The sequence below is a fragment of the Gymnoscopelus braueri genome (assembly GCF_963280865.1).
Source record: "Gymnoscopelus braueri genome assembly, chromosome: 18".
NCBI lineage: Eukaryota > Metazoa > Chordata > Actinopteri > Myctophiformes > Myctophidae > Gymnoscopelus > Gymnoscopelus braueri.
Window position 1 is genome coordinate 27,288,648 of NC_137618.1, and position 126,791 is coordinate 27,415,438.

Here is a 126,791-nt window from a genome sequence, read left to right on the forward strand (position 1 = left end):
TGTGTGTGTGTGTGTGTGTGTGTGTGTGTGTGTGTGTGTGTGTGTGTGTGTGTGTGTGTGTGTGTGTGTGCGCAAGGGAGACAGACAGACAGACAGACAGACAGAAAGAAACTAATATTATGTATTGAGAATCCTCTGTTAACTTAAACCTCACGTGCTGCCAGTAGAAAAAGTGGTCCTCCTGATATATCCCAGCCCAGGTGGATTTATATTGTGTACACACAAGCGCGTGCATGCACACACAGCAGCTTTATGGGGGTACGTCCATCACAAAAGAGTTAATGTGGAGAGTGTGCAGGGCAGCTTGCTGGGTCTGTGTTTGGATCTGGGCCCTTAATGGTCCTTAACGGAAGTAAATGGGGGCAGAGTGGAAGAGGTCAGGGGAATTTGGGGAGGCAGTGCATGTGTGTGTGTGTGTGTGTGTGTGTGTGTGTGTGTGTGTGTGTGTGTGATGTAATCAGATTGGAGGGTGAAAATCGAACAGTCGTCTTGTGACATCCTCTGCCAGGACTTAGATGTTAATGGCAGTGGTGGGGTTGGGGGTTGTTGCTGGTGACATATGCCGTCCACATAAATAACACTAACATTCAGGAAACATGACCCTGTCCCCCACTGTGGTTACGTATAACAAGCTTTTGGGCTAGGTTTTGGATTACAAATATCACAAGTCAAGAGGTTGCTTTATCTGACATGATGACCTATTGATGACTTGTGTGACTTGCTGCTAATGGTGTTAATGGCAGAGTGGAAGAGGTGAGTGGATTATGACAAACACACACAAAGGGAATGACTTTTTTGACTGAGTCAACTTCAGAGTGTTCTCTCATTGCCCTCAGCGCATCTGAACCCCTTCTGTTGCTATGCTGGGCTTTTCCTTCCCTTGTCCTAGTGACAGTCTGTGTGAAGTAGACCATTACGAAGCTTAAAGTCGCCTAGGGGCAATAGTTTCCAACCAGGGACCCAGCCACCAGGCCCCAAAGATCACATGTCTAAATAAGATGATTTAAGACATATGTTGCACAAAACCATAACTTACATTCCATTCCATACCATTTCATTTACAGAGATGCCTTTAATGCATTTTGTTTGACATTCTATGTTCATAACTCATGGCATGTACTTATAGCTTGTGGCCTGAGATTCCGTTTCATACACTGATTCTGCCTTGATTGAATTCGGGTGATATAAACACGTCATCTGTTATGCTGTAACTGTAACCTACTGTAACTCCAACACTTGAGTATGAGTAGCCTGGTAAATACACAAATAAGCTCTGTTTTTCCTCAGGGGGGGGGAAAAAGATCCAAGAATAAAAAGTTTGGAAACCGCTGGCCCGGGGTACAAGGCTCCAATTTTAGCCATCCACCCTACTACAAAATGACATCACTGAGCCGTGGTGATAAGGGGTGAGGCGATCACCTCAGCACACCTAGCTGTGTTTACTCTAACCCACCCACCCAACCGGAACCAGAGGGAGGCACGGTCAACCCTCGTGTCTAATCAATAAGGAACTTTGGGTGGATGGATGGGCTAAAATTTGAGCATGTAGGGGCCTTCATTACAGTTGGCTTGGACACTGATTGGGAGATATGAAGATAAGAAAGAATAGCAGTTGGTGGAATGTCCACCTGGACTACACAATTGTGGTCAAAGTCACATTGTGCAACAGATTAATTCACACAGGAGGAGCTATCTCCTATTTGCTCTATAAACCTTTGAGCTGATTAAACAGCATATAGCCTAGTAGTATAAGAAAGAACAGTAGTTAGCCTTACACTGGTATACAAGTCTTCCATGTATGATTGTTTTGTTCATTTGCAATATTTGAAAGAACAATAGTAGGCTAAATGTCATTGACAAGTAACCTAAATGACTATTATTAGTGTTATATTGAATGCATTAAAACCTTTAACAGAGTGAGTTTACAAAACATGTTGGCTATCCCAGCCTTTAGCTACTGCCTACTACTGAGGTCCTAAAATAACATATGGGATGGTAGCCCTGAAACATGACTGTCAGCGTCATGTGAACCATGGCTAATGGGATGGGAAACCCCGATATAATTTGTTTAAAGCAAATTTGACTTCTTCAGCCAAAGGGGACGAATGGCCCCAAACAGTCTCCTCGTCCCCATCACCCACCCACGTACTCCCTTTTTTTCCCCTCCCCTCCCCTCCCCTCCCCTCCCCTCTCCTCCCCGCTAGCGGCCAGCCACGCTTGTCCAGTGTTGCCATGTCCGCTTATTATAAGCGACTTTGGGCTTGTTTTTCTGTTAAGTTGCTTGTAAATATTGGTCGTTGGCGTTGACGGGTCGCGGTTTTTTGGGCTTGTTTCTAAAGTGTAGTTGCTTATTTGGGCTTGTTTCGTAATGTTGTTTAAACCAGTGGTTCTTAAAGCATTTTCATTTCAAGGACCCCCAAATTAATATGCCCCCCCATCTAAAAATATTTTGTGCCAGGGACGCCCATACAAAATGAAAATAGCAGATCTACAAGCTCACAACGCGTTGCACTTGTACATGTTTAAATTGCTCATGTGTGGCCCAGAGCCTTCTATTAGAGAGTTGCGCCAATGAGGGGTCAGAAACAGCGTCGGTCACGTGGTTCATGTAGCTGGACAAGGAGCCGTCGACTTCAATGCATTCCATGAACTTCCGGTTTAGGGATTTGTCACTATTCGCCAATGTATGTGTATGTAGAAGACCTGGCCCGAAGAAGTGAACGGAGTTGGCGTAACTCTCTAATAGATGGCACTGGTGTGGCCCATAGTTGCCTCTTTTGGGCTTGTTTTGCTAGACCTGGTTGCTTGTTTCTCTCACAGAAACTGGCAACACTGCGCTTGTCGCTTTCTGCTGCTTTCACGTTGTCCTTTCTGTCTGCCAGACTGCCACAGATACTTTGCTGCATGTTTCAAGAACTTACGTTCACTGTTGTTTTGGCAGAAGGCGGTAACATTTTGTTGCAAAACTTCTCCGTTGGCAAATTCACGGGATTATTAGTTTGTAACGAAGTTAGTTTGTTGGTTTATTTTATTGTCACTTTACTACAATTCTTCCCCCCTCAGACAAACTTTTCTTAGGGGAGCGTTTGAGCGCAACACTTCAATGGGAGTGATTTTTTCCTGAAACATATACGTTACGTTCTTAAACTGAAATGCGTCTTTTGAAGTGCAATTACGGTTTACATGTACGCGTGTCGGTGGTCTCTCTGTGACTCTTCTTGGACATCATCGTGGGTATCCGTGGACACTCGGGGGGATTAATACCGTTAACAAGAGGATGATGGGGCAACAATCCCGTTAACTTTCACAGCAAAAAAAAAAAAGGGGGGAGTGCAGTTTGTGCAGCAGCCAGACACTGACAGAGAGCGGGCTGCCGCCGTGCTCCTAGCGGGCTTTGTGAGCTGGAGATCCCGCCACGGAGAGGAGAGCATGGGCTGCGGGCTGAGGAAGCTGGAAGACCCGGAGGACAGCAGCCCCGGGAAGATCTACTCCACTCTGAAGAGACCGCAAGTGGAGTCAAAGACAGACACGGTGTACGAGTACGTACTGCTGGACTTCAGTCTGGAAGGTAGGCTGTGTTATGATGATCAGTGGCTGAGTGGCGGTGTAAAAAGTATCACCAATGTAGAAATACTCTGTTACAACAAGTAAAAGTCAGGAATTGAAAATGTACTTGAGTAAAAGTTCAGAAGTAATTGGTATCAAAAATGTACTTAATGTACCAAAAGTACATTTTCAATTAGCCTAAGTTTAAATAGGGCTGAAGAGGTTGATGCATGTTTTTGTAATAATAATCAAAATCGACAAAGTAACTAGTAACAAAGGTTTTCAAATAGTTGTTGTGGAGTAAAAGTACAATATTTGCCTAAGTACTGAAAATTAGAAATACTCCAGTAAAGTAAAAAAAATACCTCGAAATTGTACTTGACTACAGTACTTGAGTAAATGTACTTAGTTACTCTACACCACTGGTTATGATCCTAACAGTAGGCTGTCGCTGTCAATTCAACGTTATCCTCACTTTTGCAGAATTCAATGAATACATTGCCATATAATCACGTTATATCTAGGCGAGTAAGTTACAAGTTGAGTTTTTCTTTTTCATTCTGCAATGCTTATTATTTCCGTTACTCAAGTGTTACTCACCACACGTGTAGAGTCTGGACTTTTCCTGGCAACAGAGCTGTTATTTCAACCCATCTAGAAATAGGTCAGAGAAGGTTTTTCCCTCAGTACCTCTTCACACACACACACACACACACACACACACACACACACACACACACACACACACACACACCTGCTGTGAAATGTTATCTAATTTAAATATGTATGATAATCACAGATGGCCATGGTTTTCAATATTTCCAGGATAATCCCTTCACTGGGTTGACTGGCTGGTTGTTTTGACTGTGACCTATTTGGAAGGAAATGGTGATTATGCTGTTGAATGAGTGCCTGCTATGTAAACAGAGGGCCCTCCATGGCATCCTAGCGTGATGTGAACTTGTGAAGTGCTTCTTTTTAAATTAGGGGGCACAGAGACGCCATAATGATGGTGACAGATACTGGCTTCTAATGATTTGGGGACTACATGCAAGATGCAGCATAAAAACCTGCCTGGGGATGTTTTATCGCCCTGTACAGAATTCCCTTCAAGCAAGACTGTACTGTGGGAAGACTAGAAACTGTCAATGCCAGCCATTCCATAGTGACTCAACAGCTCTGTCTCTGTCTGTCTCCTACTGCTTTTACTGTCAGTGTAATGTGGCTATATCTGACTATATGGCCACTGTCTATTGACTGACTGTCTGTTGCAAAGGTTCAAGAAACAACTTTATTGTCACATCACAGGTTTACAGGGTGTAAAGCAGTTGTTGAGAAGTTTTGCGCAAGCTCCATTATTTGTGTTGTTTTCAGAAAGTAAAACGAGGGGGGAGAGCAAGGAGTAAATTAAAATGTGTAAAAGAGGGGGGAAAATCTAGATATCTACATGGTACATACACATAGCATAAAACCAGAATATACTGTGGTTAAACATAAGGTGCAAAAGTGGTAACACATCAGGTCCACATAGCAGTAGGTATGTGCATGACATTAGACATAAAAAAAAACAAAAAAGTATCAACACATTGGCAGTCCACATGATAGAATGGTAGACCACTAGACCACAGAAACTTCACAATGGCAGGCAGGTCCACAGGGAAAGTAAAGGCCACACTCTCCACATAGACAAACAGATCCACATAGGAACAGACCCTGATCCAGGTTTTGGTGGAGGGAAAACATATAGGCATGTGGGCTAATATGTGAGGTAGCCAAGCCAGGGAACATTAAGTCACATGCAGCTGTGCTTTCTTTGTTTTGCTCCTAAGAAGTTGATATCACACGTTTATTGCTCTCGCACACAAAAGCAGCGTACATTGATCTACATCAGGCAGGGTTTATTTAACTTGAGGCCATCTGGGACCCCGCATTTAATGGATTTAGTCTTTCTCTGGATGCAGGCCCCTGTATAATTTGTCACACTACAAGAACAAGGCCACTATTTTTTGGGTGTTGACCCCGAGTTTACACTTCTGCTTACGGTAGTTTATGTTTCTCTCTACAGCAGTAAGTTGAGTGTGAATAAGTCTGACTCTTTAAGGCTACCATCTGGAGTCATGGGTTCTCTTTTCCACCACTCTTTCTTATACTGTTTCATGCAGGCTGCATGTGAATCACGGGGCTTGGCACTGCCTTTTTCAAGGAACTTTTCATCTTCTGATAGGGCTGAAAGTTTTTAGTTAATTGAAGATCAAATTATGTGTTTATATTAATTCTAAACATCAGTTGTTAATACAATTTAGGGAAAATAAGTCTTATCAAACTCGTCCATAGGCTGCTTTCAATTTGACGAACTTGTGTGAACTTGGCCTTTGATGAAAACGCATTTTATGTGAAGGAGGAGTAGAAGCCAGCAGTAGTCAGCTTTAGGGCATGTATGTTTTTAAGCATTAATAACCGTCCGCACGTGTCATAGCGCTCCATTCCTGAATAGCACCTGGCATGCAGATGCCTGGAACCCAGAGGTGTAACTGAATTCTTTGCCTCTGGTGGTTCTGTTCATGTGTGGGACATGGTTGTACAAATTGTGTGCTCCAACGTCACATGGTCTTGAACCTTACGTTAGAACATTGGTGCCAACTTGTGAGTTACAAAGTGTTTTGCACATGATCTGATCTGCATATAAGTTGGTGGCAGGTGTAAGATACATACATTTCTGCACATTCTTTCTTGCTTGCAATTTAAAATATTTGAATTCAAGAAGCATATTTCAGGTATAACATTAAAAGCAAAAAGTTCCTATGCTCATGTTTCATTCATGTTCCACAAACCCTTGTGGTCTGTACAAAGAAAGACTTTAAAGACATCATTTCTCATTTCCCACCGTAGGGATTTGATTCCCCCTCGCTAGTTCTAATAGCCAGCCCAGCTAATGGGTCTGTTTCAGCTCTGTATGGTAATAACTGCCTGTTCACTGTTGCCAGTATGAATGAGGTTTTGGTGTTAGTTGATGCAGGCCACTGCCGCTCTCCACCACTAGGAGATTATTTCCTGTGATAGATTTCCCAACCCAACCCCACCCTACCCTGTCCTTGCTTCTCCTTGAAAAGATGGAGCGTTTGTGGGGCACACATAGAGTAGCTGTTACACATATCCAGTTCTCACTTCTTACTCCTTGCTCTCTTGCACACTCACTTGTGAACACACACACACACACACACACACACTACACAAACCCCCGTTCACCCCCTGCCCTGTGACCAGTAGCAGTAGTCGTCCAGTTTCCCACTGGGCTGCCCAGTGAGCTTGGCCTCCTTTTAGAGGCCATTACTCCTGCTGAGAGCGGAGACTAGATCTGGGGCCCAGAGCCAGGGGCAGGCAGCACATCAAAGTGCTTAATGGGCAACGCTTCCCCAAGCTGATTACTGCTAGCTGGGCCTAGGACCCACTGCTGGGGGGGGGGGGGGTGTGTGTGTGTGTGTGTGTGTGTGTGTGTGTGTGTGTGTGTGTGTGTGTGTGTGTGTGTGTGTGTGTGTGTGTGTGTGTGTGTGTGTGTGTGTGTGTGTGTGTGTGTGTGTGTGCGAAAGAGTGACAACCAAATCCAGAAACTTTACAATACATATTTCAGTGATTCCATTTAAGTGTTTTTCAACAAACAGAAAGTATGTTCACATCCGTTTAACATTCTGTGTCGTGATGTAGGGTCATTCCACTTAAACTGCACCCATTTTCGCAGGGATCGTAACATGCTGATTATTGTACAGTCTTGGATAACCATCAAATTCAACCTGTGCAGAGATGTAACCAAATCTTTCTTTCAATGAATGACTTAACAATAAATACAGCTAATTCCAGCCTGAGTCATAAAAGCAGAATAAGAGAGAAAGAGAAAGTGTTGGTCGCCATATGTTGGTGAGCTATAATGGCACACAGGCTCAATTGACTTTGGAGTGGGCAGTGAAGGGAGTAAGATCAAAACAAATTAACATATAATGGGAGAGCACGCTGCATGATGTAATTTTGTGGATAAATAAATGGTTTAGCTTGAAGTGAAGTTTATTATTCGTAGTTGGGACTGGAGGATAGAAGAAGACAACAGATTAAAGTAAGGGTCAAATAATTGATTGTAGGATTAATGCCCCTGCCCCTTTCACTCTGGGAAAGAGAGTGTGACTGACTCTTTCCAAGGTTATTGTGACATTACCTATTACAGGCTTTCTATACTGGGACAGTTTTAACCGTTTGCCTTTCTCTAATCTGGGATTATTTCAGATTTATTTTTGGGCGGTGAAACCGCCCCTATATGTGAGGTTTGGATATTTGCACCCCCCCAATCCTGCGCTGTGATTGGCCACTACCCCCCTAACCCTGCACCGTGATTGGCCAATCACAGTCTATTCAGGATTGTGATTGGCTAGTGAAACATGACACATGTGCATAGCCCTATAAATAGGACTATGCACTTAAGTGAATCACACATTGTGGTTCACTCTTTCATAAAGAGTGTTTCAATAAATGTATTTATTTTTTGTACATGATTGGTTGACTCCATTCAGTATTGTGATTAGCTAGCAAGACACCGCCCACTTCACACTGGGTGTGATTTTTTTTTTATTACATTTGGAGAAGAACACAGGGGCAGTTAACACTGTGCTGAATCAATTCCCTCAGACCTCTCCCTCTTCTTGCCTGACTCCTGATTGGTATAATGCACCTAATGTTGGACTAACGTAATGATCTGCTAACATTAGTATAGGATAAGTGCCTTGCTTCCCTAATCGTATTAGGATTAGCTTTTCCTGTTTATATGCAAGGTGGATTCTGTCTGTCTGTCTGTCTGTCTGTCTGTCTGTCTGTCTGTGTCTGTCTGTCGACCTCTCTCTCCCCCTTGCTGTGTTTCTTCTGTGGGCACCCCCATATTGAAAACAGCGTCAGTTTTATAGTTTTTCTCTCTGAACAGTTGCCAAGCAGCTTTCTCCTTTTCACACTTTCACAAGCTCCCTTTTTCCCACACACACAAGACTTTCTGGCTCATAAAAGGGATCTTGTAACCCCTCCCCAACTGTACCCCCCCCTCCCCAACACCGGCAGTCCGACACCACCATCACCTCCTTCCTCCAAATCTCTGCGCTGCTGCTGTACCACCACCTTTCCGTATCATGCATCCCCTGTCTTCCTCTTCCCCCTTTCCAGCACTTACCCCCCCCCCCCCCCCACCCACACTTTCATTTTCTCCCACACAACACCGAACAGAAGCCTCAGTGTGTGGGGTTGAGGGAGTGAGTGGCATGAGGAAAGGGATGGGGGGGGGCTAGGGCTGGAAGCAGGAGAGGAGAAGAGCTGTAGCCCCACGAAACCCCAGTTGAGGGGTGTGTGTGTGTGTGTGTGTGTGTGTGTGTGTGTGTGTGTGTGTGTGTGTGTGTGTGTGTGTGTGTGTGTGTGTGTGTGTGTGTGTGTGTGTGTGTGTGTGTGTGTGTGTGTGTGTGTGTGTGTGTGTGTGTGTGTGTGTGTGTGTGTGTGTGTGTGTGTGTGTGTGTGTGTGCCACACTGACTCGGGTGTGTGACCCACCCTCACACTGTCAAGATGCCACCAGTTTGCATTTGATTTGAAATGGGGTATTCTTTTGCATTCTGTACACGCATTTGAAAGGTCACAGTTCTTTTTGACTACATGGACTTTGGCCAGCAGCTCTGGGTCGTGTTGGCCACTGGTTCTTGGTCTGGGGACCCCCAGGGGTCCTTGAGGGGTTTCAGTGGGGCTCTTTCTAAATTATTGATTGTTAAAAACCAAATGGACCCTTACAGACCTGTAACTCCAAGAGTGTACAAATGGAACCAAATGGACCCAGTCCCCTTGGTTCCATTTGTATAAGAGTCAAATTAACGCTGTGGATTTGGGGTCCCAGTCTAAAATCGAAAAAAAGAAACGGGGGTCAATTGCCCAATGCATATCAAACTGTAGGTTAAATTAAAAAGGTTGAGAATCACTGCTGTAGGCCTATATGTTTCAACAGACGCTAAACAACAAGTAGACCTATATTACAGTAAGCACACCTTGAGGACTTTTATTATGCTTGTGAATGGTGTGAGTACACTTAGGGGTGTTTGTTCAGAGACTGGTTCAGTGGCTCCGCTGAGATCATTCTGGTGTTCAGTCTCATTCTCATTCACTTGGTCAGCCCAGTCAGCCCATGAATTGGCCTCGGCTGTTTACTGTCTCAGCTCTCAGGGGTGTTTGTGTGTGAGAACGTGGGGGTTGCAGTAAGGAATTCTCTCTCTCTCGCCCTCTCTCTCTCTCTCTCTCCCTCGTACCCCCCCCCCCCCCTCTATAAAATGTTTTGTGCGTTAGAACCTTGGAATGTGTTAAATATGTCTGAGCCTCTTTTTTTACTAACACCCGATTGGTGTGTGTGCACTTGCATGTGTGTGTGTGTGTGTGTGTGGCATATAGCCAGCAGCCACTCTGTGAACAGCCACTCTTTGTGGACACAGGAAGTATGGGAATGGTCAGTCCAGGCACTGTGGTAGTCGGAAGGAACCATGAGAAAAGCAACAACATGAATGAGACTCAATCCAGTCTACATGAAAACGGCTCTTTAACAGCATGCACGTTACTAATCTGCATGATATTTACAAAACGCATTTAAGTTGCAACATATGTGTGCATATAGTTTGCTCTACAATTTATAATAATTATAAACAAATTGATGTTCATACTCAGAATTTGTTTTGTTTCTGCATACTACCAGAACAGGACAACATACAACATATTTTATTGTATGGATATTATGTCATTTGAAAGAACAGGAGACAGTATTTCGACATTCAAAAGTCAGCATACAGTATGGATGGCTCTGCCAGTGTGCTTACCACATGCACAATAAAATTGAAAGTGTAAAAATGGACCCTTGCAGTTGGACCCCTACAGTTCCATTTTACACATGCAAGAGTTAAATCAACACTCTGGAATGTTCTGTGTAGGAAGAGACCTAATTACTATGTCCTGGCTTCCAATACAGCTGACCTGTTTCACATGTCATCCCCTTGCCACTACCCTGTCTCTCCTGTCATTCCTCACTGTCCCAGCTAGTTAAGCAGAAGTGCCGTAAAAACAACGATCCAAAAACATTCTGGGTACACCTGTCACCACTGAAGACATGCGTGGCTTTCTTATCGTGTGAGCCGTCAAATTGTTAAAATGTTATTTCATTCTTGTTTGTGAAAGGCAGTGGAGAAAACATAATTTGTTGGTGTCACGTAACATTGTGGAGAGAACTGATGGTTTTCTAACAAGAGACGGGTGCAGTGTTGCCAATAAAACTAGAACAAGCAGACGAGTAGATGGCATAGGGTTAAGATGTAGGAGGTAAGGCTTCGGCTAGTTACGTGTTGCTGGTGGCATCAACAACATCCAAGTCATTGCTAACAGTGGCGAGAACCGTCGCTAACAAACCTACACCCAGCTGCTTTGGAAACCAATCGCATCACTGCCCCAATGTGAAGCACTGCCCACTCTTTAATTGTTTCACCTCAGTTTTAGCAACAAAACCTGGGAGATCGTCACCAGTCTCTTGTTGAGCTAAGCGTTCAGAGACTGGCTAGTGAGTGAGTCTAGAATCTGGCAGTACACAAAACTAGAACAGCAGGGGCAAGCTTGGTTCTAGACACGGGGGCGTCTTAAGTAACCACTGCACTCTCTCTGGGTATGAAACGCTGAATTTTAGTTTTACATACTGTAGCCATTACACTGTGCAGTACATCACTAATCAGACGGACCAGATTTAATTCCAGAGTGTAAGGACAGTGCGGCTCAGCTGGCATAGCTGTATGTACCACACCTTCCCTTGGCACAGTTAGGGGACCTGCCCTTACCAGATCACACACACCACAGCTGAGGGAACCTCGCTAAAAATAATGCATATATACAGACGTTACGTAAGCATGTGGTGCGTGGGTGTTTCCCTCCCTCCACAAGGCTTGGTTAGTGGTCTCTATTTAGGTTTCTCTGGATAATCAGACATCAGGTCAGCCTCTAAAGCCACTGCTTCATAATAGGTCTTTGCTTCAGAAGAATCAACTGGCCATGGAGGTTCAGTCCTTTAATTCACGACCTGCATGAGCTTCAAAATGGTAAATGGTGCATTTATATGGTGCCTTTATCCAAAGTGCTATACAATGTGCATTACATACATTCATACTACACATACGACAGCAGAGGCAGCCATGCAGGGCACCAACCTGCTTCAGGAGCAGTTGGGGTTAAAGGGATGTTTTAAGTGTCTTGCTCAATCAAGCACACATGAAGCCAGGCATCAAACCAGGAACTTTCCGATTCCTAAGTGGCCACTCTACCTGCTCCTCAGCCAGGGAGGTTGCTGTAATACCTCACTGAATTAATATGATGCATCATGCATTCCCATCTCTCTAACAGACTGTGTGAGAGGTCCAACTTCCTGTTAGTGACAAGGGGATAGGTATGATAAAGTTATTAGACCTCAGCCTTTCACAGGCACATACTCCCAAGGTCCAATAATATTAGAATAAAAGTCTGCACAACGGCATTGCTCCTCAGTGATTCGTTTACTTAAAACATAGAAATTACATGGTACACGACGTTTCGGCCACAGTTGGCGATGACTGAGGTGATGACTGTTCTTTTAAACTTGTCATTTTGTGTCCAGCACCAGCAACAAACTGGATGTGCGCAACCCACTGTTTTGAACCAATAATATTAGACCCATAATCCAGTTAAACGTTGGTAGATCTAGAATGACTTCATGGGTTTTAACCACTTAAACCCCAGTATCTGTATTCTGGGGAAAACGTTCGCAGAAAAAAGCCGATCTACAAGCTTACAACACGTCGCAACGTGTTGAGATAGATCGGCTATTTTCAGCAAAGATATTTAATGTAGAGCGAAAACTGAAAAGACACCAGTATAGAGCCTTTAATATCATGTACTGTATGTGAGATGCACTCTCTTACCAGGTGAGCCCCATAACCTTCAGTCTATCATGTCTTCCTAAGATCGTTTGTATTCATCTATGGTCTGGAGAACAGAGTAACGTCTTTTCATGCCGTAAGAAGGGATGACAGCAGTATGCAGCAGCCATTCTTCACTTACCGGTATTTCTTTCTCATGTTCTCTCCCTTATACCCCACCTTTGACTCCCTGTCTCCATCCTTCCATCCATCCAGGTAGCCGTCCCACGGTGCAGTATGTGTCGTCCCTTTGTGAGCTGCCCCAGGCCCTTCAGCCCTACTACACCCAGGGCTACGTCCTGCTTGCCCTGCACCCGATCATCCTGTCTGTGGGACGCACCCGCTCCCTGCCCTTCAGCCTGCTGTACCGCTGTATCCTGGCACGGCCACGGCCCAGGTATGGTTACACACACACATACACATACACTAGTGATGTGCGGGTCAGGTTTTTTCATGACCCGCCACGGAACCCAACCCGTCTCAACCCGCCCCGCGAACCCATATATACATCTATGGCTCAACCCGCCCCGCGACCCGCGGTGGGAAAAAAATTATCATCATCATCATCATCATCATCATCATCATAATAGCTCAGATTTATATAGCACTCTTTTAAGTACCCAAAGTTGCTTTAAATGTCTACAGTAGCACAACATTGTCATGGGCTAAATAAACAAGCATGTTGTTCAAAATAGTTTTTTCTTTTATTTTTTTGCGTGTGAGAGCGGCTGACCCGCTCACCCACAGCCCGCATAATTGCCTCTGAAATCCTGACTCGACCACCCGTGCCGCGGGTTGACCCGCGGGACCCGCGGGTTACGGGTCGGCCCGCTCATCACTAACATACACATATACACACACACACTCTAATACACAAGGTTCAGGTATGTGTAGACTTACAGAACTGATGTTCAGTGCCCCCAATTCAAGATGTACAGTACGACTCATCTCGTATTGGGGCTGTTGAAGAGTGTGTAAAAAAAAACAGGGAAAGACAAGGAAAGCCGTCATAATATATTTTTTCTATTGATGTGTGTGTGTGTGTGTGTGTTTTCAATGGACCAAAAGCCTGTAGTTGTATTTATTTATTTTAAGTTAAAAGTGTTTTGGCTTTTCTGCCTTTATTGATAGTTTTTCAGTGAAGATGGACAGGAAAGAGGGATAGAGAGACTGGGAGAGACACGCAGCAAAGGTCGTCGGGAATGGGACTTGAACCCACAACACACTGTCAGGCTACCTACATTAGAGCCTAAGTGCCCAGACCGCTAGGCCCGCGATCCGGGCCCTTATTATTATTATACTTTTTTGAAAATGACAGTAAAAGAGAAACGGGAATAGTAGGGGAAAGAGAAGGGATGACATGCAGCAAAGAGCCTCTGGTCGGATTCGAACTCAGGCCTGCTCTTAGCAGGTGAGCCCCTAAAGGCCTGTAACTTTCTCAGCTATACACGAATCCACGGAGCGCTGCCCTGGGCGCAGCCATTGCTGCGGTGTCAACGCTCCGCGGACGCGACACCGCAGCAATGGCCGCCTACAGGCAGCTACAGGCAGCGCGTCTATGGATTCGTCTATACCCGCACAAATTGTCAAGGTCCCTCAGTGACATTGTGTGAGGTACAGTATATGACAGATGGTAACAGAAATGTCCTGTTCACATCAAAACATCATATTGGAGATCTTGTGTTGCCCCATTTGTACCCACCATTCATAAACAACACACGTGTGGTCATACGCACACACACACACACACCCACTCATGTGCATGCACTCCAGTAAATGGATGAATGATGGATGAGGTCAGCTGCATATTTCATGCCAAAGCACCAGCCGGAGGACAGACTGTCGTGACTGAGAGGGGGATCCTGGAGATTCTGTTTTGGTTTGGTTTGTCCTATAGGCACACGGCATTGGCAAAAAAATACTAAAAGTACCCCAACAACAGTGGTCTCATCGCAGCCAATGGCATCAGAGCTTCTCCCAGAGGGGCTGATGGGTTGGGATACCAACCAAGTGTGTCATATTTTTATTAGGATAGTTGTCATGGTTATAGTGGGGAGTGTGTGGGGACTTCTGGGTGATGCTGATATGTGATTAGACCAGGGATTCTGAACCTTTTCCAGATCAGGAATCAATCGTGTTGTTATATTTTCATAAAATCTTAGTGTTTTGCCAATTAGTTGGGGCCCCATTTGCAATATCATCAGGGCCCACCAGTGAGCCCCGGGCCACAGGTTGAGAATCACTGGATTAGACTGTAGTTTTGTGATACATTAACCACATGAACCCTAGCATCTCTATTCTAGGCATGTCATTGTAGGCGAAAATAGGTGAACATTCGCTGAACATTAATAGCTGATCGACACATTGTGGGCTTGTAGATCTGCTCTTTTTGGCAAAGAGATTTGGTGTAGTGGGGGAAAAAGGGAGGGGATCAAGTATTGACCCCTTGGGGAAGTTGGGGACCCCGGTCAACCAAGTATATAGTTTTTAAGGGGTTAACCCATTCAATCCGGGAACACATCCGTGTCATTTTAGATTTCTTTGGCTATTCAAAAATAGCAGATATACAAGCTCACAGTGCAATTTGGCCGATTCTACAAATGTTGTAAACAGTTTCTTTTTAAATACTTATGTTGCTATATCAGTGATACTCAAATGTTTTCATGTCAAGGACCCCCAAAATCATGTATTTGGCCACGGACCCCCATTTCAAAATATTTTGTTCCAGGGACCCCCAGAAGCAAAGATTTGAGTTTAAAATGTTTTGCTTTAAAAAAACGTATATAACAGATATAAAGATTTTCAGATTTTCATGATTTTTCAAAAGAAATAGCAGATCTACAAGCTCGCTTTAAGCTTGTATATCTGCTATTTTTGAATAGCCAAAAGTATAAAATAATGGTTATCGCTAAAAATCTAAAATGACACAGTACATGCGTTCCCGGATTGAATGAGTTAAGTAGCAGTACTGGGAGATAGTAGAAGAAGCACACACACTTTCACACTCGTGTGTGTGTGTGTGTATATACTGTACTGAAGGTTAAATTGTTGTTTATCCTCGGTTCCTCTGTCTAAACGCTGAGAAGGCAGCTAGTAGCCGTCTCCCGCTGAGCTGCTGAATGATTTATGGGCCAGTGTCTGACACTCTGATGACAATGACAAGTGAACAGTGAACTCTGCAGCTGCACAGGTTTAATGGCATGGCATCAAACGGCTCCCAATCCAGCAGTTCCTGGTTGATCTGATTACAGTATCCAACAATCAAGCACCCTTCAGTTATGAATAACTTGTCGTTTTACTACAGTAATCACCGCGGCTATTTTAATAGAAATGCAATTAGCAGTAGAAATTGCGTACGTGTGTTCAGTATGTGCTCTTGTATCTCTCTTCTTATGAGGTCATTTGGAAAGATAAGGGAAAATTGGTGAAATTTTTGCTGGTCCTCACTTTGAAAGTAAAGCCATATTCGCACGGGACTAGTATCATGTGGGGACCTCTGGTGTCCCCACATAATACTAGTCCCGTGCGAATAGGGCTTTAGTCATCCTGTAAGCGCTGCAAAAATCTGAATTGGAGAAATTGTAAAGCCTAATTCAAGCTTTAAGCGTTAAATAAATTATTTTGCTTGAAATTCTGTTATTTTCAGCAAACAACCCCGTCAAGCGATGAAGCGAAACAAAACAGATTCTTAATGTGTGTCATGGTTAAGGTTAAGTTTGGGAGAATGTGATCAATGACAAATAATACATGTAGTGATGCAAACATGTGTGTGTCCTTGTGTCTTCCAGTAAGCAGGCGTTGTCCATGTGTCACAGTGTGCCAATATTACGGGTGGAGGAGTGGCCACTGCCTGGAGATTCACTGACTGGAGACACTGTCAGAGCATTGATCGACAGGGTCAGTCACACATGCATTTTATCTACTCATATGGTCTGTATATCGTAGCTGTCGGTGGAAACCTTGTATGTCCAAAACCGTTACTTTTCAGGAAATGGAAAAGAGAAACTGTTCCAATGTATCCAATGTAGCCATTATTTAGTTATTAAGTATAAATTAAGTATAAAACCCACAGACACACTTAACCACCTTCACTTTGACTTTCAGATATTCTCTAAAATAGCGAAAATAGCCAATCTACCAGCTCACAACGTGACGCTTTGTAAGACTACTTTTGCGCATCACTCTTGTATGAGCAAGTAGGGTATTCATTTACAATAAAACTACGCTTAAAAAGTCAAGGTTTCTGCCCAACAACAATGTACACAGTATATGTTGCAGATGATGCTTCTCTGTACCTGATCTTATATCGTCGTCAGGGTTTTTCGTCAGGGTTTTTATTGGTCGGTTGTCTCTTGCTTGGGCAGGTGAACAGCAGTGCCCGAGGGGGTGTTCGATTCGTTGGCTCAGTTCTCCAGCAGGTGTGTGGGATCAGCAATGGGCGGGTGCACAGCCCAAAGAGGGCCTGTCGCTCCCCACCACGCAGCCCGCCCAGCACCCCGCCCGGAGACGGAGAACTGGAGGAGAACACCTACACCTCAGGTGAGAACATCTCACCCACTTCTTCAACTCATTTTGTCATACAGACTATTTATGAATTTTAATGTTTATATTCCCTTGCTGTCTTTCTTTGCTCTCCGTTGTGTCAGTTTATGTTATGGTATATTGAGTAGTGTCTCAGTGACACTTTCAGAGTTAAAATAGATATTACTGTGTACAGTAGACATACAGCAGAGAAGGTAATGCACACCAAAGGTTTTGGTGAGGTGCTGAGCACTAAAATTAAAAGAGGAAAAAAGTGCTGCACACTCTGGATCCATATGTAGTAACTTTAATGATGATATTTCGGCCTACAAGCCGTCTTCAAAATCAACAACTGTTGATTTTGAAGAGGGCTTGTAGGCTGAAACGTCATCATTGAAGTCATCAACAGTTGTTGTCAAGGGATTATTTTGTTCATACATTTTTTTCTCCCTCTTTCTCTGTCCCTCTCCTTGGATCCATCAGACCTGAGGCTGCTGGTGTTCTTCCACTCATGGGCCCCGGGCTGTGCTCCCCTGGACTCACTGGCATGCCAGTACCACCAGGGAGCGCTCTCTATGCGCGTTTCCAGGAAGGGTCAGGTGGTGAGTGCTCTGGAGGCTGATTGGCTCGAGCTGACAGCCGCCTACTACCGGAAAGGCTGGTCACTGGTCGACTCCTTCGTCTACTGGGACACGCCCAAAGGTACTGCTGCTGCTGAAGAAGATGGGGTCCAATAACAGCGTGGCTCCCATTAGCTCTTGGACTTCATGTGGCCAGTCAGTTATCTATGACATACTGGAAGAATCCAGAAGGTGCTCTTTACTAGGGACACCAAACCAAAGGAAAAAGGATAATGCAGCTCTTCTGGAAGTTAACATTTTAAACAGCCTTTATTTCATGGCTCATTCAATAGTGGAACAACAATAAAACCAACATGTTTAAACAAACACGTCAAGGCATACCTGCTACAGTTTTGATGTCTGATCAACTGTGCAGTAGACTCTGCCCACCAGTCATAAAATAAACGATTGAGCCACAGTAAAAGTGGCACTCTTTTATTTTGGTGGAATGTTTACATTCCATTCCATATAATCTCATTACCCGCGTAAATATAAGGAGAATAAACATCCATTACATCAGTGCTACAAGAACACAGCCATTTTCCTAAGGAAGAGATCAAATTAGATCCAGATCAGACCTATTATAATCTTCTGTGGATCATGCAGAACTCATAGTACCCGTGGTTTAAGAACAGCAGGCGTATGAAAGCAATCAGAAGAGTTTCTTGTCCTTCAGGACATTGCTGTGTGAAGAGGTCACTGCTGCCTTTCACAGAGGAGATTGCTTCATCAAATACAAATTAAATGTGCCAGGACCCCATAGACATGAGATTGGATCAGAGAAACAGAGAGAGGGATTACAAATCCTTTGCCTAGCCGTGACCCATCATCTCTCTCAAATCCACATCTGTCACTGTTAATTTGAGGGCATTACATGGCTCTGTCCCTGTGCGTTCACGCACCCTGTTGTGTTTTCTCATTAAAAAAAGTTCTGTTCCATCCCCCCTCGCTTGAACACACATAACACACACATTCTTGATCAGTCACTTCCTGTTTTGGCTGAAGCCCCTCCCCCCTCTCTCCCACAACATCTATATTTGGAAGTTTCTTCCTAACCTTAGCGACCCCACTTCCTGTTCCTCCATGGACAGGCAGACGTCCACATCATGTGTAGACATCTGAGACCTGGAAATCTAGGAATATAGACATGCTTTTATAGTCCTACGCAGACAGAAAGCCTCCCCACACATACTCACCCAGTCTTTCACTCCCTAACCTCTCTCACAGTCATGGATACACAGGAATAAAAAGGCCTGGGTAATATATCGATATTATATCGATCGTAATTTGAGACTAGATTGGAAATTGGATATCATAATAACTTTGAAAATCTTTGGGGGGGAAACATAACCAAATTGCCAAAGCAAACCAAATTCATTTTAAATAGTGGAGTATAAACATGGTGCTCCTGGTGGGAAAACTACAAAACAGAGGCCACTTACTGGTGTGGTGGTCTCTGCTGTGGTTCCAACTCAAGGCACACTTGTATGGAGGGAGAAAATTAGTAAATAAAGATAAAGATGTATATTATCGTAACCATATGATATCATCACAATAATGAGGTATTTGGTCAACTATAGTGATTTGATTTCGCCCAGCCCTAATGAAATGAAATTAATATGGCCTCACACACAAGTACACACAGCCTACTGTATTTCCTATAACTAGTTCATTGTCATCTCAATGACATTCTGTCAGTGACATGTCCCCCTTAGCAGAATCTTTTCCGCTCTGGTTATGAAGATGTAATTGTATACTGGTCTTGGGCTACCGGGTTGTAGCTTTGAAGAATGGTAAATTATGAATTTGCTGATGTGTTCCCTGATATACTGATCTGACACAATGGTACAAGTATTGAAATTGGCGTGTATGTGTAATTGTGTGTCAGCAGGTGAGCCAGTTCCCAGGTCGCTGGAGGGGCTGTTTGTCTACGAGGAGAGGAGCACCTCTCCTCCTGCCAACGACACCATCGTAGTAGAACAGTGGACTGTCATCGAGGTCAGTAATGACTCTGTGTGTCTGAACTCTGAATGTCAAACTGTCATGTAGGGCTGCAACTATTGATTATTTTCTTAGTGATTATTCTACTGAATACTTTTTCAAATAATCGAGAAGCATGTTTCTTTTTCTTTTCTTATATCAAAAAATCGACTCAAAAGTTGCCATTATTTTTTTATAACCAACTAAATCAATTAGTCTGATTAACCACTTAAGCCCTGTCTCTGTCATACAACAGTTTTGCGCAAAAATAGCCGATCTACAAGCTCATGTCACAACACGTGAGCTTGTAGCTCTGCTATTTTCACTATTTTTGAAGATTGATGTAGCCTGTAATGAATAATAATATCATCTATTTTCCCCCCAAAAGCAATTATTTTATTAAAATCAATTATGTTTTATAATCGATTACATTGATTAGTTTGACTACTTGCACCCCTCGAGAATAGCCTCATGCAAATGAGAGTGGCTCGATGTGAAGTGGTAGTGGTCAGAGTGCTAAACTCCGCAGGCAAGGCATTGCATTAGAATAAGGACTTTTGTAAAGGCTTGCAGAAAACATTTACTTGCTTTCTCAAATATTTGAATCATGTAGAAGTAATAGGCACTTTGCTGCAGAAATACAATTATGCTATCATTCAGCTTACTCTCTGTATAAATCTGTGTGCATTAATGCTGGCTTATTTATCACTGCCTCTAATCCAAGGTGTGTGTGTGTGTGTGTGTGTGTGTGTGTGTGTGGGTGTGGGTGTGGGTGTGGGGGTGGGTGTGTGTGTGTGTGTGTCCCATGCACAGAGCTCTAATGTGAAAACTGATTACGGACCCCTCCTCCACACTCTGGCTGAGTTTGGGTGGCTGCTCACTTGTGTGCTACCTACACCCATTATCAGACATGATAGGTAATATATTACATCAACCTGACACTTTTATGCACTTTTTATTAGCATAACAGGAGAGACAAATATCTGTTACTTGCATCGATTTAATGGTACTTAATTTTAAAATGCTGCCTTTTTAATTTGTATTGCCTATGGTCTAACTCAGGGGTTCCAAAATGTTTGCATGCCACGGAACCCCAAATAGAAGTTTGAAACAAAACACAGTACTGCTCCAAAATGAATGCTGTGGCGTCCCAGCTCTGAGGTTAAATAAATAAATTTCCGGTGCTTGTGTCATTTTGGCCTGAGTGTCGGGAGCAGACACTAATGACTAAAAGTATTGTTTAGAGAACTGGTCAAAAACAAATGAATGTGGAATGGTTATTGTGAAACACATACCAGTGAAGGATTATATCAAAAATAACTTGTTTATTATTGAAAAGGTTACACAGTATAACTTTGAATTTGATGGTCTTATGAAATATTAGTTAAACATATGTTTGATACATTTAACAAAGGTACAGCATTTTCTTTTCAAACTGTATTTATTTTTTACCTGTTGTTACTGTATGCCATGGACCGCTAGTGGACGGGGGACCACTGCTTGAGAAACGGTGGTCTAACTGTTGTGCTGTGCTTATGTGTCTAGTGATGGGAACCTGGCCACCAAGCAGGTGGTGTTCCTCCAGAGGCCTGTGAGAGGCCAGGCACCAGCACAAGTCAAGAACCAGGTGAGATGGAGGGATCAGTTAAAGCCACTTCATACCACAATATTGCCTCAAGGTTTGCAATACATGAAAAACATGTTTATAGTACTGTATTGCCTCCCTGTGGGGAACAGTTGAATTACACTTCACAATAGTGCAAATTGGACATTGATCGCTTACTGGTTAAAGTATGAGATAGTGAAAGCAGGCACATTATGCTTGAAAGCTTAATCTTATTATCAAGGACACATTGGAACCTCAACTTTCGCAACGTAATGCATTTCCTAAACCAGTTTGCAAGTAAGAAATGTCATTACCGTGTATGCCACAGCATTGATCTTAATTGGTCCATTCTTCCTCTGTGTGTTTGATCACTCCTTGTCAAAAGGCGGTGTCAGTGCAGAGCGACGTGTCCAATCGCTCTGTGAGTCGCGGGGTCACCAGCCCTGTACCCCATGAGGAGCCTTCCCCAACCATGGGGGGCATTGGCGGCTTCCCTGTTTTCGGAGGGGGATACCCCAGCGCCCTGTCCCACCTGGAGGAGGGGGGCTTCGAGCAGGAGGAGGGAAAGGCCGAGGTCACATGTATGTAGAGCGAGGCGAGAGACTGACAGACAATGGACTGCTACTCAGCTCCCCTCTTCAACTGAAGGGGATGTGTTTTAAGTTTTAACTTGACCACAAGGGGAAATATCAGTTAACCGATGGCATATCTAAGGAAAAGGATAAAAAGACTTTGTGTGAGGACAGATACTGTACTATTGAGCACCTCTGTCTGTCACTGTTGTTTTAGAGCTGTTAAGAATACTGCATCTGCACTGTTGAACATCGTATCCAGTTGCTGATGACACTGACAAGACTTTCCCTGGCCACATACATTCCTTAAAGCTCTCCTTTAACAGAGACAACGCTGCACTTTTTTTGTGTTTTTAATGAAGCCATAATGAATACGATGTAATTAATTTAGCAGTGGATTTACATCCAGTGTTTTATATAGCTTTTCTTTGGGGAAAAAAAGAATCTGTGGGAGACACTTTACACAATGTCACATGTTCACATTCAGGCAGTGATTGTTACTGTTCAGTTATGGTGCTCAAAGGATAACATATCACAGGGTTTTATTAATGGGTTTGTCACATCACTATAGGACACGGTAACACAACTGTAGTGCACGTCCACATACGCGACAGTCATCACAGAAGAAGAATCATCAACATACATTTATCTGTGGGGACTGGAAAACCAAGGACATTCTACATAAAGGGAGAGCGGGTCAATCTGTATTTGTTGTGACCAGGCTCAAGTAACATGAGACTTTTCTACGTTTTTGGGTTCCTCCACAGCAGTGATTCTCAACTGGTTTTGTCCTCACTTGACTTGAATTTCATGTCAGCCATGAAGTCAAGACCTAAAATATTGAATAACCCAATATTCCTCTGTTCAAGTTGAAACCTCATGACCCAAATGACATTTGAGTCCTCTGGCTGATTAACTTTACAGTTCATGTTTTTTTTTTGTGTGGGTAGGGGTTTATTATTTTTGTAGAATTACTACCGGTAGTCCTTTTCTGACCTCCCATGTTCCAACACCTCTTCATCATCACCCTGTGATGCTTGTTCTGTCTCATGGACACAAATGCAAAGGGCAACCCTCTGAACACAGCTCCTCCTACAAACTGTGTTCATGTGTGACTGTGTGTCTTGGTACTGAGCCTAGTCTGGCTGTGCATGTGCAATACGCTGCTACACTTCAAGTGTTGAGCCTGGAAAAGGTAACTTTGTACAGTCCTGACTGGGATTGCAGCAGGCTGCTATGAGTAAAATTACTGGTGTATGACAGTTTTGGATTAGGACCAACTTATTTGCACCACTGATCGGTTTAATTTAATCAACTGGAAACATTTCATATCTGAGTGAGTTTCTTAATTAGTTATAATCTAAGTTCCCCCCAATCAAAGGACCACACGCACCCTCACTAGGTTTGATTGTTTCTCGTACACTTGTTCCCATGATCTCAACAGTCATGGGATCAATGCTTTGTGAATATTCATTGGTGCTTTGTCGTCACCACATCACAATCACTATTGTTTCAGTCTGATGGTACTAGCACTCACCCGTCCCTCTGCTCTGGAATGGATTCAGTTCTTCAGAAACAAACTGCTTATTGTGTTGAGGAAATAACAATTTTGTAATGCTAAAGGGAAAAGGGCTTTTTTTCATGAGGACACCATGCTGCTGTGTATATATAGATATTAACATAAGTATTATTGATGATAGCCTTGGATTTCAAATATTTTAGGCGAGCGTGTATTTCAGAAGGTTCATGTTCTGACTAGTTGAAAACATGTTCAGATGTTTGTATTTTAGAAGGTTCATGTTCTGACTAGTTGAAAACATGTTCAGATGTTTGTATTCGTCGCCCAGGTTTGACTAAGTGTTTTTAGCTCCACAGATGTGTCCATATCAATCCTCATCAGGGAATACTAAACGTCAGTATTAATATTGCAGCATTTACATTTTTTGAGTTGTACATTTTACCGCCATTGGGATATTAAATAGTCATTTCCCCCTTGTTCATGTGTCTTTCTATTTACAAGACAATTGTATAGATACTTTCCTATTAAAGGTGGGGTAAGTGTTAAATAGCTCTATTCTGATTTTTTTTTTAAACAAAATAAATGTTCAGGTTGGGATAACAATTTTATCCAACCAGGAGTGCTCTAAACAAGCAATGAATCAAAGAAATTAGTAGAAATTGGATTGTGTAACTATACATTTTCACCACCTGAAAATGTATGTTTATTAAGGAGCTGGAGAGACCGTTAATGAACAGACCCTCTATAGCTATGATTATATAGAGCTTTGACTTTTTCACAAAAATCTCTAAAACCTCATTAAAGGTATGCTACATTAAATAGTATGTTGAGCTTGAGTGTACCTCATTATGAAAAAGGCCAATACAGTCAGCTGGGCAACGGTTCTTTTTTATTAACAGACATGAACATGTCGACAGTAACAAAATTTGTAGTTCATAAAAATAAAAATAAAAGTGGGTTGGATAGACAAGACTCCTCCCACAAAATAACTTAATGATGAGCTTGAGGATCAAACAAAGGGAAGGTTGTGCTCCAATACTTAAATATATCCATTCCACCTTTCCTGGCAGTAATTTTTGAAATGCTTGGACTGGTCAATATGTTTTACAGTGTAGATTTGAAGGTTTAGTTATGTCAGTTGTCATTACTTCAAGGAAAGGAGGAATGTGGTACTTTTAGTAAAATGGGGGCATGTCACTAAGCAGGATCAATGAGTTAGCCAACAAACCTTCCTAAATATTCTGAAGTAACATTTCAGAGGCCACATAGCAAAATAAACAGCATATTTGACTGCTAGAGCACTTACAAAGCTAGATGTAAGTTTCTTTGTTGACTACTACAAACCACAACTACAGTATGTAATTCCAAGTGAGCAGGCTAATTTAGTGATCCATTCTATACCCCCCCTCTCCAAAAAGGGATGGTAAGCAACACAAGCAAACAGGGAAGACAAACAAAGAACTGAAGCACCATCAGAAAATATGACAGTGAATTAAAATATAGGGGGAGCAAGGGTTATATACAAGGGGAGCTGTCAGTGTGTGCCTTTGTCACAGATAATGATTACATACGTTTTGCAAATCCAGCTGCTCAAAACATTAAAGCAAAGTTCCCTATAAGAGTAGTGAGCGCCTGGTTATAGCCAGAAACACCCGCTTCCGGCCTGTGGCATAGACACTGGTGTGAATCTACATGGACGGAAAAGGTATAAATTGGATGGTAGATACACCATCTTACCCTTAGCAGGCTTGAGTTGAATTCTGCATCCAATAACTTACACCCTTGTGTCCTGTGAGATTGACATGGATGAGGGGCGGGACCCAGGCAGAGTTCCTGGATTGAAGTCATAATTTGTAGTGTGTGTGTGTTTATACTGTACATGTAGGCATTTGGATGCCAGTAGAGAGATGTCTCTTCTGTAGTGCGTGTGATATTTAACATGTATGCGTGAATGTGTGTGTGTCTCCCTTATGGCAGCAGCTGTATCTTAGGCCTCGCTCTCTCCAGCTGATGAGGTATTTTGAACCTCCTCCTCCAGGATCGGCACGATCAGGTTGTCCTTAGACATCAAGTTGTACTTCATGACAAAGCGTGTGAACCGGTGACACAGGAACGTTTCATTCTACACACACACACACACACACACACACACACACACACACACACACACACACACACACACACACACACACACACACACACACACACACACACACACACACACACACACACACACACACACACACACACACACACAAAGAGGGGATGCTAAAATCATTGGGTTCCCAAACATTTTCAGCTCGAGACCCGAAAGATTTGGTTTCTCACTAGGACCCAAATTCACAAAAATACATGAATTAACCACTTCAGCCCTATTTAACACATTAGGTGCCAAAACCGTATATATACGGTTTTGGCCATACTAACGTTGAGTGCCAAAACCGTATATATACGGTTTTGGCACCTAATGTGTTAAAAAAACTTTTTTTAATTTTTTTTAATTTTTTTTTTTCTTCCTTCACAGCAACAGGAAATATCACTCCTACAAGATTTAGACTCCAATCCACCTCCTGGTTAACTTATGACTTCAAAAACCTGTATCTCGGCTCCTGTGTACTTTTTTTTTTTACAATGTTAATTTAACTATTTTCAACTGGCTGCAACTATGGAACGGATTACCGAATGTTTTTAATTTTTTCCCCCCGATTGTACGAGACCTGTATGTGTGTAATGAGGGGATCACCGTGAGGACGGTGATCACTGAAAATATTTTGTGACTACTTGAAAAAGGTTCAAAAATTGTTAAACATCCTGGCACTCAAAGTATAATATTTTAATAAACCTCTGGCACCCAATGTGCTAATAGTGAAAATAGCTCATCTACAAGCTCACAACACTTCACGATGCAACACCTGAGCTTGTATACCGTAATTTCCGTAGTATAAGGCGCACCAGCCAAATTTAGGGGAAAAAACAAATGTGTGCATATACAAGCCGCACTGGACTTTAAGCCGCAGGAGTGAGTGGCCGTTAGCTGTAAAAATCCATAGATTAGCCGCACTGTTGTATAGGCCGCAGGATAGTCCGGAAATTACGGTATATGCTATTTTCACTATTTCTTACAAAAACAAATCTTTTGAAATAATTTATAAAGATTGTAGGAAACGAGAAAAAATAAGTATATTTTCTTGAGACCCATAAAAATTGGTCCGTGACCCAAAAATGGGCTAGCTACATTCTTAGCCTAATTCAACCTTTGTTCCCATTGCATAAAGTTTGTCACCTCAGTCTACCAGGCGCTAGGTAGAAGGCGGCCAGGAATCGTTTTGTGTGCAAACTGGGCTAAACTTATGTTAGACCAACAGACTTTAGTACTCATAATAAACAATTATTTTCAGAAACTAAAACAGGCAGCTAAAGTTGTTGCTTAAAGTCCATTTATTTTTTAACTTAAGTGGATACTGGACCAGCAGAAAATGTCACTGATGTTTCACTGCCTATCCTCTGCTTTTACTGATATCCTGTTCCAATTCACAGCCAATATGGCCCAGACTATTAGTTTGTAATGTCAAACAGTCTCAGTGTATTGACTCAAATGCATTGATGGTGTCTGTTCAGAATAACGAAGTCAGTCAGTCAGAGACTATCCCACTGATAAAGACCTTATCCACTGCACAGGCCAACACTGCCCTCAACTGCCTGGATTGAGATTTAGAATTGACCAACAAGGAAAAGGATCGCTGCCTACAAGCTCTGGTATCCCTGTGGTAAATTTCAGATTTTAGAGAATCTTAAGTTGATCCTAAGAAACCTTTCTACTTAATACAGTCTTTCCTTAATACAAGCAAGTGGAATAAAGATGGAGGAATCCTACTCATTTCCAGCCATTTTAAAGGACAGCCCATTACATTTTGGTAGGCTCCTTGTTTTTGTCCATGGTAACATACCTCATACTTATCAAATATCTGGCGGTGATGGAAGTAGGCGTGCGAAAATATCCTATAGATGCGACGGCAGACAGAGCCCAGCTTTGCCACCGACGACTCCTTAATGCTAACTCTGAAGGAAAAAGAAAAACAGGAGACCTTGTCACATCGTGTGCTAATGAATGGACAGTGAATATGAAGCCAGAGTACCATTAAAGGTCTTTTTGTAAACTCTCAAAGTTATGGGGGTCCATGGCCTAATGAATATCAAACTTGTGGGCGGGGGGTCCTTGAAATTAAAAGATTTGAGAATCACTGAGCTAAGGAGTAGGTATTGGGACCTAACTGACCTGCTGGGGAAGTATTTGTTACTGTTTAGAAGGCAGGCAGCTCCGTCCAGCGTGTGTCTGGTGTAGTCAATGGCAGGGCACTGTGGACACAGCAGCAAATGACATATTACTCTGTGTATATAATTGAGTGACAAACTCTCCCTGTTTTGTCTCGCATGAAGACAAATTAAGTGTTGTCCCAATAAAGTCCCAGTGATCCCAATACATGCAAGTTCAGTTCATCATTCATTGCCTCGCTGTAGATTACAGGCGGGAAACCTCATGACTTAAAACACAAGTAGTTTCCCGTTTAGGACAGCCTCTATATTAGATCTGATATAACATGAAGGCTCACTTCAAAGCCCTACTTAACACGTATCTGAGAAGAACAACATGGAGATCCATCTTACTTCTTTGGGGGTCTTGTGGGCAGCACATAGAAAGATCCACTGCTCTGTGGCAGTCATCTGGGTGCAGGTATCTGGGTGGCATTCACTCTGTGGGCAGCGAAAAGGAGAGCATGCATCGGTTCAATACAGAGGACATCATAGGGATTAGAGCCAGATCGACATATCGGCCATTATTTTACTTTTATCGACGATATCGGTATTAGCAACTACACAGCCCATCTGTCCCGATTTTTGGGCGGTGAAACCGCCCCTATATGTGAGGTTTGGACAGGGGGTCCCATTGCACCCCCCCAACCCTGCGCTGTGATTGGCCACCATTGTACCCCCCTAACCCTGCACCGTGATTGGCCAATCACAGTCTATTCAGGACTGTGATTGGCTAGTGAAACATGACACATGTGCATAGCCCTATAAATAGAACTATGCACTTAAAAAAAACACATTTATGGGTTTTTTTAAGTTAGGGGTGTACAATGGTTGGTCCACAATATTACTTTTCTTCCATCACTTCTTCCATCACTGTGATGACCACTGTGACCACACCGCCCACTTCACACTGGGTGTGATTTTTTTTATTTTAGCTAATATATATAGAAACATAGGTTTTTCAGAAAACTTGGGATTTACACAGTGGTTTAGAACATTGGTTCTCAAAAATAGCAGATACACAAGCTCACAGCTCGTCACTTCGTGCCGCACTGTAAGCTTGGACATCTGTTATGTTTGAACATTTTTGGAAACATTTTTGAATAATTTAGATTTTTTTTTACACAAATCTTCACTTCTGGAGGTCCCTGGCACACAACTTTTTCAGATAAAGGTCCGCGGCCAAATACATATCATTTTGGGGTGATGGGCACGAAAAAGTTTGAGAACTACTGATTTAGAAGGCATTTGTACAATCGGCCTCAGGTCTTAAAGGGTTAAGAGGACCTCACCATTTATTTACATTACATATGAATTTTAACACAGAAAATACAAAGTGGCCACATTATCATACCTGCAGTTTGACAGCTAATCCATTGAGCTCCAGACAGAACTGCCTACAAGTGAGCCGCAAGGGTGACAGAGAGCCCAGACATAAAGGCACACAAGAGACAGAGGTACAAAGACAGAATGAACGCGATGCATTTTGGTCGCATAAAGATTTCAACTGAAACGCTCAGATATAAATGGATAATGCTGGTCTTTACGTACCTAAGATGCTCATACTTCCACACTCCTTCATCCTGTCCTTCTGGAGGCTCCAGGATTTTGTCGATGTTAGAGCAGTCCGATCGGATATTCTGCTGAATGTACTGTAAGAGACCACGCAGACATGTCAGTAGAACCCACCGGAGTAATCCAGTAAAAGCAACTTGATTTCAGGACTTTCATGTAATAATGATACACTACTGCAGTCACTCAACACTAAAGTGTCTTTGTTGGGCACTGCGAATGTAACACCCGAGACTCTAACCCAAGTCTCCCTTGGGGGAAAGGACACTAAAAGCAAATATCTTAACAACTTGCCAAAGAGCTTATCCGTCCTTGGCCAGATGCGATATTAGGCTTTTGGACTTTGGGGAGAGGCTCTGAGCCACTCTGCTACACAAATGTGTACCAGGGTAAGTCTATGCTATATAAAACTTACTAAAATATGTAAGTGTTGTATTGTCATCACCCAATGAAGGGGGATCTTCATCATACATTTTCAACTGCAGTCTGCGGGGGTGGCGGAGACTGTTTGACTGACACTGACACACAAACACACACACACAAACACACACACACACACACACACACACACACACACACCTGTTGGACAGCCAGGGTGCTGTCCATCTCCTCAAAGGATTCATCCGGCCAATTGTAGAAATCCTAGAAATAGAAGGACACATTTATTTAGACCAGTGGTTCTCAATCATTTCAGGCCGTAACCCCCCCAAAAAAAACATATTTGAACTGGGGACCCCCCCTCACCCTGACAAGCACTTGGAATGTAGAAGTTGAGGCATTAGATTTAGTTTGACTCAGTTCCACAGATAAATATTGTGAAAAAAGCAGATCTACAAGCTCACAACGCCTCGTAACCTGCCATTTTCAAAACGTTTGCCTTTTTCTTAAATTATTTGACAATTTCGCCAATGTTCAATCAACAACAACAAACTATACTATAAAAACGGGTCACTTTTGATGCAGTAATGATCTTTTTTCATTACAATACAATACATATTTATAGGTATTAGGTCTTAAAAGTCCTTAAATTGTCATTTCACTGTCATCTGGGGACCCCCCCAAAATCATGTGGGGAACCGACCCACAGGTTGAGAACCACTGATTTGGACCACCTTCATTTACCAGGCTGACACATACTGTAGTCTAGCAGCAAACCTGTAGCCCCTTTCGGGACCCTGTTTACCTTTTTTATATTTGGGTAGGCGGTATCCAGGGTCCCTTGTCGCTCAAAACACTCTCTCTTGTAAAAAAGGCAAACAGGGTCCCGAAAGGGGCTAGCAAACCTGGTAACGTTGGTAACGAAACGTTAGCGGACATCAGCGACATTTTTCACATATGAATGACACAGCCAACTGATTTAGCTGAGAAACATTTTATGAACGGTTCATGTTGCAACTACTACCCTAACGTCGTTAAAACTAGCATAAGCATGTTAGCGAGCTGGGATGCGACTGTTTCCTGGGAACTGAAACAAAACAATGACATTCGTTGTGTGTGTAACATTGTTTTGGCCGTCATGGTGCGTTTCAGTTATGATGCACTGACCTCATTTACAAGCACGTCGCACGCAGCTCCAATTAATTACGAGAGACTTTAAGAATGATATCAGCTGAAATGTACACAGAAGTGTTGCCATGTCGGCTTATTATAAGAGACTTTGGGCTTGTTTTTCTGTAAAGTTGCTTGTAAATATTGGTAGCTGGGGGTTGGTTTTTTTTGGGCTTGTTTCTTAAGTTTAGTTGCTTGTTTCCTAATGTTGTTTAAATCAGTGGTTCTCAAACATTTTCAAGTCAAGGACCCCCAAGGCCCCAACAATAATGTATTTGTCTGCGGACACTCGTCTGAAAATATGTTATGCCAGGGACCCCCATACAAGATTTGTGTTGAAATGTTTCAAACATATTCCACAATCTTTCAAAAAAAATCTTCAAGATGTTTTTGAAAATAGCCGATCTACAAGCTCACAACTCGTCGCGATGAGCTTGGCATTGTGATCTTGTAGATCGGCTATTTTCAAATTGCCAACGTATTATGTTTTAAGGGGCGAAGGGCTCGCTTCTTTTGGGCTTGTTTTCATAGACCTGGTTGCTTATTTCTCTCACAACAACTGGTAACATTCCTCCAGGATATAGACGTATCCCTAGTCAGCTGGCCACTTCCATCCAGGCCCTTCCTGTGTTGTCTGTGACCCAGTTGTTAAGACAGGAGACTGGCGGAGACATAAACCTCCCACGTAGCTCGTGTACAATTTCCCATGAGCGTGGTTTGTTCATGACAGTCGTGTGTAATGTTTAGATGTGTGTGAAAACGTACCTTCGACTTGGTTCCAGGCCGATTCCTCCTGAGAACTGCAGTACCCTCCGCCATGACCATCTCGACAGAATACCCGGATGCCTCTGAAGCCGCTCTGTTCAACGAGCAGGAGAACCACTAACAGGGTCCCATTGCCTGGAGGAACGTGCGTGCTGTGATTGGATAGTTGGTTGTCGGGCAACCGTTGGGTTTAGAAGTTCGTGATGGTAACCGGCCCCAAAACACGCTCACCCCCATTTTTTTTCGCGCACCTCTCGCCCCCAGCGGTTCTTGTATTCTTGAATTGCTGAGGATAAGGTTAGGTTTAGGCATAGTTTTACTGAGGTTACGATTAGGAATAAGGTTAGGTTTTGGCACTGTTTCACTAAGGTTACGTTTAGGAATGAGGTTAGGTTTAGCAGGCATAGTTTAATGAGGTTACGTTTAGGAATACCTGGTGGCGACCGTTTCGAGTTCGCTGGATTTGCCCCGGGGCGAGCGTTCTTATATTCTTGGGATTAAACAAAATAATGTCTATTTTGTTTCATATTAAATGTAGTTGCGGAGTTCACGCAACATAATTGTGTATGTGTATGAGTGAATCCTATACCCTACATTTCAATGCAATATATTCTATGTGGCATGACGAAGCTTACCTTTTTTCCTGAGATATTTTTGTATTCATTTGGAACAGAGGATGAAGACACATGCAACACACATCTTTGGTCAGGATTTGAACCAGGTACATTTAATTCTGAGTTATGTAAGCTGAGCCACCAAGGGAACGTGATGATAACTATCTGCTTTTAACCACTTATGATTAATAGCAAAGTATGTGAGCTTTAATAAGTTATTTTAGCAATTTTTTTAAATGTTTGCCTATAATGACATGCCTAAAATAGGGACCCTCCTCGCTGCACAGTGTTGTCCTCCCCTCATCGGGATGGTGAGATCCGGGTTTTGCATGATTTTTGTATGATTTTTTGTATGTACATTGTCTTGTATGTAGGTCCGAGTCTGTTGTAGTCTTGACTAAATGTTCCTTTGAAAAATCTCAAATGATAAAAAATATAGGGACCCTAGGGTTAATGTGGTTAACATAACTATCAACATACCATATGAATAATACAGGAATAGTATAAACATGAAGAAAAGACCATTTTCAATAGCTCACGTTTATTATTGAATAACAAAAAAAAAGATCATAATTATTTACAAATGAATTACATAAAAAGAAAGCAAACAGACATCAACGAGGGAACTTATGTCTTCTCTTCAGAACAGGGATGGTTTTACAGAAAAAACGACTCAATCAACATATTTTCCTAAAATATCTGCATCACGGAAGAGGAAGTAGTCCTGGAAGACAAATCAGAAACCAAAATTAGATGGTCATGTAGATATTACTGCTACTACTAGTGAGATTTAAGCTACGGTGTAAAATTAAGTAATTACACACTTGAATAAAATACTGCATCATGCTATTGTATTTATTTGTTCATGTCATCATGTGGAGAGAACAAGACTTTTACATATTATACCTTGTCATCTAGAATCACTTTAGTTCCACCATACTCTGGTAAGAGAACCGTCTCTCCCACCTTAGCAGTGATTGGCTGCAGGTCTCCATTCTACAAAAAAATAAATATAGACAAAAAAAGCATTAAGACTACTGATCAGTCAACAATGTCCAGCATACAATGTCTGTACTAGAATCTAGCCAGCTAAAATAAGTTATTAAGTAATCTTGTAGAGGTGGCAATTTTCTCTGATAAAAGAGTGAACAATTTCAGTAGTTCTTCATGGAACTAAAATAAGCACAGCTGACTTCTTCATTGAAGCAACCCAGTCACACTGACAAGCTTGGTCATTACCTGGTTGACAGAACCAGGTCCAACTGCCATTACTGTAGCTTGCAGCACTTTGCCCTGTGACTTCTCTGGAAGCATGATGCCACCTTTAGACATCGTCTCTGCTGCCACCCTTTCCACCAGCACCCGGTCAAACATGGGGAGAAATCTTCTGAAGGCCTACATGTGAGAAGAGAAGAGTTAAAACTGTACATACCCAGAGAGCATAGATTAATAATGCCATTGGTTAAAAAAAACAGCTGAGATATCCGTTAAAACTAACAGTATTTTCATCATATTATTCAGTCTTTAAACACTGAATAATACAAAATAAGGTTTTGCAATATTATTTACACAAATCATATAATTTGCTGTAATAATGTGTGAGCCCTAGGGGGCAGTCTTGAATCAATTGTGCAGCACTGAAAGTCCTCATGTAACCTAAAAAGAAGGTTCAGTCCTAACAAAAGCAGAGAGTGCAGTCACCCAGTTAACCCATTAACTATGGTATTTTCATATTTTTTTAGCCAGTGCCAGAGTTTTTCATTGAAAAAAAAAAAGTACTCAGGAGCCGAGATACAGAATTTTAAAGTTTTAAGTTAACAAGGAAGTGGATAGGAGTCTAGATCTTCGAAAAATCATATCTTCTTGGTCTTTGGGTCAAATTGAGAAAAAAAAAAAAAAAAAAGAGAAAAAAGCACGTGGCGGCTTTAAATAGGTTCGCGTAGATCTACGTGATTGGCAGTGAATCAGTTAATAAAGACTTATGCAACATCTCTAAGCATTCAGTAATGTTGAGTTTAATATCAGTGTAAGAAAATGAAGATGACTTAATAGTAATACACTATACTGCAAGGTAATCTTTGTAATGGAAAGTAAGCTCAACTATCCTAAGCATGTCATTTTAAAAATCTAAAAGCTTACACAATATCCCAAGACCACCCAAAAGCAGGTTAATAAGTAGTTCGCTTCAGCGCGTTTCTTGGCTTTAAAGGAAATGATTAATGAAGATCTGCTGCTGTTCTGTTAAGTGGGGGAGGAGGACTCTTGGACTACAGGCAGCAATTACTTCATTAGGGTGTCCTTATTTTGGGCAGAAAATAAAATATATGTCAACTATTCCTCATACAGCTGAGTGACAGCCTGTTAACAAATGCAGCTACCACCAAAGACAGCGTTTGTACACTACAAGTTCAACTGAATTGGGACTAACAATCTACCTCTCTACCTCTGGCAGGACAATCAAAAAATAATGCCAAAGTGAGTTAGACATTTTTAGAACATCAACTGGCTGCAGCAGATGTACACTTGACCTTGTACAAAGGTCGCCTGTCAGGGCAAGAGGGGGGTGGAGAAAGAAGGGGGACACAAGTTCCAGAATCGGGGGATGGTAGGGGTTGCGGTTACTCTGTGTCAATATTGACCTTCCTTGCGAAGGACAAAGATTACTGAAATACTGAAAGCGCCATCAAATTATATCAGGAATATCTCATAATGTTCTATTTAGTGTGTAGAATATTCAATTTTCCATGCATAATAGGTCACATTTTCCACTGGCAAATTGTAATACTGTCTGATACGCTTAGTTTTAAGTTCAGTGTGGTGATATAACCTTGTAAAGCAGCCAAAAAAGCCTCAAGGTTTCAATTTCAGGAGATAACACTCAAGGCCTATTTTTCAGGTGATTGAGAATACATACAGAATACATTCTGAGGTGAGCTAATATATTGTTTTGCTAAAATATTACTTGAATGCAAACTCACTCAAAAAAAGGTCCGGATAATAGCTTAGTTTGAAGCTATATAAAAAATTGTCTACCTGGAAAGCAGACAAGTTTTATAATGATGCTCAGATGTGACGCAGTAAGATGACGTTGCGTCAACCGGAAGCGATTCAATGAAGTATGCAAGGACAAGTGCGAACTGAATTCCAAAAATAATAACAGCATTAACTAACTGATCTTGAAGGAATCCACGGAGACTAACGTTGTCAAACACGTGTTGAATTGCAAAATGCTAAGAGTCACATCTCACCATCATTCCTAATTCACATGTGACTGCATAGCTGATAATGAGCAGTTCCTACCAGTCACATTAAGATTAAGTTACCAAATGTTAAGTGGCATGTCAGAGATAACAGCTTGCTAGTCAACTAGAAACCATCTAATTAGTTAATTATACAATCAGTACAATCTGTACACCAAAAGTTCCACTGAGGCGTACCCTCTTTAGCTGATTATACCAGTGCAACTATGGCAGATACGGAGTACGCGTTTAAAACATTAAAAAATATATATTTCTAACGTTTCCAAGCATCAACGTATTATTGTATTACCATTATTCTCCAACTGTTTGACCTTGTAGGCTATGCGTTAACCGGCTAACATAACGTGTGTGGCTAACATGAACAGATCATTCAGACCACCAGGTGGTTACACATAATACATGTTGAGACATTACGGTAATGAAGGGGGCATTTTAAAGAACTGTTGTTATTATTATACTAAATGACACTGGTGTTCCATATCTTACCATTGTGAATCTTTCGGTCTCTGAATGCTGATTTCTCTGGTTGATCGCGGATTTGACTGTGAAGAAGGACGGAGAATTGAGCGAATCACTCCACGTGAGGAAATATCTAGAAAGTTTACAGGCGCATGCGTACCAAATGTCACCAAGCAGTTTTTGTGCCAGGTTTTGTGAAAGAAATAAGCAACCAGGTCTATGAAAACAAGCCTAAAAGTAGCGACTATGGCTAAGCTATACGGCTATTTGAAAATCTACAATCTACGATCGTTACATGCAACGCGTTGTGAGCTTGTAGATCTGCTATTTTCCAAAAAAGAAAGATTTATTTAAATTTTTGAATATTTCTGAAACATTTTAACAACACAAATCTTGTAGTGGGGGTCCCTGGCACAACATACTGGTTTAAACAACATTTAGGAAACAAGCCTATATAAGCAATTAACTACACTTTGGAAACAAGCCCAAGCAAACGGCAACTACAAGCGACTTTACAGAAAAACAAGCACAAAGTCGCTTATAATAAGCAGACATGGCAACACTGCGACAAAGTTGCTAGCTATGGGTACTTTTTTGCCTGTGGAATTTGTACAAGGCTGAAGGCTCATCTGTCAAGAGTCTGTTTAATGTATGCCTGGCTGGCAAGTTGGAGGCACATTAACTTACAAGAACAATATTTCTATCGTAACGTAAAAATTACCGTATGTTGAACATTATGATAACCAAATGACAGAATGGTGTTAAATAATGATATGAAACGATCCTTATATAAATTACATTGGGCAATAAAGTACCCTTATGTAACTCTGATGTTGACTTTGATTTTGACTAGAATATTCCATGTCCATGACTCCCAAGCAAGCCGTGTCAACAGCACAGTATCTCCATGCATGCGTTAAAAATAACACCCATAAAGACGAATTGAGTTTCAAGGGTTAAACTGACGGAATTATTTAGCCAATTTAAACGTTTTCATGTGATTGCAATTGAATTCAGCAATGTTGCACAATGTCAACTTTGACCTCTTATTTTTTTCTCCAATGGCACACACTAGAAAATTCTGGAATCGTGTACCCGGGAACGAGCATTTGTGTCTGTGTTAGCCCTGAAATATGAATGGATGAACTTCAACCTGGTGTTTGCACTTTCTCCATTTACGACCCGTACATCTACATAAACGTTCATATTTCAAATATAAAGTGCTTACCTCATGGCCACGGATGTTACAATTATGTACGGGCTCACAGAAGTACCCGTATCTTCCGTATTGTTCAATAAAAAGCATTGAAATCAGATCGGTGGCCATTATATTTCTCATATAGTTATAATGTATCAGAGTGCAATACACCTTCCAACCAATAGCGTCGCGTAGTTGAAAGCATATGGCGAAAAAGCGATGAAAATGGCCACCAATCGGATTAAAATGCTTTTTATTGAACAATACGGGAAATACGGGTACCTCTGAGGGCCCGTACAATATTGTAACTTCCGTGGCCATGGGGTAAGGACTTTATATTTGAAATATGATTGTATTCTATTATTGGTCATGTCTCGTGTGTCTAACATTACAAGCTATTTTACTATTATGGATACATTTCACATGTTTATGACATTACACATGTTCCGGGGCACACCGGCTAGTTACCCGGATGTGAAAGGCCATGTGCATTCTACGCAGAAGAAGACCGTCTCCACAGTGCTCTCTGTGTGCCGTCTGCTCCTCACGCTGCTAGACGTTATATCATTCTATCATTCAGACCTGCTGCCGTCTACCTCTTCAACCCACAAGTAGGTATTGATTTGACATTTCAATAGATCCTTTCTAAACTTACATACAGACTCCTTGCATTAAAACATCTGTTGCTGTATACACGGATTCACGCGTAAAGCATACATTTTAAGACATGATAGCTTAGCTGCGATAGCTACATGATTAGCCAAATCATGTAGCTGTAACGGGCAAGGACACAGATCCAGGAATGGTTAACTCAACAACTTTGCCTGGTCTAGTATTTCTGTCCCCCACCCCCATTAATGTGATCGGTGGACCTGTAAGTTGTATTTAAATAATTGTTTGGAGATGGTACGTGGTAGATGCCAAATGGTATGTCGTGACTCGTGCCTTTATGGATCTATCTGGCTTAATCAGATATCCTCTGTTTTAAGAAGGTCTTTAGACCATGGTGTCAGAATCGTTTCGGGTTGCGTTGATGGCCACACATTGCACGAAAGGTGACTTGATGAGGGCCACGACCACTTTTCAGCCTGTTTTCTCAGTCACTGCTATAAGTACAGTATATCACTTTACACATTTTGTAAAAGACGGAACAATGTGTGTCACTTGTTTTTTCCACGATGCCCACGGTTCATCACCCGTAACGGTGGCAGCAGAAAAGAGGTGCATTTAGCATGATCTGTTTGCAGGGTGGATTGTTCATGTAATATGATGCAACTTGGGATGCTGCTACTAGATCACAACCCGGTTCATTCAGGAATAGGATGGGTTAGCGTAGTTCCGCACATGCGTTTTGACCTTGTGACGCACTGCTTGAAGAGCACACGTGAGTGGGGAGGTGGGGGTAACCAGGAACTGTTTTGGGGATAGATATAATAATACCGGCACTGAAGGTCAAAACCGGCATCTTAAATGTTCGTCATATGCTTTCAAATTAAAGAGCTGTAGGACTAAGTAATGAAATAGTTTGTCATTTTGTCCCCCCCCAGGGCATAAAGTTAATAATAGTTAATAATAATACAAAATAATTCCTATCTTAAAAAAAAAAAAAGGAAAGAAAAATAAACGTGTGTAACCTATATAGATGCATGTCTAGTTTGCTATCCTACTTTCAGAATAGTAGACCTGGGCTTGGGCTGGGGAGATGCAGTTTTGTTTCACCATTAATTAGAGGCAAGTTCATTAATTTACTGGTTCTTGCCAGTAGCCAGTAGATACCCTCTGTGACCACTAGGGGTAAAGTTAACCATTGTCACGAGCTATGTGTCCTTATGTGACGTTTGAGGGAGGGGGAGGCGATCTGCACTTTGGAAGAAACAAAAAAGTAACTTTGGCAAAATAGAAATTCCATTCAGCAACATGTTACAATAGCAACAGTTATTCCTTGATACAGGATCTAAGACTGGAGAGTGGAGACATTCTGACTGATGTCTTCCTGCTGCTCTTTTCTCTCCACAGAAATGTTTCGTTTACCTACAGTCATGAGGCAGGTGAGGCCGGTGTGCAGAGCTCTGGCCCCCCACCTCACACGAGGCTACGCCAAGGATGTCAAGTTTGGAGCAGATGCCCGTGCCCTAATGCTGCAGGGTGTGGATCTGCTTGCGGATGCCGTTGCTGTCACCATGGGCCCCAAGGTAAGGCTGGCATTATTTCATGAGATAATATATTGGGGACAAATGTTTTTGACTTTTAGTCACTTTCATCACATTAACCACTTAAGCACTATATACTTTGCCGTATGACAGAGCGAAAATAAATGGTTTACAAGCTCACAACTTGTAAAACGTTATGAGCTTGTAGATTGCCTGTTTTCTCTGAGTGTTGGCCTATTTTTGCCAAATGTTAGCCTATTATGGCATGCCCAGAATGGGAACACTAGGATTCATGAAGTTAATATGTTTTCCCCTGTGTCCTTGATTCCTTCTCTTCCAGGGTCGCACAGTCATAATTGAACAGAGCTGGGGTAGCCCAAAGGTGACCAAGGATGGTGTGACTGTGGCCAAGGCTATCGAATTGAAGTGCAAATTTAAGAACATTGGTGCCAAGCTGGTGCAGGACGTGGCCAACAACACCAATGAGGAGGCTGGTGATGGCACCACCACTGCCACAGTCCTGGCACGTGCCATCGCCAAGGAGGGCTTTGACACCATCAGCAAAGGAGCCAACCCGGTTGAGATCCGTCGCGGTGTCATGATGGCTGTGGACGTTGTGATCACTGAGCTGAAGAGGCTATCCAAGCCTGTCACAACCCCAGAGGAGATTGCACAAGTAAATATGTCTCTAGTCACAGTTTGTTGACAGTTGTACAAAATAATGGAAATTGATTGCTCATCATATAAGCATGAGGCATCATTAATTTGTGGTGACTTCTGTTTTTCAGGTTGCCACAATCTCAGCCAACGGTGATGTAGAGATTGGCACTCTCATCAGTAATGCCATGAAAAAAGTGGGCCGCAAGGGAGTCATCACTGTGAAGGTATCAGTTTCTGTTTTTTTTTTATATATATAAAAATGTAAAACTAGTAAGTAATGTAAACTGAGGTAGTCTGTTTCTGTTTCAGGATGGCAAGACTCTTCATGATGAGCTGGAGATCATCGAAGGTCTTAAGTTTGACCGTGGCTATATCTCCCCCTACTTCATCAACACCGCCAAAGGTAAGACGATTCACATCACCAATCGGCATGGTTTCTTATGGCCAAATACATGCCAAAATGTACTACCCGTTTTTAAAGTGTTTCAACCCGTTTTGTTGTCTCATAGCTTTTGTGCTAAATATAGGGTTTGATCATATTTAACCTGCTTTGTGTCTTCAGGTCAGAAGTGCGAGTTCCAGGATGCATACCTGCTGCTGAGTGAGAAGAAGATCTCCAGTGTTCAGAGCATTGTTCCTGCCCTGGAGCTTGCCAACCAGGCCCGCAAACCCTTGGTCATAGTGGCTGAGGATGTGGATGGAGAGGCCCTCAGCACCCTGGTTCTCAACAGGTACATTTCTGTCTACTCTGCTAATGCACTGTTATGCCATAGCCAAAGTCAGAACACATGAATTGCACAAGAATCTTTTATGCTTTGTAAGTAATACACTGGATGGAAAGCCCTGAAAGTTGCACAGCTGCTGAAATCATTATCTGATTAATACAATATCTGATATTGTGTCAGAGCCTGAGGTGATGGTTAAAACACTCTTTGTCTATGCAGACTGAAGGTTGGGCTCCAGGTGGTGGCAGTCAAGGCCCCAGGCTTTGGAGACAACAGAAAGAACCAGCTCAGAGACATGGCAATCGCCACTGGAGGAACAGTAAGTTCACTCCTAAAGCTAGTGCGCTACACCAAAAATTACTTCATAAAAAGGAGTGAAATCTCCTCTACTACCTTTTGTTTGGATTCATATACTGTATGAGGACACAGGTCAAATAAAATGTTCTTTCTTACCTCCTGCCAGGTGTTTGGTGATGAGACACTGGGCGTGGCCTTGGAGGACATCCAGCTTCATGACTTTGGAAGGGTGGGTGAGGTACAGGTGACCAAGGATGACACAATGCTGCTGAAGGGAGGAGGCAACCCTGCAGACATCGAGAAGCGGGCAACAGAGATTATCGAGCAGCTGGAAAACACGGAAAGCGACTACGAGAAAGAGAAGCTCAATGAGAGACTGGCCAAGCTGTCTGACGGCGTGGCCGTGCTCAAGGTGAGCAGAGAGGATGGGGGGACAAACAATGTCATTGTTTTGTTTACATTTTTTATTTCTTATTTCCGATTATTTGAAAAGTCCCTGGAGAAATTGATTGACAACGTATTACTTAACGTAATATATGTTTTCATAAGGAATTGCTGTTACTCAAGCCATGTAGTGTTTGACAACTAAGTGCAAAGAGGTGAAAATCCTTGACATCCTCTCAGTCCAAAAGCGAGTGACACTGGTCTTCCTTTCCAGATTGGAGGTACAAGTGATATAGAGGTGAATGAGAAGAAGGACCGTGTGACCGATGCTCTGAATGCCACACGGGCAGCCGTTGAGGAGGGCATCGTGCCCGGTGGCGGTTGTGCGCTGCTCCGATGCATCCCTGCCCTTGACGCCATCGTACCCGCCAATAATGACATTAAGATTGGTGAGCAGAGCTCAAATGCAGGCATACAGAGTACACTCGTACACTTTTCTCAAAGGAACATCATCTGAAATCTTCCATCCCTCCTTTGCTATCAGGTGTGGACATCATCAGGCGGTCGCTGCGTATCCCAGCCATGACCATCGCTAAGAACGCAGGTGTGGAGGGTTCGTTAGTGGTGGAGAAGATCCTGCAGGGAGATGCTGAGCTTGGCTATGATGCTATGCTGGGAGAGTACGTCAACATGGTGGAGAAGGGCATCATTGATCCCACAAAGGTACAGTGTAATGTATATGCAACAAATTAGCTATTTTGTAGTTGGTAACATTGGTAACATGGTAACATTCTACTGAAACAAATTGAAAATTGTGTATTGACAACTAACACGGTACAAATGTTCTTTTGGTTGAACATGTAACTCTGCTGCCCCTCTCTGGCTGGTCTCATAAATGCATTCAAACTAACTGCAGTCACTCTCTGCCTCCCCCTACAGGTGGTGAGGACGGCACTAATGGATGCTGCAGGAGTCGCCTCCCTGCTGTCCACAGCCGAGTGCGTTGTCACAGAGCTCCCCAAGGAGGAGCCAGCAGGAGGCATGCCAGGAGGAGGCATGGGGGGTATGGGTGGAATGGGCGGAATGGGTGGCATGGGATTCTAAGCTGAGCCCCCTGAAACATTGTAAAAACTAATTGGGCAGAATGGTGCCAGGGGTGGCCGAAGGACAAGTTCAGCCATCAGAGAGTCTGCCCCCTCTCCACCAAAACCTGCCCAAACTGACTGGCCGTGAGTTTGTCGGAGCTGCAAATGGACGATGTACCCCACCACCTCTCCTCACGATTCTGCCTCCTCCCTTCACCCTCCCCGGTTTCTGGAAGAGCCAGCCTCGCCTGACCCACCGCTTCTCCGTCCCTCTCCCAGGCTCCCAGCCCATCCACACCAACACTACCCTAGACACGTTTACATCAGCCTATGACCCCAATTCCCCTGTCCAATGTATCAACATGATCACCATTCTCACACAATAGTTCCTGATATGATGCTCAACAGTAAGAATAACATTTAAAAAAAGTATGCTGAAGACATATTTCATAAAGTAGAAAGTATATATATGAGAGTAAGGCTTTACAGAAACTAACAATATCATATTGCCCTAATGGAGAGCATGGGTTGGTGGATAACAGAATCCTAGCCAGGAATGTGTCGCTGTCATTTATTTTCGTAATGTTTTTGTTAATTCTCAAGTCTTGTTGTTTTTTTTTTATATCCGTTTTACCTAGGCATTTTGAATGGGTTAAAACTTTATCTCTGTTTATTAAACACTTTTCTCATGTAAGCATTTTCTGTGGCTTTCTCTCTGAAGTGGCAATGATGCTGTTTCTGTTCTCTATAGTAATCTGTAATGGGGAAGGATTTTAGGGCACGCTCACGCCACACTTTTCTACCTATGAGGGCGGATTCTGCCAATGCAGAATTTTTTTTAATGGGACTGGAGCGTTCTTTTTTTCAGAAATCCGCAAATTGCAGCAAACCGCTCCATTCCCATTGAAATGCATTGGCAGAATCCGCCCTCATAGGTAGAATAAAAGTGCGGTGTGGCCGTACCCTTACAAGAGTATTCACCACCAGAGGCCTGTTGAAAATAGTGGGGACAGTACAGAAGGTTCTAGAGATGTCTGCCTAAGTTGGCGATAGAAAAACGTTCTATGCCAGTTCTCATGTTTTTAAGTTTTTCCATCTTGGATACTATTGAATCTCTGGTCGAGTGCTTGAAGGACTACTGTTTGAAGGAGAACATTCTTTCATATTTGCCTTGTTGAGGGGAGGAGTTGGACTGGGCAGGGTGGTGGGAGCATTTAGGACCATTCAAGGTCTCCACTCTCCACAACAAAATTTCAATGTGAAAACCCTTGGTGTCCTTGTGCTATCAAAACATCAACCCCCATTTGTGTGATACTGCACATTTATCCTCCATGTTTTGCTATGTTACAAAGTACTAAGCTGCCATCGATGGCCATGCTTGCCAGAGAAATGTTGCTATTTTGCTGAGAAAACCTTTATCTTCCAGTACATTTTTCTTTTGCCAGCAGCAGCTGGAGCAATTTCTTTTTTGTATAAAGTAGACATTGATTGTTACTGTGATTTGTTTTTTTTTATTTAATAAACTCAAATGTTCTGACACGTTTTGGTTTTGAGTTTTTATTTATAACTTTCAATCTCAGTGATCGTTTAACTTTAGCCCAAAGGCTGGAGCATTTAGAGGCATAGAGCCTCATGTTCCACTGGTGTACCCATGGACAATGCATGTGGGATGTTATGATTAACCCCTTTAAACCTGGCTTCCCTATTTTGTGTCATAGTTGACATTTTTAAAAATAGATCTACGAGCTCGCAACGGGTAACTATGACGTGTAGTGAGTTTGAGTAGGTAAGGGAACTGATCCGTTTATTTTCTCACTAAAGCCCATGACCCACAACTTGGTCCAACACTGAAGAAGTATGAATTACAATGTCTTAGCTAGAATATCTCCCCATTCTAAACAAGCTTCCTAGAAAAGCATGAAGGCCATGACCTTGTGTGCCAATCCACTATCTGACATCTACACCTGCCAGTTTGCTCATAGCTGCAGTCAATCTTTCTGTGTTCTTCTACATGACATCTTGAACTTATTGGTTCCATATGTGGTAGTTATGGTATGGTAGTTGAAATAGCACATACAATTTCATTAGTCTTTCTCTGGCTCCTACATGTACTTTCTTTTGCCTTTTCCTGCAAATAGTTGGAGAAAACTGAAGATTTGAGAACTTTTTGTTTAATGAGGTGAAGGGTACAGGGAATGATGGAAAGCCTTCAAATTGAACTTTGCCCTTTGTCAAGAGGTCATTCCCTGTCTATCTGACAGTAATACGTCACACCCGTGGTGGTTCTATTCTTAACACTTCACATGATTCCCCTATTCTTGTCCAGCCACGAGGCCTGCAAGCCACTCTTAAGTAATGTTGATAAACACACGCACACCACACACAAAATTAACAGAGATGACATCGTTTTTATATAAAAAATATTTTATAAACCATGCAGTCAGTACATCTTTCTTAAGCGATTCAAAACAACTCCATTTACATTTTAAGATACTGTACTGTACTTCCCATTACCACAAAAAACAACGCTTACTTCCATTTTCTTTAAAAGCTGTGCATGTCTTTCTCACATCTGATATTTACATTTGTTTCTAAAACTCAGCATAATAATAAATATGTTAAAAACGAGTATATGTTAAAAATAGATGATAAATATGTTGCCACTTGGTTAAGAGGCACTAGGTGGTATGGGAGATTTGAATTGTAAGGTTCTATGGGTGGCAGATCTCTCACTAAAACAGTAATCTGACATGACATGACAGGGCAGAGTACATAATACATGATCTTTAATCTGCCTAGCCAGTTTGGGCCCTTACAGTCAGTGGATATCCTCAGTTGCTTAGCTGCATTTAAATGTAAAAATACAAACTAATACTATTGATATTGCACACTTCAAAAAGAAAAAACACCCTCTGTCACCCACTGTACATTATTACTCGTATTGAGGATGGCAAGAGCACAGTGCTAAGAACATTTGTCCCTTACTGAAATTTTAAAATAGAGAACGTTTTGATTATGAGTGTCTGAAGGCCTGGCAGTATACAGTACATCTATCTGGTTCTTACATCATCCTTGTAGATACACGTGGCTACTTCAAGCCATGTATGTATCCCTGCAGGACATATTGTCCAAGCGTTATGTAGCCAAGGCTAAGCAGATCATCGTAGACACTAAGCATCCCAGCCAAAAACTGTTGATGCAGCTTACCATCAGGCAGCTGATACCGCAGTATCAAATGCTGAACGAACAGACTTAGGGACAGTTTACAAAGCTAGGCCATTGGGCTGCTAAACTGGCACTGAGCCTGCTACATGTGTCAGTACATAGTTTGTATATCTGGCTATCTGCTGCACCTTTAGCATGATGTTATTCAAAGCGGCCACTAAATGGCCATGTCAGTCTTACATCCACGTTTACATTGGACTCACTTCACTGTATGATTATAAAGATGCCTTTACGTTCCCACAGTGGTGTGTTCTACCGTGTTACGCTATATACTTAGAATGACGTGCAGAATGTTTTGAAAAAAAGCGTAGCCCTCTACTAACCATTTCATCCATTGACCACGACCACGCGCATGCCGTGCAGGGAATGATTAACATAAGCCCTCCGAAAAAATCTAGAACACACCACTGCGTTCCCATATGCACATTAGGCATATTTGATATTTGTTGGAATTATTTCATATGTTGCACAAGAGACTGCAGAACACTGTTAGACTCATATATGCTTTGTCTTAATTGTATTCTTTATATAATATAACTGATTCATGGGAAGCTTACACAAAATAATTTCACCCGCTCTTTTATACCTGGTATAAAATTGTGATTGTGACAATAAACTGAAGTTGAGTTTTCTGATTGCCTGATCAGCATAGTGACTAACCTGCTTCTGTCCCTTTCTATATAATAGGATTGTATATTGCTACATCCCCATCAAGATTTCCCACACAAATTCATAACATAGTTTAAAAAAATAAGTAACAGATTTTCTCAGTGTTTTATCCTTGGAGCAGTGTTGAAAGTTTTGACCTTGTTGCACTTTTACAATTAAAGTGTCAGTTTGTAACTTTTCTTTTTTTCAATATCAGGGAACGTTTGTGCGTTGGTAGCGATCATAGAAAGAGCTTCTTTGAGAGAAATCAAGGACAATACTGTTTATATACCATTCAATTCTAAAACCAGGGACATGGCGCACATTTATTTTCATCTCGCCTTCTCCCATTGGACTTGATTTTAAAACAAATGAATTCACACCTGAACCAATCAAGGCGACTGCGCATTCACATTAAGAATGCACAAGAATTCAACAATGGCAGACTCAGATTAATGACCCACTCCTGGCGTTCCTTGTAGCTCAGCCAGTTGGTGCACAGACCATATATATGCTCCTTGTGGGTCGCGTCGTCGAAATGTTTTCAAAATATTGCGACTGTTGCATGGAGTTGCAAACTGCTACTTTAACATTATACAATGTAAGCACACTTTCTGTTGAGATTGGTGGTACATCAATTTTGATATGACGCTATTAGTGCCCTGCTCTCATTCTTAAATGTATTTAATCTAATCTCCGACTACTTTCTTTCTTTCTTTCTTTCTGACTATCTAATTTATATGGGACTTGACACTAGCACAGGCAGCACCTCACCCTCTGGCACTTTAACATTATACAATGTAAGCACACTTTCTATTGAGATTGGTGGTACATTTTGATATTGCAATATTAGTGGCCTTGTGCCCTACATATTCAAGTTTGTTTTTTTACTATTTGGGCAGAGGTGGTGGTACATCTTCTCTACCTGATTTTGGAAACCCTGCCCTCATTCTTAAATTTACTCTAATCTCTGACATACTTTATTTCTGTATTTCTTTCTGTCTATCTATATGGGGCTTGACACAAGCACTGGCAGCACCTCACCCATAACCTCCTGACCTGTTAACAGGTCTTGGGTCAGAGTTCTCACAGAGATCATGAATGGTGGTTGGATTTGAAACATGGTTTCCGGACTAGCAGTGGAGAAGCTGACAAATGGCCTGTAGCTGCACCCTACTTGCTGGGGAAAACTGTCATATACAACAAGATCCAGTTTTGGGACATAGTAACCATTGGTCTTGTTTGTGATAAAGGCACTGCAGTATTCAGGTAGGGCACAGGTACGTTTTTTCCTCTCCCCCACTGCCTCTCTTCTCCCTCCCCTCTTTCTCTCTGTGGCATTGGCTGAGTAGGTTGAATGGCTGAGTGTTTTTTTTTAGAAGGCTGTGGCACACTATGTGTGGTGGACCTCGTGGAACATGAGCTCACGGGGGATGCATGTCTCAGCACCGTACAGCTTACAGGCACGTCGTTCGAATGCTGACACATTCTGCTTAACCACCTCATCGAAGAAGACGTGAGCTAGCTGGGAGTGGATGAGGGAGCGGAACTCGAAGGAGATCTATGAAGCGGAGGGAGAGAGAGAGATTATGTTAGAAGTTGAATTTATCACTCTGTGTGTGTGTGTGTGTGAGAGAGAGAGAGAGAGAGAGAGAGAGAGACAGAGAGAGACAGAGAGACTGACAACATGCCAATGAGAAATCTAAAACTAGCATGCACAGACATGTCAAGCTCAGGCACGTGGAGATCCCACACAATACGCTGACAAGACACTGAACACTCTCAGATTTGCACATGCAACAATCTTCCATGTGCGCACGCACGCACACACGCACACACACACGCATACTGTACACACATACACACATACACACAGACGGCTTGTGAATTCAATGCAGCCTTAATACTTACAGCAAAGTCCACGGTGCATGTGCGAGGGTAGCCAGGGAGGCCAGGGCTGAAGCGCCACACTGTCTCCAGGTGGTTGAACAATTGACCGTCTGAACAGGATGCCTGACAACCAACACAACATGTTATTACTATCTTTTATTTATTCATTTTTGACAAAAGCACTTTTGTTTAAACAACTTTAAAGTTCTGAAAAGTGTATATGATAACTTGTGATCATATCAATCTCATTATAAATAACAGTATTCTAAAAATGACTTTTTTGTCTTCTTTATACACAGCATACCTGTAAGACTTGAATCAAAAGAAAACTATTGAGTGCTGAACATTACTAATCAATTTTTAGATGGCAGCTGGAATTACTCTGATAAGCAGCCAGCAATTCTTGCTAAAGCAATGTAGGAAACCCTGCCATGTTGGATAGTACAGCAGTCTCTCACCTTGACCAGATGGGGGCGTACAGAGGTGATCAGGGAGGTGTAGTTCTCCACCACAGGGGGGAAGCCCACAGACAGCTTGGCCTTGCAGAAGCCAGCACGTTTGAACACCACTTCTGACTTCTTGCACCAGGGAACAAAGTGTATGTAGTCGTCCACTTTGTTCACTACCTCATACATCTCCTGCATGGAGAATCTACGGGTGGTATGGTCACAGAGGAGAGACAAGTTAAACCTCCAGCCATCCAAATGTGTCTAAGATACTGCTGCGTTACGTGCAGCAAAATGTCTCTGTTGGGCGGAAACCTTGTATGTCCGAAGCTGTTACTTTTCAGGAAATGGGTCCAGTGTAGTAATTGCTAATTATTTAGTCACAAGGCAACATTTTTCCAAAAATAGCCAAAATAGCAGATCAACAAGCTCAACTCGTCATGTGGTGACACATTGTGAGCTTGTAGATTGGCTATTGCCTCTACTTTTGCATGACACTGTCATCCGATACGACAAAGTATAAAATAGGGTATTACTGTATGAAAAAAAGAAAACATAAAAAGGATGAAATATGGAGATAAAAGGTTTCTGCCCGACAAAAAGTAGGTGAAGGCTGTCAGTGGAATAAGTTGTGAGTGACATAACATAACAAGATTGAGAGAACTAATAGAGAGAGAGAGAGAGAGAGAGAGAGAGAGAGAATCTCCCACCCTTGTTACATCACTGCATGGCTCAGACAGAGAACATACTGTAGCTGCTGATTGTGTCTATTTATACAGGCAGCTTTAGTCATTATGACCTTTCTACGGGGACATTCAGTGCGTCATGAACACAGGTTGTAAATATAGAACCTCAGAGTCACGTAGCAGATCTTGACATATTCATTCATGAACTTACGATGATGTGCTTGGGGACAAAGGAGGGTATACATGTAGCCTCAGAAAAAGTAAATTAACAGTATTTTTTGGGCGGTGAAACCGCCCCTATATGTGAGGTTTGGATATTTGCACACCAAATCCTGCGCTGTGATTGGCCACCAGTGTACCCCCCTAACCCTGCACCGTGATTGGCCAATCACAGTCTATTCAGGACTGTGATTGGCTAGGGAAACATGACACGTGTGCATAGCCCTATAAATAGGACTATGCACTTTAAAAAAACACTTTTTTTTTTTTTTTAAGTGAATCACACAAGCAAGACACCGCCCACTTCACACTGGGTGTGATTTTTTTTACAGTATATGAGGAGGGAGAATGGCAGCTGCATGTTCATAGAAAACCAATCTCTTAATGAATAATGTCATGGTTAAATGAGTAAAAGTCAGGTTAACTATAAAATAGTTTTTAGAATTTTTTACACATTATGTAAAAATATATATAAAAGCATCAAATCATGTGGATCTCAGAATCCACGTGGGAACAGCGTGGCTCCAATGTGGATGCCAGACTTCATGTGGCCAGTCTGTGACATCAGTCATCTATGACATCAATGATGTATGATTCCAAATGTGGGCACGGTTTCAGCCTGATCAGAACCTCATTATCTTCCATTGTAAAATTATCAAAGTTAAATACTTTATATTATTATTATAAAACATGATAAAACTTCTGTGGCCTACTAGCAGTGTGCACAAGAAATATGGCACTGATCGGTCCAGTGGTTTTGCACGATTAACTCCAGAAACACAGACAGACACACAAACCGGCCATCCTATAGACCGCTACACTCCTGCAGAACTACGCCATAAAAATGTAAATTAGTCATAGATAGATGACTAATATGGGTTGGGCCTCAAGTGAACCACCAAAAGCTAAAACTGTGCCATTTTGCAGTGCATGACAAAAGGGAAAAAAAGAAAGGTAAAGTGAAACCAGGTGGGAGTGACTCACCCAATGATGCGTCTCTCTGAATATTCCTTCTTCTTGGAGAAGGAGTCAGCGAAGTTAAAGAAGCAGCGAGTGGGCACCGTCGCCACAGTGCGTCCTGACATGGCAGCACCCAGCAGCGGGGGAACACGTGTCATCAGGATCCCACATGATGACAGATACCTGATTGTAGAGCACAACACGCAAAGACACAATGACCCGGGTCAGAAAGCAGGAGTGAGGGGAGCATAATATATATATGGTGCTTTCACAAAGCTGTACTGCATTCAGTCAACACTCTCGATTTTTCTTTATGTTTTACATTTTGCTTAGGTTAAAGTTTGGTTGTTTTCTATAGGCTACTTTCTATTAAACGATTTATTAACAGTTAATACAACAATGAATGGATATACCATACGTCATATACTGTAGAAAGGAAATTTGCAATATAATCCCTAGTAGGCTCTCCACCTCCTCAAAATTGAGAGAAACTAAAAAGATGAGACAATATAAATACATTAAATTTAATTGTATACAATAGGGGGAAAAAACATTGTTTTGTTGGCTTGGAGTTCGTTTATAATTTGATTTATTTTCACATTCAAAAAGAAAGTAAGCAACATGAAACCTATTTAGTCAATTCCCATTCCTAAAACACAAACCACAATTAGCCCAGGAATGTGGGGTCAAGGCATCTGCTTTTCACTCAGGAAGCAATGTATGCTATTGAGTACATCATGTATCTACCAGCACCTGCCAAACATTTGTCATGTTTGTCATGTCATGTAAATGATTCCAAGGTTAAAGTCGATGACACAATTATCTCTAGCAAAGAAGAGATTACCTATTTGGGCTGTATTCCTCTTTTGTTTCCTCTTTTGTCAACCCTCAGGCCCCTCGCAGGGGCCCTGATTCAGCCCCTTTCAGCCCCTTTTTGACTATGCTTGCACCTCTTGGTACTCCAACACCTCAGTGTCTCTGAAGACTAAGCTTCAAACCTCCCAAAACAAACTGATTCGGCTACTCCTCGGACTGGGGCCCATGACCCACCTTTCTCCCACCCATTTTGCCAGCCTAGGCAGGCTCAGGGTAGAAGACATGGGGTTAAACAACAAAAAATGGATTGGTCTTCAAATTTGTTAATGCAAATTTTCCCGATATGCCCCCTATTCCCGCATATCTGAGTAAATACCTCCAAAAGGTTAGCGACACCCACAGTCACAAAACTAGAGGGAGCGTTAACAACGATCTGGTACCACCCACCCATGAAACAAACATGGGCAAATTCTCCTTCTACAGCACTGCCACCCAGGTTTGGAATAGTCTAACCCCTTAAGTGCAGTTCGCTGCTCATTTAAAACAGCCCTGAAAATTCACCTTTCAGGAGGCCAAAAAAGGAGGTAGTACTATTTTCCCATTAGACAGACGACCCCCCCCCCCCTGTTTTGTACATATAGCTTTTTTTTTTTTTCCTCTGCTTTTTTTGTATTATACATTTTTGTTTGTACATAGTGCTATCTTTTCCTGTATTTGTTTTACATAGTGCTATATTTCCCTGTATTTTTGTATTGATATCTGAACTGTGGTGCCACTATATAGGACTATGAATTGAATACCAAGGACCTCATTGGAAACAAGACCGCAAGGACCTTTTAGACAAAGTATTTTAAATGTAACTGTGCTGTTTTACAATTTTGCCTAATAAAATATTCAATCAATCAATCAATCATTCAAACAGTAACTTAAGGTGCGATAAGTGATTTTTTTTGGGTTAAAACATTATTTTGTTAAAAGGTTAAAGCTATTTCGATAATAATCGGAACTCTATACTCTAGAGTGTTTGTTCAGTAACACGGTCTCCATGTCTTGCCAATTTATTTGTTTCATCACTTCCAATTTCAATTGTTTATCCTGTATGAGTTCTCTCTCCTGGTTGGATTAAATTAATATCTGATTGATTGATTGATGTACTTTTATTTAGTAAGACATGAGAATCACAGTACATGGAAGTACAAATTCACAATACAAGGTCTACTAAACTGGAAGACTCATTAAGCACGTAGCTTTTTTAAGATAAACATTCTGAAAATGTAGTATTTCATGTTTACTAAAGATCTGGAGAGACAGGGAGACACCTGTTAGTTACTGAACAAACACTCCTGCAATTATTATGTATTTGTTATTATATCAGAATATAGAGCTATTTAACACTTTAACAAAAGAAAATAACTTACAGCACCTTTAAAAGCTCACGGACACACATACAAAACAAGGACACATCAGTCTAGACTCCAGTCAGGTGGGTCATTAAAGAAAAACGGAACCAGGTCAAGGGTATCGACATTAATAACAACATTGTATATGGAAACATTGAAGGACCCAGGTATCAGGGCTCACTTTGTTCACCAGTCTGTCCACCTGACTAACATTTCTACATACTACACTCCAGCCAGCCAGCCTAGGGGCAGAAATGCTGCAGAACAAGGTTATCTCTAGACTGTTTCTTAGAAAGGAATACCTCAGCGCCGAGGAAGGCCTGTGGGCCGAAACGTCCGTCTTATGAGCTGCTGCTGGGGGGATAAGACTTGAATGAACAAGATCCAAAATGGACTAAAGTGAGTGCTGGTATTCCTTTCTAAGAAACTGTTTCTGCCTGAACCGTGCACCCAATACACCTGTACTTAGAACTACTCGTCTGATGAGTGCTTGCTTCTTTCTCTTTCAAGTTATCTCTAGACTGTACCACTTTCAGGCATAATGGGAAGAATTCCCCCAAAACCCGAACTCCAGTAGGCTAAGACTGACGGCTCCAGCTACTGTACATCATTCCTAATTGTCAGGTTGAAAAAATACCAATCGTGAATGGATTACATTATAAAAAGAGAGAAAGACAAAACTGCAATTATCTGACTAAGAGAATTTGAAAGATTTTTATCTCAACTAATTAAAATTCCAATGACACCATGTCACAGACCTGTATTTCAGTTACGTCATAGATGCCTATGCCATTTCATCAGAGGAAACTGTTTTTTAATCACAATTTTACTTTGAAATATTTCCCTATTCCAGCGTTGACAAATTAATGCTGCTAAACCGGAGCCAATCTCACGGACAACATGATAAATGAGTGGTCTTCAGCCAATCTCATCCAGGCAAAAACGGATGAAAAAAAGGATTTTACCAGTGTTGTTTTTGTTTGAGATGCGATGACTGTCCCAAATCAATCTTGTCAGATGATCGTGAATCAACATGATGATAGAATGATGTTAATTAGGGAACTGTCACCTACTATAGTGAGTCTGATTTAGCCATTGTGCCTTGGCCTAATAGCCATGCCACTCATATAGCCCACTGTGCCACAGTCCCTGACAACGCTACACACCCCAATCAATGCAATGGTTCATATCAAACTCAATTCGACGGTCGAAATTGGTGGTATTAGGCTCCATGACAGTGCAGTGTGCATTCTATTACCTCACTAAGCTATCATTTGGCATTTATGCTTTACAATGTGCATTACATTCACCCATTCACACACACATTCATACACCAACGGCGGAGGAAACCATGCAAGGCACCAACCTGCTCATCGGGAGCAATTATGGGTTCAGTGTCTTGCTCAAGGACACTTCGACACTAACTCTGGGGTAGCCCGGGATAGAACTGGGAACCTTCCAGTTCCAAAGTGGCCACTCTACCTCCTGAGCCACAGCCACTGTTTTGTGTGTTACAGGCAGACGCAACAGGCCATGTCATCAACTGAAGTGTCGTTACAATGCCAGGTTGTCTTAACCAACGTGTACCCACACAAGACTTGGAATCCCAGCTCCATTCCAGTGGTTCTCAAAGTGGGGTCCCCAGACAAATTAATTGTTAGGAATCAAATGGACCCTTATGTGTCTGTTAAATTAACACTGATGATGATGATACTACCGGGTAGATTGGGATTGGGACCCCCGAGAATAGTCGAGTCCCTGGCATATCTTATCAAATAGGGGTCTGTGGGCTAATATGTGTCAATTGGGGGGGGGGGGTCATTGACGCGAAAAGGTTTGAGAACCGCTTGTCTACTACTTAGTACTTACAGAGAAATTTGATATGGTAGTCTGAAACATGAAAATGACTTCAACAAGCCAATTCTGTATGTATGTGTATATGGGGGTGCATTACTAGTTAAAATGTGGGATGGTTAACAACACAATCTTATACATATTTCGCCACCTGACCTCCCAAAACACTGCTATGATGACAGTTAGTGTGGATTTCCGTTTCAACCCCTGCAGGGAGAATATTATCAGTGGGCTTATTTTACCTTACAATGTCAGCTGGTATGCAATCCGTCAAAAGATATTGCAACACACAACATGGTGGCTGGGCGATTGGAAAAGTGGGAAATTATCCAGACATCTCATTTTAATTAACTTGAGCATTTAACACGGGATTGAAAGCATTCAAACAGGCTGATCGCAGCTGACCGACTACAACCACCCGGTAAACTAGCCTATACTGACCAAGATTACTACTGACCAAGAGTTCATTTAGTACGTAATTCAAAAGGCACACCAATAAAGCAGTAAAGAAAGTCCAGATGGCACAAAAAGGCGGGTCAAATCATGTTGACTAGTAGAAAGGCCCAAAGTTAACGTCACCAAAACTGTAGTTTTCCGTTTCAGAAGACTGCGTGCGTTATGGTGTATCCATCCATGTTGTTGCTAATGTAGCTAAACAAGAATATGATCACATCGGCCAATTTTGCGCCGGCAAATATGACGAAAAGCTATGAAATTATAAAGGAATAAAGGAAACAGGAGTTGTAGTAGGCAGTAATTGGGGCTAGGCTGTTAGTTAAACAGTAACTAACTAAGTACAATGCTCTATCCAGCTGTGTCAGTGCACTGCTGTGCGCTGAAACAAAGCCAGAACCATTGAGATAGAAAGCCCTGGTTTACCTCCCGTTGTTCCTCGTCCGTGTCTCCCGGCCGGCTGTGGACGGCAGCTGCTTCATACACTCCGCTACTCTCCGAAGGCTCCTGCAACCTCTCGCCATCTTCTTCTTCTCTCTCTTCTCTCTCTGGAGGTCTTGACTTGTTGGTGGACGACTAGTGTCCAGTGTTGCCATATTTTGTGAGAGAAATAAGCAACCAGGTCTAGGAAAACGAGCCCAAAAGAAAGCGGCTTTTTACATTGGCTATTTGAAAATAGCCAATCTACGCTTGTGTTTCTGCTATTTTCAACAACAAAAAAACATTGTTTTAATATTTTTTGAAACATTAACAACACACATGTTTTACGGGGGTCCCTGGCACAAAATATTTTGCAGACGGGGACTCCGCAGACAAATACGAAATACATATTAATGTGGGGTTCCTTGACATGAAATATTTGAGAACCACTGCTTTAAACAACATTTTGGAAGCAAGCCCAAATGAGCAACTACAATTTAGAAACAAGCTGCAACCTGCAACTACCAAACTTTACAGAGAAACAAGCCCAAAGTCGCTGATAATAAGCAGACCTGGCAACACTGCTAGCGTCGCCCGCCCTGCCTCTCCTCTGGAACGCACCTCCTCAGATGCTGCACGGTGGTTGGCTGTTCCGTGTCCAGTAGTAGCTGCTCATTGGCCAGTTCACCTGTCCGTCAACCGGGGGACAACGATGACGTTGGTTGGTGTGTCGTGCACGTTCATGCACGCGCCTGGATGTCACGAGACGTTGGTTGGATTGAGTTTCTAGGTCGACCTGCTGCTTAACCTTACTTTGCGGAAGGCAAGTTTATTTATATAGCACATTTCATCATATGCAGAGCAGAGGTCATACAAAGTTCTTCACGTAAAATGGATACAAAGTAAAATAAAAATATTAAAAGATGCTTAAAGTGAAGAAGAAAATTGGGGTGAAAACAAAACGTTCTTTTGGGAACCTGGGCAACTTTGATGATGGAAGAGGTCACTATTTCCACACTCACTCCAGGGGGCCACATTGCTTACTCTGCAGTCTGCACTCTTACCCAGTAGTATAGACTATTCTGTAAACCCCATAACTCAAATAGCCCAAAATAGTCACAAATTTAATAATAAAGGGATAATAACGATTTAACATAACATAACATTTTAATTTCAAATGCATTTAGGTATAAATATAATATATATATAGCCTAAACTTTATTAACTTAAAAACAAATACATTGGACATAAAATGTAATATAATGGACTGTATAATTAAAACGGGTCATGTAAACTTGCATGTTTGGAATTGGAACAGAAGACATCAATCAATAACGTATTAGTATTTGCATATTAATATACGTGTGTATATATATATATCAGTATCAGTATTTGCATACTGAACACAGGCCACATTAAGTGAGGAGTGTTTGTTCAGTAACAGGGGTCTCCCCATCTCTACAGCTCTCTAAACAGAAAAAATATTAGGTCACCAATTTCAACCAATCAACTTTGACTGCTCTTTTTTTGTTTTGCTTTTGCTTTTGTTTTTGTTTAATCACTTCCAACTGCACATGTTTATCTTAGGCTATAGCCTACTATAGTTCTTCTCTTTCCTTATGAAATTAGTATCTGAACTGAAAACATTTTTTTTGGCTTACTAAAGAGCTGGAGAGACGGGGAGACCCCTCTCCAGCTCTTTATTCTGATTTCTATCAATAACACATTTTAATAGAGAAAATCACTAACACCCCCTTTAAGAAAAAAGTTATCACATCATGTGGTTATAAACAATTATAGGTATAGGTATAGGTATTTTCATGTAATATTCTTTGGTTAAAACAAAAAGTGTTTTGTTCAGTAACAGGGAGGGGGTCTACCTGTCACTCCAGCTCTTTGGTAAACAGAAAATACATTGATTGAATGCTTTATTAGCAGTTTGCAAAAAAAAAGCACAGGAAAGTACAGTTCAATACAAGGTCTGCTAAGTGGATTTTAAACCCAAGCAGGTGGGTAACCCATTCATCAGCTTCAATTTTAGTTTTTGTTACACCTAGGGGGGTCCTTAGAGTTTCTACAGGGGGGCCACCAAATCTTTGTGTGATAGGAACTTTTTTTTGTACATTAACCACTTGAACCTTTGCATCCCTATTCTGAGGGAAACATTAGCTGAAAATCCGATCTACAGTACAAGCTCACAACGCCTCGAGCTTGTAGATCGGCTATTTGAAGACCCCTGCTGTAATGTATCCTGAATTCTCTCTCCTGGCTGAATGAAATTGGAATATCAACCTGTTTACTAAAGAGTTGGAGACCCCTGTTAACTGAGCAAATGCTTCAAGCTACGCAAGATCAATGATTTCACACGTCAGTCATTGTGTTCTGGAATGTGTCACCTGAAAATCTCGACTATGCAGCATGACCTGTGCAGCAAGGGTTTCTATAGCAGTCAGGCAACAACAGAATTAAGTTGTCTTTGATTTGTGCTCTCTTCTGCTCTATCTAGCTGGCTATAGTTTTGAGTTCCACTGGTGCATAGTTCCACTGGTGCATAAGATCACACATTTGAGTATATTCACCAGGGCCCAGGCCCAGGCGTTACTCGTTTACTTACCTGTATGTTACAGGCTTTAGGCCTATTACAAATGTCAGGCCTATTTCAACGTCGGTCTCTCAATCGGCTTTGCGGATTGGTTGAAACACTTGCCGAGATCCCCAGGGCCCAAGGGTTCAAATCCCTATTTGAGTGGATCAGATTTGGATTTTGGGTGTTAACGATATTTGATTAATGAAATGTATATTTCTTATTGATATAATGTTTGCTGACATAATTACGATCATATATCAGATAAAGTGATCTCCTGTTTTTTTGTTTGTTTGTTTTTTGGCTTTGAACTACCCAAAATCCGAATCTGATCCACTCAAATAAATTATATTTGAACTCTTGGGCCCAGATGAATGATGTCACAATACTCTGATAACAGGAAGTGCTACAAGTTTGACTGGCTAGCCTCCAAGTACTCTGATATCGGGTACTGCACTAAGTACACTGCCATGTAGTACAGCTGGTGATGTCACAACACGTCACAAATGATCTGTATATAGCAACCCTCCGACCTCATGCATGCAATGCAAACAACAGGGAACAACGACGTAAGAATACCCAGCGAAGATATCAATAATCGATAAAGCAATGGAAATGTACAGCGATTACTTCACGATAGTCAAGGAGGCACGGGACAGCGATTACTTCACGATAGTCAAGGAGGCACGGGAGCTGGAGAATAAGGTGGAGGAGGAGGAGAAACTACTGAAAGAGGAGGAGAAGAGACTAAAGACTTGGGCAAACAAACTGAATGAGCAGGAGATGGCGTTGAAGCAAATGATAATAAAGCTTATGGAGAGAGAGAAGACAGCTAAGGCCATGATAATGGAGGTGGAGAAGAGGAAGTCGAAGGTGGTGGAGAGGGAGAAAAACGTTACGAAGGAGGCAGAGAAGCAGGGGGAGGCACAGATCAGGACACCCACTGCCCAACTACTGGATTCCCAACAAGACAGAGACATAGCTTAGGAACCCAAAGAGATGAGGTCCACCCCTGTCCTCAATACAGACAGATCAGAGACTTGGAGGCCCTCCACCTGTACATAGACGGCCCAGGCTATTGTCAGAAGGGAAACAGGGGGGGGGGGGCACAGGTCAGGAATCCCACTGCCCAACTGTTTGTGTGAAACCCTCACAACGTGGACACGGCTGAGCTCAGAGTTCTTTGAGCATTTTGGTCACGATTTGAGGCTCATTATAAAGAGGTCTGGGAAGCTCCCTTAACGTTGGCTTTGTGGTATTTGACAACTCTGAATCTATACAAGCAGCAGAACCTCAGGTAAGATCCCTGTAAAGTTCTATGGTAACTGGCATCTCAACATGGACATATAGAGATATATACGTAAGCCAGGCCCAGCAAGGGAGTTCCTTGTGGCTCACCAACCCATCCATAGAATCCTAGCTTTGGCTCCAGACATTGTGTGGACCCTTGACAGAGAGAGAGAGCAGACCCCACCCCCAAACACACTGCTCAGAGCCTGGCACATTAGATTAGATTAAATTAGGTTAGATTTTACTTTATTGTCCCTTTGGGGAAATTCGTCCTTTGCATTTAACTCACAGTGAGCTGCCACCATACAGCGCCCGCTCAGCTACCAACTCCAGTTGTAAGGAGTATCTAACATGTCTTATGGTGTGGGAGGAAACCCAACACAAACACGGGGAAACATGTAAACGGCACACAGGGACGGAACCCCTGCCAGGGTTCAACCCCGGGACCTTGCTGTGAGGCAACAGTGTTAACCACTGCGCTACCATGCTGACTTGAAGGGTTATTTGTTTGTTTTGTTTTGTTTTGTGTGTTCTTTTTTCTCTTTCCTTACAGTATATTACTTCAGTACTAGTTTTTCTTCTACCACACCAGTCGTGCATTTTCCTCCACGGTATGCACATATAAAAACGCATGCGATGGGCAATCCAACACACTACATGTCATGCATGCAAATTTCATACTTTCTGTACACTTGGATTTTTTATGGAACACATGCTTACGCAATATTTCTACATGCAACATCTTAAACCGGAAGGGCTGTTATGCGCACAGCGCATGCGTGCAAGCAGAGACATGCTGGACGCACTACATGATTACGGCATGCGATCTGCCTATTCAGAGAGATCGTATAGATCGTGAGTGTGTGTGTCGCTTCGGACTGTATTGTGTGATCGCAAGTGCGTGTGTCAGGGCTAGGCAGAGGTCGAGTCACAGGAACACACAGCTGGTATTTTCGGCGAATGAGTTTCTTTTGTGTGTGTGTGTGTGTGATCGCACGTGTGTGTGATTGCACGCATGTGATTGTGGGTTACTTCAGCGCGCGTGTGTGTGTGTGTTTGTGATCACACACACTTCTCGCGCGTGTGTGTGATCGTGCGTGTGTGTCAGGGCTAGGCAGAGATCGAGTCACAGGAACACACAGCTAGTATTTTCGGCGAATTAGTTTCTTTTGAAACTGTTGTAAATATTCAGAATCAATTAATGAGTAGCCTATTGAGAAATGTATATGGCAACATTAATATCTGATCGATGCGCACATTAAAAGTGAGTAGGCTATATGCCATGTGGGCAACATTAATCACAGACATACACCCTTATGCACCATATACATTACATTTACATTGTGATTATTTTATCATTTAGAAATTCAAATTATTTTATCCTAATAGGCTATAAAGGTCAACACAAACCACAGGTGATGATGTAGAGTAGGCACCTCCTCTGGAGATATCTCAGTCAGAAGGATGGATGAGGGACAGACATGGTCTGGGGCCAGGTAGGACAGACAGCCAGCGCATTTAAATCCTGGCCCCATGAGAATAGTATATAGCCTATATTGTAGGCTACTAGATGTGAGGGCCATGCAGGCTACTAGATGTGAGGGCCGCGTAGCAGCCTAAACCTCTGTGTATATAATATCCAACTGAATGTAATTCCCTGTAGAGGGTAGACCCTCTCCCTCAAGCTTAAATTGACTTCTAAGTTCCACTTCTCCCCAAAAGGACAACTTTATTTTCCATCCTGAATGACAAGCCTATATTATTGCATTTACTGCAAGGCAATGTTCAGAGGCATTATCAGTATTTGTCTTAATTTCTTGAATTCATATTTCTTTAGCATAATAACTCAACTGTAAGCCAGTGTTTTGAGACATATTGTCTTTTATTGCTACACAATAAATAGCAAAAATATTTTCTACATAAATAATCAATAAATAAATAAGATAAATAAAAATACCCTCCTACATGATCGTATCGGTGATCGGTATCGGCCGATCATGATCGGAGCACCTCTAGTGCATTTGATTGGTGTTTGATTTATTATTCCTGTAAGCTCGATTATTTCCCCTCGATTATCTAAACCACACAATCTTGACATCAGGAGCACCAGAGAGGGCGGAGACCAATTAAATTCCACCAACATCCATTTTTGTGGTTGGCCTAGGGCTAGGCTGACACATTATTAGGATAGTTCGTTTTGTTGTGAGTTATATTATAGTACCTTATGTCTAATTTAACTTAAAACAAAAGTATTTGTTGAATTTGATATTGAAGTTTTGCGTTAAGATTAACACATCTGTGGTAGGCCTTTGATTTGTTTAATTTGTAATTTAAAAGAAAAGTAACCGAATGCATGAAATTGAATGCATGTGTTCAGGGATGCGTGAGGAATGAAATATGAGCAGATGAAGGTTGGCCCTATGTAGTTCCGGCAAGAACTTCAAGACACTTTCAACCCTGTGTGAATATAGTTACTCTTATATCCGAAAAACCTTGTAGAAATATGATATTTGTTATTTATTTATTATACAACATAATTTATGTATAATCGGTTTGCCAAGCGTTGTAATTCACCACGACCATAACAGTGTATTGACAAGCCTTTTTATAATAAAGCATGTTACAATAACCTTTTGAGATGGGGCTCCATGCCAAATACATATTAATTTGGCTTCCATGGTGTTGGCATTCCATGTAGCTAAATGTTTTCTTTCAATTCATAATATCATAGTTTGTATGTTTAAGAACTTTAAATGTATTTCTATTTGATCACATTTCTGTAATTCCTGAATATCTTTCAAAGCATAGGATAGGAGGAGAAGGGTGATTTACAATAGATTAACTTTCACTTTCATGTTTTATATTCTAATTATATGCAGGTGTGGTATCATATATACACATTTATGGACGGTGTGTGTGCAAGTCCATTGTGTGAGTTGGTTAAAACAATATACTGGTCAACTAAGGTCAGATGACCCCTGGAGACTGGACATCTGGACCTCCTAAAAGAATGGGCCCTTATCTCCTATGAAAGGGTTTAGGGTTTCTGTAACTAATCGGGAATGCCTTACTAGGCCAACTAGTAAGGGTGACCAGAGTAATCAATGGACTATGTCTATCAGGCCTTCAATAGTAGTATGCATAGTTATATTGTAATGTGAGTGCATTACAATATAGGTACTTATGTGTGTTCATCTCAGGTATCTCTAGAACTATGCTATTTCAATATACCACACAGGTGACAGGTCTGTATCACTGTATGAATGTTAGCCTTATTCAAGACTGTCGTTGTCGTATACTGTCGTTGTCGTATACTATAACGGCACACCAACCTCCGCACTATGGGAGATCGAGCATTCTGTGCAGCTGCCCCCCGGCTGTGGAACTCACTCCCAGACCATCTCAGAGCTCCTCAATCTGTGAACACTTTTAAGAGAGCACTAAAAACCTACCATTTTAACAAAGCATTTGGTTAGCTTTTTAAGCCGGTTTAATAACCCTGCCTCTCCTTTTTAAACGTGTTTTTAAACTTGTTTTTAACCGGTTTTATACTTTTTGATTTCTTGCAAATGGTTATCTTTATCTTGTTTTATTATGTACTGTAGCACTTTGAGGTTTGTTTCAAATGTAAAGTGCAATACAAATAAAATGTATTAGTATTACTATGACAGTCTTGATCCAAGGCTAGTATGAATGTACAGTATGTATATTTATATTCAGGTTGTATTATGAGTTGCTGATTGGGTAATACACTTTTTGTGTTTTGTTTCAACTGATAATCCCTTGGATGGGTCAAGCAATTGTCCCAATTAATTAGTTAATGATCATTCATCATGTATATCAGTGTTAATCAAACGAGGCCCTCTATAACATGGTTGATTTGTCTGTTTTTGTAATTATTAGTTTTTGTTGTTAAATTAGTTATTTATTTGTTTTTGAAGTGTTAACCAAATACACCACCACAGCTGTTGTTTAAATCTGATCTGAGAACTGCCGGCCCGACAGCCAAGCTATTACCATAGCGTACCGGAAGTCCGGTTTCAGTCACGAACCACCATCAAAATGGCGAAGATCGCCAAAACACACGAAGGTAAATTAAATGACTTAAATCGTTATTATGTCGTTGATTTTATGTGCATTTTGGCATCGTCGCGTGTCGCATGTTACAGTGACTCCACACAATGTTTTCTGGCAGCAAAATATAATTGTCTGCCCTCTTTAAACCGTGTCAGCGCGGTAGGCCTGGTTACGATGCAACGCAGACATAAGGATAATGGCGACGGATGCTAGGCTATGTAGCCTAGCCAGCTAATGCTGCTAATGCTAGGCGGCTTGCTACCTCTCCCCGAACACAATACCGTACCATTAATCCAACGCAAACCCTTTCAAATCACTAAATTTAAGTACTTAAGTGCGATATGTGAAGCATATACACTTAAAACGGGTGCACGCAACCAAAACGTGCTATTTATTTTTGTTACAGCATTATTAACTGCAAGCTAACATTGACATAGTAACGTCAGAAACACGTTGTGTGCAGTGTTCTGTTGGTCATAAAATGGCGTAGCTAGTGGGACACGGAACACATTTGCCAGTTCAGTTCAAAATCAAAATGCTTATGCGTTGTGTGGTTATGGCGATATAAAGTTGCAATCTTGTAGTCCAGACGTGATGGTGTCATTCATTCAATTGTTTTGATTTGATCCCGACCCTTGCTTAGGGACATCATCTGTGTGTTGTGCATTATTGGCGTAATGCCTTTGTTTCTGTTTAGAGATGTACCGAATCTACCGATAGCATTTTCTCCTTCCCGATACCGGATTCCGGTCCCCATAACTTGCATGTCGGTCGATACCAAGTACCAATTCGATACCATTGTGTAATTAAACATAAATCTAGGACAGTGGTTCTCAGAGTGGGAACCACAATACCCCTCCTTGAGGTGGTTCAAAATGGACCCTTACAAGTCAGTAACTCTGAGAATGTACAATTGGAACACTTACTGGTCCATTTGGTGCCATATTTACATTTGGTTCCATTTGCACACTCAGAGTTATGGGGTCCTTGAAATGTAAAAGTTTGAGAACAATTGATCTAGGAATAAATAAAAAATCCTCAACAACAGTAAAAGTGCAGCTTCAAGTTAGTAAAATAACGATGTAAATTTTACAGTAAAAATATAAAACCGTAGTGCAACATCAATTCCAAATATTACTGTAAATGAAATCTCATCATGTGATAAATTACATGGTATTGGAATGGCATACTGATAGACTGGCATACTCGCCGAAACAGACACCAGCATTTTAGGCAGTATTGGCAGCGTTTCGAAAACTGGTATCAGAACAACTCTACTCTTATTTCTGTTCAACAGACGGGAGAGATGACTGGTTGTAGACTAATTTTACTTGTTTCTTGTATTCCCTCTAGACATAGAGGCCCAGATCCTGGAGATCCAGGGGATGAAGGCCGCCCTGCTTGAGGAGGGAGATCAAGGAGTGGGCCTAGACTCCACTGGGTTCTTTGACCAGGAGATTTACGGAGGCAGTGATAGCCGCTTTGCTGGTTATGTCACCTCAATTGCTGCAAATGAACAAGAAGATGTGAGTGGTTTGTCTTTCTGGGGTGTGAGGATTAAAGATTGAATAATAATTCCAACTTTCTGCCGACTCCAAATCATGATACACTGCTGACAAGCTTTGTTCATTTGTGCCACATTTTTAAGGAGCTTGACTGCTCCGTTCTTGTGCCTGTTGCATACGAGCTGGGAGAGTCTGCCTCTTAGGCAAGGCTTGACTAGACTCTTGTTTCTCTCTATTTTTTTCCAGGATGATGAAGAGGATTCATCTACCAGTCTGCTGGGACAGAAGAAGCCAGGGTACCATGCCCCGGTGGCTATACTCAATGCTATACCACAGTCAGAAGAGGCAGTGAGTATTTTATTTATTGTGCTTACTGCTTAGTTATTTCCATAAACCAACCCATCACTACCTGAGTAATTTTGATTGATTGAATATTTTATTAGGCAAAAAATTTTTAACATCACAATTACATTTATAATACCCGTAAATTTCGGACTATAAGCCGCGACTTTTTTCCCATTTTTCGACCCTGCGGTTTATATAACGGTGTGGCTTATCTATGGATTTTTACAGCTAACGGCCACTAGGGGACCTCCTAAATCTATGGATTTTACACCCGCGGCTTATAGTCCAGTGCGGCTTATATATGCACAAATCATTCAATTTAGCTGCTGCGGCTTATATTCAGGTGCGGCTTATAGTGCGAAAATTACGGTACTTTGTCTAAAAGGTCCATCCAAAAAAAGTCCTTGCGGTCTTGTTTACATTGAGGTCCTTGGCATTCAGTTCAGTAATGAATGCCTTCACATCTGGTTTTAAACAATATTTTTTTAAATGTTGGACTACGTGGAAAACGTGTCTAAGAGGAAGGGGATAGAAAAACTCCTGTGTTGGCAGTAATATACTACCATGTTCTTGTACCACCATGTTTCTGTGCCTCAATTTGGCTCCATTTCCTCTCTACAGTATGACCCGTTTGCAGAGCATCGCCCCCAGAAGATTGCAGACCGGGAGGACGAGTACAAAGCCCGACGCAGACAAATGATCATCTCCCCTGAACGTCTCGACCCCTTTGCAGACGGTAATTTTCACCACCCGTCTTTTCCTCATCACATCCTCCCATTTCCTCCCCTTGTTCATGGTGTTTCTCTTTGTTTTTGTGACCCTGTGTCTACCAAGGGTTTCAAACTCACACACCTTTTTGCTGTTCAACCCTTCGGCCACAAATGCAATGGTTTGCTCCCCAGACTTAGCCCCTTCCCTGTGGTCAATCCTTTCTGGTCCCAAAGACGCCATTGGAATTGTTCCTCTTTGTCCTTTGATTTCCTCTGGACTTTTCCCTCAATTTTGCAACAGACTGAAGTGGGATTTTTTTTTGGGGGAACTTTTTGTTCAGTCTTTTGGTTTTGGAAGGCTTACTGTTGTGAAGTGTGAACGCAGACTATTTTACATGAGTACGATACAATAACGTTTATCCCAGAGTGAGGTTGACATATGGTTTACTGGAAGAGGTAGTTAGGTGTTCTCCTTTTTAAGGGGATAGCTCACCTAACGAACATGGGTTGCAGTAATTTGTGTGTGTGTCGAAGGGTTAACAGACCCATATGGCTGTCAGTCTTGACAGACAGATGATGGGAAGGTGTAATATCTTCTAGTCATAGGCTGTGATAGCAACAAGGATGAGAAATAAATAAAGTTTGGAAGTTGGCCACATTTGATGGTCAACGTTGGCATAGCTCACCTCTGTGCTCAGTAGCTGAGGACATTGCAATAACCAATCCGCTCGTACATGCAGAACTACATGTCACGAGGCAGGCAGTGGAGAGAAATGTGCTGGCCCCCATTTAACCTTGGCCAGTCACCTGAAGCATATTTAGAGTGGCTTCCAAGTATTGGAAGGGCACTCATACAATTTGTTATACAATCAGACCTGGTCTGTAACCTCAGTTTCTCCTCTTTGGTACAATGTGGCAGCATTATGGTTGCTTACAGTTACCCTTGAATTGTCAGACTTGTTAGGTATGCAGCGTCCCACAGGCCTTATTAAATGAGGCAAGATGTAATCTCATCGGTGCAGTCACCATTATGTGAACTGTTATATAAACGGCTGTAGTGCACCTGCCTCAACATTAGTATCCACTACATCTTGGCATCCGATTAGTTATATTCTACATTATCATTGTTAAACTCTTGCCGGCTTTTACCAAACTAAAGCTTTAGTGGTGTAAGTAACAGCTTGGCGTTTTAATCTGCTGCTGTTTTTACAAGATGTATTACTTATACTTATTGATCATCGGTGGTCACCTTTACTTTCAAATTTGAAAGCCTTAACCTGGCTTGATACACACCCCATTATGAATTGAGAAATGGAAGGCCATTTCAGAGTCTTTTACAGCTTATCTAAATGCTGTCTAGGAATGCCATTTAGATTATAGCAGATACCATGGGTGTAGTCTGCACTACAACACAAGCAATTCTGAGCCAGCAAGATTCCATACTAGTACACATCCCTTGAAAACAGAAGCTGAAGAAGGCCTGTGTGCCACATGTGGTTTAGTGTTGGTAGGGCTTAAAAAACCCTGCATGTAGAGAGAGTTCTGTTTACAAAGATGTTGTGTAAATATATTTTTATTTTACAACTCTCTCTGTAAAATAGAAATATGTTATCAAAAGAAATGTGTGCCACAATACCACAGGCCCATACTAACTGTCCTTAATTTCTCTCCTACAGCAGTACTGCTTTGCCAGTCCTGTACTGCACTCTGTTAAGGGCGCAGCAACTCATCCTGTGTAGGTTATGGTGAACACACACAGAAGTGTGCACTTGTCAGTTTGGTCAGGGTCCACTGGCCGCTTGTCTGACTGGGGGAGCCTATGAGGGGGAAACAAATGCAGCCTAGCTACAGCAAACCTCTGTCCCCCACAAGCCACTCATTTTTGTTTTATTTTATCATTTGACTTAACCAGGAACCATAGATGAGAACTTTTATGAAGTTGCAAATCAAACTTTTGTTTGTAGGATTTATGAGTTACTTTATTTTTTGATCATTTATATTTTTGTCTTGAAACATCAAGTCAAGATCCAAATTTAGGATTTTAATGTAATTACTGTTGGAATCAGTCAGATGTTAGATTAACCTTGTACGTGAGTGGCCTATCTTTCTGACCAGAAGTTAAGTGACTGGTTCCATTTTGCTGTCCTCATCCCATGTACTTGGCTGCAGAGGTAGCAACAGAACTGCTAGTTTTGATGGCGCTGAGGGGATAGTTCACTCCTAGATGTAGCCTCAATGTCTTGACTTCATCTTTGATTGCTGTGAATAATTAGTAATGTAGACCACAAACCTTTTTTTTAATTACATTTTTATTTTATTTTATTTGAGGTTAAACCACAAGAAGATTTTTATTTTACATTTCTTTGAGTGCCGTAAAACATTGCACTACAGGTGGTATACTATTGTGTGTGAGTTCCAACCCTTTTCCAAAGTGTTACTAATGGTAAAGAGAAATTTTCTAGGCTTCTTTTCTGCCGGTTGAAGTCTGACTGCAGAAGGACCCTTGGCACTGAAAGTGTACGTATTCTGGAGAGCACAGCCCAGGACCCCTGCATCAGTGATGGCTATATCCTCCTTAATCTCCTTTTAAAAAGAAAACAGAGCATCATCAGCTCTTCTCTCAATGTATCTGCTTGTTTTTTTCTCTATAGACTGCTATGTCTGTATGTAAACCAACAGAATATGTATCTCTAGGGATTTGTTGTTGTGTTTCAGCTGTAAAACAAATGAAAGAATAAAAAAAAAGAGACATTTGCTATGAGCATATAAAGAGTCAGGGTTAGCTGGCTGTGTTGTATGTGCTTGCTGTGTTTTGTTATGAACCGGGTCCCGCGGGGTGTGTTCTAATGAAGGTACTCTTGTTCTTGTTCGTGCTCTTTCGCGCAGGGGGCAAAACGCCAGACCCCAAGAAGCAGTCGCGGTCGTACATGGACGTCATGAGAGAGCAGCACCTGACCAAAGAGGAGGTAGGCTGCGCTTCTATCCTCCCCAAACACATTTCCTGATCACATTCATACAGAAGTGACAATTGTGGCTGCCGAATAGAATCCTGGGATTTGTCCATAAGGGATGTGTTGTTTAAGACTTGAATTATGTGATTGATTTTTATTGCCCAAAATGGATATACATGATCATCTGTCAAAAAAGTAAAACCAAAAGCTTGAGAGCTTATTCCCATTGTGCATCTCCCCACAGAGTGAGATCCGTCAGCAGATGGCTGAAAAGGCCAAGTCAGGGGAATTGAAGGCTGTGAATGGATCCGCCGCTTCCCAGGCTGCTGCTGCAAAGCGAAAGCGTCGCTGGGACCAGACGGCCGAGCCGGGGAATCAAACACCCACCAACACCACGCCCAAAAAGATGTCCAGCTGGGACCAGGCTGACGAAAAAACTGAGGTGACAGATCCATGTCTCAACATCTTAGACCTCAGATATTTGTTATAGCACACTAATGAAAGATAATTTATCAACAGGCTGGGTGAACTAAGATATTATTATTTAGCGCTTTGCCTTAAGCATGGGAAGCTCTGTCTGTGTATTCAGATAGATTTGATGAAATGGCAGGAATTGAACTATGTGAACTTAAGCCGGCCGAATACTCGCTTAAACATTAGAAGTTTTCACCATTGAGAACCAGCAAACATGTCCCCAACCATTTTCTGTATGTGTGTATATATATATATATATTTTTGTTTTTTATTTGTCCTTCCACCGGAAGACATGGCGCCTCTGTCCTACTCGTCCTGTTCAACACCCTCGATATCAGGCGCCACCCCAGCCCTTAGGTGTTCCTAGCTATATTTGTATAGACACTTGGCCCAGCTGGATGCACCGCTGTGCATTCAAACCCCTAAACTCTGTACATATGTCTTTTTATGTCTGTCCATGCTACAACTCCTGAATCTTTTTGCTCTGCAGTGCGCAACATTTTCTGCATCATAGAAATTCTATATCACGGCCTTTAGACCTTTTGAGAATCCTGCTAACATTCTTTTGCTTCCTTTATTTCCCTCCCTTACAGACTCCAGGGCACACCCCTGCGCACACCCCTGGGCACACACCTTCCAACAGCCGCTGGGACGAGACACCTGGTCGGCCCAAGGGCAGCGAAACCCCTGGGGCCACCCCCAGCACCCGCATGTGGGACCCCACGCCCAGCCACACGCCGGCCGGAGCTGCCACTCCTGGCAGAGACACACCCGGTCACGCAACCCCCGGGCATGGTGGTAGTGCCACAGGCAGCGTCCGCAAAAACCGCTGGGATGAAACCCCAAAGACGGAGAGGGAAACCCCCGGACACGGCAGTGGTTGGGCCGAGACGCCGCGCACAGACAGAGGAGAGGAGTCAGTGGGAGAGACCCCCACACCGGGGGCCAGTAAGAGGAAGTCTCGTTGGGACGAGACCCCTGCCAGTCAGATGGGTTCTTCCACACCACTCCTTACCCCTGGGAAAACCCCAATAGGAACCCCAGCCATGAACATGGCCACACCCACACCAGGTAAACAAGAGCAGCCATTGTAAGCCTTTCTGGCCTATGTGCTTTTTTCTTTTTACTGGCTGATGTGTTTCTAATGTGTTGTTTACTTGTGTGTTCTCTTCAGGTCATCTGATGAGCATGACCCCAGAGCAGCTCCAAGCATGGAGATGGGAGCGAGAAATTGATGAGAGGAACCGTCCCCTGACAGATGATGAGTTGGACGCCATGTTTCCTGAGGGATACAAGGTATAAGCCCTGTTCCAGTCTGATAATTCAATTACTAATGAGGAGGTGACTTTTAGTGTGCAAAATAAAGTCTTAGTATTGACAAATGCTTTCCCTCTCATTTAGCGTCTGCTAAATGCCTAAATCGTAAATGGTCTTTTCCTCTCATTTAGCGTCTGCTAAATGCCTAAATTGTCTTTCCCCCAGGTTTTACCCCCACCGGCAGGCTACGTTCCCATTCGTACCCCAGCCCGTAAGCTGTCAGCCACCCCCACCCCCATCGGGGGCATGACGGGCTTCCACATGCAGCAAGAGGACCGTTCCATGAAGCAGATGAACGATCAGCCCTCCGGAAACCTCCCCTTCCTCAAACCCGACGACATCCAATACTTTGACAAATTGCTGGTGAGGACTGCGCATGTGCATTTTAACACACATACACACGATGCGTAAAAAATAGCCAATTGTTAGTACCGTTGTTTAAAAATCTTACAGTGTTTGCTAAAGCCTGATTTATACTTTGTCGTACAGCATGTTGCTCACAAAAAATAGACCTGCTGATTATGCATACTAAGTATGAGTAACATTTTGTTTGGTAGGTGGAGGTGGACGAGTCTACACTGAGCCCCGAGGAGCAAAAAGAGAGGAAGATCATGAAGCTGCTGTTGAAGATTAAGAATGGAACGCCGCCCATGAGGAAGGTCAGTCTGGGTTACCATCTCTCATCCTCTTTAAAATCCCATCCTCCCTCACTCAAAACAGTATCCCATCGTGCATATAATACGGCCCTGAATTGCCTTCCATCTTTACACTCTGGGTTTTTGGGTGACTTGATTCCTGCCCATTTTGCTCTCAGATCTGTTTAAGAATCATTGTTTAAGATCATTTCAAGTAAATCTCAAGTCTCCCTAATGCAAGATCATCACCCAGCACTGAGCCTGAGCGTGGCTGCAGTGTGAATAACTGGGCTGCTGCTGTCAGTAGAGAGGTCAGATGGTAGACCACCATGCTCCGCTGGGAGCAGCAGACGACACAATTCTTTGCAAGGAGGACAATGAAGACCATCCCAGTATACATCAATTTTGACAAATTTTACCTGCTCTCCCTTCTAGGCGGCTTTGCGTCAGATCACAGACAAGGCACGTGAGTTTGGAGCGGGTCCCCTGTTCAACCAGATCCTGCCACTGCTCATGTCTCCCACACTGGAAGACCAAGAGCGCCATCTTCTGGTCAAGGTCATCGACCGCATCCTCTACAAACTGGACGACTTGGTCCGACCGTATGTACACAAGGTAAGCTGAAGTTGAGGCCTGTGTGTGTGTGCACAGGTACCATCCCAATCACTTTGTTGGTATAACGTCTCGACCTGTGCTCATGATGATATCCAGGTGTTGAAAACACCGCCCTCTGGCGGTCAGAAAGAATGAAATGGAAACAAGTTTATCTGTGTATACGTATATGAGACTGATGTATCATCTCTGTGTCTAGATCCTGGTGGTGATTGAGCCCTTGCTGATTGATGAGGACTACTATGCCAGAGTGGAAGGGAGGGAGATCATTTCCAACTTGGCCAAGGTGAGACACCGCATTTGTAGAAGTAGTTTGCTCTGTGGTGTTGCTGTCTGCATGCAGTGGGCCTGGTTGTGAGATGGAAAATTATTGTACTTAGGGTACAAGAGGAGAGAACTTTGCTGTTGGGTGGGCTGTATGCGAATCATTCTCGCCTGTTAGACCTCTCCCATGGTCAGATCAGGGCTAGTACTTCGCTAGATTGACACCAACATGAGAGCTAGCAGAGAATGACATTCATCTCACCTCTGTTCTCAACCTGCACCCGTTGGTGACAAATGCAGACTATTCCTCCCTATTTACCAGTCGGGGTGTAAGAAAATAGCGATACATTTGAGTATCGCAATATTTAATTTCCCAATACTGTATTATAGATATTCAAAAACACCATGCACAAAAGTTGTGCTATGATGCTCGAAGGACTGTGATTATGTATACATTTTTATACCATGTTGCTTGCCTAAAAGAACAGATTTACAAACTAGATCAGATCTTCAAGCTAACAGCTGATCTACAAGCTAAGATGTGTTTTGTCTAATGTATTATTTTCTCCTGTCCTCCAGGCTGCTGGCCTGGCCACCATGATTTCCACCATGCGTCCCGATATTGACAACATGGACGAGTATGTCAGAAACACCACCGCCAGAGCGTTCGCCGTGGTGGCCTCTGCCCTGGGCATCCCCTCTCTTCTGCCCTTCCTGAAAGCTGTGTGTAAGAGCAAGAAGTCCTGGCAGGCCCGACACACGGGCATCAAGATTGTACAGCAGATTGCCATTCTCATGGGCTGCGCCATCCTGCCCCACCTGCGAAGCTTGGTGGAAATCATAGAACATGGTCAGTGCTCACTCATTCCCCCAACCGCTTTCATCAGCAACATGTTGGGAAGTGGGAACTAGATAAATTATCACATAATGTCAACAGTTAATATGTCCTGACGAAGTGGAAATCATGCTGTGATTGATCCTTTTGATGTCTATTTCGACCATGTGTGTGTACAGGTCTGGTCGATGAACAGCAGAAAGTAAGGACCATCAGCGCCCTGGCTATCGCTGCCCTGGCTGAAGCCGCCACACCCTACGGTATTGAGTCCTTTGACTCGGTTCTCAAGCCCCTCTGGAAGGGTATCAGACAACACAGAGGAAAGGTGAGGAACACAGACAAGCACTGATGAGCCAAACAAAAATACAGAAGACAATTAAATTGTAAATCAATAAATTAACTCCCAATGCAAGATCATCACCCAGCACTGAGCCTGTGTGTGGCTGCAGTGTGAATATCTCCTTGCTATAAAATCTTCCTCTGTGAGGGGCTGCTGCTATCAGTAGAGCGGTCAGATGTGGACCACTATGCTCTGCTGGGAGCAACAGATAAATAAGACAACTATTAAAATAAATTGTTGGCTAAAGAGATACCCATGATTAAACTCTGCATATTTTGTTTTCCTAGGGTCTGGCTGCCTTCCTGAAGGCCATCGGCTACCTGATCCCCCTGATGGATGCAGAATATGCTAACTACTACACCAGAGAGGTGATGTTGATCCTCATCAGAGAGTTCCAGTCCCCCGACGAGGAGATGAAAAAGATTGTACTCAAGGTACCAGAGGGGGGAGAACTGTGTGCTGGTGTGTGGGTGGGCCTGCATGCGAATCATTCTCGCCTGTTGGACCTCTCCCATGGTCAGATCAGGGCTAGTACTTCGCTAGATTGACACACCAACATGAGAGCTAGCAGAGAAGGACCTTTATATCCCCTCTGTTCTCAATCTGCACCCGTTGGTGACAAACACAAAAAAATTACATTTATTCCAGCTTTTTGCTTCATGAATATTGACATTAGTACATACTTGATTGTGTTAAGATTGTGTTTAGTAGTTAGTCAATTTAAGTATTTGTCCTAATTCACAAATAAAACCCTAAAGCAAGCTGTAACTTACAGAAGTGTTGGGGTCGCACCCGGTTGCATTCCATGTCTGAGCTGTTCTCTTGTCTTGTGCGTTAGGTGGTGAAGCAGTGCTGTGGCACCGACGGTGTTGAGGCCAACTACATCAAGACAGAGATTCTCCCCCCCTTCTTCAAGCACTTCTGGCAGCACAGGATGGCTCTGGACAGACGCAACTACAGACAGGTCAGCGTGCACACACTCATACAGGAGAGACACCACATGCATTCGCAAATTCAGGGGTCAGAATATGTGAACTATAGACATAACATGTTAAAGTTATTGCGTTGACTCCTTCCTGTTCACAGCTGGTAGACACCACAGTGGAGCTGGCTAACAAGGTGGGAGCGGCCGAGATCATTTCACGTATTGTGGACGACCTGAAGGATGAGGCTGAGCAGTACAGGAAGATGGTGATGGAGACCATCGAGAAGATCATGGGCAACCTTGGAGCAGCAGACATTGACCACAAGCTGGAAGAGCAGCTGATTGATGGCATTCTCTATGCCTTCCAGGAACAGACTACAGAGGTGAGTTTGAGCCCCTATGTTTGAAAAGCACAGGCTGATTATTGGATATCTTTTAAAAAGTGTTTATGCTTAATCTAGGCAGAGACAAGAAGTTAGGTCAGAGAATGGGGGAATGGAATGTATCACAGGTCTTTATTGATTACCACAATCCTTTGCCTTGTCCAGGATTCAGTGATGCTGAATGGTTTCGGCACGGTGGTCAACGCCCTGGGAAAACGCGTGAAGCCATACCTGCCTCAGATCTGTGGTACGGTGCTGTGGCGTCTTAACAACAAGTCAGCCAAGGTCCGTCAGCAGGCTGCCGACCTCATCTCCCGCACAGCAGTGGTCATGAAGACCTGCCAGGAGGTACGCCTTCAAAAACATACACATGCACACATCATTTCAGAGACATAAACTATCACCGGCTAACACACGTTCTATCTGTCTACCCATTTGCAGGAGAAGCTGATGGGTCACTTGGGAGTGGTGTTATACGAGTACCTGGGAGAAGAGTACCCTGAGGTTCTGGGTAGCATCCTGGGAGCACTCAAGGCCATTGTCAATGTCATTGGTATGCTAGCTTAACTACTACGCACACATTCATTTATAGAGATGTGACAATAGGTTTACTTCTGACTCAACCTTCAACTCAAATAAAAAAATGGAAATCCCAAAATCGCGCAGTGCAAAATATGTAGCATACCGTTTGTATATGACATGTCTACGTCTGTGATGTTAATTCACATTGTGATCTGCTTTTTTTCGTGAGTGACGTATATAAATCAGGCTTTAAGTATTTAGTGTTACCTATGACATAAAGTGGTGGATAAAGCGCTGACGATGTGCAGACACTGCAACATGATTGGATTATGGTAGCGCCAAATACTTCATATATGATGACCCATTTATGAAGATGTCACCCCAGTGTGAGACAGCTTATGGAGGACAGAGTCAGTTAGGAAAGAGCACCTCCTTCATCCCGCAGCATTTAAACGGTGTCTCCATGCAGATTAAGAGTTCAGACAAGACAAACACTTGGGGGGGGGGGGGGGGGGGGTATAGCAAAACATGTAATGCAGACCTTTCAGCATATGATTAAAGTGAGCCACCCTGTCCCCTCTCGCTGACATTTCAGCAACACTGTAAATTACAAATTATAACTTTAAACAGACATAAGCTAGGGATGTGCGCAGCGACTAATTTCACTGGAGGTTAAACAATAATTTAGTAACCGACTAAATGACTAGTCTAAAATTAAGCCAATCAAGTTCAAGCCACATAGTATCATGTCCTTGGGGTATACGCGTACATGATGGCTGGGGGCATGTACTTGTAACGCAAGCCACCTCACGCTACAGAAGAGATGACCAAGAGATGGGCTCTTGCCCTATGGGCCTCATGGCTCACAACGATGCATTGAGTTTGAGTTCATTGAATCAACAATTAGAAAATGAACACCTTTCAGGCGTTGACACTAACGGTTTGCCGACTGCCTGTGGCAGGTAAATAAAACTTTCGGGCAGGTGGAGTTTGCTTTCGAGTTGTCTGACCGGGCAAGTGCACGTTTGACTGGGGACGCAATCGTCTTTAGTTCGCTATAAACGCAACACGAGATATCTGTCTAAACACCTGAACGTGGCCAGAGCACTCGGTCCCCAGAGGGGAGAACTGTGCTGGTGGGTGGGTGTTCCTGTATGCGAATCATTCTCGCCTGTTGGACCTCTCCCATGGTCAGATCAGGGCTAGTACTTCGCTAGATTGACACACCAACATGAGAGCTATCAGAGAAGGACTTTACTATCCCCTCTGTTCTCAACCTGCACCCGTTGGTGACAAACACAAAAAACTGACATTTATTCCAGCTTTATGCTTCATGAATATTAACATATCGACATTAGTACATACTTGATTGTGTTTAGTAAATCAATTGAAGTATTTGTCCTAAAATATTTGTCCATGTCCACTGGCTACTGCAACGGACATGACCCCATTATCCATTACTTATCCAAAAATAAAACAAAGTTGAAGTTGGTTCATTGGAACCTCTGCCAATTTAAGCTTTACTGGCCTCTTTTTTCCCCAGTGTGCCTTTCCCTAGTATGTGTAATAATTGACTGATTACACAGAGCAGTCCACACATTGTGCAGGAACTGCAAATGACAACTTCTTGAAGAGCTAATCGGACATTTTCTCTTAAAAGGTATGCACAAGATGACCCCACCCATCAAAGACTTGCTCCCTCGTCTGACACCCATCTTGAAGAACAGGCACGAGAAGGTCCAGGAGAACTGCATTGACCTAGTGGGCAGAATCGCAGACAGGTTTGTGTGGCAACATTGAGTAATATTGCAAGAACATGAAGCAATACACAGCAAGGGAGGAAGTGATGTCTTGCGTAGTTGAGCAGTTGGTACATCAACCACAGAATCACAATTTGTCCAGCTGTCTCTCTCCCCCTCTCTGCTCTCTCTCTCAATTTCCTGTCTCTCTACACATTGTCCTGTCTAAATAAAAAAAAGCAAAACAATGGCTGAAAGAATAATGCATGATTTAAAAAATAATCTTTTCACAAGTTGAGGTGAGCTAAGACATGGCTTTGCGTTTTCAGGGGAGCAGAGTATGTGTCCGCCAGGGAGTGGATGAGGATTTGTTTTGAGCTGCTGGAGCTGCTCAAGGCTCACAAAAAGGCCATTCGCAGAGCCACTGTCAACACCTTTGGTTATATCGCCAAAGCCATCGGGTGAGTGTTAAACATCTGTGTAAAAAATGTATTGTCCTGGGATCTGAACCACTTAAGCTCTATTGCAAAAATAGCTGATATACAAGCTCATAACTACCTTGTAGATTTTTATAATTAAAAAAAAATGCTGGCGTATGATGACATGCCCAAAATAGGGATGCCGGGTTGAAAGTGGGTTAAGGAACCTGTACAATAATTGTAATACATTCTACACTAAGCCACTGTAGCCTCACTCTGTGCTGTTACAACCCTCTCCTCTCAGACCCCACGATGTGTTGGCAACTCTACTCAATAACCTCAAGGTCCAGGAGCGTCAGAACCGTGTCTGTACCACAGTGGCCATCGCCATCGTGGCCGAGACCTGTTCGCCCTTCACCGTGTTGCCGGCACTCATGAATGAGTACCGCGTACCCGAGCTCAATGTGCAGAACGGTGTGCTCAAGTCCCTATCCTTTCTGTTTGAGTACATTGGAGAGATGGGAAAGGACTACATCTATGCTGTCACGCCGCTGCTGGAAGACGCACTCATGGACAGGTGATAACCAGAAGCCTTGTAGCCTTGATTACCAGCTGCAGTACCCATTTTGTTTGTATAATTAATGGTAAATTATTTACCTAATAATGTTGAACCCTGACCCCATTTTCCTTTGTCACCTTGCAGAGATTTGGTCCACAGACAGACAGCCAGTGCCGTGGTGCAGCACATGTCCCTGGGCGTTTACGGGTTCGGTTGCGAGGACTCCCTCAACCACCTGCTCAACTACGTGTGGCCCAATGTCTTCGAGACGTCACCCCATGTCATCCAAGCTGTCATGGGGGCCCTGGAGGGCCTGAGGGTTGCCATCGGGCCCTGCCGCATGTTGCAATACTGCTTACAGGTAAGACTGACCATGACGATGCATTCTCAGACTAAATCTGGTTCTACACGTTGTTTTACATATCTTTAGTAGTTGCCCACTTGTGGTTAGTTTGATTTAAATGTCTGTTCTAATTGTGTATGCTCGTCGAATTATTCCTTAAGGAACTGGTAAGAGACATCAAACATTAGTTAGAATAATGTGAACTCTTGGAGTGAGCAATTTTAAGCCACATGCACTTGTCATTGGCTGGGTATTTATAAATATTCAAGGGCACTGTGCTAAAGCCTTGCTGTATTGCTCGTACCCACAGGGTCTGTTCCACCCAGCCAGGAAGGTGAGGGACGTCTACTGGAAGATTTACAACTCCATCTACATCGGCTCCCAAGATGCCCTCATCGCCCACTACCCAAGGGTCTACAATGACGAGAAAAATCCATTTGTCCGCTACGAGCTGGAATACGTCTTGTAAATAACTACAAACTTGTCTCCTCTGTCTTCACTCATAATTTCTTTGTTGAGCTCCTGTTCCCTCGATCTCTATTTCTCCTCCGTTGTCCTAGCTATCCTGGTAAAGGACTATGGCTTTTTTTTATTTAGCTATCTTGGGTCTTGTAAATGAGGTGTCAATTTAAAATCTGTCAGTTCCATAAAAAAGTCAATCAGGTCCATAAAAAAAACATACATTCATCCTCTTTTGACTGCCAACGGTGAACTTTACTTTTTCATTTGTACATCCAGTGTGACGTTAGGAGAACTATAAAACAGAACAATGTAGAGCCTTTATGTATTTTGTTTTGTTTTTAAAATCTCTGTTTTGTATGCGTTTCCCATAAAGAATGGTTGAAGTCCGAGTAGAATTGCATAAGGAATGAGAAGCAGTCAGACAGAATTGTTTGGAAACATGAAGGTTTGGTGTGGTGTTGGGCCTCTTTACTGGCTGCTCCCTACACGCTCTCCTGTCAGTTGATACCTTCACTGTTCTTATCACAATGTTGCTTTATTTGACCAAATAAATTGTTTGTGTATAAAATTCAGCTGTGCATGTTTATATTTGCTGTTGAACATTTTTACTCGAGATAAAAGAAAAAATTGCTCTCTACCGTGATAGGTTGCCACTGTAGTTCAGAAAACATTGCAACAGTTGAAGTAGGGTAGACACTAGAATGTCAATCCAGCAGGTTACCATAGATTTCCTCTGGAACAGGGGGGTAGGCCCTTCCCATTGGTCTGAAATGTTGTATGGACATATTATCCCAGACCTATACTACAAGGACTAGTATGACCAAAGATGGTTTAAAACCTAGGTAAGGTGATGTTTCTCATCAAAAGTCACTGTGGCCCTAAAAACCCAATCACCGCTCTTTCACTCAGTAGGGGAAAATGGATTGCCTGGCAATACTTTACCTACCTGTAGTTCATGACTGTGTAGATGTGATGAATCTGTATTTGTGTAGGAGACGGCTGATAATAGATGATGACATGTTATGCACATTATGTAGGAGACGGGTGATTATAGGTTATTATCCCTGTGACTGAGTGACCTTGTGGAAACATGGGAGACTGAAAATGCATTCTCCTAGAGTTTCTCATTCCAGCTAAACTATTACAACCACTTATAATACACATGGGTGTTATGGCCATTTTTTTAATATAATTAAGTCACTATACAGTATATTGATATTTTGTTTGTATAATCAATTATGAGTGTTTGAGACTAGACTAGGACAGGGGTGGAAAGAGGAGCCTACTAGTGTATCCTACTGAAGTAGCTAAATGACTAGTAGATTACTTGCATTACTACTGTAAAAATTCTAAAGTAGCTCTTATGAAGACTACTACAAACCGTTACATAATGTACAGCCTGAAAGTTCCAATGCATCATGACTGTCTATGACTATATGAATATGTTCTAACAACCCATTTCTAATTCAGTGATGCTCTCCAAAATTGTGAGCATCTTTACTAGAAGTTCGGGCCGCTATGACCTCACACCCACGTCGCACCGCCGATCGGACCAACATGTCGGAGTCATAGGGGGCTTTGTCAGAGTACCCGTTGTGCCTGTCTGTGTCCCTTTTGTGCCCATGTGTGTGCCCATATATGAGATCTCTGTATCTGTCTGTCTCACCTGTGTCCCTTTTTGCCAATATATGGAGATCTCTGTATCTGTCAGTCCTTGTCCCTTTTATGCCCATATACAGTATGGAGATCCTTGATGTCATCAGTACATACAGTACGCCCATATCGGAATGTCCATATATGGGCATATTTGTTGGATTGGCGGTTCTGGACAACTGGATATCCAAACTACTCGACGGCGGACCTCCACTCCCTTGAGTCCTTGCCGCTGTGCACGGCGAGTTTGAAGTCGGTCAGGCCCATATATGCACATGACTATATATGGACATAGTGTTCGGACAGAGCTCTGGCTCTGGACAACCGGATCTTTGTATCTGTCAGTCCCTTTTAGGCCCATATATGGAGATCGCTGATGTCATCAGAGTATACCCATATATGGGCATGCCCCCTTTTGTGCCCATATATGGAGCTGACTGATTTATTTGCGCCTGATGCCATGACGACACATTTAGGTTGGACAACACACTCCATATTTGCACGTAGCTGCATTGGGAACTCCTTATATGGTTATGGCTCGCTCATATGGTGACATGAGCGTGAGGTCAGAGGTCCGCTGACTGGCCGGCCCGCCAGCCGTTCCTCCTTAAGCCAATTTTAATATAGGATCAGAAAGCATGGGGGTTCTTCTAATCTACCTCATGGGGTAAAAGCGGTTCAAAACAAACTTCAATGGAATATGATGATTCTGATTTTGCTATAACAGGCTGTTATAGCAAAATCAGAATGCTGTTATTAACAGCATAACCGTATGCTACTCTAGAGCACTGTTTCCCAAACAGTGGGTCAAGAGTCAGGACTCATGTTCGGTCCTGACCCACTGTTAGGGAAAATAAAAACAATGTTTAAGAAGTAGTGAAAATAGCAGATCTACAAGCTTAAGCAACACATTGTGAGCTTGTACATTGCTATTTTCACTAGTTTGGGTCCCGGGCAAACGTCTAATTTCTCTTTTGGGTCTTGAGCTGAAAACTTTGAGAACCACTGCCTTTAGTGGAAGTATAAAAGTAGGCCTTGTAGCCTACATGAACAATCCCAATTACAGTAAAGAGAGTACCCGTTGTTACTTTCCACCCCTGGACTAGAAAAAACATTCACTTCTGATTCATCTCATCAATGTTGTCTGTCGTCTGTGTTCAAGGGGGGATATGATTCACTTCTGCAACAAAAACCTCTTGTCCTTATCAGCCTTGTCATCGTGCTGAGACACAACAACACCCAGATAAAACAAGGAGAGGAGAACCGGCAGACTGGAGTCCAGTGGCCTTGTTGAGGTTGAGCTCAACCCTGGGGGACAGGAAGCATGTATTGATTTTTATGCATGGCTTCGTTAAAAGCCCAGGGGATTGTATCCAGATTCACCCCGAGAATAAGTAGCACTACACATAAATCAGAGTTGTCATCATATATAAATTAGATGAATGAATACATTACAGAGCCTTCAAAAGTCATAGGTCAAGCTCTTCCTCTAACAGTGGGAGTCAAAGGGCTGTGATGTCTGCACCACGTCTACAAAAGTCACACACACACACACACACACACACACACACACACACACACACACACACACACACACACACACACACACACACACACACACACACACACACACACACACCCCTCCCCCATTTACCCACTTACACTTTACCTCCCCACTGCTCCATAGTAAAGGCCCATGTGCTATGACCTACATTCCCAGGCAGTCCCCATCCATGATTGGAATCTGCAAGTAGACCCCCCCATACATTAGGCCTGCAGGTGAATAGAAAAAAAATAAATAAAAAAAGAGAGCCTTGCTGTACTGTGTTTAATGTAAATTGATGTTTGTTTATTGATTTGTTAATGTAGGCTATACTGGTGAATGCAACTGGCTCTTATATCATGTCATATGAACATTTTTCAAAAGCAGACTGCTGGATTTACAGGAATATGAGGGTTGGTATTTTCCATTTACGAGCAGTTCTGAGGAAAAGAATCTCCGCAAAAAGAAAGTTTCCCTGCCTCCCAAAACAACAATAACACAAAGGAATGTATGTTCCAAAGGACAGCTCATTGTTTAAATTGGACTGCTGTGCGTGTGGTAGTGGTGATGATGATGATGGCAAGTAATAAAACTGTGTTGAGTCAACATGAAGAGCTTGGAAACCTATTAAGTGAGCTCAGAATAAGTTGCAGGTTTTCTAAGATGGAGAGCATGATGCAATGCTTTGTTAATCGACCGGCATGTCATGTTTTATTCGGCGCCCCATTCATTTTTCATGCAATGTGTTTCATTGCGTTAATTTAAGCCACATGTATGCTCCGACGCACGACGGTGTCGCGCGCCGAAACTAGCCAATTTACAAGCCCACACTGCGTCTTGGAGGCAAACATCGTGAGCTTGCATGTCTGTGCTATTTTCGACGCGCGACACCGTCGTGCGACGAAGTACGTACGAATCGGGCATTAGGCTATGCAGTGGCAATTCTATCCACTAGATAGGCAGTGGTGTAAAGTAACCAAGTACATTTACTCAAGTACTGTACTTAAGAACAATTTTGAGGTACTTTTACTTTCCTGGAATATTTCCAATTTACTTTTACTTCTACTCCACTACATCTCAGAGACAAATATTGTACTTTTTACTCCAATACAATTATTTGACAACTTTAGTAGTAACTACTAGTTACTTTGTAGATTTTGATTATCATTACATCACACGCATTAACCACTTCAGCCAAATACTTAGGCTATTTTCAAAGCATTTTTATACATTTGGAAACTTGTGAAATGGACATTCTGCAAAAATGAGTACTTTTACTTTCAGGACTTATATAGGAGTATATTTCAATGCAAAAATAATTTTTGCATTCCGGACTTTTACTTGTAATAGAGTATTTCTACATTGCGGTATTGTTTTATTAAGTAAAACAAATATGAGTACTTCTTCCACCACTGCCACTAGGTGGCGGCAGCGAGGGGACTGCTGTTTGATGCTGAAGAAGCCAAAACCTCTCCTCCAGTAAATATCTGCATCTGAGAGGAGAGAGAACAGAGAAGCATGAACTTCCTGTGTGATCTGTGTTCACTTCACTAGCTTCACCACCACCGACTCAGAGAAGGAGGAGGAGGGAGGCTTTTTCTGCTTCTTTTCACAGAGGGAAGGCAGGGCAGTGTGTGCATGGCTTGGAAGAACGACAGCGAGCTCTGCGCAACGACAACAACAACAACAGCCATAAATGTGGATTGTTTACATCGGTCGGAAAAAGCTTTCCTTCCTCCCCGCCTCCCTCTCTGCAGCGCAGCGGTGGAAGAACGGCGGCTGCCCGCGGCTCACCGTCGCCGTAGATAGCGTCCTACGGAGCGGGCCATGGCCCTGGTACTCGTCCCGGTACGTCGGCGGCCTTCGTGATCTGCTGCCCATCTTCGCAGGATAAGGTGCGAGAAGATACAAAAATCTGTGAAATCAACAGGGTTTGTGGATTAACCGCGGTAACGCAACGCAACGAGATCTGATCTGAAGGTCCATAGGCGTCGTATCAAGACGTCGGCTGATCTTGTGGACTTGGACAGGGTGGATGTACAGACAGACCCACAAGCTGACTGAGAAGATATGGCTGTTCTCAAACTCGCCGACCAGGTAGCTATATTAGCCTAGCCTGTGTGCACTAGAAAGAGCTCACTGGGTCTTTCCACGTCAAGCTTAATTCACAGCTATTGATTCGTTATTAATATTATTTATCATTATCCAAAGTGGTCTCTCGGTTAATATCGATGAAAAGCCAGAGTATGTTTTAATAAAACACTCTGATGTACCACTACCTACCCTCTATGTATGGGATTTAGATGGGTTTAGATGTGAACTGTATCGCTGCAGGAGATGCATGGAATTCAGTGATGCTGTCAAGTTCTCTTATAGTGTAGTTAGTTAGATTTGTCATAATTTTCTGTCCTGTGCTGAAATGACTACTTCCTGCTCTGTTTCCGCAAGCATCCCCCTCAACTCAAACTTGCTCCATCTTATCTCACTTAACACTTTACAATTTCACGTTATAATTTCAACTGAAGTCACACTTTGACAGATCCAATGGTATCTGCTCTGTGATCATTTCAGGGAAGTGTGTGTGTGTGTGTGTGTGTGTGTGTGTGTGTGTGTGTGTGTGTGTGTGTGTGTGTGTGTGTGTGTGTGTGGGGACACACACACACACACACACACACACACTACTCTCTTGGATATTCTCTTGGTACTCATGGAACTTCCTGTTATAAAAAAACAACAACACTTGATGATAGCAGATAAGTCTAGATGCCTCAGCCCAGCAGCACCACTGATTTGGGTAGATGTTTCAGTTTCACTTTCTTAAAATTAGAAGCCGAGAATAAAAGTGCCTTTGCAATCTGCAGTTGAAAGTGTTGGCTGACAGTTGGCATCCATGTGTGTAATGCTGTCAACAAGCTCTGAGCTATATCCAATTGAAAAATGCCAGCAATCTCACTCATCAAAGACACTTTTTGGCCATATAAGGAAACCATGCCTTTGCTGTATGTCAAGAGTTCAATGTTAAGTTGAGTCAAGACACTAAGGTCACATGGTTTCAGCAGTGAACCCTCACACCACACCACATCATGTGCTCAGGAACCTTCTCTGTAGTATGAGAGGAGCACAAACTGCTGCTTGCAGCCTCTGTCTTTTCTGTCAGTTTTAGGATCTGCTCAGATGGGGAGCTTTTGATGTGGTGTGCGGTAATAAACTGACATGTTTGTACTAGTGACAAGCATGCTGTGGTGTTTGTGATGATGTGTTTTTCTGCTCAGAATGTCATAGTTTTTCAGGGTAGTGTTACTAGCGTATAGTAAGAGCCCTTTGCAGGCCTGAAAAAAGAAGAAATACAGGAAGTTGTTGACTTGTGACATTCCTTTTCTATTTTATTTTTTTCTTTGCACCCATACAATGTGTGTGTGTGTTGTACGTGTGTCCTTTTGGATCAGGATTGTCAAGTTTTTATTGCAGATTGAGTTGTTTGTCTATTTTTTTATTTGAACATTTTTGATAAATGAAAAAGAGAATGTATATTATTGTCACAATACGATAACGACGTATTTAATTTTTTCCATTATCGACCAGCCGTACTTCAGTTACGTCTTTTTAGTTAACTTAACGTCTTAATCTAATTATGGATGAACTGATGTTTCAATGACAAAAATGTATGTACATGAACTTTGTACGTACTCATAGCTGTCAAGGATAAAACGAAAAGCCTGAGATTATTTCCATTGTGGTACTTTTAAGTGCAAGTGTGTGTGTTAACTGAGTGTCATGGTATTTTTTTGGCGGGGTATTTAGCAGAGACATACAGAAACATTTAATCAATTATAAATACAATTGCCAAAGTACTGTAAATGGAACCTGAACAGGCCAGATTTGACTGTGCATGCAGAGTAGACCCACCGCAACTGTCTCTGTTTCTCACTGTACAGCCCCATTGACAGGCAGGGAGAAAAACAGAGTCATGCGGTGCAGTGGGGTTTTTAATTCCACTCTTCATTGATACAGGCAGATCAGCTGTTTCTTATTGGTCCCGAGGGGGAGGGGATTGGCCAATTAAAGGCCCGTAGGCCACAATCAGTGGAACACAGTTACTATTACTATATAGGTCGGACTGACTGTATGGGGGACATTCATCAAGCAACACAAATAGTGTGTTTGCGTGAACCTTGTGCGTGTGCAATGCATGTATATTTGCTGCAGTCACACATGTACAGTTACAGTATATGCACATGTGTTTGGTAGGGCAGTAAGGGTACCCTGTAAGCGTTCGTATAGTGTTTGTGGAATGAAAACACAGTTTATCTGATGGAGGAAGTATGTGTAGGATAACAGTGAGTGAAAAGGAAGGTTTGGAGGGGAAATGCGTATGTTATGCCACTGTTGTAGCAGCGAGGGACTGAATGTGGTCCTTGGGGACCAGCGGTGACAGGAGTAGATGATTTAGTGGGCCGTGCATATGAGCCCTCCGATCGTAGACAAGAAAGTTAACTTTCATTTGTAATGGTCAACAGGGGTGCTTGGAATACTTTAATTGGACTTTGAATTTGAGGCTAGTTAGGAGCATTTGTGTGTTGCTGTTTTTGCAACTGTCTTATTTTGGTGTGTGTGTGTGTGTGTGTGTGTGTGTGTGTGTGCTGCAACAATGAGCTCTGTGTCTGAGATGCTTTTAGATAGCCTGGAGGGGTGGTGGTGTGGGTTTAGGGAATGCCTCATTCAGGACGGCTGCTTCCAGGACAGGCAACCCCCCGCCAATCCCCCCCACACACACTCTCGAAACCTCCCTGGCTTTTCCATTCCCAAATGCTGGTAGCACTGAGCTCCCCAGATCCCCATGGCAATTACAGATACCAGCATTGTGACTGGTGGGCGATGCCAACTGCGAGTGTGTGTGTGTGTGTGTGTGTGTGGTGTGTGTGTGTGTGTGTGTGTGGTGTGTGTGTGTGTGTGTGTGTGTGTGTGTGTGTGTGTGTGTGTTTCATGTGTGCATACAGGCCTACATGTTGGGTGTAAGCGTTTGTGCGTGCATGAGCACTTGAAGGAAAGGCATTCTGGCTGAAGCGGCCATATGCTGCCAAGTGTTCACGGCTTGTTTAAAGGCACAGCTCCTCTTGTCCAAACTAGGGCCTTGTTTGGTACTTTGTAACGTAACAACTTAAACACGATATACTTCACTGACCGGAGCCCCCCAGGGGTCTATACTAGACCCCCTCCTGTTTCCCTCTAGTCTACACCAAATCTATCGAAAATAGCCGCCACTTTGCGACACGTGAGCTTTGCTATTTTTGCCAAATGTTTGCCGCAGAAAAGAGATGCTAGGATTCATGTGGTTAATGTGTCCTTCCCTCTTCTTCCCTCTGTCTAATCTGTGATTTATTTAGTCAAAGGAAGCATTGAACATTGAACTGTTGAATATAACTTTGTTTGAACTAATAAGAAACATGTAGATCACCAGTAGGTACGAGCACTTAAGGAGACACTGCTGTAGTTAAATAGACTAATTGAACATGTTAATGTTATTATCTTCTTTCCTGGCAGGCCATGCATTGCCCACATTAGGTCTTTTAACCCCTCCATCATGTCACAGATCTTATTCTTTTTTTCTGTGTGGCAAGATTATTCATGATTGTGAGAATAGGTGGAGGTTTCTCAGCTGAAGACATGAATCTATATAGAGGCCTCTGAGTCCCCATCCCCTGAGCCCCCTCCTCTTGTACCATTATGGTTTCATCTCCCTGGGAGAGACATTCGGCAGTCTCCTGCTCTCTCCATCTGTCTGTTATGCACTGCTGTAGGCTAGCTCAGAGACCAAAGACATACTGTGTGCATGTGTGTGCTTGTAGCTTACTTCTGTCCTTGTGAAAAGCCTGGAAGGACAGCATGTTGTGCTGGTCCTCACTTAGTTTGGAAAGAGGTCCTCACTTTGAACGAGCTAGAGTTGGGTGTTAAGTTTATGGGTGAGAATTAAGATTTATGGTTATGGTTTGGCCTGAATTGGTGAGGATTATGTTTTGGAGAATGATTGTGGTAGATGAAAATCAATAGAAATCCTCAAAAGAGTGTTGATACATGTGTTTGTTTATCTTTATCATAGACCTACAATTTCCTTGACTATTTGCAGACTCCAACTTTCCTACAGAAACAAATGAAGGGACATATGTTGAAAAGGGAAAAATGAGTCATCCTTTGGTGTCAGCAAGCATTCAACATCTACTGTACAGTAGCTCCCCTATCTTGTGTGTGGAGGCCTGAGGGATGCAAACAGGCATCCATTTGCTTTCAGTTGTTAGACTAGCATTTAGCAGTTGCAAGACAAACAGGTTAAAAGATAGGCTACTGGTATGGCTACGGGTTGTTGAGGAGAAGGATGATATGGCACTGCACAGGAATCGTGTGTGTGTGTGTGTGTGTGTGTGTGTGTGTGTGTGTGTGTGTGTGTGTGTGTGTGTGTGTGTGTGTGTGTGTGTGTGTGTGTGTGTGTGTGTGTGTGTGTGTGTGTGTGTGTGTGTGTGTGTGTGTGTGTGTGTGTGTGTGTGTGTTCTCCATTTGGTGTGTGCAGTGTGCGTTATTTTTATTTTTTTTAAAAGCAGAAGTGAAACGGCCTCTGAGGTTCCTCTCTGGCATTTCTGAGAAGGAGAGACGGTGCAACAGGAAGTGAGGTGGACGAGGTGACAGAGATACTCAGGAAGTTAAGAGAGGCCTACTTCTGCACAATCTGATGCATGGGCACCACATCTAGCTTTAAAATCGGGCTTAAACAAACAAGCCATAAATTAAACCATGTCAGGAGGTTTGGAATCTTTGACATATTGTTGAGTATGATCATCCTGGCTTCCCTTGTGTGATTGGCTCAAGATGATAGGAAATGCGGGCATCTGCCAACAAGCTCCCCATGCCTCCCTCTCTGTTCCTCAGAAAGCTGACCTTTATGGCTGTTGTGCTGATTGATGTTGATAGTGTGTGTGTGTGTGTGAGACTCTGTGCATGTCTAGGACCTGTATTTACCATATGTCTGCGATTGTGGAGAGAAAATAGGGGCTTTGCAGCATGACCTCCATACAATGCCCTTTGTTTAGTTTTCCCTTGAGCTTGGTAGAGTTTTATCTCTCTTGCTCAGCACGTTAACCTGCTTCAATACGCTGTTAAAACACATCTCTCCTGCTAGTCAGGGATGCTGTTTGGTGTTCTTTTAAACTACAAGCAACATGGCGAAAAACATGTTTGCAATAAAGTACATTTTTGTGTACTAAATAATGTAGGCTACAGTCTAGTCGCAGCCCGTCCTTTCCAGCTTGTGTAAACACGGCACAGGCAGGCGTAGTCGGGCAGCTGCTTTTCTGGACACGCGTGCACACACACAATTATAAACACGCATGCATGTGCACACAGCCACGCGCACACAGTCAGTATTCCATACCGTGGGAAGGCTCATTGGACCTTGTTTACTCTTTGTGCTGTATCCACTGGACAAATTTGATCTCTTCTATGGCCTTCCCTTCTGGCTCTGTTTGACAAAATGAAAGGACTGTTACATCGATCAGCGATGTTGCACATGACCTTCAGGGCTCCTGTTTCTTCTAAAATAGCATCTATATTTACTGGTGTTACATATAGGCCCTGGTCACATTCTCTTTAATGTCTTTCATGCCATAAATCGTGTTGAGTAACACTCTCTTTTTCTGTCACTCTTTCTCTCTCTCTCCCTCCCTCTCCTGTCTACTTCTTTCCCAGCCTCCACTCATCCAGGCCATCTTCAATGGAGACCCCGAGGAGATCCGTATGCTCATCTACAAGTCTGAAGACATCAATGCTCTGGTGAGATGGCGCTAGGTCCTTTTTACGTGTTCTCGCCACCCCAAGCACACAGCACGTGTGTTTCATGTACTACACTGAGAAGGACAGTTGTCTGGTTTGTCTTGAGGTGAGCGAAGGGCCCATATCAGCTTACAGGAGAATCAAGCCAGGACACTTCTGTTCTCCAAGACAGTGGCAACCTTGTACTTTTCATTTATCTTCTCGCTACTTCCTGTGTGGGCCAAAGCACAGGGATCAGGAGTGGTCAGAGTTCAAGGGTCAGCTTGGCCAAAGTTCAGAGCAGTTGTTTATTTAAATTAACCACTTGAACCCTAGCATCCTTATTCCGGGAGGAACGCCTTGTGGGCTTGTAGATCGTCTAATTTTGGTGTAGAGGGGAAAAAGTGCGGGACAAGTACAGTGCCGACCCCGCTCAACTAAGTACCAGTTCACTAAGAATAGAGGGTTAAGTGGCTAATTTGTAAATAGTTTATAAAGTGTGGAGTGGAGGACATGCTTCCTGCTTTCTCATTCTCCTCTTGATTGTATTAACCTCCTATGCAGGACCAGCAGGACAATTGTACGCTCTCATTGTGCAATTCAGTTGTATTTTTTTGTTGGAGAAGAGGCTCACAGCCCAGTGAAATGGACATCTGGTGTGGTCATCGGGACTGTGTGTGTTATTGTATTGGAGAGCTCTGAGATGAACAATGGACATGTTGACACTGACTGACTGGCCCACAACTTGGCCCTCAGCTTAGCTCATCGTCTGTAGCCTCCTCTGTGTCCATTCTAAGCTACCAGTCCCATTTTACTATCTGACCACGGGTCACTAAGCTTGTTTCTCAGCAATTTAAAGCCTGGTTGAATCAGAATCAGAATCAGAATCAGAATCAGAATCAGTTTTATTGTCACATCACAGGTTTACAAGGTAAAAAAGTGGGTGAAATTCGTTTTTGTACATCGTTCCCATCGCAACGTTAGTTTCCATAGAAAGAAGAGGGGGGGGGGAGAAGAAGAGGGGGTGGGGGGCAAGTGGGAAGGAGATCAAAACAAGAGAGCAACAGAAGGCCAGACAAGTTATCTACATATTTACAAAGTACCTGAGACGATAAAAAAATTAAAATTAAAAATTAAAAATAAAATCGGCGACTGGTATAGAATGATGTCTGCGTTACTGAGTCGCTCTGGATAAGAATGTCTGCTTGATACCTAAATTGTACTGATCAATTTTGCCGACTGCCTCGTTGACTCCCTGTTCTGCAACAAAAAATAATAATAACTATGTGTTTATTGTTGTTTGACAGAGTTGCGTAGTTTGTATTGGTCAAAGTCTGAAATCTGTGAGCACCGCAAAGGCTGCTCGTCAATTCTTTTGTTGGCAGCAATTTGAAGTTGTCAGATTTTAAACTAGCTTAAACTGTAACATCGCTTCAGAAGACAGGGGTGGGAGAGGTATTAAGGCTGTTCATTTAGCATATATATTTCCATATCGTCGCTGTCGTCAGAAAACCTGTATATTTATTTTTTATGTTTTTTCATAATGCCCCGGATTGCCTCCCGGCAAGTCTATTTGTAGGAAGTCCAATGCTCCTAATAGTTGGGATGCGTAAATGCAGTGACAAAATTATCTCCAAGGAGTGGGGACAAAGGTTTCCTCCTAAAAATGTCTGTGTGTCTGTATTTCGACCGACTGACTTCAAACTCACCGCAGACGTCACCTACGATCCGAGGGAGTGCCGTGACGGTTGTCCATAAATGCCTATTTATTATTAATTTATAATGATATTATTTATCATTTGATACTTTGTCGTATGACAGTGTTGCATCGTGACTCATTGTGAGCCTGTAGATTTTTATTTTGTTTGTTTTGAAAACAGTACATTTTCGCCTACAATGACATCCCCAAAATACGGACTGTTTAAAGTTGTTAACTAGGTATGTCTGTGGGTTTTGGATAGCTGACAGCGACAATACGTATCCTAGACTTACAACTGTAGTCTGCCTCAACCTCTCTGCCTCCCTCCCTCAGGATTCAGAGAAACGTACTCCACTCCATGCAGCGGCCTTCCTGGGAGACCCGGAGATCACTGAACTCCTCATCCTCTCTGGTAAAGTAACCCTTTTGCTCTCTTTCTCCTCCTTTGTAATCCACCTTTCTCGCACTGAGATCTTTAATATACATTTTAGCATTTGTCAGCCTCATTTTTGAATGCATATATAAACTATATACACTAGATCAGCGGTTCTCAAACTATGGGTCATGACCCAAAGTGGGGTCGTGGGAAGGTGCCGTTGGGGCATTGGGAACCAAAAAAAGAATAAATATTTTGTTTTATCAGAAAGGGGAAAAAAAAGGTGATGTCGTCGCGACCAACGTGAAGAGGACGGCCACTTGACTCCTCATACACACAAGGCTCCAACACCGACGAGAACAATCAGCAACACAAGACAACACACACAAGCCCTTGCAGAGGCTAAGGCACACAAACTGATTTTAGCTGTTCATAAACTATTTACTTAGGAATGATGTTCAATATGAGCGTGTGGTACAAATACATGGACCACAGGTCCATTTGGTTCCATCTGTACCCTCGCAGAGTTAAATTTAGATCGCGATGTAACATTACCGAGCGGGGAGATCATTCTCACAGACAGACAACCATACCAGTTACCAACAGCTGCCGCGATAGAGAAAAACGCCACGTCGGTGGCCAAAGATGGATCAAGAAACTGTGGTGGTTCTAGGCTAGAACCACCGGAGTTGCAATAAGTTGCTAGAACTTCTAGCAACGTGTTTTGGCTAAATGCTTCAGTTTACAAATGTGTGTACAGATTACAGAACCACCTCCATAGTGTTTTAGTGCCCGGGGGGGGGAGGGGCACTAACGTTTTCTCACCATAATATGGTGAGAAAAAATTCCCCTCATAAAAAGGAGGACGTGGTATAAAAGTTTGAGAACCCTGCACTAGATAGATATTCAGGCATGTCTTCGGGCATGTCCGTATTTGGACTGATAATGTGGCACTTCGTCCCGCATTATGAGCTCGTATGTCTGTGTCAGACTCAGAGATGCGTGGATGTGCTTTTTCGTCACCCGAATCCACGTGTACACGTCCATTATCCATCCGCCATCCACCCGCATTGATTATATCATCTTATTTATAGATCTGCGCCAACCGCACATGGGATTCTATATGGATACGTACTTGTACAAACAATGTCATTCACCACTGTCGCGATCACCTCTGTAGTGACTGTATACATCCATATCCATGGTAACAACAAGCCCTCTGTCAGTTTCTCACATCGTAGATTTTCATAAGAAGACATATCCATAAGACTCGTCGGCGGCGGCAGGGTTAAGAACTTCACTAAATCACTCCCACGCCAAACTTTTATTCCCCCCTTCTTTTTTTTATTTTGTTTTAAATCCTCAGTTAAAGGGTAAGACCACTTTGGTAGAGGTTTGGGTTGTGTAGTTACCTTGCCATGATGTAACTCCAAAGGTGGGCAAGAAATAAAAAATAATTGCTCCATTGATTAGAAATTGATAATTCAAAAATATGCTCATTGTATGGTAAAACAGCTCTCAAAGTCACTCTTTTAGCACATAAATGAATACAAACAAAGCTGATTCAGACAATATAGAGCATCACCAAACCCAGTACTGTTTGTTTTTTTTAATAAAAATGTCAACTTCCTGTTGATTTTACTATTTGAAGATCTGGATCCAGATCCGCGGATCCAGTCCAGGCTTTCTGCTTCAACAGGAAGTTGACATTTTTATAAAAAAAAAAAACAGTACTGAGTTTGGTGATGTTCTATATTGTCTGAATCAACTTTGTTTGCGTTCGTTTACATGCTAAAATAGTGACTTTGAGAGCAGTTTTACCATACAATGTAAGTCAATGAGGAGCATATTTTGAATTATCAATTTCTAATCAATGGAGCAATTATTTTTTATTTCTTGCCCACCTTTGGAGTTACATCATGGCAAGGTAACTACACAACCCAAACCTCTACCAAAGTGGTCTTGCCCTTTAAGTTTCTCTCACTTTAGCTGCCTTTAGTCCACTGTGTTGTTGTGTGGACGTTAAAGACCCCATGCCGGCAAAAGCACGTGTAGTAGGCGTCTAATTTGTGCCTGATGGAAAATGACGTAATATTAAAATACTACAAACGCACGCACGCTGAGATTTCGTGTTTTTTTAAAGGCTATAATAGGGCTAGATACTAGATGTCATTCATTTAATTCCCGCATTATTTCACCCACGCTTTATCCAATATGAATTAATAATGATATTTGATTGACCCAAATCCGCCCAAACTGTGGTTATCCGCGGCAACGGCGGCTAAAACAGCGATGTGTGTGTGTGTGTGTGTGTGTGTGTGTGTGTGTGTGTGTGTGTGTGTGTGTGTGTGTGTGTGTGTGTGTGTGTGTGTGTGTGTGTGTGTGTGTGTGTGTGTGTGTGTGTGTGTGTGTGTGTGTGTGTGTGTGTGTGTGTGTGTGTGTGTGTGTGTGTGTGTGTGTATTATATATGTGTGTGTACTAGTCTGTGCATATGCCCCACTTTTCACCTGATCTCTGCTAATCCCTCTCTGCTTGTATTCTACTGCAGGAGCTCGGGTCAACGCCAAAGATAACATGTGGCTCACCCCTCTTCATCGTGCCGTGGCATCTAGGAGTGAGGTGGGTAGTTTCTCACACACACACACACACACACACACACACACACACACACACACACACACACACACACACACACACACACTGTGTCACAGGTGTCAACAAGCTAAGCCACACAGTGTGATATTGCCACCTGTGTACTTCAGCACTTCCAAGCACTTCCACGCCCAAACACCATACATACACACAAACAAACACGCTGACTTGGCCTTAGCTGACGTAGCAGTTTCTGCTCCTGTGCCCAAACAGGTAATTCCACATAACTATGTAGGTGCACACTTACTGTGCTCTAGGTTGTGTCTGTATCTCTCGCTTTGCATGAATCATTAGTTTGGATGATTACAAGTGACGTTGTACCATAACCTTGAATAAACAAAGTCTTTATTTATCTCCACATACACATTCTGAACTCCCCTGTCCTGTCCACGCTCCACAGGAGGCCGTGCGTGTGCTGATCCGCCACTCGGCTGACGTGAATGCCCGTGACAAGAACTGGCAGACGCCGCTGCACGTTGCTGCGGCCAATAACGCGCTGCGATGCGCTGAGGTCATAATCCCGCTGCTGAGCAGTGTCAACGTGTCGGACCGCGGCGGGCGCACCGCACTGCACCATGCCGCCCTCAACGGCCACACTGAGGTACTGCACCGATACACCAACTAGATCTGTTCTTGTTTGTAGAAGTGGAGGTGGGGTGGGACCGGACCTTTTTATATATCATAATATATTGTAATATTTATTACATTAAGTCCTGACATTTCCATGTTTTAGTCATCTACATTCTAATATGCTAGTCAAGGATTAATGAGCTCAATGGGCTCAACCCTGGTTGTTCAACATTTATGCACGCGCCTCTTAATTACAACATCCTGGGTTCAGATCTGAGTCAGGACCTGTATCACATGTCACACTGCTCTCTAGTTTCTTTCCTGTGTTGCGACGGCGCTGGCAGACAAAGCAGAAATCCCTTAAAAGTGATCTTTGCATGAAAAGAAGAATCTGCCAGCGGTTCTCATTTTCAGAAAACTTTGAATGAGTAATGTATTATGTACCGTAGGTTGAATCTAAAAATAAATGTTGGCAGACACGGCAGATTTCTAGAGGCCAATCTGAATGGCCAGCCTCTATTTATCTGCAGTTTGTTCATGTCAGATGGAATGTATTTCGAATGCATTTACATGGATATTATCACCCTCCCACCCCCACACACACAGCAAGTGTCAATGTGGGCATTGACACTTGCGCCCACACTCATCTGTGCATAAATATATGCCAGAGGGTATGTTCATATTTGACTCATCACTCTTTGCACCCCCCTCTCTTTTTCTCTCTCTCCTCCACTTTCATTCTTTCAGATGTTAAACCTACTCCTGGCAAAAGGCGCCAACATCAACGCCTTCGACAAGAAAGACGGCCGGGCGCTGCACTGGGCAGCTTTCATGGGTGCGAGACAAGGACAGAATTTGCAACAGTTTCTCGCACTTCACAACATGTCTTTATTCCTGGAAGTAGATATATATATAAAATAAAATAAAATCAATGGGTCTGAGTCACCTAATGGACCAACGCAGAGATTCTCATAGATTGTGAAAAGACTAATGCTTGTTTAGGTAGAGGAGCCCACTTCAGAGTGCTGTTCAGTATCTACTTACTCTCCCCTGCACTGTTAATGGGCTGTTATGTACTGTAGCTTTTGCACTCACCAGATACAGGATTCAGAGAATTAATTTGTATTAGCCGGAACAAAATGATATGGAGCCACAATCTCTCAACTCCCATTAAACAAATGAGTCAATGAGTTTTAGCTCTGAGGATAACGATGTATATTTTGTGCGTGTGTGTGTTTGCACGCACAATTTTGTGCTGCTCCCCTTACAGGTCACCTGGATGTCGTGTGTATGTTGGTGAGCCAGGGGGCAGAGATCAGCTGTAAGGACAAGAGGGGCTACACTCCCCTCCACACGGCTGCCTCGAGTGGGCAGATCGCTGTGGTGAAACACCTGCTCAACCTAGCTGTGGAGGTAGGCATTCCTGACAAAAGGATAACTTTCACTCATTCACTTATTCTCCTTCCTACACGGGCAAATATGCCCACACACAAATTCTCTCTTTACTCTCTCTGTGCCTCCAGATAGATGAATCCAATGCGTTTGGGAACACAGCGCTCCACGTGGCCTGTTTCAACGGCCAGGACGCGGTGGTCAGTGAGCTGATCGACTACGGGGCCAATGTCAGCCAGCCCAACAACAAGGGTTTCACCCCGCTGCACTTTGCAGCTGCCTCTACACATGGAGCTCTCTGCCTGGAGTTCCTGGTCAACAACGGGGCTGACGTTAACGTACAGGTAACCCATGGGTCAACTCTTCTGCCTGTACATAATTGTCAGGGGTGTAGCAGCTCTGCTGCAGCGTTAAGGCAAGGCAGCTTTTGAGGTAACCATCCCTCGTGCTGTTCCAACTACACTGCAAAATTGGAGCGTTTGTTTTAGCCCGATATATACATATAAAGAAGGTATAAACTTTTCAAACGTTTTCCAAAAATCTCTTATTTTAGAATTTTCGATTTATGAAAAAAATCCAATTTTTCAAATTGATGAGAATTAATAACAAACTTTTTGACAAATATCTATGAAAATATCGGTATTCGGTGGTCTATGATGTAGGTCTCTAAAAAATCTGCATTGGCATTGGATCCAAAAACTGGCAATGGTCGGTCTCTAGTGTTTTTAACTCTGAGACTCTGGAGAGATTTCCTGCTAGTCTGACAGCTCGATCACTGACCAGTGGGAGTGGTGCTATTTCTCCAATCATTTACTGTGACTGTGTTAGTCTGATGTCTTCACATCTGTTGCCTCTCTCTGTCAGAGTCGTGATGGAAAGAGCCCCCTTCACATGACGGCGGTACACGGGCGCTTCACTCGTTCCCAGACCCTCATCCAGAATGGTAGGTCCTCTTTGCGTGTGTCCGTGTGTTTTCTCTGTGTCTAAGAATTACTTTTAGTAATCCTCGAGGCCCTCATGTTACTTTCAAATACGTCAGGGGATATTAGCAGAAAAATGTCCAATCTTGGAATAAATTCCTTACCAAAAAAAATCTTCACCAATGTGTTTGTAAAGGTGTCTAGTAACACATCTCATAAAGACTGAAATGCAGTTTCCCTAGGGGAATTTTTGACAGCTGCTGAAAGTTGGGGTACCCACCATAACCTTATGCAGGGGGGGAAAAAAATCAAAATTTTAAATAGCATGTGAGGGGTCAAACTAGGGTGTTTTTATGATTCTGAATCCATTTGCAAGCATTTGTTTTGCACCAAAACCACTCCTTGGGCTAAAAACAGCCCAATCTCAATGGGCTTTTTACACAAAAAGTATACCTGGAAAAGGCAGTTTTTAGCCCAAGGAGTGGTTTTGGTGCAAAACAAATGCTTGCAATGGATTCAGAATCATAAAAACACCCTAGTTTGACCCCTCACATGCTACTTCAACCCGCATAAGGTTATGGTGGGTACCCCAACTTTCAGGACTGTCACAAATTCTCCTAGGGAAACTGTATTTCAGTCTTTGTGAGATGTGTTACTAGACACCTTTACAAACACATTGGTGAAGATTTTTTTTGGTAAGGAATTTATTCCAAGATTTTTTAAATATCCCCTGACTAAAAGTGCTTTAACCATATTAGTCATTATAGGCAGAAATTTGCCTAGGCTCATATATGCTTCATGTATACACGCCGTCTGTCGGTCTTGCGCAGTGAAAATAGCAGATCTACAAGCTCACAAGGAATTGCATTGCAACACATTGTGAACTCGTAGATTTGATCTATTTTCATCGTACGACGGTGTCAGGCTTAAAGCTGCAGTCCATAAGATCCAACCAGTAGTGGTCCTACCCCAACACAGGATCTAAATGTCTCAACAGAAGAGCAGGGAGACCTCCAAACTAGGGATGTGCGCGGGTATACGGATAAACGGTGCTGCCCCTACTAAACGTTATTGTATTAACCCATTAAAACTGGGTAAGCATCTGAGTCATTTTAGATATTAGCGTTGGCTATAAAAAAATAGCAGATATACAAGCTCACGGCGCATTACTTCTTGCCGCGCAGCGTTTGGGGGTCCTTGGCACGGAGAAGTTTGAGAACTACTGATTCAGAAGGCATTTGTAGAATCGGCCTCAGGGCCTTAATGGGTTAAATATATTTTTAATTGAGATGTTTAATCTTTGTTTATTACGCATTTCCATTTTGCACCCATGTTACTATACTATTAATACTTACTATTAATAAAATGTTGCCTTTAACATGCAAATTAAGCAAATGCATGCAAATTAAGCGAACATTTGTAACTGACAAATGTGTCAACAAATATTTCTGAAAAACTATTGTTGCTATACCAGTGGTGCTCAAACTTTTTCTTGTCAAGGATTATATGTTTTTGGCCCCATCAAAATATGTTGTGACCCACCCAGAAGCAAAGATTTGAGTTAAAATGTATGTATTCAAAGATTTGCAAAAATATCGATATCGTAGCGCGCCACACTCTGTATGAGCTTGTAGATCTGCTATTTTTGTATAGCCAAAGTATAAAAATAATTGTTATAGCTAAAATGACACAGATACGTTCCCAGTTTGAGTGGATTAAGTTGCTACAGACACTGGTTGGTTTGAAAAAAAGAGCAAAGTTTGTGTGAGTACTTTGATGGTATTACCTCATACTGCCCGCTGCCTCTGTGATCCGGTCGATTTGAATAAATAATCCAGCGTTTGAGGTGAGAACATGGAGAATGCAGAGTAGGCCTTCGTTTTCATTCACAACCATTTGGCTGAAGATCCAATACTACATGTCATGTTATGGTTTAAACTTTAAAGGGTCAGTCAGTACAGTAGTGTGCTTCAGACCAGCTCTGCTGGAGTGACAGCATAATTGATTTGACCTACTTTTGCACAGTGCACTGGCATGATGTAATTAATTATTTGCAGGCATGCAATGCTCATTTGGTATGTTCTTGCACTCTATTTCAATGACGTGACGCGCACGTCGCTTAACACCTACACTGCAAGTCACACAATGGACAATTGATATGCATCTAGGCTTATTCCTATGTTAATTCGCTAGGTGTGAGTCGGGAACCTTTGAAAACTTTGTTGAGGTGCGAATTTAAAGTAGTTTTAAATCTATGCGTGTGCCTGCGCGTGCTCCTGGTCAAATAGGTTCCGGCACGGCGTGCAAGGCCGTCCAGTGAGCATTGCACCCCTGATTATTTGGGAGCAGGCAGCTGTGTAAGATTCCAATAGTATAACCATTTTAAATGGCTTTCATATACTCGTACAATTTTTTTTCAAATGAGATTTGGCCTTATAGATCGAAATGTGTTCAGTTTTGGCTATTTTATGGGTGTTAATTTTAATTAATAAAAAAAAATCGTCCACTTGAAGAAAAGTTTTCAGAAATGTTGTGTACACTTCAGTGAAATTAATCACTGGGAACATCCCTACTCCAAACACCACAGTTGTGTTAGTTATATATTGTATTATTTTACTCTACCATGCAGATTTGTTAAAAAAAATGTGTTCACTAAAACAAGTAAGCTTTAAATGATTAAATAGATTGAAGAACTGTGATGTTTGTTATAAATCAAGAAAAAAGTAAATATTTTTTATGATTTATCGTATTTTAGGTGGGGAGATTGATAGTGTGGACAAGGATGGCAACACCCCTCTCCACATTGCTGCCCGTTATGGACATGAACTCCTCATCAACACACTCATTACCAGCGGCGCAGACTGCACAAGGTGTGTGTGTGTGTGTGTGTGTGTGTGTGTGTGTGTGTGTGTGTGTGTGTGTGTGTGTGTGTGTGTGTGTGTGTGTGTGTGTGTGTGTGTGTGTGTGTGTGTGTGTGTGTGTGTGTGTGTGTGTGTGTGTGTGTGTGTGTGTGTGTGTGTGTGTATTGTAGTAAAAGGTCCCTTATGCAGTGCCTCCTGTTTGGCCAGGGACTCCAACGGACACGATTGGTGATGTTTGGAGTGACAGGGACTGCAGTAGATGTGGGGAATTGGCAACATCAAAATTGGGAGAAAATCGAGAAAACAGCAAAAATAATAATAGTACTTAATTAAAAAAACAGAACGGTGTGATTGACGCAAAGTTCTAAGTCTAAAAACTGCCTGATGCCACAATCGGGGTACTGGTATAGAACATTGAGACGTGCAGAGGGGCTCGCATTGGAAAAGCCTGATACCTGCAGTCATGGCTGCCTTAAACTGCAGGCCTGACTGAACAGACCTGTGTGTGTGCTGCTGTCTGTCATTTTCTATGTTGTTATTACTGCTGTATTGCGGTTACAATTGTGTGCTGTTGTATGAACTGTTGTCTTGATATGTACAGTGCTTGTGTTAAGGGATTTCCCCTTGGGACAATAATGTCTTAAGTCTCTCTTTTTTGTGCCATGTCCTTCTGTGCAGACGAGGGGTCCATGGGATGTTCCCTCTCCACCTGGCTGCCTTGAATGCTCACTCTGACTGCTGCCGGAAGCTACTGTCATCGGGTACGTCACAAACTACACTTCCCAAGAGCCATTGAGAAACTACACTTTCTAAGAGCCATTGAGAAATGTTGCACCATGCAGTAGTCTCTTCCTGCCAAACAGAGTTCAGTTTTGTCTTCTTCACCCCTCTTAACAGCTCAAATTCATTGAGGGAATGAAAGCTACTCTTGAGCTACCACTCTAAGACAGTGTCTCTACACAGCATTGTCTATTTTTGTGCTTTAGGTCAGGAATGTCTCAGCCTCGCTCTTTATACTCCTCACAGTGGTGAATTCAACCTCAAGAAGTATTTGTCCATAGCGAGATTTGAGTCACACTGCCCAAAAAAACAGACAAGGCCTCACTCAGGTCTTATTAATCATCACTGATTGGACCCATCTCCTTCTTGGCAAAATGTGTCCTGCTGAATGCTCTTCTTGTCTTGGACTAATGGTGGTAAACACCTTGGTCTCATTCCAAAAATGGCCGTATTTCTTGACCACAGGAAAATAAGTCTTCCCGCAAAAGGGAAGCCCCCGATAGATTCAACAAATGTAAACTAGATAGAGGGAAATCTTGAGGGGTCCATTCCGGTCCCAGATCTCTTGTCCTGTTTCCTAACACTCTGGCAGTATCTCTAGATTTGTGGCCAAAGTCAAAGGTTTCGGGTGAGACTGAGCTCCCATAGCCGCTCTGCTCTAATACGGCCTCGGCTGTAACGAACAACAAAAGAGTAATTTACATGTGTTGCAGTTTTCAGTACACAGCTGCAGATTTATGGGTGCCGGGGACCCACTGTGTACTGGGGGTTTGTGTTCAGTGCTCACATTACTCTTTAGCTGTTAGAACGCTCTATTGTGTGATTTAGCTTGAGTCACTGGACTGTGATTCTTGGCCTGAAATACACATGAAAGAAAGACACATGATGATGTGAATAAAATGGAACACTGTCTTGGAGTGAGAGTCTTCCCTCTATTGGCGTAACACCCACCTCTGTTTTTGTGTTTACCTTGTATCTGTAAATATCTGTGCATTTAATATGTAACTCACTCATTTGTCTGTCTATGCATGCACACCTTTCTCTCTCTCTCTCTCTCTTACGCATACTCTCACATGACCTTGTCATTTTGTCTTGTTTTTTTACCACACCCCTCCCTTCACACTAAAACCTGTGTTTCTCTCCACCCCCACCCCCCCATGTCTCCTCCTCCTCCTCCTCCTCCTCCACTCTGTGGCTGCTGCTGTGTGTTGTCTGACCTCCCCTTCCCGGCCTGCACTGCCACCCTCAGGCCGGAGGTTTAGCATAATGTGTAACGACTCGGTCCTGTCTGCAGGCTTTCAGATAGACACACCTGACAGTCTGGGGAGGACCTGTCTGCATGCTGCTGCCGCCGGAGGGTAAGAATGTGTGTGTGTGTGTTCTTTACTCTGTGGGATTAGCTACTGTACATAGTAATGTACATTATGTTAGGGGACGATAATTGTTATCGTTTATCGTGATAAGAAACCGCTCACAATAATCGTATCACAGAGATTTTAATTTTTCGTGAAATTGTCCTCCGTCACACACTTGGATGAATTGGCTTTAGTTGAGCTGCAAATTTAGTACCACTTAAACCCTCTATACTTTATCAAATTGACCTGTAAAGAGTGCATTTGGTACGCTCTCATTTCAATCTACACAAATCAATTCGCCAAAAATAGCAGATCTACAAGCTCGCAACGCGTTGTGAGCTTGTATATCGGCTATTTTTGGCGGACGTTCCCCCCCAGAATATGGATGCTAGGGGTTCAAGTGGTTAACAAAAGTGCCATTTTAAGTTTTAAGCATACTTTGATAATTGCGATACTATCGTTAATCGCAAAAAAGAAATTGCCACAATAAATGTGACATGTAATTTTCATATTGTCCCATCCCTAATGTATGTCTATCTACAATCCTGACCAGATATACTTGATACTGTATTTATGGTCAGTCAGGGAACAGTACTGTGTCCCTCTAATAAAAGTTTTGATAGGATATAAGCATATTTGCACTGAAAGACATTCATAAGATTTTGTATTTGCAGTAATCACTCCTCTCCTCTCCTAGTAATGTTGAGTGTGTGAAGTTGCTTCTGAGCAGCGGTGGAGAGCACAACAGGAGAGACAAGTGTGGCAGGTAAAAAAATACAAACTAACCTGTTGTTTAACACCCAAATAAATGTACTATTAAGCCAATTTAAAGTGTACATCACTTACATTTCACTCCGCCGGTCTCTCAGAACGCCACTCCACTATGCAGCAGCTAGCCGTCACTACCAGTGCCTGGAGACCCTGGTGGCATGTGGAACCTGCATTAATGCCACCGACCAGTGGGGGCGCTCTGCCCTGCACTATGCTGCCGCATCGGACCTGGACCGGAGGTGAGGGGGACAGGGGAACACACACATACATACAGTGACATAAGGTAATTTCCCGTCCTCTACTATCCATGTCCCCGGTCAGCGACAACACTACCATAGTTCGGGAGGCAAAATAGTTTTCAGGCCACCTCACAAGCCTCAATGCCTTGCTGGCGTCCTGCTTATATTGTTGAGTTAACAAAAACAAGCGCTCCTCATAAAGGAGCCATCCTTCGAAAAGCTATAGCATAGGGAGAGTGAGAAACAATGTACCATGTGTCTTTTTTTTTTAACTCAATTTTTATTGGAACAAAAGGTTTTCAAAAAGACAGACATACATACATGAAAACAAGACAGAACGTAAACAAGTGGGGGGGATAAAAAACAGTAACAAAAACAACAGACTGAAAAACAAAAAAGATAGTACAAAAAAAACAGGAACGAAAACTACAATAACAATAAAACGATTAGGCTGCAGTCTACAATTTTTTGTTATTTTTCTATATGTACCATGTGTCTTCTATGAATTGTGGTTTGAATGAACAGAGACATGTCCCTATTTTGGGCATGTCATTATAGGCCAGGATCTTCAAAAATAGCAGATCTACAAGTGCACAAAGCATTGCGATGCGTTGTAAGCTGGTAGATCAGCTGTTTACTCTCTTTGTCATACGATGAAGTGCATAAGTGGTTAAGGAAAGGCTTTAGAGATTGTACCACTCTCCTCCTCACTGTTTGCCTAGATGACTGGTAGCTGCTATCACTATCTATAACCTGACGGATGGCACCTCTGTGTTTCCACGGCAACCAGGGGTTACATGGAGGTAATGTTTGCGTGTGGGGGCGGCGGAGTGGAGTCTGGCCTGCAGGGCTGGCAGCCTCATCCTTTTGACGCAGCGCAGCGCAAAGTAAAGAATGAGTAAGAGTTTGCATCTTGAATGCCTGACGTCTTTTTCCGAAATTCTCTTGTCTCACCAGACGCCGTGTGGCTCTGGAGCCAGAGAGCGAGGGAGTCCAGGCTGAGAAGGAGAAAGAGGCAGCGCTGTGAGTCTATCCTGACAGATTTTTTAATGTTGGACTGAAGCCTGATGAAAACATTTCACTCTTCTCATGACTTATTGTATCTTTCTTTCTCACTGTTTCACCATCTCTTATGTTGCCTTTGTGACTGAAGTGGTGCTAGCTCACAAATTGTTTTTATTTTCACTATTTCACTATAGCGATGATATATTATATCATTTATAATACTCATAGTGGTTTAGTTATCTGTAAGGCGATAGTTGAACAGCTGGAGTTATGGTATCATGTGCATACATAGAAAATTATGTTATTTCTTTCTGTGTGCGATTTAATTCAGCTGAAAATATATTTTTTCAAACTATTATTTGTGTCATGAGTACATTTGTGAATGTTATGCTGAGACATCATTATTATTATTATTTGGAACAAGGAGATTTTCTGAGCTTCTACACCGCAAATAAAGGCATTAAAGGAGGAGTTCACCCCAAAAATGACTTATTTTCTATCAATTGCACACCCCATGAAGCCTTCAATTCAGGGATTTATTTTTGTTTTTGTGGCATTCCTAAGCCAATAATTTGATGACCGGGTGTATTTCCGGTAGGAGACACAAAGAATCTACTTTGTGTCTCCTACCGGATACAATAGCCGGTAGGAGACGGGAATCAAATTATTAGCTTAGGAATGCGACAAAAACAAAAATAAATCCATGGATTCAAGGCTTCATGGGGTGTGCAATTGATAGGAAATAAGTAATTTTTTTGGTGAACTACTCCTTTAACCTGTATGAATGAGGCATCAACTATGACTAGTTCTGATGTGAAATATTTGCCAGCAAGCATTTCAGATTTTCGTATTGTTTATTTGTCACACTCCCAGTGTGTAATTGCCTTCTGGCTCGGAGTATAAGATAATAGATCCTCAATGCCTCTTTCTGCTTCCTGACAGTCTTGCGATACATGCACATAACAACACTGTCTCTCATTTAAAACAACTTTTCCATACATCTGTTGTAATTTTGTGGTTCCTCAACTCCCTTCCCTGTTTTGTCTGTCTGAAACTGGACTGCTTGCATTAGCATTAAATTGGGCTCAGTCAGACCAGTGACGCCTTTATTTATGTTTGTCTTGTTCCCCGGTTACAGCAGGAAATACAGCATGGATTTTAAATCAGATTAATATCTTATAATGTATCAGTATTAATATGGCCTTCAGTATAAAAATATGCAACACACGTCACCTATACTGTACATGAGCTGGTTTATCTAACTGGCTTAGAGTTAACATTACCTTTTGTATTTGTGTTGTTGGCAGGTGTTTAGAGTTCCTGCTACAGAACGGTGCCACAGCCTCACTCAAAGACAAACAGAGCTACAGCCCCGTCCACTACGCTGCTGCCTATGGACACAGACACTGTCTGGAGCTGGTCAGTGTACACACAGTCACACACGCACACGCACCCGCACACATGCGTGCACATTTGAGTGCAACTGAGACCACATACAGGAAATTGTTTTAATGCTGACTAGTGACTCCGGGCGTTTGTCCTTTCTGCTGGCAGATGTTTTCATTGGACAATATGCAACTACCTTTCAGTTTTCCATTCCAACATCGAAATCATTATATAATGGGGCACTTGTGACAATTTTTATTGGTACAGCGCAAAAGTAAAACAACTAAGTTACAGTCATAGTCTTGAAAATGGGAAATAAATGTGTGAAAAATCTCCACATAGCATAATAATAAATAAATAATTTTGATGAAGATGTGAGTTGTCCGGTGATTAGAAGCTGTGTGACTGTGTGTTGCCTTTTCTCTGCAGCTGCTGGACAGAGATGACAGTCATCAAGAAGACCCCGACTCCCTGAGTGCCAGGAGCCCCCTGCATCTTGCTGTGAGACTCAGCATATGTACACACAATTGCACAAACATACAGTCACCTCACTTTCCTAATTTTTAAGTGCAACTAAACCATGGCCACTTTGGGGAGTTTCCTACTATCAAACTACCAAACTATCTAAAGGTTTTTAAGACCCTCTAAAGGACTAGACTGATCTTGGTACTCTGTGATGTAAGCAACACGGCTGCAGCTAATATAACATCAATAATGGGTGTGTTAGATTTAGGCAAATACAAATCAAGACAAGAAAACAAGACTCCCAAACTTTGCTTGACTTCCTGTATCTGTGTAATGTAGGTGCCCACCCGTTTAGGAGACTAGAAGTAGGTCCAGAGTCTATTAATTTAAAAGGGAGAAGTGAAAATGAACACAAATTATGAGTGATGCTTTTGCCCCATGGTCACTGAAGGGCCCATTTGGACCCATTTGGACCCATTCGTCAGCGTGCCCACTTAGGGCACTGAAGTTTGTACTTCAACTGAAGTAACTGAAGTTTGTACCATTTCATGCTAGTGGCAATGCGTGGGATTGGCTATATATATTGGTTATATACTATGGTGTGCAAATTTAGGTGTGCAAATATTTGCACACTAGCACATCTAAATCTAACACACCCATTGTTAATGTTATTAGCTGCACCTGTGTTGCTAGATCAGAGTACCAAGATCAGCCTAGTCCATTAGATGTTTTTTAACCTGGCAGCAGTACACTCACAAAAGTGGCCTAGAATTTAGTTGCACTATAAAAGCCCATACGTCTTATTAAATAAACATGAACTACATGCAGACAAATGCAATTAACTAACATTCTAGCATGTCATTCTAGATGTAAATAAAGTGAAAGTGTATTAGTCTACTCTCATTAAGTGTGTGTATTCATCATCACTGAAACACTGGTTTCTCCCCGTCTCTGTGCAGGCGTATCACGGCCATGCCCAGGCCTTGGAAGTGTTGCTGCAGGGGGAGAGAGAGGTGGACCAGGGGGATGAGGCGGGGAGGACCCCCCTGGCGCTGGCCGCTCTCCGGGGACACACGGACTGCGTGCACACGCTCCTCAACCAGGGGGCGTCGCCGCGCACCACCGACACCCAGTACGGACGCAGCCCGGTCCATCTAGCAGGTAGGGCTGAAACTGCTGTACCAGGCAGTGCTTTCATTTAGCATTTGAGTTTTGTCTGACGTGCGCTGCTCTCTCTCTCTTTCCCTCTGGCTGTCAGTGATGAACGGTCATACGACATGTGTGCGCCTCCTGTTGGATGACTCAGACAGTATGGAGCTGGTGGACGCGGCTGACTCTCAGGGACAGTGAGTGATTCTTGTACAGCTGCGGCATTGGTCTAAGAATGACACGCAGTACACAAATGTTTGTTATTTCAGCATCTTATTACTGGATTCTCATGTATTGGAGTCGTTGGCATTAGGGGTAACTACACAGTATTAGATGGGGGTGGTAGTGGCCCTGAAGGTAGGGTGGCCGCTTGGGAATCTAAAGGTTCCCGGTGCGACCCCAGGCTCCCCCTGTCAAAGTGTCCTTGAGCAAGACACTGAAGCCCTAACTGCTCCCGATAAGCAGGTTGGTGCCGTCGGTGTGTGAATGTAACGCACATTGTAAAACGCTTTGGATAAAGGCGCTATATAAATGTCGCCGTATTCGTACATATCAACTACGTCAGGGGTTCCCAAAGTTGGGGTCGCGACCCCACTTGGGGTCGCGGGAGACTGACGGTGGGGTCGCAAATTTATTTTGGGTAATAAAAAAATAAATTATTATTATTATTATTATTATTTAATTTTTTACATTTTAAATTCAACAGAATGGATGAAATACAATCTAAAAATGATTACAAATAGTACATTTTACCATTTTAATTCATTACATTCATTACCGAACGTGCAAGTTTATGTGCTTAAATGACCTCCAGGTTTAGGTGGGGTCGCGAGTCAATTTCCGCATTATTTTGGGGTCGCGGGCTGAAAAGTTTGGGAACCCATGAACTATGTTAATCTGTCCTCTCTCTCTGCATCCTCATCCCCTGCTCCTGCTGTTCTCCAGGACTCCTCTGATGCTGGCGGTGGCAGGAGGTCATGTGGATGCTGTGTCTCTACTGCTGGAGAGAGAAGCCAATGTCAACCTGGCTGATAACCACGGGCTTACTGGGCTCCACCTGGGGGTAAGGCTGTGTGTGTGTGTGTGTGTGTGTGTGTGTGTGTGTGTGTGTGAGAGTGTGTGAGTGTGTGAGAGTGTGAGAGTGTGTGAGAACGCACAAGTTTGCACCCTGTAAAGTCTATCTGTTCAATTCAAATTTCATGTGATAATTCCTCCCCGTCTCTTCCTTCTCTCCTGACTAATTTACTCTCTCTCTCCCTCTAGTTGCTGTGCGGTCAGGAGGAGTGCGTCCAGTGTCTGCTGGAACAGGAGGCGTCCGTGTTGCTAGGCGACTCTCGGGGCCGCACGCCCATCCACCTGGCAGCGGCGCGAGGCCACGCCTCCTGGCTGAGCGAGCTGCTCAGCATCGCCAGTTCAGAGCCGCCCTCCCTCCCCCCACTGCGCGACCACTGGGGCTACACACCCCTGCACTGGGCATGCTACTATGGTTAGCAGCAATCGCACTAACCACTTACCCTCAAGACTTTGTAAACTGGACCCGAGTTGGTTCTCTACTTATCGCTTCTTCAAAGTGATTGTTGCAAATTGCTTTACACAGTAAAATAAAACGACAGAATTCAGAATGTCGGTTTAACTCTCAGGAGTTAAATTGACACTTTGACATTGACATTTTGCAGTGTATGTATAAATCATGTATGCGATATACCTGAGACTGTATGTCTTCTCGCTGAAATTGGATGTGTGTGTGTGTGTGCTTGTGCATGCCAGGTCACGAGGGCTGTGTGGAGATCCTGCTGGAGCAGAAGGGTTGTCGCTGTATCGATGGGAACCCTTTCACTCCCCTGCACTGTGCTGTGTAAGTCCTGTTTTAAATATAGTGTATCGTCAGTAGTTTTTTTTATTTTATTTTTATTTTTTATCCCACGATTTTGTAACCCTTTTTTTCACCGGTGCCAATTTTCTAAGTGATCCTGGGCGCTACACTCCCCCCACAGCCTAGGGAGTCCAGGGCCGAGCTCATGCCTCCTTCAATGCATGAGAGCCAACTGACCTTTTTGTCACCTGACAGGGGGGAGTTTCCCCGATAGGACGTAGCGAGTGGAAGGAGCACGTTATTCCAACCAGTTCCCTTCCCCTCCATCAGGCGCCCCGGCTGTCATGGGGGAGGCGATATAGCGACCAGTATTACTAAATGTTTTTGTGAGGGTATTAACTACCCTAGGAGACACGGGGAGAACATGCAAACTCCACACAGAGTAGGCCCTTTCGCCAACCCCAGTAGAGGGGGTAGTAGAGTTTCTTTAATAGCTCTTAGAAATATGAACAGACATGATATTGTACAATGGGTAATTTCAGCCATGATTAATTTAAGGCCGGGTCCAGCTGTGCTTTTAATTTCCATAAAGAATAACTAATTTGTAATAACTATTCCATAATTTGTAATAACTATTCCATAATTTGTAATAACTATTCCATAAAGCATAACTAGGTCTTTTAGCGAGTGAGCAGGTGGTGGACTGCTTTATTTTTGATGATGTTGAGAACCTTTCTGTCAATAGACACGCTTGGTAACCATTTTATAAATGGTACAGAACATTCCATGTGTATCGGAGGAGACGTGGTTGTCTACACCCGCACGGCCTCAGACCAAACAGTAGGGGTCAGCAGTGACAGGGACTTAACACATGGGGGGAATTGGCAGCGACTAAATTGGGGGGAAAAGAAACAAGATAATAACACCCTTGAAGAATAATAGGTACTTCAATGCTGCAAATTGTCATATCCATAATCTCAGTACAGAACACCCTTTCTTAAGTAGTCAACATATGAGTAAGCCCCCAATGTCCCCATACATCCTATGGCCATAAAACATAAGAGATATGAGGAGGACGTATTAAACAATAAGTGGGCAGTCTGGGCACTGAACTGTACAATCAAGTGATTTCACGAGTGATTTCACCAACATCTGTTTTGTCCCATCCTTTAGGGTAAATGACCATGAGCCCTGTGCGTCTCTTTTGTTAGAGGCTATGGGATCAGACATCGCTAGCTGCAAGGATGCAAAGGACAGGTACTGTAAGACTTCATTTTGCACCGTTTCTCAGCTTCTGTTTTACCACTTAACACATTCTCTGCCAGGTATTCATTCATTCATTCATCCGCTGCTGCCAGTGTTTTTTACCTTATTTTGACGATCCAATGAGAGCCACGTAAGCCACAATGTGGACACGGATGTAATCAAAAGCTATCCACCAGAACAAAAACATGTTTACCGCGATCGTCCATTCTGTTGTTATCGGCAGTTGAATATGGCTTGTTTTCACACAAAAAAGAGGAAATCCGAGCTAGGTGTGTTTTTCTACATCTCATAACATAGGAGTGGAACATAGTCATCTCCCTCTAGCCTGGTTCCAGACGAATCTGCCTTTGCAAAATTGCATCACACTTTAGCCCTCGGCAGATTAGGTCTGGCCCCCCCTCAATAGAGATTTCATTTCTCTCCCTCCAAAGTCGTGAGGGACCAATCAGGGCCCAGTATCCAAATGTGGGCGGGCTTATCACCTTATTTGGAGCAATGACGTACAAGGAAGCACTGCTCTGATTCGTTCGTAAAAGGAAGCACTGCTCTGATTGGTTTAGGTCTAACCAATAGAGTCCGTTTGGATCTTTTTGTAACCGCCCCTTGGAAAGAAATCTATCGTTGATAGGGACCAGACTAATATCCACGCAGTGTGTCGTGTGATATTGTCTGGCCACGCGAGGCTAATCTCCCTCCATTCCTTCTACTCTCGCAGTCAAGGTATCATTCATAGGTTGTGGAAGAGCGGCCTCTAGCGTAATTTTTTTTTTTAATGATTATTTTTTAATTGATGGAGATCTCCGTCAATGGCAGTCAAGTGTTGGATTTGAAATGTCGGAGATTTCCGTCAATGGCAGGGAATGTGTTAAAGAGCCGTGCATACTACCATTGTATTTGTTTTGTTTGATCTTCCCTTCCACCTAAAATCTGTGGCCTCTGTGGGCCTTTTTAAAACACTTTTTAAAGACTCACCTATTCAAACAGGCCTTTACATAGCCTTTTATGATTACCAATCTTTGTGAGTTTGTGTTGTAACATAATCCTGTATCGATTTCTTGATTTTTACCGGCTGACTGGTTAAATGCTGACTGTTGTATTTTGTCTTTTTATTTTTTACTGATATGTTCTGCTTTTATTGTTGTGAAGCACTTTGTGACTCTGATGTCTGTGAAAGGCGCTCTACAAATAAAATTTACTTACTTACTTTTAAGTAAGTAGGTCGGAGAGGCTTATTGTCGGTATCGGTCGAGGGGTTTATTGTCACGGGAGAACATCCCCGTTACAATGTGCTAGACCCCTGGGAGATGAATTGCTGATGGTGGAGCGCTACCACCAGCTCCCAGTACTTACCACACGACTTGCCGCACCCAAGCCGCGCTACTCATACGCTGAGTTGGCAGCGCCCAGGATCAAACCCATTACCTTGTGTCCAAAGGCGAGAGCTCGCGACTGAGCTACCCAGACACATATTTGTTAATTGTTGTGGTGTGAACTCTGCCATCCACTTGACTTTTTAAAACTATATTTGTATAGTTATCGTGCTCTGTGTAAGAACGGCCCTTATGTCCTATATACCAGCGATTCTCAACTTGTGGGCCGTTATTATTTGTTGTTATTATTTGTTGTTATTATTATTTGGGGGCCCCCGCCCCCAAATAATTGGCAAAACACTAACATTTTTGTGATAATATAACATTAATATATATTTATTTTTTCTTTAAACCTTGAAATGTGGGGTTTCATTGTGATACCGATAAATGTTAGTTCCATTTGTCCAAGCCGGAACACATTCCGATTCACATTTGAATACGTTATTTTACGTGGTGATCCAGAAAAGGTTGAGAACCACTGCAATATCATTTGTTGTCCAATGAAGAATTATAATTTTTTGCCTACAATGACATGCCCAAAATAGGGACACTAATCTGTATTCGTCTTGTAGGACTCCTCTCCATGCGGCAGCGTTCTCGGGTCACGTGGACTGTGTCCAGCTACTACTTTCCCATGATGCACCTGTTGATGCAGTGGACCAATCGGGGCGCACCGCGCTGATGATGGCAGCAGAGAAGGGTGGAGTTAAAGCACTCGGTACACAATGTATTCTTTACTCAGCTGATGCTCTCACCAAGGTCAAAGTGTGTGTGTGTGTGTGTGTGTGTGTGTGTGTGTGTGTGTGTGTGTGTGTGTGTGTGTGTGTGTGTGTGTGTGTGTGTGTGTGTGTGTGTGTGTGTGTGTGTGTGTGTGTGTGTGTGTGTGTGTGTGTGTGTGTGTGTGTGTGTGTGTGTGTGTCAGCTCTCATTCAGTCACTCACAGTTGTGAACGTGTGAGTTTTGCTGTGTATGTGTGTTCTCTACAGCTAACATGGCACTCTTTTGTCTTGTCCAGAGGTGCTGTTGACCACTGCAAATGCCAACCTTTGTCTGACTGACAAAGAAGGCAACACAGCCCTGCACCTGGCCTGCAGTAATGTGAGTGTCCACAGGAGGGGGCTCTGCTCTCATTGTGCTTCAGTCTCCATGGTCCATATGTATATGACAACTAGTTGTTTTTAATCATTTCTAGTAATTTCTCATGCAGTGACTGTTACCTCACAATTGTTCTACGTGTAGGGAAAGGAGGACTGTGTTTTGTTGATCTTGGAGAAACTGTCCGACGCTGCCCTCATCAATGCCACAAACGCGGCATTGCAGACGTGAGTGTCTTAAGACTTATGATGAAGCCATGTTACATTTTAGGTGTTCAGCTGATGCTCCTGTATGGACTAACATTAGGTGTAAAAGTAGTATAACTTAAGCTAAACCACTTAAGCCCTAAATAACCGATCTACAAGCTCACATTTTTGGAACATGTTCGCCAATAATGACAGGGATGCCAGTGTTAATGAGGTTAAACTCCAAGCATATGATGATGTGAACTTTGCAAGCAAGCAAAAGCAAATTGAGGGAGACATGTCCAAGTCGCCTCACCAAGCCTAGATGTCCGAACTGTTCCTATGTGTGTCCATAGAATAATCTTTTAAACAAAAGGAGTGCAAATTGATGCAGAGATTTTCCACCCAAAATCGTTAATTTGTTATTAAAATCGATTACTTTTTATAATTGACTAATTGGTTCGATTAACCCATTAAAACCGGGAAAGCATCGGTGTCATTTTCGACACTTCGTGCCAAGCGCTTGTACATCTGCTATTTTTGAATTCTTTGAAAAATCTTGAAAGTGTTTTGAATAATTTAGAATTACGAAAAAGTGTGAGAACTACTGATTTTAGAAGGCATTCGTAGAATCGGCCTCAGGTCTTAATGGGTTAACTGTTGCACCCCTAGTCTCTCTTATGCTTTGTGTCAATGTTCCTATGCTCCCCTTTGCCTCTGTCAGTCCCCTCCATCTGGCAGCCCGGAGCGGCTTGAAGCAGGCTGTCAAGGAGCTTCTGGCCAGAGGGGCCAGTGTCCAGACGCTGGATGAGAACGGTATGTCTGTCCCGGTCCGGAACCATCCGCTGCGGTCTGGCCTTTCCAGGAATGCTGGAGGTCCAAAAACTCTTTAAAGCTGTTGCTGCTTCAAGCATGGTTGGCATGCAGTGTTTTTCTCTTTTGAACCCGGGCTCCATTCCATCATGAACTTCACCCTATAGTATAAAATGAGAATGGAATTCTCCATATACCTCAAATTCTACTTTGTTTGGATGTTGATGGAATTGACCTCAGTGATCTGCTATACTGTATGTGCTCGGGTAAATATGGACTATATTTATGCAGCTTATGTTTTTGCCTTAGGTTCTTCTTTGTCAGGGATTATTAGATCAGGTGCGTCCTAGTTTGTGCCTGTAAGCTTGTTGTCCCCCGTGTCTGTTTGTGTACCGTGTTGTGTGGCTGGCTTTAGACTAATGGAATGCTGCTTCATCCCTCCTCTGTGTCCCCTACTCTTGTCTTCTGCTCCACTTCATGTTTCCCGCTTCGCCTTCCCTGCTTCCTCCATGTCTGCCCCCACCCCCCTCCATGTCCATCTACTTTCCCTCCATTGCTCCATCCTCTTCCCTTTCTCTCCGTCTCCTCCTCTCCTTTTCCATACTGTACGTGTACCTCCCCCTTCTATCTCTGTCTCTCTCTCTGGGTCTTTTGTCTCTGTCTGTCTCTCTCTCTCAGGTCTGACCCCTGCTCTGGCTTGCGCTCCCAGCAGGGAGGTGGCTGACTGTCTGGCTCTCATTCTGGCTACCATGATGCCTTTCTGCTCCCCTTGCAGCTCAGGGGCTCCTTCCCCAGGCTCCCTCCTGAGGCAGCTGCCCCGCCAGGGGGGCAAGGGCCCCAGCATCGGCCCCCGGGGGCCACGCAGCCCCAAGAACCCCTCCGGGCCCTCCAGCGAGGGAACCACAGAGAACGACTCGGAAGACTCCGAAACCTTCTGACACCCCTTCTTGACTTTCTCGTCTCTCGCTCTTCCCGAGTCCCCCTGTGTGCACTGTCCCACGCTGTCTGTCCTCTGTCCTCCTACCTCAAAGCGTGCACTTGACTTATTTCATTTGTCCCCCCCCCCTTGCATATTCTAGGCGGCATAGAAGAAAGGATTGTCCTGAGAGAAGTGGCTTAGGTTTCACTAAGTATTCCGCTTTCACATCATTCCAGGGCTCGAAGAGCAGTAAGTAAGTGCACACTTTAAGGCCGAAGGTTTTGAGACATTGTTTGGGACGCGGCCCAGATGCTTGCAGTGTCTGTGGCCCTCGCCTGCTCTGACTTCTTGCCCCCAGAGCTCACTTCACCATGTAGGGGAACATGTACAGGACCTCGCCCCTACACCAGGTTGGAGGACTCTCCCTCTCGCCTAGTGCCCTTGTCAATGAAATAATGAACGGAGCGGCTGCACTTCACTGGACGTTCAATGGGACCGAATTATTTGCTCCCTGGATGCGTGCTTGAGTGCTAAAAAGAAGATTTCAATCTGGGCCAGTTACAGTTTGGGTCTGCATGCTTGTGTTGAACTTGTATCATCATTCTGTCCACTCACGGGTGCTTAAATCCAAACCAACCTCGGTACTCTGTCTCTATGTGGCTTGGAAACTAGCCCCAGAGACTTGTCGGTCTTAAAAAGCCATTTTTTAACTGTTTGTACATGAGTGAAGAGGACCATTCTGAAAGCTAAGCATAATCTTAACCTTTTTATATGATTTTCGTTTAGTTGATGTACCAAATATTGACTCACACACCTAAATACTTAATAAGTACTGTAGGCACCATGCTGTGGCTGGGTATTTGTATATTTTTTACAAAGGTACGTAACTCTTGCAATGACTGCCCGCTGATTTTAGCACAACTATTAATTATTTCTCTGAAGCTCACATTTGAAATTCATTCTTCGGGCCTATGGCTCCATTGTGAATTGTATCATAAAATGATGATTAGTAGAAATATTGACCAGAACACCTAGTAAAATGTGACTGGGTTCTGTCATAGCTTATGCTGATGCAATTGGTGAAGTGTTGAGGCTGTTTTTCAAAGCAGTGCTGATAAGTGATGTGTGAGGAAAAAAATAATATCTGTACTTTATGTGCGTTTTATTCATTGACTCTGCTTTGTGGAATGCTCTCCTGTTCTGGTTTGTATCCCTACTGGTAGTAAACGGGTCCATACTCTAAAGCCCAAGGTAGCCAAAGCTGACCTTTTGAAAAGAAAGCTTACAACTGTCATTTTCAGCTTCCTGGACAGTTCTTTCAAATCACAGAAACCCAAAAGTTTAACATACAAAGAGAAGTGAAACAGGAACCAAATTTCTGGGCTTTCCGAGGTTACTAGATGGTCCAATGGGGGCCGTCTCCAAATTGCAGCATGGTATTTATTAATTATGACACGAAGGTACGTCTAGTATACTGCCAGCACTTAAATGTAAAATAACACAGGGCCTTGACCACTTTTCTCTTGTCCTTTTCTCGCCTTCTGTCCATCCTTCCACTGCTGTTTGTTCACCTACCAGCCATGGCTATGTTCACACTGGCAGCCCAAATCCAATTTTTGTCCTATCCAGATTGGAATCACATCTGGAAAAAAAAACACACATGGAAACGGATTTTTGCAAATCAGATTTGCACCACATTCCTACAGTACGTGATTTGAAATGAGATTCAAATCTGATTTTTAAAAATGCCTCAGTCTGGACACTGAAGCTTAATTTATGCTTTGTCATACGACGGTGTTGCTTGCCGAAAATAGCCGATAAACAAGCTCACGGCGCGTCGCATCGTGCCGTGTTGTAAGCTTATAGATCGGCTATCTTTGGTGAGCGACAACGTCGTACAACAAAGTAAACATTACTCACGCCTATGTCGTTATGTCTCAGTACAAAAATCTGACCTGATCACTTGCAAGTTACAGTGTGATCAGTCGGTCCTAAAGATCGTATTTGAGAAACAAAGCGGATTTGCCTGAAGTCTGAACAAAGCCTAAATGACAGTGTCTCAGACTTGTCCAGTGCCTTGTTCTGTATGTCTATTCATTTTTAATTAGTACATTTATTTTCACAGTATCCTCTTGATAGTGGATGCTACTATTCTAATTGTGTGTTTTAAGTTGTCTATAATGTGAGGCGCTTGCTCCAAACGGGGAACCATTCAGCTGACCTGTAAAATGAATGCAAAAACAAAATATCCCATACCAATGTTACTCCTAAAAGATGAGTGTGCTTATGTGTGTATGTATGTCCATGCGTGTGTGAGTGTGTAACATTATCTTGAAGATATGAAGTTGAACTGCTTTTGTATATACTGTTGTAAAGCACAGCGTCGTCTGTACAGATGTCCACCAGAGAGGCTACTGGGACACCTCCATTTCACCCCATTGGAAACAATGAAACAGATGAATAACAAGCATGTATTTCCACAGGGTCTTTCCATTTATATTTTTCAGAAAAATAAGGTTGTAAATGATTAGTTTCGCATTCAAACCTCTTGTAGATTGGAATGGAGATGATCCTAACGCCTGTTATGATTCGGGGCATGACGGTGTCGCTCGCCGTAATGTTAACTTTTATCAGGTGAGAAACACATTGTTGCTGTCGGGCAGAAACCTCTTACTTCATATTCAAACTTTTTAAAATAAACACCCTACAGCGTCACAAAAGTATCAAACATGGCAGATCTGCAATTTTGAGTTTGTCGATCTGCTATTTTTGAGTCCTGAAAAGACATGAGGTTTCCACCCGACAGAGACATACAATAACTTAGCAAGTTGATTTTCAGCAACACCGCCATGCAACGAAATATAGGTTCAGTTTGAGCCTGATAAGCACACACCCTGTTTATGAAGCACAGTGTTAGCTTGCCTGTCTCTTAAGCCTGATTTATACTTTGTTGTACAACTGTGTGACGCACCGAAAAAAAAAAACCCATCTAGAAGCTGATCACAACGCGTGGCTTTCCAAAACATGCTGTGAGTTTTTAGATCGGCTATTTTTGGCACATGATACCGTTGTGCGATGGACTATAAATTAAGCATTATGCTAAAGGTCTGCCGAGGTTTAAGTCAGTATTACGTTCAACTATAGATGAACAGGATGAGAAAAGAATGAGCTTCACCAGTTGTGACAATCGCTATCGTGTGTCTGATGATTTTCATACCAGTTCCTGATGCAGTAATGAAATGCTGAGGGCTGTTTGCCAGCTACCCTTTGTTTTATATGAATTGTAAAATTATAAAGATGATCTGTTTTAATTTACTGCTGCTGTGGTATTTTTTTTGATCAACCTAAGAACAAATGAGTACTTGACTAATGGCTACTACATGGATGACTATGGTACTTACTATGGATGACTATGGTACTTACCAGGGCAGGAATTTCAGGGAGGCCACGAAGGCCATGGCCATCGTTGCCCCTCAGTTTGGCCTTGTGCCCCTCAGAAAAATGGCATGCGCTGAGGCCACAGTGGCCTTAATGCCCCAGCTGACTGTACCACCTTCTTGTCCGTCTGTGAGCAGCTAATCTCCAGCACCGTTGGATCGATCGGCGTGAAACTGCACACACACACTCTCTGGAGGCCTGTTATAGCGCCACCATGGGGGCCTGATTTTTGCTACTACTCCTACCAATTTTGTTAAATTGGTACACCATATCTCTGTAGTCATGTGATCAAGATGTATCTATCAGACTTCTCATATTCCATTCCAATTGATTGCCTTCCAAACTTTACAGGAGGGGCCCATTTTGCACGAAATGCCACAAGCAATGCTGGACCGATTGGTGAGAAACTTTGAACGCACGCTCCCAGTAGGCCAAAGAAGAACCTCCACACCAAATTATTCAAATCATGATGCTTCCCTGTCTTCTATGGTGCTATGGTGCTTTCCTGTCATCTGGCTCGTTTTGCACAAAATGCTACAAATCATGAATGCAGCTCCCTATTGCTGTGAAACTTTGCACACACACTCACAGTAGACCAAGGAACCTCCACCCCACATTTGCACATCGGCCTCATGGTGGCATTATGACAGCCGACAGACATTTTGGCCAATAACTCTTGAACTGTAGGTACAATAAAACATTTCCCCCTACATTCCTTGGATTCTCACTCTCCATGTGCCAGATAAAATGTTCTGCCATTGTACATTTTCTTCCATACACACATTTTGCTACTAGTCCATATTTTATCCAAAACTCACACAAACTGGTACACATCTCTGGGGTCTGACATGATACTTTTGAGGTCATCTGGCCATGTGGTTACATTACAGTATGCACACCTCTAGGTTGCCCTTGTTTGTTCTTTCAAGTTATTCATCATTGGGCAAACATTTTATAAAACAAAAAGGCTGGTCTGTCACACACAGTGACAATGCACTATGGGGCTGCTATACAGTACAGTAACTAGGGGCCTATTTCACAAAAGCAGAATTAGGGGTTAAGCCTGGATTTAACACCTATCCTGGCTTAATGTAGCCAGGATAGGTGTTAAACGAGCCCTCCATCGTTGCTTCCAGTCATCCCGGTTCTCCATACAACTGGCCAGTTCGTTGGTACTTTGCGCTCCTGCATCATTCTTGAGTACATCCACGTATGTCATTGTGGGACGTCCTCGTGACCGATGACCGTGCGTTGGTTCCCACAGCACCAATTTGCTGGCTGGCAGTTCTTGATGTCTTTGGCAAGTGTCCTGCTAGTCTCATTCTCCCGGCTGCTATTTTCTCGCTCACCATTGGCATTCCTTCATACAGGATCTTGTTGGTAACATGTGTACTTTTGCTGATGTTAAGTACTGCAGTGCACGCAACATTCTGGTGTAGCACCCATCTAGAGACTTCTGCAGGGTTGGCTTCAGGGTCCAGCATTCACTGCCATAGAGGAGAACAGACTCTACCGTTGCATAGAAGAAGCGGAGTTTGATTTGACGGGGGAGGTTGGAGTTCCATACACTGGTCATGCCGTTCAGAGCTCTCCATGCAAGTGCCTTCCTCACTTTTAAGATCTTGCTCGGATGAGTTGACCCATGAGCCCAGGTACTTAAAGTCCTTGACTTCCTTCAGCAAAGTGCCTCCTGTTGTTGTCAGAGGTGGATGTTCTGATGGGATGTTATAGGTGATAACCTCAGTTTTCTTGGCATTTAGCCTAAGGCCAACCTTGGCACACTCTACCTCCACTCTGTTCAGGAGCTCCTGTGCCTGTTCCACGTTGTCGGAGAGCAGGCTGATGTCGTCCGCATAGTCCAGGTCTGTCTGGACTACTGTGGGGTGTCGTTTCGACCTCCTTGGGGTAGAGTGAAGCCAAGATCCTGCTCTCGTCCACTGATGGCCTTCCTAAGTGCATAATCCAGGACTATGACGAAGAGGAAGGGGGCTAGTGTGTCCCCTTGCATTACCCCAGCCAGGACGTCAAACTCCTCGCTGTTACCATCTGGGGTCACCACCTAGGCCCTTGTTCCTGCGTACATGGTCTCAATTGCCCGGAGCAAGTTGGGAGGGACACCGTACGCCTCCAGGATCTTCACCATCGTGCCTCTGTGGTCGTGCCTCTGTGGATGGAATCAAATGCCTTTTTAAAGTCTGGAACCCCACTTTGAGAACCAATGCTTAACGCTTTTTGAAAGTCCTGAAAAAAAAAACAAGACTCACGCAACAAAAATCAGCAAGACACACCATCTCCGGTTTACTTACCCTATCTGCATAGTCTCGCCTCTCGCGTAGCTATCTGCGTGAAGTGGGCAGACGCCTTTTTAGGAGACCGGAAGCAGGTTGGCGTCCGCCCACTTCACGCAGATAGCTACGCGAGACTATGCAAATACAGGAAGTAAACCGGAGATGGTGTGTCTTGCCAAATTATGTTGCGCGAGTCTTGTTTTTGCTATTTTAGAATGTTTATGCTGAAAAGTAACAGTGTTGGCCATAATGAGTAATATCGTAATATCAAATACATTGTAAAAAAATCACACCCAGTGTGAAGTGGGCGGTGTGGTCATCACAGTGGTCATCATAGATATGGATTTTTTTAAGTGCATAATCCTATTTATAGGTTATTAATGTCATGTGTCTCGCTAGCCAATCACAGTGCTGAATAGAGTCAGCCAATCACAGTACAGCTAGGGGTGTACTAATGAGCCAATCACAATACAGCTAATGAGGTGTCCCAACCCCACTTATAGGGGCGGCTACACCGCCCAAAAATAGATGTCAGGGCCGCTTCGCGGCCCTCACATCTAGGCCCGATCCGAGGTTGGTCCAGACAGCACTAGTCACTCTGCACACGTCATGCGGAGTCCGGCCCCTCTGGCCTCTCCTCTCGGCTCCTCTCCTCTCCTCCCTCCCCGCTTTTCTTTGCGGCCCTAACCTCTAGTCCCAACCTCGGTCATGTGATAAAGAGGTCAGACTTCCTGTATCTGGTTGCTATGGCAATCTGCTAGATCAGGCTGAGGGTCTGATAGGCAAATCAGAGAATCAATCAAACCGAGAGTCTGATCACTGATCGAGGTGAGGTAAGATGCCTAAATCATAGCCATAGCTCTGATCAACAGTCTGTGGCGGGTCTTGGAGGCATGTGGAGTGATCCTGTGCTTGCGAATCCCGGACGAACTTTCTGAGCTTTTGTCAATTATAGTAGTAAGATAAATGTCAGTTTAAGTTAAGTTGGCGGTACAACACGATGCGGTACAAACGTCTCTCGAAGCTCAGCGACGGGTGATTATGACCCAGGATTACAGTTTAGGCAATTGGCACTGGGTGAAAAAATGGGTTACAAAAATTGTGGGATACAAATGTATGAAAGAAATAATAATAATACATTGAGTCAGATATCTTTGAGATTGACAGTATTGCGGAGTCACGGTGGCTATTTACAACCACGAACAGCAGCTAAAGTCCTTGTCTTCTTCATATCTGTCTATCAGTACCACCCTGGTACAAACAACACCACTGACCGCATTCTGTTTCTGATACACGCTGAGGAAGGCTTGACGCCAAAACGCGTCCGTGTATGCCCGTGCCTTATTAATTAATGAGGTATATCTTCTACAGCCGACAACCCATATGAGGTATATTCTTCCACTGCCTTAAAGGCTCTATTGAGTTGCCAACAACGCCATATTGTAGATAAGTTTGTGGTTCCAGAGATGAGAATGAATGGTGGTAGAATGAATTTGAGTCATCACTCCTCAGTGAGGTTTCCTTGCTTCCATTTATTGCATAAGTACAAACAGCTTCCTATGGGGACCCTGAGGTCCCCACCACACCACACAACAGCCTGCCGGCTGCTGAGTCACACATACAGATAGCCACACTTTGGCACAGTCTATATAACACTGAATAGGTGGGTGGGGGTCAGCCTCCAAAAGTTAGACCCCACGCAGACAAACAATAGATCACCCTTTTGGTCCCTGATTCAATTTGCACCTGTATGAAGCAGGAAAGGGGGAAGGGGAACACATGCATAGAACCCAGGTAAACAACAAAAGGCAAAGCTAAGTGTATGTACCCCACCCGGCCCAGACCACCAGTCACCTCTTGAATCCACTCTTGTGTCTGACTGTAGGCTACTTGTAGACTTGTGAAGTTAAATAATGCTAACAAATGTGGATGTTATGTTATTAAATATACTACATTAAAAAAGTACCAAAAGGACTTTGGAGTGCTGGCTATTCTCTGATGAATGGACTGAGTGTGCTCGTTTTTTGTTTCTACGGATCTCGTTTTCTCCCAAATGAAGTCAGCAGGGGCGGCCTTAATGATCTGGGGGCCCGTTTCAAGAGCTCATATGGGGGCCCCATATGCACCCCCCCGCAAATTCTTTTTTTTTCTTTTTATTGTGGACTGAAGTTGGTTTGCTTCCACAATCCATAATGATGCATTTTCGAACTAAATTAATTAGGCTATCTGCACTTCCACCATGGACAGACAGCTAAAACAACTCACTCACATGATTCACTTGAGCTGAGCCCTGATTCAATCAGATCTACATCCTCTTCTTGCATGAAATTCTTGGACGTCGGCAAGCCAGAGGCGGGCCCCGGACTGGGATGCGAGTCAAATTATTATTATTTTTGTGGGGGCCCCCTGAGGTTGGGGGCCCGTTTCAATTGAAACGGATGAAACATAGGAAAGGCCGCCACTGGAAGTCAGTGTGGGTTGGATTCTGACTGCGCCTAGCATTATCTCCTTATAAATCTATGATGACCACTGGCCAACCAGTTGCCCACGGACTGATTGCCAGTGGACCGCGAGATTATTTTGGATAAATTATTTCATTCATTTGATAAAGAAAAACTTTCAGGCGGTCCCATTGATGGTTATTGACTGCCACACCTACAGTACCATTGAGCTCCATCATGTATACTTCAGTGTATGGTGGTACCGAAAATAGATCTACAAGCTCACAATGCATTGCATCCACGAGTGTTGTGGGCTTGTATATCTGTTTTCAGCATGCGGCACGTGCATAAATGAAGAATTATGGTTACCTCCCACCGGATCATTGCTCCTCACTCCCTGTAAGCATGCAGCAGCAGCCTGATTTGGTGATAGTAGCCTACAGCGTGGATTGGAAAGCTCTGCGAGATAATTATGGATCATACACGTTTCACAAATGCTGGTGTGTCTTAAGACTATCTAACCTACTGAAACTCTTGTCACACTGTTAAAAGTAGAAGGTTTTTCTCCAGTGTGGTCACGCTGGTGTCTCTTCAGATTAGTTAACTGACTGAAATTCTTGTTACACTGTTTACAGTAGAACGGCTTTTCTCCGGTGTGGATACGCAGGTGTGTCTTAAGATGACTTAAGTCATTGAAATTCTTGTCACACCATTTACAATGGAAAGGTTTTTCCCCAGTGTGGATACGCTGGTGTCTCTTCAGATTAGTTAAACGACTGAAACTCTTGTTACACTGTTTGCAGTGGAAAGGTTTTTCCCCAGTGTGGATAGGCTGGTGTTTGTTCAGACTACCTGACTCACTGAAAGTCTTGTCACACCATTTACATTGGAAAGGTTTTTCCCCAGTGTGGATACGCTGGTGTGTCCTCAGATTAGTTAACTGACTGAAATTCTTGGCACAATGTTGACAGTGGAAAGGCTTTTCTCCGGTGTGGATACGCTGGTGTGTAATCAGGGAATTTATCTGATTGAAACTCTTGTCACATTGTTTACAATGGAAAGGTTTTTCCCCAGTGTGGATACGCTGGTGTTTGTTCAGACTACCTGACTCACTGAAAGTCTTGTCACACCATTTACATTGGAAAGGTTTTTCCCCAGTGTGGATACGCTGGTGTTTGTTCAGACTACCTGACTCACTGAAAGTCTTGTCACACCATTTACATTGGAATGGTTTTTCTCCGGTGTGGATACGCTGGTGTGTATTCAGGGAACTTATCTGATTGAAACTGTTGTCACACTGTTTACATTGGAAAGGTTTTTCTCCGGTGTGGATACGCTGGTGTGTATTCAGGGAACTTATCTGATTGAAACTCTTGTCACACTGTTTACATTGGAAAGGCTTTTCCCCAGTGTGGATACGCTGGTGTTGGTTCAGATTACCTGACGCACTGAAAGTCTTGTCACAATGTTTACAGTGGAAAGGTTTTTCCCCAGTGTGGATACGCTGGTGTCTCTTCAGATTAGTTAAACGACTGAAACTCTTGTTACACTGTTTGCAGTGGAAAGGTTTTTCCCCAGTGTGGATACGCTGGTGTTTGTTCAGATTACCCGACTCACTGAAAGTCTTGTCGCACTGTTTACATTGGAAAGGTTTTTCCCCATTGTGGACACGCTGGTGTGTCTTCAGAATACATAATTGACTGAAACTCTTGTCACGCTGTTTACATTGGAAAGGCTTTTCTCCGGTGTGGACACGCTGGTGTCTCTTCAGGTTACTGAAACTTTTGTCACACTGTTTACAGATGTGAGTTGTCTTTCCTGTGTAAGTCATCTGATTTTTCTTTACATCTCCTGGTTGAGTTAAAATCTCGGCAAACCGTTGATGACTTTGAGCTTTTGGTGGGTCTGTGTCTGCTTGTTTCCGGCTGGTTACAGAGCTGACTAAATTCTGACAGGCCTCTGAGCAAATTTGTCCATTCTTCAGCGTTTGGCAGTTGAGGTCGTCGTGGCTCGGATGAGACTTGAAGGTACACTCAGAACAGCAGAGCTTAGTCTGGGAGGATTGGAGGGAACACACTCCTTCTAGGAGTTCATGGTCGGAGCTGCTGCTGTACATGAACTGTGATGGGGATGGAGTAGTAGGTTCTGTTGAGGCTGGAAAATGTGTCTTCTCTCTATTTCGCTGTATTCTTTGTCTACCAAAGTTCTTTTTCTCACAACACTATTTGTGGACACACTATCTTCTGGTCTCATCGGAATAAAGTGGAAGTCTAAAGAAACTTCACACCTCATATATGCTGAGCAGAGCTTTGGTCTGACCTCACTCACAACACAATCAGTTGCCATGCACGCCTAGCAACACCGATGTGTGCAGGCTGCCGCCCCCTCCATATTTGGGAAAGAGTGATGTAATCAATATAAGATCATCACCATGACGGCAGAGATCCACATGGAAGCCACGGCATGTCTTTTTCATTTTCATTTTATCATTTACTTATTAGTTAAACTAAAGGTGTGGGCTGCTTCGCGGCCCTCACATCTAGGCCCGATCAGCTACATCACAGCTACGTTGCACCAGTGATCCAACTGATATGGCCAAAAATGGAGATGCGCAATAGGGTGGGGTCGTAGCGGCCCAAAGAAAAAGTTGCTGCGGCCACAAAGAAGGAAAGGTGCTGTGGCTAAAATGTTAAAATGTAGTTTTATATTAACTGTACAATATGTAAGTACATTGAAGGCGGGGAAAGAAGCCCAAGTATTAGCCAGAGCACTGATCAACAGTCTGCGGCAAGTTTGTAGGCAAGTGGAGTGATCGCGTGCTGACCAACCCCTGAAAATTAAAAAAAAAAAATAATAATAAAAAATCACACCCAGTGTGAAGTGGGCGGTGTGGTCACAGTGGTCATCACAGTGATGGAAGTTCACTTAAAGAAAAGTAATATTGTGGACCAACCATTGTACACCCCTAACTTATCTTATGTTTAGTTCACAGATGTTTTATTTTTTTCTGTCTTGTTTTTTCTTTCTCTGTTCATTATTTTTTGTTTTTGTTTTTAATAATAAATAAATTAATATATGTAATGTAAACGGTGAGGTAATCGCATAAGCCCCCCAGGGTTTCTTACCTCACCGGCACAACAACTAATACTGTAAACTTTCCCATGGAAAGAGCTATTATGTATGCCTATGTTTAAGTAACTGTTGTGCAAATCAAATAAATCAAATAAATAAATCAAAACTTAAAAAAAAACATGTGTTTTTTTTAAGTGCATAGTCCTATTTATAGGGCTATGCACATGTGCCATGTTTCACTAGCCAATCACAGTACTGAATAGACTGTGATTGGCCAATCACGGTGCAGGGTTAGGGGGGTACACTGGTGGCCAATCACAACGCAGGGTTGGGGGGGTGCAATCGAATGTCGATGTCCAAACCTCACATATAGGGGCGGTTTCACCGCCCAAAAATCACACCCAGTGTGAAGTGGGTGGTGTGGTCATCACAGTGGTCATCATAGTGATGGAAGCTCACTTCCAAAAAAGTGGATTTTTGGAAGTGCATAATCCTATTTATAGGTTATTAATGTCATCATGTGTCTCGCTAGCCAATCACAGTGCTGAATAGAGTCAGCCAATAGTCAGCCAATCACAGTACAGGAAAGTGGGCCAAGTGGGCCAATCACAGTGCAGGAAACTAATACTAATGAGGTGTCCCAACCCCACTTATAGGGGCGGCTACACCGCCCAAAAATGAGAGACATGACGCTTTATTGGCAAGACAGTCTTTTATTATATTATTCCTCATTTTGCTGGTTTCCCCTGAAACCCCTTTACTGTTAGAGTAGAACTGGCTTAGCATCTCTGCTGAT

At 42.9% G+C, this 126,791-nt stretch overlaps 6 protein-coding genes across 17 annotated transcripts; 4 read left to right on the forward strand and 2 right to left on the reverse strand.

The window, feature by feature from the left end:
* Positions 1 to 2,901: 2,901 nt before the first annotated feature.
* Positions 2,902 to 23,822, forward strand: rftn2 (raftlin family member 2). Of its 3 annotated transcripts, XR_013931987.1 has the most exons (10): positions 2,902 to 3,568; positions 12,745 to 12,925; positions 16,317 to 16,425; positions 16,893 to 17,067; positions 17,533 to 17,751; positions 19,558 to 19,667; positions 20,463 to 20,566; positions 21,195 to 21,276; positions 21,641 to 23,569; positions 23,621 to 23,822. XR_013931987.1 is itself a non-coding variant. In XM_080412311.1 (9 exons), exons 1-9 carry the CDS (start codon positions 3,430 to 3,432, stop codon positions 21,842 to 21,844), a joined length of 1,323 nt encoding a protein of 440 aa, XP_080268437.1. In that variant the 5' UTR covers positions 2,902 to 3,429; the 3' UTR covers positions 21,845 to 23,822. The 3 variants fall into 3 exon arrangements, 2 of the variants coding, with proteins under 2 accessions (XP_080268437.1, XP_080268438.1); XM_080412311.1 differs by having other exon boundaries at positions 21,641 to 23,822; XM_080412312.1 differs by having other exon boundaries at positions 19,561 to 19,667; positions 21,641 to 23,822.
* A 391-nt stretch (positions 23,823 to 24,213) lies between these two features.
* Positions 24,214 to 36,022, reverse strand: LOC308073428 (MOB-like protein phocein). 3 transcript variants are annotated; one of them, XM_080412326.1, is made up of 9 exons: positions 35,903 to 36,022; positions 33,396 to 33,551; positions 29,809 to 29,871; positions 29,209 to 29,309; positions 29,012 to 29,054; positions 28,012 to 28,098; positions 27,623 to 27,702; positions 27,294 to 27,405; positions 24,214 to 25,468 (listed from the first exon to the last, which is right to left on the reverse strand). In XM_080412326.1, the coding sequence occupies exons 1-9, from the start codon at positions 35,903 to 35,905 to the stop codon at positions 25,334 to 25,336; spliced, it is 780 nt and encodes a 259-aa protein (XP_080268452.1). In that variant the 5' UTR covers positions 35,906 to 36,022; the 3' UTR covers positions 24,214 to 25,333. The 3 variants fall into 3 exon arrangements, with proteins under 3 accessions (XP_080268452.1, XP_080268450.1, XP_080268451.1); XM_080412324.1 differs by lacking the exons at positions 33,396 to 33,551; positions 35,903 to 36,022 and adding an exon at positions 31,543 to 31,639; XM_080412325.1 differs by lacking the exons at positions 24,214 to 25,468; positions 27,294 to 27,405; positions 27,623 to 27,702; ... (2 more) ...; positions 29,209 to 29,309; positions 29,809 to 29,871 and adding exons at positions 32,681 to 32,880; positions 33,063 to 33,152.
* Positions 36,023 to 37,559: 1,537 nt separating this feature from the next.
* hspd1 (heat shock 60 protein 1) lies at positions 37,560 to 43,913 on the forward strand. Of its 2 annotated transcripts, none has more exons than XM_080412309.1 (11): positions 37,560 to 37,684; positions 39,090 to 39,265; positions 39,564 to 39,899; positions 40,012 to 40,107; positions 40,193 to 40,286; positions 40,446 to 40,614; positions 40,828 to 40,927; positions 41,072 to 41,317; positions 41,564 to 41,738; positions 41,834 to 42,012; positions 42,229 to 43,913. In XM_080412309.1, exons 2-11 carry the CDS (start codon positions 39,092 to 39,094, stop codon positions 42,391 to 42,393), a joined length of 1,734 nt encoding a protein of 577 aa, XP_080268435.1. In that variant the 5' UTR covers positions 37,560 to 37,684; positions 39,090 to 39,091; the 3' UTR covers positions 42,394 to 43,913. The 2 variants fall into 2 exon arrangements, with proteins under 2 accessions (XP_080268435.1, XP_080268436.1); XM_080412310.1 differs by having other exon boundaries at positions 37,587 to 37,688.
* An 867-nt stretch (positions 43,914 to 44,780) lies between these two features.
* Positions 44,781 to 55,527, reverse strand: coq10b (coenzyme Q10B). The gene is made up of 5 exons (XM_080412318.1): positions 55,398 to 55,527; positions 50,473 to 50,631; positions 48,596 to 48,788; positions 48,159 to 48,260; positions 44,781 to 47,808 (listed from the first exon to the last, which is right to left on the reverse strand). The coding sequence occupies exons 1-5, from the start codon at positions 55,493 to 55,495 to the stop codon at positions 47,641 to 47,643; spliced, it is 720 nt and encodes a 239-aa protein (XP_080268444.1). The 5' UTR covers positions 55,496 to 55,527; the 3' UTR covers positions 44,781 to 47,640.
* Positions 55,528 to 63,236: 7,709 nt separating this feature from the next.
* sf3b1 (splicing factor 3b, subunit 1) lies at positions 63,237 to 79,254 on the forward strand. Of its 4 annotated transcripts, XM_080412293.1 has the most exons (24): positions 63,237 to 63,355; positions 64,696 to 64,868; positions 65,094 to 65,195; positions 65,814 to 65,928; positions 68,789 to 68,868; positions 69,098 to 69,295; positions 69,921 to 70,398; positions 70,502 to 70,623; positions 70,810 to 71,007; positions 71,202 to 71,303; positions 71,715 to 71,894; positions 72,091 to 72,177; positions 72,735 to 73,005; positions 73,170 to 73,315; positions 73,618 to 73,764; positions 74,169 to 74,294; positions 74,417 to 74,638; positions 74,804 to 74,986; positions 75,080 to 75,191; positions 76,821 to 76,941; positions 77,229 to 77,360; positions 77,623 to 77,895; positions 78,022 to 78,238; positions 78,531 to 79,254. In XM_080412293.1, the coding sequence occupies exons 1-24, from the start codon at positions 63,328 to 63,330 to the stop codon at positions 78,687 to 78,689; spliced, it is 3,972 nt and encodes a 1,323-aa protein (XP_080268419.1). In that variant the 5' UTR covers positions 63,237 to 63,327; the 3' UTR covers positions 78,690 to 79,254. The 4 variants fall into 4 exon arrangements, 3 of the variants coding, with proteins under 3 accessions (XP_080268419.1, XP_080268421.1, XP_080268420.1); XM_080412295.1 differs by lacking the exons at positions 63,237 to 63,355; positions 64,696 to 64,868; positions 65,094 to 65,195 and adding an exon at positions 68,365 to 68,419 and having other exon boundaries at positions 65,913 to 65,928; XM_080412294.1 differs by lacking the exons at positions 63,237 to 63,355; positions 64,696 to 64,868; positions 65,094 to 65,195; positions 65,814 to 65,928 and adding an exon at positions 66,283 to 68,419.
* Positions 79,255 to 83,387: 4,133 nt separating this feature from the next.
* Positions 83,388 to 118,071, forward strand: ankrd44 (ankyrin repeat domain 44). Of its 4 annotated transcripts, none has more exons than XM_080412297.1 (28): positions 83,388 to 83,975; positions 89,613 to 89,696; positions 91,708 to 91,786; positions 94,299 to 94,369; positions 94,803 to 95,003; positions 95,720 to 95,807; positions 96,243 to 96,385; positions 96,496 to 96,708; positions 97,229 to 97,307; positions 100,040 to 100,154; positions 100,824 to 100,906; positions 102,175 to 102,283; positions 102,978 to 103,046; positions 103,150 to 103,290; positions 104,248 to 104,313; positions 105,603 to 105,714; positions 106,111 to 106,182; positions 107,106 to 107,307; positions 107,405 to 107,492; positions 108,241 to 108,358; positions 108,559 to 108,781; positions 109,063 to 109,150; positions 110,282 to 110,365; positions 112,317 to 112,462; positions 112,760 to 112,842; positions 112,984 to 113,066; positions 113,749 to 113,840; positions 114,516 to 118,071. In XM_080412297.1, the coding sequence occupies exons 1-28, from the start codon at positions 83,949 to 83,951 to the stop codon at positions 114,773 to 114,775; spliced, it is 3,219 nt and encodes a 1,072-aa protein (XP_080268423.1). In that variant the 5' UTR covers positions 83,388 to 83,948; the 3' UTR covers positions 114,776 to 118,071. The 4 variants fall into 4 exon arrangements, with proteins under 4 accessions (XP_080268423.1, XP_080268425.1, XP_080268424.1 ...); XM_080412299.1 differs by having other exon boundaries at positions 114,917 to 118,071; XM_080412298.1 differs by having other exon boundaries at positions 102,220 to 102,283.
* Positions 118,072 to 126,791: the final 8,720 nt, after the last annotated feature.

Coding starts and splice junctions, on each gene's coding strand:
- rftn2 (XM_080412311.1), top strand. CDS start 3,430: ATGGGCTGCGGGCTGAGGAAGCTGGAAGACCCGGAGGACAGCAGCCCC. Junction 12,926..16,316: donor CTGGCACGGCCACGGCCCAG/GTATGGTTACAC, acceptor TGTGTCTTCCAG/TAAGCAGGCGTTGTCCATGT. Junction 17,752..19,557: donor CTACTGGGACACGCCCAAAG/GTACTGCTGCTG, acceptor ATTGTGTGTCAG/CAGGTGAGCCAGTTCCCAGG.
- hspd1 (XM_080412309.1), top strand. CDS start 39,092: ATGTTTCGTTTACCTACAGTCATGAGGCAGGTGAGGCCGGTGTGCAGA. Junction 41,318..41,563: donor ACGGCGTGGCCGTGCTCAAG/GTGAGCAGAGAG, acceptor CTTCCTTTCCAG/ATTGGAGGTACAAGTGATAT. Junction 42,013..42,228: donor GCATCATTGATCCCACAAAG/GTACAGTGTAAT, acceptor CTCCCCCTACAG/GTGGTGAGGACGGCACTAAT.
- ankrd44 (XM_080412297.1), top strand. CDS start 83,949: ATGGCTGTTCTCAAACTCGCCGACCAG. Junction 96,386..96,495: donor TGCTCAACCTAGCTGTGGAG/GTAGGCATTCCT, acceptor CTGTGCCTCCAG/ATAGATGAATCCAATGCGTT. Junction 112,463..112,759: donor GGGTGGAGTTAAAGCACTCG/GTACACAATGTA, acceptor TGTCTTGTCCAG/AGGTGCTGTTGACCACTGCA.
- sf3b1 (XM_080412293.1), top strand. CDS start 63,328: ATGGCGAAGATCGCCAAAACACACGAAG. Junction 63,356..64,695: donor GATCGCCAAAACACACGAAG/GTAAATTAAATG, acceptor TATTCCCTCTAG/ACATAGAGGCCCAGATCCTG. Junction 68,869..69,097: donor AGCACCTGACCAAAGAGGAG/GTAGGCTGCGCT, acceptor ATCTCCCCACAG/AGTGAGATCCGTCAGCAGAT.
- LOC308073428 (XM_080412326.1), bottom strand. Junction 29,872..33,395: donor GACCTGGTTCTGTCAACCAG/GTAATGACCAAG, acceptor TTCTATTTCTAG/GATTTCTACAATTGGCCGGA. Junction 27,703..28,011: donor CCCACAAGACCCCCAAAGAA/GTAAGATGGATC, acceptor CTGTGTCCACAG/TGCCCTGCCATTGACTACAC.
- coq10b (XM_080412318.1), bottom strand. CDS start 55,495: ATGGCGAGAGGTTGCAGGAGCCTTCGGAGAGTAGCGGAGTGTATGAAG. Junction 50,632..55,397: donor CGGACGAGGAACAACGGGAG/GTAAACCAGGGC, acceptor CTCTACAATCAG/GTATCTGTCATCATGTGGGA. Junction 48,789..50,472: donor TCAGAGAGACGCATCATTGG/GTGAGTCACTCC, acceptor TACCACCCGTAG/ATTCTCCATGCAGGAGATGT.